At 43.8% G+C, this 128,069-nt stretch overlaps 2 protein-coding genes and 1 pseudogene across 3 annotated transcripts; 1 reads left to right on the top strand and 2 right to left on the bottom strand.

Annotated features, from left to right (window-relative positions):
- Window positions 1–7,284: 7,284 nt before the first annotated feature.
- LOC146021230 (keratin, type II cytoskeletal 8-like) lies at window positions 7,285–49,404 on the bottom strand. The gene is made up of 10 exons (XM_083155025.1): window positions 49,117–49,404; window positions 32,366–32,574; window positions 30,116–30,176; window positions 24,771–24,866; window positions 23,899–24,063; window positions 15,408–15,533; window positions 14,666–14,886; window positions 14,425–14,474; window positions 9,209–9,397; window positions 7,285–7,526 (listed from the first exon to the last, which is right to left on the bottom strand). Exons 1-10 carry the CDS (start codon window positions 49,402–49,404, stop codon window positions 7,285–7,287), a joined length of 1,647 nt encoding a protein of 548 aa, XP_083011151.1.
- A 1,211-nt stretch (window positions 49,405–50,615) lies between these two features.
- Window positions 50,616–72,506, top strand: LOC146021229 (keratin, type I cytoskeletal 18-like; annotated as a pseudogene). The gene is made up of 8 exons (XR_014450870.1): window positions 50,616–50,993; window positions 55,551–55,633; window positions 61,813–61,969; window positions 63,708–63,872; window positions 64,941–65,066; window positions 66,352–66,572; window positions 70,427–70,455; window positions 72,415–72,506. The product of XR_014450870.1 is annotated as a keratin, type I cytoskeletal 18-like (transcript).
- A 245-nt stretch (window positions 72,507–72,751) lies between these two features.
- On the bottom strand, window positions 72,752–101,855 carry ARPC2 (actin related protein 2/3 complex subunit 2). Its single transcript, XM_083153697.1, has 10 exons — window positions 101,585–101,855; window positions 96,216–96,250; window positions 86,340–86,452; window positions 78,236–78,281; window positions 77,081–77,267; window positions 76,738–76,831; window positions 76,452–76,578; window positions 74,929–75,029; window positions 73,890–73,990; window positions 72,752–73,096 (listed from the first exon to the last, which is right to left on the bottom strand). The coding sequence occupies exons 1-10, from the start codon at window positions 101,656–101,658 to the stop codon at window positions 73,072–73,074; spliced, it is 903 nt and encodes a 300-aa protein (XP_083009823.1). The 5' UTR covers window positions 101,659–101,855; the 3' UTR covers window positions 72,752–73,071.
- Window positions 101,856–128,069: the final 26,214 nt, after the last annotated feature.

Raw genomic sequence — 128,069 nt, 5'->3', positions numbered from 1 at the left:
ACTTTAGCCGCCCACAAAGAACTTTAATTGCAGCCGCCCAGGCTTGATTCTGATTATGATTGATTGATTATGATAGATTGATTGATTATGATTGATTGATTATGATTGATTGATTATTAATTATGATGTGCCTGATCCTGACCCTGATGTGCATTAAAAATGACTCTCAGCAGTGGGCACCAGACCAGACAGGTAAAAAAAGGTTAGCCGCCCAAAAAAAGAAGTGTAATTGAGCCTTCCTGCCCCAGCCCTGAGTCCCCCAGGTCAGGGAGATCACATTCTCACCCATGAAGGTGCAGCAATCAAGTGGAATGCAAACAGTTGTATGCATTGAAAAGACAAGTCCCACATATGAATGACTCTCAGCAGTAGGAATAATGAATGGTGATGCAAGATGGAATTGTCCTTGGGCCCTCCCACCCACCCTTATGTTGCGAAAATAGGACATGCACACTTTAACAAACCAAACATTTCAGCGACAGGGCCTACAAAACTGTGGCTGAAATGATTGGTTTGTTTGGGCCCCCACAAAAAAATAAAACAATTCATAATATCTCCCTGTATAAACTGGCTCTACAGTAACAAGATGTCATCGTCACTCATCATCATCATCATCATCCTCCTCCTCCTCCTCCTCTGATTCCTCGCCCCCTTCAGTGTGTACTTCCTCATTCTCAGAGATTATCAATTCGTCCCCACTGGACTCCACAATCACAGGTCCCGTTATAATCTCTGGAGGCAATTCCTGCTCTTCATTGAATAAGTGATAATTCATTTTTATAAACATCATTTTCTCAACATTTTTCGGGAGCAACCTCCTTCGCCGCTCACTGACCAGGTTCCCCGCTGCACTGAATACTCTTTCGGAGTACACACTGGAGGGGGGACAACTCAGGTAAAATAGAGCCAGTTTGTACAGGGGTTTCCAAACTGCCTTTTTTTCCTGCCAGTACAGGTAAGGACTGTCTGACATGTCTACTTGGATGCTGTCACCAAAGTAATCATCCACCATTTTTTCAATGTTGACAGCATCCAATGCACCGACAGTAGACATGTCAGCAATCGTTGGCAGGTCCTTGAGTCCAGACCAGATGTCCAAACTCCCTCCTGCCTGCCCTGCATCCCCGCCAGCGGGTTGTGTGGGAAATCGCAGCTGTTTCCTCACAGGCACAGGTGGGGGAGAAAATGAAGGAGGAGCTGGGGCCATGTCACGGTCCCCTTCAGATGACAATCTCCTGACCAGCAGGTCTTTGCACCTTTGTAGACTTGTGTCCGCCGGAAACAGAGACACAACATACGCTTTAAACCGAGGATCGAGCACTGTGGCCAAAATGTATTCCTCTGACTTTAACAGACTGACCACCCTCGTATCCTGGCAAAGCGTATGGAGGGCTTCATCCACAATAGCGACATGCTTTGCGGAATCGCTCCGCTTTAGCTCCTCCTTCACTTTCTCCAGCTGCTTTTGTAACAGCCTGATCAGGGGAATCACCTGACTAATGCAGGCAGTGTCGGAACTGACTTCACGTGTGGCTACTTCAAACGGCTGTAGAACCTTGCACAACACGGAAATCAGCCTCCACTGCGCTTGAGTCAGGTGCAGCCCCGCTCCTCTGCCTATGTCGTAGGTGGCTGTGTAGGCTTGAATGGCCTTTTGCTGCTCCTCCATCCTCTGCAGCATATAGAGGGTGGAGTTCCAGCGCGTCACCACCTCTTGTTTCAGCTGATGGCAGGGCAGGTTGCGGAGTTTTTGCTCCCGCTCCAGCCTTCGGCAGGCTGTGGCAGAATGCCGAAAGTGTCCGCAAATTTTGCGTGCCACCGCAAGCATCTCCTGCACACTCCTGTCATTTTTTATGAAATGCTGCACCACCAAATTTATTGTGTGGGCAAAACATGGCACGTGCTGGAAATTGCCCATGTTTAATGCCCGCACAATGTTACTGGCGTTGTCCGACACCACAAATCCCCAGGAGAGTCTAAGGGGGGTAAGCCACAGGGAGATGATTTCCCTCAGTTTCTCTAAGAGGTTGTCGGCGTTGTGCCTCTTCTTGAAACCGGTGATACACAGCGTAGCCTGCCTAAGAAGGAGCTGACATGCAGGAGATGCTGCTGCTGCGGAAGGCGATGCATCTACCCAGTGGGCTGTCACAGTCATATAGTCCTTAGTTTGCCCTGATCCACTTGTCCACATGTCTGTAGTTAAGTGTACAGTGGGTACAGCCGCATTTTTCAGGGCACTGAGGACACTTTTTCTGACCTCCCTGTACATCGCGGGTATCGCCTGCCTAGTGAAGTGGAATCTAGACGGGATTTGGTACCGGGGACACAATACCTGCATCAACCGTTTAAATCCCACTCCATTGATGGCGGACACCGGACGTACGTCTAACACCAACATAGCTGTCAAGGCCGCAGTTATCCGCTTTGCCATAGGATGACTGCTGTCGTATTTCATCCTCATGGAAAATGACTGTTGGACGGTCAATTGCTTAGTGAAAGACGTAGCGGTCTTACGACTTCCCCTCTGGGATGATGACTGACTTCCCCTCTGACTTCCAGGAGCAGCAGCAGCAGCGGCAGTAGTAGTAGTAGTAGGCGTAGTGCTGCAGGATCCTCCGGAGGAATCTATGGAGTCATTCATGCAGGTGAGATGGACTGCAGGACTCCCCCCTATCCGGATCGAGGAGGAATTTGTCGAGGAGGGAGTTGGTGGTGTGCTTTTCAGGCATTTGGCTCCAAAAGGAGGACCAAGTGATTTAGGTGTCGCTGGACTGCTAGCCGCACTTTCTGGACTAAACACTGAACCATGACGCTTCTTTAGGTGACGTTGAAGGGAGGTTGTCCCTAGGTGGGCAAGATCCTTACCCCTGCTTATTGGAGTTTTACATAAGCTACAAATGGCAATACTTTTGTTGTCCGGATGCGGATAAAAAAAATTCCAGACCGCAGAGGTGGATTTATTGGTCCTTTGTCCAGGCATGACGATGGGCTTTTTCATCCCATGGACAACAACTTTTTCCACCACAGGTGCCTCATTCCCCCCTGGTGCGTCATTTAAGCAAACCAAGTCTCCATCCTCCTCGACAACTTCCTCCTCAGTGACAGCTACATCAATATCCTCCTCCTGGTGTACAACATCATCTTCACTAATAAAATCTGGAACTAGACTGTGGGTCATCCTTCCAGCATATGCAGAGGGCATACTGCAAATGGTGGAAGGAGCCACCTCTTCACGTACAGTGATAGGAAGGTCCGGCATCACAACCACCGCCACCCTCGGACTCTCTGTGGGGATTTGGGATATGTCTTTAGAAGGATGAGTTATTTCCAGATTTATTTTCTGAATTTTTTTCTGTTTCTTTTTCAGAAATTTTGTCAGACTTTTTTGAGTCGGTGTCAGCCTAACTCTCTTTGATTTCCTATTGGGCGGGGAGAGAGGAGGAGGAGGACTTTCCTCGTCATCTGAAGCTGCACCACTAGTCATGAAGTTAGGCCATGGCCTTAGACGTTCCTTGCCACTCCGTGTCGTAAATGGCATATTGCCAAGTTTAAGTTTCTCTTCCAACGATTTACATTTCATAGTTTTATTCCTTTTACGGAAGTTTGGTTTCAATTGTACATGCCCTCTGCCTTCACACTGGGCATCGGCCGTGGCAGACGACGTTGTTGGCATTTCATCGCCTATGTCATGACTAGTGGCAGCAGCTTCAGAACTATGAGGAAGTGCATCTTCATCTTTCCTTTGTTTGTTAACCTCCATATTTTGGATCTCCATTATTATTGTGGAGTTATGTCACAGAACAGCGCCACTGGTGTGCAATTATATATGTCAGTGAGTATGCACCAGCAGGCAGTTATACAGATACAGCAGTATTAGGCAGTGAGCCACACACCAGACAGGTACGTCAGTATTAGGCAGAGAGCCCCAGACCAGACAGGTAGATAATGATATACGGCAGTATTTAGGCAGTGAGCCCCAGACCACAAAGGTAGAGATATACGGCAGTATTTAATTATTTATTAGGCAGGCAGTATTTAATTATTTATTAGCCGGTGAGCCCCAGACCAGACGGTACATACGGCAGTATAGCCAGTGAGCCCCAGACCACAAAGGTAGAGATATACGGCAGTATTTAATTATTTATTAGCCAGTGAGCCCCAGACCAGACGGTACATACGGCAGTATAGCCAGTCAGCCCCAGACCACAAAGGTAGAGATATATGGCAGTATTTAATTATTTATTAGGCAGGCAGTATTTAATTATTTTTTAGCCGGTGAGCCCCAGACCAGACGGTACATACGGCAGTATAGCCAGTGAGCCCCAGACCACAAAGGTAGAGATATATGGCAGTATTTAATTATTTATTAGCCAGTGAGCCCCAGACCAGACGGTACATACGGCAGTATAGCCAGTGAGCCCCAGACCACAAAGGTAGAGATATACGGCAGTATTTAATTATTTATTAGGCAGGCAGTATTTAATTATTTATTAGCCGGTGAGCCCCAGACCAGACGGTACATACGGCAGTATAGCCAGTGAGCCCCAGACCACAAAGGTAGAGATATACGGCAGTATTTAATTATTTATTAGCCAGTGAGCCCCAGACCAGACGGTACATACGGCAGTATAGCCAGTCAGCCCCAGACCACAAAGGTAGAGATATATGGCAGTATTTAATTATTTATTAGGCAGGCAGTATTTAATTATTTTTTAGCCGGTGAGCCCCAGACCAGACGGTACATACGGCAGTATAGCCAGTGAGCCCCAGACCACAAAGGTAGAGATATATGGCAGTATTTAATTATTTATTAGCCAGTGAGCCCCAGACCAGACGGTACATACGGCAGTATAGCCAGTGAGCCCCAGACCACAAAGGTAGAGATATACGGCAGTATTTAATTATTTATTAGGCAGGCAGTATTTAATTATTTATTAGCCGGTGAGCCACAGACCAGACGGTACATACGGCAGTATAGCCAGTGAGCCCCAGACCACAAAGGTAGAGATATACGGTAGTATTTAATTATTTATTAGCCAGTGAGCCCCAGACCAGACGGTACATACGGCAGTATAGCCAGTGAGCCCCAGACCACAAAGGTAGAGATATACGGCAGTATTTAATTATTTATTAGCCAGTGAGCCCCAGACCAGACGGTACATACGGCAGTATAGGCAGTGAGCCCCAGACCACAAAGGTAGAGATATACGGCAGTATTTAATTATTTATTAGGCAGGCAGTATTTAATTATTTATTAACCAGTGAGCCCCAGACCAGACGGTACATACGGCAGTATAGCCAGTGACCCCCAGACCACAAAGGTAGAGATATACGGCAGTATTTAATTATTTATTAGGCAGGCAGTATTTAATTATTTATTAGCCAGTGAGCCCCAGACCAGACGGTACATACGGCAGTATAGCCAGTGAGCCCCAGACCACAAAGGTAGAGATATACGGCAGTATTTAATTATTTATTAGCCAGTGAGCCCCAGACCAGACGGTACATACGGCAGTATAGGCAGTGAGCCCCAGACCACAAAGGTAGAGATATACGGCAGTATTTAATTATTTATTAGGCAGGCAGTATTTAATTATTTATTAACCAGTGAGCCCCAGACCAGACGGTACATACGGCAGTATAGCCAGTGACCCCCAGACCACAAAGGTAGAGATATACGGCAGTATTTAATTATTTATTAGGCAGGCAGTATTTAATTATTTATTAGCCAGTGAGCCCCAGACCAGACGGTACATACGGCAGTATAGCCAGTGAGCCCCAGACCACAAAGGTAGAGATATACAGCAGTATTTAATTATTTATTAGCCAGTGAGCCCCAGACCAGACGGTACATACGGCAGTATAGGCAGTGAGCCCCAGACCACAAAGGTAGAGATATACGGCAGTATTTAATTATTTATTAGGCAGGCAGTATTTAATTATTTATTAGCCAGTGAGCCCCAGACCACAGACCGCCAGACTGGCAGATTCAGTGCAGGCAGCAGTGCAGCACCAGTGGACTATATATATATTTATATTTAATATAATTAATTAATAATTATATATATAATAAATGGCACAGCACAGCACCAGAGGTATGCCCCAGCACAGAGGAGACAGTACTACAGGCAGGTACACAGTTAGACTGTTCTCCTAAGCAGAGGAGAACATAGTACACAGCAGCACTGAGGGAGACAGCCCTAGCAAATAAAATAATTAATTACAGCACAGTTCACCAGAGGTAGACCGCACAGAGGAGACAGTAGTACTACAAGTACACAGTTAGACTGTTGTCCTAAGCTGAGAACAGAGTACACAGCAGCACTGAGGGAGACAGCCCCAGCAAATAAAATAATCAATTACAGGCAGCACAGCACACCAGAGGTAGACCGCACAGAGGAGACAGTAGTACTACAAGTACACAGTTAGACTACTACACAGCAGCACTGAGAGACAGCACCAGCGATTGCAAAAGCTCAAGGACAAGCTCAAGTTTAAGCCCCAGCAGCAGCACCAACACACCCTCTCCCAACCCACTACTTAACTGGAGTGAAGATGGCGGGGGCGCGGCAGCTGCTTATAAAGCCTCGCGAAATCCGACGCCGGGAGATGACGTTCTAATCACGCGGACGGACCGAGTCAGGCGGGAATCTCCGAGCGCTGCTCGGAATCGGGCTCGGAATGATGACGTCCGTGGGGGCTCGGATCTCTGATATCCGAGCCCGCACATCTCTAATTGTATGGATGGCCAATTTGGGGTTAACCATTGGCATAAATACCCCTATGTGGCAAAAACTTTCTATGTGTCTTTTAAGGATGTTTAATTTGTTTTTATTTAAAAACAAGAAAACTTTATAAAATAGTTGTCTCAGTTAGGTGGAGCTATAAACAGCACCCAGACATTATTAAACTATTAAATCTAATATACTCAGTGATTTAAAGTTAATATACACAATCCATCTCTCCCAAAGATAAAATATGTGCAGATAGAATTAGATTTGGGTGGGGTTTTTCTTCAAAGTGAGATCCATATTGCAGTGTAGAAATAAAGCAGTCAGTATTTTCCTGCACAGAAACAAAATAACTCACCCAAATCTAATTCTCTCTGCACATGTTACATCTACCCCCCCCCCCCCCCCCTGCATTGCACATGGCTTTGTCCATTTGAGAAGGAATTTGTCTCCAAGAGTGAACCAAAATAAGGCCCAGTGTATAATATGGAGGTAAATGCTAGGGACTGTGGGGGTGGAACAGCCAGGGCCGTCTTACCCATTGGGCACAGATCTAGGGGCCCACCCCAATGGTAAAGACGGTGGGTGTTCGGGCGGCCCAGAAGGCTGTAGGACCACGATGACTGCTCACTACGGTGGCCAGTAGGACCTCCCATGTTCCAGCCACCGGGGTCTGCGGGCGCCAGGGGTTAATTTGTTCTGTCTGCAGCTGCTTGTGCCTGACTGCGGCGCACTGAACCGCCGTGAGGAGAGCTTGGATGGCCCTGGCCACATAGCTGAGTGTGTGAAGAAGTTCTGATGACAGCATAAGGAGCGCAATAGAGAAGCAGGTTGGAATGTGCTGCTTGAGGTGGGGGAAGGGGGGCAGCCACACGTGGGGGGAGAGCTGCATTAGTTGATATAAATGTCTGGGGAGGGGAAGAGTAAGATCAGAGTGAGAGCTGCGTTGGATATGGCATCAGGAGGAGAGCTGCATGAGGGGCAGAGCTTTGTCGGGTATGGCATCAGGGGGGAGAATTGCATCAGGGCAGGGCTGCGTCTGCAATGGCATCAGGGGAGACCTGGGGGTATATAATTAATTTAATTTCCCTGATGCCATGGGGGGTCCAGTAAATTAGTTTGCCCGGGGGGAGCAAAATTTATAGTTACACCACACTGGTCCAGTAAATTAGTTTGCCCGGGGGCCCTCACCAGGGCTGCCAAAAGAAATCCTGGGCCCCGGTACATCAACTTCCAGGGGCCCCCATGGGGGGGGGGGGGGGTTGTGACCACGGCATGTTAAGGGCGTGTATAGCACATGAGAAGAACCCACTCACAGAAGTGTGGCATGCATGCCTCCCAGCAGCTGGGTCATAAGTATTTTATATATATATATATATATATATATATATATATATATATATATATATATATATATATATAGCTTAAGGCTGGGGTAGCCAACTCCAGTCCTCGAGAGCTACCAACAGTTAATGTTTTCCAGCTCTCCTCACAGAATCACAAGTGAAGTACTTACTTACCTCCACCTGTGGATCTTTTCAAATGTTTCAGCTAGTAATGAGTGCACCTTTGCAGCAGCTAGGTTGTCTGGAAAATGGGCACTGTTGGTAGCTCTTGAGGACCGTGGTTGGCTACCACTGGCTTAAGGGGATGCGGCGGCACTCAGAATGAAGACACAGCAGGCCACCAACAGTTTCAAAGCCACAAGGCTCCTTTATCAAGGTGCTTTAGAGAACACACATATATATATATATATATATATATATATATATATATATATATATATATATATATATATATATAACCATCCAATGGAAAAAGCACTCTGGAGACTTGGTAAATGCAAAAAACGTCTGTATTAAGGAAACTTTGAACGTTTTCAGGACCTCAGTCCCTTCATCAGAAAAAATCCTACAGCACAGATAGACACAAACACCCCCCTTCATATACCCCTATATATATAAAATCCTCCAAAGATGGCAGCACTCGGTCAGACTTCTTTAAAAATGTCCCTTATTGCTGCTGTCTTTGGATGAAAATATTTTATATTTGTATATACAGCATATATACATACAGATCCTTTTTACTGTAGATTTTTGTGCAGCCTACAAAACGCCTTTGCCTTTGCTTTATATCATATACTGGATATATATATATATATATATATATATATATATATATCGGTTTCAAACAGGCAGCGGCACTCCACGGTTTGGTGTAGTCAAAAAGACTTTTTGACTACACCAAACCGTGGAGTGCCGCTGCCTGTTTGAAACCGATCTCTATACATGTATCCGGAAGGCACCCACGTAAGTTGCATCTAATAGGGGAGAGTGCCGGACTGAAACAAAAGTCTATATATATATATATATATATATATATATATATATATATATATATATTAGTGTGTGGGTGGCCTGGCACTCCCAACAAAATTAACAGCGATTCCGGTGCCCTCACTAAAACAATTTGCATACGCTGTAGGACGCTGTTTGCACTCAGGACAAAATATGTGCTGACACTTGGAGACGTATTCTCGTAGTCTCCAAGTGTCAGCGCATATTTTGTCCTGAGTGAGTCCACTATTATGTCGGCACTCCACCTTTCCAAGGTAGTGGAACTGGTGTACTCCAGAAGTCTATACAGGTAATCCAATGAAGGAGGCACTGGCACACAAGGAATTATGCAGAAATTACTGTATTAGCGCCTAGCCAGCGCCTTTCAGGGTCTCTCTTGTCCTCAGGGCGATACAGAATAAATATACACACAAAAAGATATTCACTTACCCCTATAAATACCCCCACTGTAGTCCCATCTCTCCATCCCCGCCAGGCTCCCGGGTCCGACCTACCGGAAGTGCTTTGCACCGTACTTCCAATAGGAAGTAAGGACACACTCACCCGAGTTCCACTGATCACCCTCCGCGTTCCACAGACCGGCAGTACCAAGCTACATCATAAAAGTGGATCCAAGGCACTCATTCACTGGGGTTTAAAATCGCCTCTTCTGTTACAGCTGGGTGCCGTGGATCCGCCTGTCATGAGCTGGGTACTGCCAGCCTGTGGAATGCGGAGGGGGAGCAGTGGAATGAATGCGAGTGTGCCCTGACTTCCTACTGTGCGCGATACGGGAAGTATGGTGCCAAGCACTTTTAGTATGATGGACCCAGGTGCCCAGTGGAGACTACAGTGGGGGTATTTATATGGGAAATGTAATGTCTTTTTGAGTGTATACAGTATTTATGCTGTATCGCCCTGAGGACGGGGGAGACCCTGCAAGTGCTAGGTGCTAATACAGTCATTTCTGCATAATTGCTAGTGTGCTTTCTTCATTGGATTATCAATATATAGATATATATCTATAGATATATATCTATAGATATATATATATATATATATAATTTGAGATAGATATATATATATATACTGTATATCTATATATCTATAGATATATATCTATATATTGATGATCCAATGATGAAGGCACATATATACATTTATATGGAGAACAATTTAGTATTAAGAAAGGCAGGGCAGAACAAAAATGCACTTACAGGGCAGGACTCGAGTCAGACAGTAGATTCAGGATCTCCTCCGGCTCCAGCCACCCTGACACATGCCGCGCGTGCACCTGACCTTTGACCTTCCCCTCGCTCTCACTTCAAGTGTTGTGAAAGCAGCTGCAGTCTGCAGACACACAGAGTTTCTCTGCAGACGCTCCGCAGCAGTGGATGGGGCCTCTGTCACTGTCTGCAGACTGCAGCACACAGTGAGTGAAAGTGACACAGGCTGCCGCTGCTGATCCGCTCTCACTGGCCAGCCGCCACCAACCCTTCTCCCGCCCACGCTGCTGCTACACCGCTGCCATTAAAAAAAATTGTAAGTGTGACTATCCCCTGGCCCGGGCCCCCCTGACAGGCCCGGGCCCAGGTAAAATGTACCCGCCCCCCCTGCCTCTTGGCGGCCCTGGCCCTCACTACTGTTAAGACGACCCTGGGAACAGCATGCAGCTGACTGAGTGGACCAGATCAGACACAAGGTCCATGGTCAGACTTGTTAGGCAGGGAAGATCCCTGCTAGGACCCACTACCTGACAGACCAACAGCTCCTTTACTTGTGCAAACGTACTGTCAGGCGTGCGGCAGCAGTAGTAGAGTGCATTGGAGATACAAATAATTAAGGAGTAAGTAAAATACTATAGGGTTCCTAGGGAGGAATTCACATGTATTATTATACTGATACAGAAAAAATAGTAGCGCTAAACAAGATAAAATTTAATAAGAATTGAATATATCATAAAAATAGTAATAAAGCACAATATAATAAACAATAAAGCACTGGCACCTGTTGAGCTACCTATTAACATGGGTCCATTCCTAGTAACACCGCCAATAATTTTGGAGATATCCGGATACAGTTCAAGACCTGTTGAAGCTCAAGGTGAGCTGTATATTTACCGCAGGGAAATGTCCAGTTGAAGATTTTTAATCCTTTTCAAGGAAAGCAATAACTGCAGACAAGCTTTGATAAAGCTGTACCTTGTTACAGCGAACCGCGTCAGTCGTAAGGCACTTTGGCGACCTTCTTGCTACCCCCACTACCATTTGGTTCCAGACCAGCTGTTACCGGAGCTCATTATCTACAAAAAGTACCCGCAAAAACATCTTGGGAACTCCACCATTTTCCATCTGAAGACATCTGCAGTTATTGCTTTCCTTGAAAAGGATTAAAAATCTTCAACTGGACATTTCCCTGCGGTAAATATACAGCTCACCTTCAGCTTCAACAGGTCTTGAACTGTATCCGGATATCTCCAAAATTATTGGCGGTGTTACTAGGAATGGACCCATGTTAATAGGTAGCTCACCAGGTGCCAGTGCTTTATTGTTTATTATATTGTGCTTTATTACTATATTTATGATATATTAAATTCTTATTAAATTTTATCTTGTTTAGCACTACTATTTTTTCTGTACCTTTTTTCTGAAGAGATTCACACCCCCTTCCCTAGTAGCCGCTCCACAATACATCCCATCACAAGCACCTAATAGGTCGTTCTTACGACCATCCTCCTTTTTTTTATTATTATACTGACACAAATGTTTCATCCAGGACCTGACAAACGGTGTTGTAACTCGGAAAACTCATCTTTGGTGGTAAATAAAGTTTAAGGATTTGAAAATGTTGTTTTCTTTATATACTGAAAATTTTGTTTTCTTTATATACTAAAAATCAATAAGTTTTACAGCAACTTTTTTTTACATTATTTATAGATAGGAGAAAAGTCGTTTCCATTTTGTCATACTATGTTAGTAGTCTCTGATTGTAAGGGGTGGTAGGGGGGTCTTGGCCCTTGGTGTGTTTATATTTCAGGCATTGTGTTCCAAATAACAGGAAATCTAATCTGGAAAACACTATGGGCCCGATTCTGTGTTGCTCACAAAGTGACTGATGTGAGTATATATAGGGCTAAAGGAGGAATCGGTAGGGCTTAAAGTGAGACACACTTGTGCGCGACTGCAGCATTGCCACCCAGAAATGTCCTTTTCACCCAAACAGAGCCAGGCAAGATCATTCCAACACAGAATCAACTGGAGATACTTATAAATTCCCTGCTGTGCCATGGCCGTATGCTTAAACTCGCTATTTGCCAAACATATAGAGTGGTATTCACTATCGCCGGTTTGGGGGTTTGTACGGCGTGGATGGCTTTTTCTCCCCCAAAAAAGCCATCTTCTCCGTCACACCTTCTCGCTATGTTCAATGTGAGGGACAAATCCTCGCCATGAGAGGCTGGCGAGGATTCCCTTAAATGGCGAGGTTCACCGCAAATGCAGCAAGTCCACCACATTTTGTGGTGAGCATCGCCATTTTAATAGCCACACTCACCGTTTCCACCTTGCCTCAGGGAACAGGCGAGGAGGCAAACAGTGAGTGAACCAGATTTGTTGAATACCCTGACGGTGAGCTATTGGCACTTCTCTGTGCTGATAGCTCACTGTCCGGGCATTGAATACAGCTCATAAAGTGCAGGGTCTGACTCGGAGTCATGCCATATATGCCAGGCAGGGCTAAAAGTGGTCATGCAGAGGTGGGAGAACTCATTTCTCTATGCCACCTAATTACCCCCCTCCCCCCATTAGGCAGAGACAGGGCAAGTGGTAGGGTTTTTGGCATCCCCCTGCAAACTAGAATGCTTTTCTGTGAGAATTACTGTTCAGGGCCAAAGTGGAGGTTAGAATGTTCCACCTCACCATTAGAGGTGGTGGAACTCAGTTCCACCCCTTCCCCCTCACTTTAACCCTTGATGCCAGGTAATCTGTATAACAGACTGTGGACTAGTATGCAGAGGCGTACCTAGATAATCGTGGGCCCCATAGCAAAAGTTTGTAAGGGCCCCCTATTTAGCAAAAGATGGCCCCCTTCAGCTCTGGGTCCCATAGCTGCTGCACCCCCTGCACCTATGGTAGTTATGCCCCTTGCTAGTATGTCAGTGATATCTCAACACTTCTCTGTGAATATCAGTCTAAACATCTCTATAAATCCAGCTACAGAACCTCACCCTTTTTATTCAAACAGAAAGACACCAATTTACACATATAAAAAGACAAATAAATTGCACTCATGTTAATGGAACCCGGATGCTGAAAACTATAAGGCCCATAAATACATAGAGCACAAAGTCAGCCTGAGGTCACTTAGATGGTTTGGCTGCAGAACAGAGATACGTGTCTAAGTGCTGATCCTAACTAAGCATATGAACACATATCTACCCAGCGGGGTTAATAAGAAGAACAAACATAAAACAAATATATTTGTGAACCCAGCAAAATTAGGGTTAGATAAACTAAGGAGGCAGGAAAAAAGATCTATTTGTAAATAAGGATGGGCTGCTAATTTGCACAGCCCTTAGTACACCTGGGTTTTTCTTGACACTCACAGAAAACGTCAGATTACCACTCTGAAACGCCGGCTTTCTGTCAATCAACTTGCGTACAGCCAACGACGGCCTCTTGCATGCAAACTATGAACCCTATGCGTGCACAGTCATTCGATTATCACCTGGGAATTTGCAGCCGTGTGATCAGGTCTGAATAACCAACCAATTATTTCTCAACTGTCATTTTTCAAACACACTCCGTAAAATGGTAGTTAGAAGCTGATTGAGGGGTACATCTCTCCCTTAAGCCGTGTACACATGGGACTCAGTCCCAGTGACTTCGGCTGAGCCCCGTGTGTGCATCAAGATGTAGTTAAGCCATCAGAGAGATGGCTAACTACATCCTGCCAGCCCCGGGAACCGCAGGGCCAAATACACTGTGTAGCAAAAAAAATTCTTGTCTGCACTATTTGGCCGGGCGATAGCATGTTGAGGGGCCGCACATCACTATCGCCCATTGGGGCGATTCAGACAAACCTTCTACTTCACTTTGACCGATGATTTAGTCAAAGTCACTTAGCAGAATCACCCCATGTGTACACCCCTTTAGTGTGGGCAGAATGCTTGTATCTTGTCCAAAGACAGTTTGTCCACAGCTTTATTGAATGAGCTTTGACTTTATGTGTTGTAGGTAACAAGGTCCTGTATTATGTCCAACTACTTATATAAGTGAGTTCCACTTTTATATAATATATCTTAAAATGAACCACATGGGACGAATTAACTAAATCTGTACAAAAGGTTTTATACTCACACAACTTGTCTATAGCACTGAGCTTGGGGCTTGGAGCGTGATTGTTCAACCTAAAAGAAAAGCAATGTGATTATTATATAGAGAATACTAAGCCTATCACCTACATAGAGCCGGCAGATGGACATTTCCTAGCATTTTAACAATTCTACTATATGATGTCTAACAAAATATCAGTAATGCCAGAGAAGGAGACTTGCCCTATGTAAGTATGCAATCCTCATTTCTCCTGCTGTTTTCTCACCTGTTTTCCTCTCCTTCCAGCAGTTTCCGGTAAGTGGCGATCTCAATGTCCAGCGCCAACTTGGTGTTCATGAGGTCCTGGTATTCTCGCACCTTGCTGGCCATGTCCTGCTTTGCCTTCTTTAGAGCTTCTTCCAGGTCTTGTGCATGAGTCTTACCATTCTGGAGAACCTGCTCGCCATTCTCCTCAGCGTGGGTGATGCCGCTCTCCAGGTTGGCCCTCTGAGGAGTCATTATAACATAATTCTTTATTGTCTTTGTCAAATGAAATATAGCTGGACATTGCTATTTTGGTTGTCTGCAAGTGCAACTGACTGACTGATATTTGTTGCTGACACATTTCTGGTACTGTATCACTTCAGAAATGTTATGATGTACAATTGTGACTTTATAATGCCCATATCTAGTTGGGGGTCTATGATCTTTGGTTTCTAATTATACATACTTTCTACTGATGATCCCAATCCATTATTTTGCGGGTTTAATATACAGGGTGATTTTGGCTTAAAACTAATTGTGACTTGAAAACCAGTGCTGGTGGCTGCCAATCATAATATATGTGCACAAACAGAAGCAAATCCTGTCCCTCACCAGATAACTGTGACATATAAACACAATGTACTTAATTTAATATATTTTTTCTAAATTTCTCAATAAGAAACATTCGCCCTAGGGGTGCCTTGAAAACATTTTGATGCTCTAGGGTGCCGTGATTCAAAAAAGTTTGGGAAACACTGCAGTACCTGATTTTTTAGTGCCTCATTGTCACTGTTGACGCGTTGTATCATCCGGTGTAGATCAGCCAACTCCCCCTTCATGGCCTTTAACTCATCATTGGTGCGTTTTGCCTGATTAACCATATCATCAATCTGCAAGCAAGAAGTTGTAAAGATGAGCTAATACAGTAAAAGCACCAATATTTGTACATTTCTGTGACACAAATGTTACTTAGAAAGGGGGGGATTTTGGAGTAAATTGCGCTGCTGTTTTTAAACAGATAAATAAAACAATAGACACACTATTGGGTGGTACAAGATGAATGAAGGATGGACACACTGTTTAAATTTAAATTATTTTATATGAAAAATAGAAAAAAGATATATATAAAAAATAGCATGACATTTACAAACATAAATTTAATAAAACAATTTCATAATTGGATGTAGTTATATATATAAACAATACACCAATTTGTGATATCCGATTGAATAGAAATTATCAAGGATCGTTGGCAGCAGACACTTAGTAGTTCACTGGGCTATAATAAATTTATGAAATATTCACTTTTTGTAAATAAGAGAGTCCAGGACTGAAAGTCTTAATTATGGACAATTGCAGCAGTGATAATAAGAACAAAGGTATTTCACATATGCTCACCCTTGGATATAGAGGATTAAACTTGGAATTTCTCCAGCGCTCAGTTGTCAAGTTGCGTTATGGCACTGATGTCTTTGCTGATAAAAAAGCTTTAGATGCTCCTCTCGGCTTATGCCGGTGTAGCCAGCCAGTGGTTAGGTATAGATTGTACCTTCGCTTGCCACGGCGGAGAAGGAGATATTGTGTGGTGTGGATATCCAAGTTTCTCTGGTGCAGAGTAAACGTCCTCGGTGGAACAGCTGATGGCCGGCAGCGTGTGGGGGATCCGCTGCACTTCAGCTGGGGGATGAGGCTGAGAAGCGATGGTATGGCAACAGGTAACTACCTGTGTTAATAACGAAGCGGCTTGTCAGCGCCGCGTACCTGCGGCTGGGGATGAAGCCGGCGTATAGCTGCAGATAGCCTGTGGCGTGTGCAGGCTGTGCGGGTGTTGTTGTAGCAGCTGGCACGGTCCAGAGGTGAGCGGGGACGCCGCACTGATGCCGGCCAGGTGATAGAGGTGCACGGCAGTGGCGGGCTCCAGAGGGATGTTCAAATCAACGTGTAGCGGTAATGGAGCGGCAGCGTGTAGAGAGCTGCGCTTCTGTTGTAGAATGACAAGTGTCTGCTTGCGTGGATCAGGTAAGTATGACGTCAACGCGTTTCGTCCCCTTCAGTCAAGTGGGAACTTTTTCAAGACGGATGGTGTGTCAGTCTATGGAAGCTTTATTTAAAGGGAGGTGATTGGCTTTAATTGACTAATTGCAATCACTCACAACAGGTGATATTTCACCTCATCGGATATCTGTTTGTACATAGTAACTGTTGCGACCATGCTTAAATAGCATGGCCATTTGTAACATAAAAGCAATAAACAGTGTGTCCTTTAACTTAAATTCATTAATCCAATATAGTGCGGCATTATACCTATCATAATAAAAATATTTACATATATATGGATAGAAAAGTCTAATTTCTTGTCACAAGGAAAAGATGTAGACCCAAAATATGTAGGATAGACTTATACTCAATAAATTTGTTTAATCAAAAGATCATTGGGTAGGCAACGATGGATGCTCACAATATTATGATTATATATTCTTATACATAGTTTGTATAGGGAGAATTATTATTATATCATCTATGGAGAAGAAATTTATACATAGATAATCTAGATGGAGGAGAGATCATTATATATATATGGGTATGTTTTTCAAAAGAACAATTTTGAATAGATATATAGAAAATTTATATAACAGAAGAAAAAATAATAAAAATAAATATAAAAATTAAAAATTAAAATAAAATGAAAAAATAAAATATGAATAAAAATAGTTGGAGAGTGCGGCATTAATTCTATAATGGGTGTATATTTGCACTGAGAGGTAGTATTAGAGAAAGGAATTTTATATAGTTCTCAAATCTATTCAGGAGAGGAGAAGTCATCTAATTACTTCATATATACATCATTTTATTTAAAGTAATATTTTTAAATATAAACATTCTGATTTGATATGACTATAAATTGGGGAACAACCAAAAGTAATTTTTTATATAGATTCACAGAAATACATATACTTCTTATTTAGGTTTTCTTATTGTACAGTTTAGATTACATTTTTAGATTATATTAGTATATCGATTGAGGTTTTTACAGAAATGACTAATGGTCTCTCAGGGGGTGGAGTAAGTGGGGTCCAGCACACCCGGCATGTCACCCCAAAGGGAGCATGTCAGGTAGATCCCTGTCACTCCGTCCCATGAGAGACAGATGTCGTGGGTAATTATAAAAGGAAACTATTATGATTAATCTAGACAAGTAAAATCAAGAGCCTCATTAAGTCCCTGTGGATTTAAGGTGTCGAGTTTAAAAATCCAAGCTGATTCTGCAAGGCATAATTTTCTATATCTGTCACCTCCTCTTTTTGTCATGATGATTTGTTCTACTCCGGTGACAGACATGCCACTTGGGTCACCTTCATGTTTTGCTAGAAAGTGACGTGGGACACTGTGATTTTGCATTTTCTTGAGGATGTTATTTCTGTGTTCTCTGAAGCGACTTTTTAAACTCCTAGTGGTGCGTCCTACGTACTGGAGTTTACACGAGCACTCCAGCATGTAGACGCAATATGTGGTTTCACAGTTCAAAAATTGTTTAATGGGAAATACTTGTTTATTATGAGTCGATATAATTTCTTTTTTCTTGTTAGACATATATTTGCAAGTAATACAGATATTTCTATTACATTTAAAATTACCAGTAGGTTTGGGGGGAATCCAGGTAGATGACAGATTGGGTTTTGATGAGGGTAACATGCTAGGAGAAATGAAATCCTTTAAATTCTTATTCCTTCTAAAGGTAATTTTGGGGGTAATTTGAGTTTCTTGTAAAATTTTGTCATATGACAATAATTTGAAATTTTCCAATATTATTTTCTTTATTTGCTGGGACTTGTTGTTAAATTTTGAGACAAACGTGATAGTGTTAGTTGTAATGAAATCGTTCTTATTTTGTTTAGGGGCTAGAAGACTTGCTCTTTTTATTGTGTTAACCTGTTTAAGTGCTTCTTGGAGAATAGCTTCAGGGTAACCTCTTCTCCTAAAGTTATTAATCATTACTTCTGCTTGTGCATTATATTCCGAATCTAGTGCACAATTACGGCGGATTCGTAACAATTGATTCTTGGGGATATTGTTTATCCAAGGTTTGTAATGACCGCTTTGAAAATGGAGATAATTATTTGTCCCCACCGGTTTTACATAGTTAGCTGTAAAAACCTCAATCGATATACTAATATAATCTAAAAATGTAATCTAAACTGTACAATAAGAAAACCTAAATAAGAAGTATATGTATTTCTGTGAATCTATATAAAAAATTACTTTTGGTTGTTCCCCAATTTATAGTCATATCAAATCAGAATGTTTATATTTAAAAATATTACTTTAAATAAAATGATGTATATATGAAGTAATTAGATGACTTCTCCTCTCCTGAATAGATTTGAGAACTATATAAAATTCCTTTCTCTAATACTACCTCTCAGTGCAAATATACACCCATTATAGAATTAATGCCGCACTCTCCAACTATTTTTATTCATATTTTATTTTTTCATTTTATTTTAATTTTTAATTTTTATATTTATTTTTATTATTTTTTCTTCTGTTATATAAATTTTCTATATATCTATTCAAAATTGTTCTTTTGAAAAACATACCCATATATATAATGATCTCTCCTCCATCTAGATTATCTATGTATAAATTTCTTCTCCATAGATGATATAATAATAATTCTCCCTATACAAACTATGTATAAGAATATATAATCATAATATTGTGAGCATCCATCGTTGCCTACCCAATGATCTTTTGATTAAACAAATTTATTGAGTATAAGTCTATCCTACATATTTTGGGTCTACATCTTTTCCTTGTGACAAGAAATTAGACTTTTCTATCCATATATATGTAAATATTTTTATTATGATAGGTATAATGCCGCACTATATTGGATTAATGAATTTAAGTTAAAGGACACACTGTTTATTGCTTTTATGTTACAAATGGCCATGCTATTTAAGCATGGTCGCAACAGTTACTATGTACAAACAGATATCCGATGAGGTGAAATATCACCTGTTGTGAGTGATTGCAATTAGTCAATTAAAGCCAATCACCTCACTTTAAATAAAGCTTCCATAGACTGACACACCATCCGTCTTGAAAAAGTTCCCACTTGACTGAAGGGGACGAAACGCGTTGACGTCATACTTACCTGATCCACGCAAGCAGACACTTGTCATTCTACAACAGAAGCGCAGCTCTCTACACGCTGCCGCTCCATTACCGCTACACGTTGATTTGAACATCCCTCTGGAGCCCGCCACTGCCGTGCACCTCTATCACCTGGCCGGCATCAGTGCGGCGTCCCCGCTCACCTCTGGACCGTGCCAGCTGCTACAACAACACCCGCACAGCCTGCACACGCCACAGGCTATCTGCAGCTATACGCCGGCTTCATCCCCAGCCGCAGGTACGCGGCGCTGACAAGCCGCTTCGTTATTGACACAGGTAGTTACCTGTTGCCATACCATCGCTTCTCAGCCTCATCCCCCAGCTGAAGTGCAGCGGATCCCCCACACGCTGCCGGCCATCAGCTGTTCCACCGAGGACGTTTACTCTGCACCAGAGAAACTTAAATATCCACACCACACAATATCTCCTTCTCCGCCGTGGCAAGCGAAGGTACAATCTATACCTAACCACTGGCTGGCTACACCGGCATAAGCCGAGAGGAGCATCTAAAGCTTTTTTATCAGCAAAGACATCAGTGCCATAACGCAACTTGACAACTGAGCGCTGGAGAAATTCCAAGTTTAATCCTCTATATCCAAGGGTGAGCATATGTGAAATACCTTTGTTCTTATTATCACTGCTGCTATTGTCCATAATTAAGACTTTCAGTCCTGGACTCTCTTATTTACAAAAAGTGAATATTTCATAAATTTATTATAGCCCAGTGAACTACTAAGTGTCTGCTGCCAACGATCCTTGATAATTTCTATTCAATCGGATATCACAAATTGGTGTATTGTTTATATATATAACTACATCCAATTATGAAATTGTTTTATTAAATTTATGTTTGTAAATGTCATGCTATTTTTTTATATATATCTTTTTTCTATTTTTCATATAAAAAAATTTAAATTTAAACAGTGTGTCCATCCTTCATTCATCTTGTACCACCCAATAGTGTGTCTATTGTTTTATTTATCTGTTTAAAAACAGCAGCGCAATTTACTCCAAAATCCCCCCCTTTCTATTCTTCTATTTGTGTGAGTCGTGACAGACTCACAGGAGTATATGCTGCAGCTGTATTAACCTAGTTTTATAAAATACATTAGAATTCTCTCTATATTGCCTAGCGCCGGGAAGTGTGTTTTTAGGGTGTTCCCAGCTTTGGGTCTCCCTGCTACATACCCACCCCCCAGTTGTCTCACAAATGTTACTTAGTGCAAAAACAACCCCGGTCCTCGCCCCACTGCCCTTGCAGCCTCTCTCCCCTTGAGCACATGCTGCTTTGTGCTGATCTGGGAGGCTGCTGACATACTTGCCTACTCTACCAGAAATTGACAGGCAGGCCCCGTACCCCCGGAAGAACCTACTGTTCAACCACACCCTGCTCTGTTAGTTCTACAACTATGATACATTTCAAGGCAAATTACATTATATTGGCCCCTAATGACACTAATGACACTAAGGACTAGGGGCGGGATGTATTAATATACATCGCCACCCTTCGCGCCCCCCCTGCCGCGATGCCGCCGCATATGTACTAACATATGCGGCTGGCATCGCGATGCGGTGACGAAGGCCCCCTGCGATACCTGTACTGTGGTGTGCGGGGGGTCTCCGTCACCTCTCTGCCCCCTCCTGCATCCCGCACGCCGGGGACAGCTAAGCAAGCTGTCCCCGGCGCCTCCTCCTCCCCCCTGCAGCCGGAAGGACGTCCGGCTGCTTCGCTAGAGGGAGGAAGGTGTTACCTTCCGGGTCCAGGAGGACCTAGACCAGGTAAGAGAGGGAGGGGGAGAGGGGGGTCGTCGGGTTTTTCGGCGGAGGCGTCGGGCGGCGAAAAGAAGCCCATAGGCTTCTATAGGGTATCGCCACTCAAAGGTGGCAATACCCTACACTGTGGTGACGTGGCGGTCGGGTAATAGTACATAGGAAAATGCGGTAAAACGGGGGTTTTACCGCATTATCCCTTTAGTACATCTCGCCCTAGATGTACTAGATGTACTAAGCTTGAAAAGTGATAAAATGGAGAGTGATAAACCACCAGCCAATCAGATCCTACTTGCATAGGCGAATCTAGGGGGTTTTGTAGCTGAGGGATGGGGCTTTCCAACGAGCCCAGTCCCGTGTCTCTAGCCCCCTGGGAACCGGAGATACTGCCAGGCAAAGCTGGAACAACAGCGCGCACAATATTTCAAATGTCCACTCAGATAGAGGGGACACCAGGAGGGGAGTGGGAGCGTGCTCTGCGCTGCGCTCTGCACCTCACCCCATAGAAGCAGCTGCACCGCTCTCCATCTCTCCCTGCAGCAGCAGCGAAGGCTCATATAAAAATTTACAGTAAGTGGCACTTTTGGGGGCATTGCTTAAGGGATGCTACAAGTGGCGGTATGTGGGGGTATTACGCATAATGTGTGGCTTAATGTGTAAGGGGCATTACAGTGTGCAGCATCATGTGTAAGGGGCATTATGTGTGCAGCATCATGTGTAAGGGGCATTATGTGTGCAGCATCATGTGTAAGGGACATTATGTGTGCAGCATCATGTGTAATGGGTACTATGGTGTGCGGCATCATGTGTAATGGGTACTATGGTGCGCGGCATCATGTGTAATGGGTACTATGGTGCGCGGCATCATGTGTAATGGGTACTATGGTGTGCGGCATCATGTGTAATGGGTACTATGGTGTGCGGCATCATGTGTAATGGGTAGTATGGTGCCATCAAGCAAGAACCCCCTAGCAATGAGCACGTAGGTAAGCAGCACTTATGTGGCAAATATGTAATGGGCATTACGGTTTGTTATATAGTATGTAATGGGCATCATGATGTGTGGCACAATGTGTAATGGGCATTATGGTGTCTGGCCTTATGTGTAATTGGCATTACGGCGTGTGGCTTTATGTGTAATTGGCATTACGGCGTGTGGCTTTATGTGTAATGGGTATTACGGAGTTTGCTAAAATGTGTAATGGGAATTTTTGTGATGCCACGCCTCCTTCCCATGATGCTAAAGGTCCCCTTCCTATTATGTCTAAATCTGGGACCGACCATTACCATAATTCTAGCTTCGCCTATGCCTACTTGTCATTTTTCAAATACAGCCTGTGACATGGCAGGTAGGAGCTGACTGGCTGGTGGTTTATCACTCTCCATTTTGACAATTTTTAAGCTTAGTACATCTGGCACATAGTGCAATGTCCTGCCACCACCTCCAGTCAATGGCACATAATGAATGTTTACATGGACTATGTTGACATTATGGCCATGTCGATGTGATGAATATTACCACTGTTGACATAAAGGGGGAAATTTACCAAAGGAAATTTGTAAAAAAAATAGGTGTATTTGTATCCAGAAATACACTTATTTTTGACATTTACTATGCCGAAAATATGGCTATTCGTATTGATGTGCTATCAATACGAATACAAATTGCCATATTTTCGGGATAGTAAATGTAAAAAAAAAGTGAATTTCTGAATACAAATACACCTATTTTTTACAAATTTCCTTTAGTAAATTTCCCCCAAAATACGCAAACCCTTGATACCTGGGACGGAATGTACCAAGCACTTGCGATATATCCTGCAACCCAACGCAATGGGCAGCTCTCCTAAAAAGTGCTGCTCTGTGTGATTACCACATCAACAAGACTTCTAGGTCTGTGACTTGGGAGTCCCTCTACGCATCCACAGAATGATGCTGGTGGCCGCGATGCATGCCGGGACTGACCTGTGTCGGATCTCTCAAACAGCACTGCGGAGGGAGGCTATTAAGCTACAGCAACTGTTACCCTCCACAATGGAACCCCACTGTTGGGGCTTTAGTTCATTTGGAAATGCAGTAAAAACCCTGAAAAAAGGGTTTTTTACCGCATTTCATCTTTAGCACATCCCACCCATTGTGTTTATGTCTTTCTAAAAGAGCCCTAATCATTTCCTTTTTCAATTGATAAGAAAATATCACATGCTCTCCCATAATTCCAATCTTACACTGGTATCACTGGGCCTCTTACTGTCTACCTCATGTGATAACACAAATCAGATTACAGGCATCAGGAAGAGTCACACGTACCTTGCTCTTGTACCACCTCTCGGCCTCCTGGCGGCTCTTATCTGCCATAGTCTGGTACTGTGCCTTCACCTCATCCATGACATGCTTCATTTCCAAATCACGGTTATTATCTAGTTCTACGGTCACTTTGTCATTGTGCACCTGAGACTGCAGTTCATTAATTTCCTAGAGAGAGGACAACATATAACTATAACTGGGGACACAAATATGCTGGCATTTCAACAAATGTACATATATCTTTCGAATCAGACAAAAATGCCATGGTTAATTTTGAAAATAAGCCCAAGGGTGCCCAACACTGGGCAATGAGACTCATCAGCCTGGTCACGCAGAAGGTGTGTCTCTGTCATGACTGACCATTCACACACAAGTCTGAAAGATCTGGACAGTCAGATCATAGAAGGCACTGCACAGTGTGGCAGTCCAATCAGATTTACTACTCCCCAAAGGTGTAACTACCATAGGTGCAGGGGGTTCAGCTGCTATGGGGCCCAGAGCTGAGAGGGGCCCACTTTGCCTGTCAAATTATCATGTGTTGTATACATTTGTCAGCATAAGGTGATAAATAGGGGCCCTTACAAACTTTTGCTATGGGGCCCACATGTATCTAGTTACGCCACTGCTAGTCCCCTCATCAGCAGCTGAGAGACAACAGTAGATCTTTAGGCCCATACAGACTGGAATTTGTGGCCAAAAAAACTCAGTGTGCGAAGCCCTATGCAAATTGTTTTGGGAGTACAAATATGAATGTATTCTTAAGTTATTCTCATTTGGGATAAATAACTCTTGTAAATTTTTTACCCACTGCACACAGAAAAAAAATTGCAATTACAATGTAGTACTGCGGATATGTATATATTATATTACATTACCTCCTTGTACAGCTGTTTCAGATAGTCTATCTCATCTGTGAGGCTCTCTAGCTTGGATTCATTGTCCACCTTGTGGAGGTAGGTGTCATCAAGGTCCTTAGAGAACATAAATACAGGGACACTTCAGTAAAGAGATCATCCTGAGAATCAGACTGGGTACAGTCAGTGATTGTTATGGCGTTGCAGCCATGGCATCTTTTATGGGCATCCTTCACCCACACAATCAAAGCAGTCAAATGGAGAACAAGCCGAATGCAGGTAAAGATGTGTGTTTCTCAGGGGACCAGGCTTTTCATCGATTTGCCTTGCACATTAAAGGGTTACTTGTTGGTGGGTCTATTCAGCAACCAGTGCTATGTATACACCCTCAGAGCTTTGTTTATTTTTGCATCTAAATAAAGCATTTTTACAATGTTTCTAATTGCTAATATAGATATCTCTAAAAAGTTTAGAGAACAAGGGGGAACCTCGTAGTGCATTAAAAGACAATTTGCAGTCATAAAAACAGATCAAAGGCTTTCGTACCAAAGGTAGCGTTCATAATACGCCAGGACTTTACCCTACGTGCTCCGAAGATGATAGTGGCATCGTGTATTCTTCATGTCATGTGAAAGAAACCGCTGCACTGTCCATGTTATGTGTGGTTTTTAATGCTGCTGAACCTGCAGTGTTATGACCACCACCATTTGTACACAAGCTTTTGATCTATTTTTATGACTGTATATTAAATTGTCTTTTAATGCTCTTTTAGGCTTCCACTTGTTCTTGCAACTTTTAGACACATTGAATTATTTTAGACACGTGAATACAGAATATTGTGGCCAATTGTTGAATTAAGGAGCATAATTGCTGTGAAATTCACTGAGACCTGTGAACCCGAAATGGATTCCCCGCAGCCTAACCCTAAGTCCCCCACTAGTGCCTAAACCTACCACCCACCCCCCCTTCCCAAGCCACCCGCTATCACACCCCGAATACTCACTGGGGGTTATACTGGTTCACGCGCAAAGGCAAATTCACTCTCTAATGGACAAAACCATGTGCACTGCAGGGGGGCAGATGTAACATGTGCAGAGAGAGTTAGATCTGGGTGCACTTTTTGCTTCAAACTAATATGTATATTGCAATGTAAAAATAAAGCAGCCAGTATTTACCCTGCACAGAAACAAAATAACACCCATATCTAACTCTCTCTGCACATGTTCGGTACACTGAATGGCGGCATCCTGACCTCCATGAATTTAACTGCCATGATACTGACCGCATCCTAGCAGCGGGTCAAGTGGGATAGGGAGCAGGGCTTAGCAGGCTGCCAGGGGTGTAACTAAGGGCCTTATTCTGGGTCATTCACCCCCCCCCCCCCCGGACGTTTGCACAGGGGAGGGATGTTTTACTACTGTGCATGCGCATTTCTGCGCATGTGCATACGCTTGGTGTGAGCGGGCATGACAAACTGCTAGTTTGCTGTCCTGTTCACACCCACCAGTGCAGGAAGGGGGCATGGGGTGGCAGCAATGGGCTGTGCCCATGGGAATGCACAGCACTTCATGGGTGTTCCCATGAAACTACTGGGTGTTCCCATGGAAATTCGGCAGAGATACGGCTGCTGGGGACGGGCAGCTGACATTACTGGGAGCACACAATGCTACGACACCAGAGAGTGCAAAACATCCAATCGCAGCCGTGCGGGAAACTTGCCAAACGAGGGGGGGTTGGCTGTACAAGAGGTGTTAAATCCATGCCATCCCTTTTATCCCACCATCAATGAAAAACCCATCAACCATCTCTGGCAAACCATTGATTGGAACACTGGGCGGACTTCTCGTCAGGCGCCATCTTTTTTGCCGTGATGGCTTGCACCTGAACGAGGAGGGGGGTGCGGTGCTGGGGGGAAGGATGGTTAGAGGGTTGGAGGAGATTTTAAACTAGGCGACGGGGGCAGCAAGACATTATGGGACCATCAGGGAGAGAAGCCGGACTGGGATCAGGAATCATATGGGGGAAGGAGATGGGGGGGGGGGGGACGGAGACATAGACAAAGTCCTGGGACATAACAAGGGTATAATCGGGGGTAACTCTCAGGGTGCATCAGGAATGTCATGTAATAAAATGTTATGTTGTAACAGTCACGTTACCCCATTACAGTTCTTAGGTACAGATGATCTTAGTATACGGGAAGGAGGGAATGACAGAGGAAGAATTCCCAGAACTATAAAGAGGGCAGGCAGTGTGCATGGTGGGGAGGCCTGTAAAGAGTCTATTGAAGGGGAGAGGGGAAAGAGGAAGCTAGTAAAGAATTCAAATGGGTCCTGGGGTGAAACTAATCACAATATTAGAGCCATATCTAAAAATAAACATCAATTAAAATGCTTACTGGCTAATGCAAGAAGCTTAGTGAGTAAAATCGGGGAGCTAGAAACGGTGATCAGTAGGCACGACTACGACATCATTGGTATTACAGAAACATGGTGTAATGAGTCGCATGACTAGGCATTAAACATGGAGGGATATACACTCTACAGGAAAGACAGGGAAAATAGAAGGGGCGGGGGTGTGTGCCTATATGTAAATAATAAGTTAACATCATGTGAGAAAAATATGAGCACCGACCTGGAAGAAGACAACTCGGAGACAGTGTGGGCAGAGATAACCGACAATAATAAAAAAACAAAAAACATATTTATAATAGGGGTATGCTATAGACCACTAGAAAGGGAAGAGTCTCTTCTTTTAAACCAAATCAAACAAGCATCAAATCAGGGTCAGGTATTAATTATGGGGGATATTAATTTACCCAACATTGATTGGGAAAACGAAACAGGTAAATCAGCAAGAAGCAATGGGTTCTTAAGCTTACTTAAAGACCAGTTTATTACACAAACTGTAGAAACTCCAACTCGTGATGAGGCGCTCTTGGACTTAGTAGTAACAAATAACACAGACTTAGTTTCAAACACAAAAGTAATTGAACAATTAGGGAACAGTGATCACAATATGGTTTCACTGGAAATCAACTTCAGTAAATTACATCAAAAAGGATCTGCAAAAATACTAAACTTCAGAAAAGCGAACTTTGAATTATTCAGGGAAGCCCTAACAGGAATTGGGTGGGAAATGGTTATGGAGGGAAAAAATGCAGAGGAAATGTGGGATACTCTAAAAAAGGAGCTTGATTCACTAACTATTGAATACATTCCTAAAGTAACTAAAGGTAAATTCAACAAAAAAAAGCAACCATGGTTGGACAAAGAAGTAAGGTCAGCTATCAACAATAAAACCAGAGCCTTTAAATTCTATAAAAATAACTTGAATGAGGAGGCATTCGCAAAATACAAAGAATCAAACAAAACTTGTAAAGGGGTAATCAAAGCAGCTAAAATATTATATGAAGAGTGCATAGCCACTGAAAGCAAAACCAACCCAAAGAAGTTTTTTAAATACATAAATAGTAAACATTTAATTAAGGAAAACATAGGCCCACTAACTGATACTAGTGGAAAAAGTGTTACTGAGGACAAAAGAAAAGCAAAACTGTTAAATGAGTTCTTCTCATCAGTATTTACTAAGGGAGAGCAGACTGTGGAACGAACATTTACCACAAACGGAACAAATAAGCCAGATCTCATTGTGGATTTCACGCTGAAGAAAATAATACTGAGGCTAAGCAAACTCAAAACAAATAAATCACCAGGGCCAGATGGGATTCATCCGAGGGTATTAATGGAATTAAGGGATGAACTAGCTACCCCCCTACATTATATCTTTAGCAAGTCACTATCGTCAGGTATAGTACCAAAAGATTGGAGAATAGCAGAGGTAGTGCCAATATTCAAAAAAAGGAAGATCCCGCTAATTACAGACCCGTTAGTTTAACATCAATTGTGGGTAAACTATTTGAAGGATTTTTAAGGGATGGTATCCAGGAATATTTAGATCATCACCGTCTACTCAGTACTAACCAACATGGGTTCGTGAAAAATCGTTCATGCCAAACTAATCTAATAGTGTTCTATGAAGAGGTTAGCAAAAACCTCGATAATGGAAATGCTGTAGATGTGATTTTCCTAGATTTCGCCAAAGCATTTGAGACTGTCCCACACAAGAGATTGATTAATAAAATGGAGAACCTAGGATTGGGTGAAAATATCTGCAGATGGGTAGGGAATTGGCTATGTAATAGAGAACAAAGAGTGGTTGTGAATGGTGCCGTATCAGATATGATACAGTACTAAGTGGAGTGCCCCAGGGATCGGTTTTGGGGCCCATTTTGTTTAACATTTTTATTAACGATATTGGGATAGGGTTACTCAGCAATGTATCCATCTTTGCGGACGATACAAAACTTAGCAAAGTCATCAAATCATCAGAAGATGTCACCATGCTTCAAAATGATCTTGCAATTCTAGATGAGTGGGCAAAAACATGGAAGATGAGGTTCATTGTAGATAAATGTAAGGTTATGCACCTTGGGAGACACAACCAGTGTGCAAGTTACAACCTTAGCGGAGAGGAACTGGGTAATTCCATACTTGAAAAGGATCTAGGAGTCCAAATAGACAGCAAACTGGGATGTAGTGCCCATTGTAATGTAGCTACAAAAAAGGCCAACAAAATTCTGGCATGTATTAAGAGGGGAATGGAAACTAGGGACTCAAGGGTAATTATGCCACTATATAAAGCATTGGTGAGACCTCACCTCGAGTACGGAGTACAGTTCTGGGCCCCACACTATAAAAAGGACATCATAGAATTAGAAAAAGTCCAAAGGCGAGCAACAAAGCTTATTAGGGGAATGGAGAATTTAAGCTACGGGGAGAGATTAAGCAATTTGGGACTATTTACATTAGAAAAGAGACGTTTAAGGGGGGACATGCTCAACATGTACAAGTATATCAAGGGCCAATATAAGGAACTGTCACACACCCTCTTTTCTACTAGAAAGGAATCTAGGACACGAGGGCATGAGTATAGATTAGAAGAAAAAAGATTTCATTCAGCTAGTAGAAAGAATTTCTTTACGGTCAGAACAGTCAAACTCTGGAACTCTCTTCCCAGAGAGGTGGTAACGGCTGGCTCATTAAATGCGTTCAAGGCAAAGTTGGAGATACATTTACTGGAGAAAAACATCCATGGGTACAAATAAGAAATATAATTTGCCTGTAAAATACCAGAACCTACCAAATCAGCAATGGATATCTATACCAGGTTGAACTAGATGGACGCAAGTCTTTTTTCAGCCTTACCTACTATGTAACTATGTATTGATACTTGCTAAGCATCCCTACATTGTAGTTTGAAAGTTTTCTACCCAACCAAGAACTATGCACCTAAGTTATGTACTCTACCTTCTTTGTCAGCACAAAATCATTTTCTAACTGATTCCGCCTGTTAATTTCATCCTCATATCTGCAGGAACAAATACAGAAGACAGATAATGGACATTTAGTGGTCTATTTTCCAGTAAAACAGGATTAAAAACATTCTGCAAAACTCAGCCCTGTCCTGTTTATAATACTTGTTATTATAATAGTTCTGTCAAACATTAGTAGTCAGCTGGCTGTATCAAGGTATTTATTCACCCATAAAAAGTGCATTTAATGTTTCAGTGATACTAAGAGGAGATCCCTAAATGTACAGTTATTGTCCTTTTTAAAGGGTCATTAAGGGCAAGATGTACTAAGCCTTGGAAAGTGATAAAATGGAGAGTGATAAACCACCAACCAATCAGCACCTACCTGTCCTTTTTCAAACACAGCCTTTGACATGGCAGGCAGGAGCGGATTGGCTGGTGGTTTATCAATCTCCATTTGATCACTTTTCAAGTTTAGTACATCTTGTCCTAAATGCATAACAAAAGTGGATGCATCTCATAACATTCACAAGCATTAATGTGCAAGTTTCCATGCTATGACACAATGTAAACTATATGATATTGTATATAGTATGCATGTTTTGTTTAATTAAAAACTATTTTAGGATACATATAATATTTTTGGCTTGATGGTATTTCATTACCCACAAACTGATTAATTTAAAAAGGACGGGGCAGTTTGCTGTGTTGGCTGTAATACTACAGCTATAGATATTTGAAGGTTCTGTTCTGTGCATTGCATTGCATTGCATTAACTCATGGTTGCCTACCCTCCCAGATTTTGTGGGAGTCTCCCGGTTTTTTCCCCATTCTCCCGGTCTCACGAAAATACCCAGGATCCTCCCGGGTTTTCAGCCTGCAAGCTGAAAAGTTGGACTGCGCATGCGCAAGTCATGAAGCGCTGGGTCCTACAAGTGCGATGTCATGACCTATTATGTAAATGAAAGCCACAGTGGGGCTCGGTGAGTAGCGCTGGACGCAGCATACAGCAGCTACTCATTACACAGTGGCCTGCAGTATGGAGAGCAGGAGCAGCGGCAGCGGGAGAAGTGGCACAAGTAGCTGTAAGCGTATTCTGCTGAAATTACTGGGGTTTTTTTTGGAGCTCCGCCTCCCTAGAGAGGGCAGCCCAAATGTCGGCAACCCTGCATTAATTTCTAAAAATCCCACACTGAATATTATTTTATTTAAGGGGGCAATCCAATTATACTTGGTGTGCTGTTGCGTTATGCAGCTGCACATATTATAGAGAATCAAGGTTCTTTCCACTCTACACATAGGAGAGAGGAAACCACAATATTACACCATCTGTGGTTTCCTCTCTCCTATGTGTCGAGTTGAATCAGAATTCTATCTTTGAGAAAACCACCTCATGTTCGGAGACAGGATCTCCGCTCACTAAAAGCTAGAAAAGTCTACTTTATACTGGTAGACAGGGCTGGCACCACCACCATGGCCGCCACCACAACACCCCCCCCCCCTGTGGTTGAGGACAGGCCCTCCCCCCCCCATAGCATGATAGTAAATACCCCCTTCGCATGCAAAACTATCTGTGCCTGGGGCGCCGAGATGCCTAGCACCAGCCCTGCAGGTAGACCATACAATATGGTACAGTTGTACACATATAGCCACTTATATAGTGCACACTGTCTGAAGGTATCACACTTTTCCCCCCATATTCAGAGCGCCTGTAAATCTGTCAGTATTTCTTCTTTTATGTCTATGTAATTGTTTAATGTGTCATATATCTTTCTAGTTAGGACAGAGGCTGATTCAGAGTTGAACACTATTTGTTTATGTTTATGCTACACATCAATGATTTAAGACCTGTGCATACGCAGAAGCCACACTGCACATGTGCAGATCTTGGGCTGCAATGTAGCTCGTAGAGCCCTACAGTATATGATTGGCATGCTGCTGGTGTTTTGGGGCAGTGAGGCCCTGTTTTCTGGGCATGCCAAAGTCAATGTCTGTGTCTATGAATGTTGCTATAGTGGGCCGGTAGCGTGATTTCACCAGATATCCTGAGTAATGTAAAGGTTACTCAGATGTCTGATGTTCACACAGATGAACCGATGTAGTCTCCAGACACAGCAGGGATTCACAAAAGGTGGCGTCTTTTTTAAATTAAGACGCCTCCTGCATCATTTCACATAGCTGCTGCCTCGAAACTGTCCACCCCTGATTCAGCCTCACAGTGCGGATAATATACAGCTGCAGGTACCGGTTCTTTAGTTCCTCCACTACGGCCTGCATGTTGTGGAGCTCGGACTGCAGCTTGTCCTTCTCATGCAGCAGTCCATCGATTTGTTGCTTGAGGTGATTGCTGGATGCCAGTGTGATCTGGTCAATGTTGGACTTGTAACTGTCTTTCTCCTTCAGCAGATGCAGCTGGGTCTTTAGGATCTTATTCTGCCTCTCCAAGTCTCTGACCTGTCAACAACAAAATAAGTTACTGGTGCTGCTGCCACCTGGGATACCAATAAGGGTTGGATAAAGATTTTATACTGAGAGGCAGTTTATATGCAATGTGGCTTACTCCAGTGCAGTAGTGTTATACCAGAATATAAAACACAAAATATAGAGGCCCTCATTCTGGGTGACTCAGTAAGAAACGAAGATCTCAGCTTAACGTGTCCCCGAGAGGCCGCCCTGGTGAATACCCCCCCACCGCCATACCCCCTTGCAACCATGCGAGGGGATGTGTTATGAAAACACATCCCCTCGCATGTCCTGCAGCAGGAGAAATCATTCGATGATCGCCAAATGATTTCTCCTGGACTCGCAAATATAAGGCAGTGGAGACTTATATTTGCATGTGCCTGGACGAAGACAGGGCGGGTGGCTGACATCATGTGACTTGAGGCGCCCACCACCGGCACACTCCATCATGGCCGCATTTACATGGGAATGGCCAGCGTTTGCATGGGGATGCCCATGAAACATTGGCCATTCCCATGGTTCTTGCAGCCTATGTGGTAACAATGGGAAACCTGTGGAGAAGAAGTAGCACAGGCATACAGTATGTGAGGCATTGTAGCACAGTGGAAAGTGACAGACTATTAATAAAAATAGATAGATATATAAGATATATTCACTTAGGAATAATCAGGCGCTCGGCAGAGAACTGTATCTTCAAAAAAGCAGCTGCTCAAATGTGGGGGCAGTCACTCCCCACTCAAAAGCAAAGACGAAAAGAGACACGCACTAGGCGAGTCGAGCAGCGCTTGTAATGATTGACAATACCAAATATTTGGAAAAGTATAACAAACTTTACTATAAAAAATTCACATGAAATTACAATAATGCATAAAAACAGTAATATAACAGGTAGGGTGGGGAAGTAAAAGTAAATTGGAATGAATGAATATGATAGCCACGCCTCAATGGATACGTCTGGAATATATTATAAGTGATCACTTTTTGGGGGACAGGTAAGTGCACGTTACCAATTGATGGATTAGGATCCTTTCTGAATAACAAAACCGGGGGTCCTCACGATGTCTGCGGCTGTATATGTTTGCCACTGGAGGAAATGTCGCTCACTTGGTGTTTTTCTGTCCTCTTTTTGGGGTGAGAGAATGATGTTTGACTCAAATCACCGGAGGAGTCTCTGGAGCGGTGTACCCGGTAGATGTGTCAGCACAGGTGTGGAATATGGCTTCCGTGCACAGTGGTGGTTCTCACTGGTGTAGATGTTGTTCACCTGGAGTTGCTGTGCACGGTGTCCGCCAATGAAGGTGTCCAAAGGATGGAATGAAAAGTGAAATGATGTCCACAAAAAGGGGGCAATTCACAGTGGTATCCAGAGGCTGGGATAAATCTCCTAACGCGTTTCACTGCGTCCTGCAGCTTTATCAAAGTTTATCACCTTTGATAAAGCTGCAGGACGCAGTGAAACGGGACTTGATAAATCTCACAGCATCGTGTCACCATAGAAATTCATGTGGGAATGGAGTGATCGCAGCAGGTATAGGAGATATCTGCTGTGTTCCAACAGTCCTACATTTGGAGGATACTTACTATTTGACGTTACTCCCCATCCCCGAAAACAGCAGCAGTTATTCATTCTAAATGAGTCTCTTATAAAGAATATTTGGTCATTTATATTTCCTGCCCCAATGCACATTAGTCTATATTCCACATATACACACATATAACAGATTTAATATTCATGGATCATCCAGGACAACAATGGCTTGTCAGGGCTGGAAATAAGGTGGTCCAATATAACTCTTCTTCATATATTAATTCCAAATGTAGAAAGGGCTGAACTGGTAATGGGCATGGCTAGGAGCGATAGTGCTGGTAATGGGTCTGGGCTGGAACCAACTAGGTCTTAGCTGGAACCAGAGAAGCTGGCAATGGGTCCGGGCTGGGACTGAAAATGCTGGTACTGGGCTGTGACCAGTAATAATAATATAGGAGCCGGGCTCGAAAAACCAGCAATTTTACAGGAATGAGGCTAGAACCGGTATTGCTGATTTAGGAACTAGGCTGGGACTGGTAGTGCTGAAACTGGTACCGAGCTGGAACATTAGTTCTAGTACTTGAACTAGGCTGCAACTGGTAGTGCTAGTACAGGAACTGGGCTGCAACCGGTAGTGCTAGTACAGGAACTGGGCTGCAACCGGTAGTGCTGGAACAGGAACCAGTAATGCTGTTAAAGGAGATGTGCTGGAATCCACAATGCTAGATGCTAGAAAACATGAACAAGGCTGGAACCGGTAGTGCTAGTACTGACTGAGGTGCACAGAGTAAAGGGATAAATAGAGCAATATCCATGAGTTTGACCATCTGCATCCTCTTTCCCTTTAATAACCCAGGCTGTGCAGAGATTGGTGGAAAGGATCAGCTGAGTAAAGACCACACTCAATCTAGTTCATTGGTTCCCAACCCTGGTCCTCAAGTACTCCCAACAGTGCACGTTTTCCAGGTCACCCAGCAGGTGCACTCATTATTCAGACACATTTGAAAAGATCCACAGGTGGAGCTAATTATACCACTTGTGATTCTGTGTGGAGACCTTGAAAACATGCACTGTTGGGGGTACTTGAGGACCAGGGTTGGGAACCACTGATCTAGTTGATCAGCAGTCAGCTGACAGATATTAATATGGAGGTGCCCACTATACGGAGCCAGCGGGAATGCAACAGAACCCCAAAAGCACAGATCAGCCCCCACGCAAAAAGCCCTGTAAAGACCTGTTAAAGCTCATGCAGAAAACAGGCCTGACACCAGGATGGAGCAGTGCAGCATAGTGTTGAGTATGCATATGCCACAGCACACACTGATAGGGCCTTGACTAAAATTGAATACATGATCCAATAACTATGAGGCTGTTAAACTAACCATTGCCTAACTCTACTGCCCATACTGTTGCCTCAAGTTTGCTGCCTAGGTGGAATGTCTAGCGGTGTGTGTATGGATCACCCATACACACTTCCAGACTTTCCAATATATCTGCAAGATATGTCAGCATTGGCTGTCGCGATAGGTCTGTGAACGATGCACTACATATATACTGCCCGTTCAATGGAGTGGGTGATATATCTGTTAGTGTGTATGGAGTTTATATCACACACCATCCATGTGGCCCCAATAGTTATCAATCCCCTTACACACTTGGCTCACCTGGCTAGTATGCTTGACCCATGTGGACTGGGGCCAACCACTAAGAACTATACAAGGATTAAAACTGATCCTACATAAAGGATTTAGTGCAGGTGTGCAGCCAGTTTGCATATGGGTGTTTTCTATGCAGCAGGCTAGTTGTAAGCTATGTCAGGGAGGATCCTGAACTGGGATTGCCCAAACTCTGTTTACTGAGGACATTGTTCACAATAGCTCAGTAATGAAATAAGATCATGCCCATTATTTGCCTGGTTCCTACATTCATTTTCCCACCATTATTCTCTATCAACACCCAGCCTGGGGTTATGCCAATCAGACCTCTGTGGTTAACGTCTCACACAGGTTCATACAACAAGAATGTGTTCCTGGGTCTCCCAAATGCAAGTACATGGCTGGGAAAATGATATTTGCCTTCAAATAAAATGTCAACTGCAGACAAAGGGCTAGTAATCTATTATATAGAGCATTACAACAAAACTATTGGGGTTTTTTTGAACAGCAAAATATTGAGGCGCTCATGAATACCTTATCCTGAATCATGGCCCTATTCCGAGGCAAGATAATGGTTCAAGACTCTACATACGCACATGAGCTGAGGAGAATCTTTTTTTTATCCAAACACAAGAATATTTTCCAACATCCAAAAATACAGCATTACCAGGGCTCCTCCTACTGCTGCAAGCAGTAGCCACATCCATGCCTGCATTTACCATGTGGCGCATCCGATAACATGTGCTCGGATCCACCCTCAGGCCAGCACTCTGTACCACTGTGGTGCTGCAATTTACATTCAAGCTTAAGAAATCCAAGCATCCTTGATGTTTAGGCTAAGCCTGCAGGGATGTCCTGATGTACCAAGTAGGTGTTTGCCTTTTCCTCCTAGTAGATAATCCTGTCCTGTCTGTAATGGTGTGTCCACTCGCCCGGGAACATTATAACAATTTGGTCTTTTATGCATATATGTGTAAGTTTGTTAATTGAGACCAATTTATAGAATGAATCAATTATAGCTGATAAAAATATTATTGTTTTAATGAATCTCTATACCTTATTTAATAATTTTTGTTCTTATATTTATTTTTATTTATGTTTTTATTCTAAATAATATGATTATTACCACCAGTTCTGAGGTACACCTCTTCTCACGACAGAGTATCACCTCAGAGTGATTTCTGAGAGGATCTGACAGGGGGTGGGAATGACAGGAAGCAAAATCGCATCGCATCGCATGCTACTACTATAAGTCATGCGATGCGATGCGATTTCAGTACATTTGGGTGCGTAATAAATCTTGACACCCTGCTAGGAAACATGTACCAAAATTACTTCACAGAAAGGGTAGTGGATAAGTGGAATAGCCTCCCATTAGAGGTGGTAGAGGCACCGTAGACAGTAGTACAATTTAAACATGCTTGGGATAGGCATATGAATATCCTTACAAAGAAATAAGGATCAAAAAGGGTTGAGATTACCTGAATTATAAAAAAGGGGCAGACTAGATGGGCCAAATGGTTCTTATCTGCCGTCAAATTCTATGTTTCTATTATATGCCATCAACCCTATATTAAATATTATATATGTATAATTTTACTCTTTTAACATTACCCTTCTATCTTTTTTTTCTGTATTGGAATTATAAATCTGAAATATATATTCTCTTTTATATTATAATAATGTACATAACATGTATAATATCTAACTATAATTTGGGAGATCAACTATATGGACCATGTCAAACCATTCAGCACTATGTGGAAATATAGATGAGTTTATTGATGATCTATGGAAGCAAGAAGAAAATATCAAATTATACAAAGAGGCGCTCTGTGGAGTAGCTGCTATCACAATAAACTGAGGGTAGTCACTCGGGTGTGGAATAGGGTTCTGCCAGTCGGGATCCCGACAGTCATTAGCCCGACATCGGAATCCCGACTGTCCGGACTCAGACAGCATGGCGAGCACAACAAAGCCCCTTGCAGGCTTGCTGCGCTCGCTACGCTGTGGGCACGGTGGTTCGCTACGCTCGCTACCTATTCTATTCTCCCTCTATGGGGGTCATGGACCCCCACGAGGCAGAATAGCCGGAGGCCGTCGGGAACCCGTCTGTCGGTGTTTTAACAGTCGGGTTCCCGACGTCGGGTAAATGACTGTCGGGATCCCGACTGTCGGGACCCCGTCCGGCACTAAGTCACTCTCCCAATAAAAATATACTCAAAAGAAAGGAAAAGAAGGGGGTGACAGCTCTTAAAATATAATTTAACTCCAGATGTTTGGTCAATTTATCAAAAACAATTTAATAAAAAGTAATAGAATATATTAGAATATATTAAGTAATATAATAGAATATATTAAAACATAGCAAATTTAAAGCAACACTCATTGGATCAATGTTAATAGTTGAATCTCACATATGTCGCTTGGAGTCTGTTCCTAGTGTGCCCTGAGTGGATTGTCCCTTAATGAGGAGTGCGGGGAGTGTTTGTATAGCTCCAGTGCCTCAATGATAATTATGGCTGCAATACTGATATGTCCCCGGTACCTCAGTTGCTTTTTGGAGCTCAGTGGGGTACAGTAGCAATCCCCATTCCTTTGGAAGTAGTTCAATAGGTGTTTTAATCTGGTGAATGTTTGATGAGGTGAATATTCCTGGGGAGGGGGAGTAGGCATTCCCTCAGGCCAATAATAAGTGGTCCAGCGTTGAGCTGGTCTCCAATGGTATTTGGGGCGAAAGATGGATCCAATGTAGTGTAGACCACTGGCGCGTTTCGCTGCGTCAACAGCAGCTTAATCTCCTTTGTGTCGCTAGTGTGTCTGATACCCTGTATAACCTATAAGTAAGATTAACATCAAGTCTTCTCATTTCCTGTAAGCATCAGCTCATACCCAGCATCCAGATCCAGAGAATACCAGAACCGTGACAGCAGGTAGGAAGCAGTGAACAGTGGAAGGACGATGCACCCAAGTAGTGCAGGGACTGTGAGATATTTCCCTTAATGGGTAAGAATACAGGCTTACCTAGTAATGTGGACATTGAGTTTATTTGTATACTGTATGCATACCTCCCAACTGTCCCGATTACAGCTAATTGGAGACTATCCCGCTGTCCCTCCCACTGGTCGCAGTGTCCCGTGGGTAGGGGGCAGTTGGGGGAGCCAGCAATCGCTGCTGCACTGCACTTCAGATCAGCTGGTGATTGCTGAATAGATGCTGTACACATATGCACAGCATCTCTACTGAGCAGGGAGGGAGCTGGGGGCTGCCCAGCTGCTTAGGGAGCACTATGCACGCCCCCAAAATGCCGAGAATGGGAGTCACGATCCTAGGCCCGCCACCCTTTACATGCAGTTGTTGTTTACCCCAATCTTTTTTGGGGGTGGCAGCACCTCCAGCGCGGCTGGTTCTACTTATCTTATTGTATGTTCTAAAGACTAAAGTCTTTAGTATGGTGAACATACTGTACTTTTGTCAGCAATACACAAAATTGAGGTGGTTATTCTGGTCCACTCCTTCTGGCAAATTCCTTCTTAGATGGACAAAACCATGTGCACTGCAGGTGGGGTAGATGTTACTTGTGCAGAAAGAATTAGATTTGGGTGGGGTTTTACTTCAAAGTGAGATCTATATTGCAGTGTAAAAATAAAGCAGTCAGTATTTACCCTGCACAGAAACAAAATAACTCACCCAAATCTAATTTTCTGCCCCCCCTGCAATGCACATGGTTTTGTCCATCTAAGAAGGAATTTGCCAGAAGGAGTGAACCAGAATATTCCACTGACTCTTGCAGTGCACTTTACAGCATATGAATACAATGCTTGTTTTGTTTAAGTTCTGTGTGCTGAAAAGTTGGAAAGTAATTCCTGTTAAGTACTGCTCTACATTGGGTCAACTAGGTTGGAGGAATCTTTGGTCGAGAGCTTGGGGGGGGGGGGGGGGGGGGAGTATTGATGGCTTAGAAACTTTAGAAACCAAGAGTAGGAAGGTCGGTGACAACATAATTCACGAGGTGGTGTAGGTGGAACGGGCAGAGTAGGGGAGACAGATAATACAATCACTAATAATAAGTCAGAAGAATAAGTAGAAGTTCACAGAAAGTAACAGACTAAAATGTTTACCTGCTAAAGCAGGAAGTCTATCAGGAAAAATGGGTGAACTCAAACTATTAGCTAGAAAAGAGCAATATGATATGATAGGAATTACAGAGACGTGGTGCAATGATTCTTAAGATGTACTAAGCTTCAGAAAGTGATAAAATGGAGAGTAATTAACAACCAACCAATCAGCACCTAACTGCTATGTCACAGACTGTGTTTAAAAAATGTCAGGCAGGAGCTGATTGGTTGGTTGTTTATCACTCTCCACTACATCACTTTATGAAGCTTATGTAGGGTACACACCAGAACGATCATGATTGTGAGCAGATTGTGAGATGACCATACGATTCCGATCTGTACACAGTTGCCTGGGTCGTTTTCAAATCCTGACTGCAGCAGGTAGGATCTGCAAAACGACCAGCAGGGATGCGCATCGGATCGGAATCGGATATAAAACATGCCAAAACATGCCCAATTTACATCCAATTGGTCAAGATTGTATCGAAATGAGGGTTATTGAGACCAAATCGTTCTGGTGTGTACCCAGCATATGTGCATCTGGCCCTCAATCCTTAAAAGAGGTGGTTTGATCTGTCTGTATGTTAAACTCACATTGATTTATTAATAAAAGAGATGACTGATGCGTACAGCACTGAGGCTTTATGGGTGGAGATATCAAGGGGTAGCAATAATTAAAATATTTTTTTAATATAAATTTTATTAGTGAAATGCCAAGAGATACCAAGATATGAGCAAAATAGGGAACCTATGCAGAGGTTCATAAAGTACAAAGTAGGAAGAAATTGTGTATACATTGTACAATATAGAGGCATCACTACAATTTTATAATTTTATAAGACAATCAAAGATATAGAAAAGATAGAACAAGAAAAATGAGTAGGGAGGGAGAAGAAAAAGGAGGAAAAAAGATGGGAAGGGAGAAAGAATGGGAAAGGGGGGTCCACCTTACTGGCTTCAATCATCCGGGTGAAGCAACAGATAGGGAGACAGTCAATCTAGAACTGTTTATTTATTGAAAAGCCGGAGGCATATTAAAATGGTTGGTCCAGGGATCCCAAACCCTTATGAATTTTTTGGAAGAGCCTTTCAGAATGCTAGTGATGTGCTCCATTGAATGGATATGCAATAATTAAAATATTTTATTGGTTATATTATATACTAGCAACCACCTGACATTAAAGAGTTAGATGAGTTATTCTTACAACAAATAAAAAGGGCAGCAGAAAATTGCCAAGTTCTCATTATGGGAGACTTCAATTATCCAGACATAGATTGGAGAAATGAGACAGGTAGTTCAGCTAAGCAGTGGCATAACTAGCACTTTGTGGGCTCCATAGCAAAATCTTGTGGCCACATGCAAACAGATGCATCCCAGTACAGGTATTTGTGTGGCCGCAGTGGTTTACTGGTCCGGCGTTAACCTGCTACACACGCAGCCTAGTGACAAGGTCTGATTCAAGCGCTGGGAGAGAGAGAGAGAATGAGAGAGAGAGAGAGAGAGAGAGAGAGAGAGAGAGAATGAGAGCACAGTCTCCAGCTGTAGCTGCCCAGCACTTGGTCCCTTGCACATGCTGTCTCCCACAGCAACTGTGCGCTGCCCGGCTGGTGCCAGGTTCCCCTCACTATCTATGGGGTTTTGGATGTGAATCCACAAACTGGTCTGCGCTGTGTTTGAGCGGCCCAATACGGTAGATAACTGTGGGGGTTGCTAGAAAGCAGGATATATCGGGCGCTTGTAAAAAATAATAAATAAAAATACAAAAAGAATTTTGTAAAACGGAGATTTTTTGTGGTGGAGAGTGATAGAAATGGGAGAGATAAAGTCAACCAGATGGTTGCTGAGATTATTATTGGGGGTGCTGTTTGAAATTAAATGGAAGAAGGGGGATAAAAGTGAAGGATGGGAATAAAAATAATAATAAAAATAAAATAAAATAGTAAAAAATAAATAAAAATAAATCCAAATAAAATAAAAATAAATAAATAAAACGAATTAAAGAAAAATAACTGGGCTGAAATTAACGGTACTGATAAATCAAATAGAATAGAATAGAGTGAGAATGAATGGATAGAGTTCAGTAGGAGAAAAATAAAATAATAAAATTAAAAGTAATGGACGGACAAACAAAAAACACTTATTGCGGCATGTTTACAATCCTTTGTTTGAGAAGGTAAGGAGGGAACAGTCCAGTATCTCTAACTCACCCTAACTAGTCTTGCCTGGGGTCCGTTTTGGTGGACGCTCCGGGCGGCAGCGGGCGGTAGCAGACGGCACGGGTCCTGCGCTGTCAATTGCCGGCTTCTGTCATATAGCTTGTAGCGTGCGGCAGAGCGGCGGCTTGTAGCGGCTGTCAGACTTGGCTTGCTGCTAGTTCTGCTGGATCTTCTGGTCCCTCCTAGAAACACATCCAAAGCGTTTCACATCGGGTAGATGCTTTGTCAAGGATGACTGTGTTTAGGGCTTGATGCTTTTTATAGCATAAAAACTTTATTAGTAAAACGGAAGTGCCCAGAATCGCTTTTGCTTAATTCGGAGGCAACCTCATGGCTCTTTTTTTTTCTTTTTTTCAAAGGTAATTTAAAATCTTTTCATGCGCAATGACAAACAGTAAATAAAATATGACACACAAAAAAAACAGAAAAATTACACAAAGAAAGTACACAGAACATTGATAGTAATGAAGAAAAATGGATATAAAATAAATACATATAAGGAAGGTGAATAAAAATAAAATTAAGATTAAAAATAAATAAAAATAAATAAATAAAAATAGAAATAAAAATAAAATAAAATAAAAATGGAAATAATAAAAGTAACAAAACAAAAACAACAATAAAAATAAATCAAAATAAAATAAAAATAAAGATAATAATAATAAAAATAATAAAGAGCAAAAAACAAAAAAATTTATATAAATAAATAAAACAAAAAGCAAAAGAAATAAAAAATAGGATGAGAAGAAGAAGGGAGTTTATCTGCAGGGGAATTCTTTTCATAGAAATGCTTTGAGCTCAATGTCAATGTTTAGACCCTTTGGCTCAAGGGTGTCCAGGAGATAGATCCATTTTGTTTCTGTCCTTTTTAGGGTGGATACTATATCCTCTCCTCTCCAATGTGGGGTTATGTTCTGGATTCCCATAAAGGTGAGGCCTCTCGGATCTTTATTATGTCTTTCAAAAAAATGGGCAGAGACACTATGGGTTTTTAGTCCTCTTTTGATATTATAAATATGCTCTGTGATTCTTGTTTTTAATTTCCTCTTGGTCTGCCCAACATATTGATGGCCGCATGGACATTCTAAAAGATAGATTGCACCTTCTGTGTTGCAGGAGAGCTGATCATTTATTTGAAAGACTTTTTTATTCTGGTTTGATGAGAATTCTTTAATTGGTTTTGTACTTGTTTGTTGGTTTTTACATCCTGTGCATTTGGTGCATTGGAAAAAACCTTTTGTTGTTTTTTTCTTCTTTTTTTCTGTTGGAAGGTAGCTGCTCGTTAGTGCTTGTTTTAGATTATTTGCCTTCCGATATACCACTTTGGGTTTAGTTGTCAGATTTCCTTTTAGTTGTTCGTCTAGCATTAATATATGCCAGTGTTTATGTAGCATTTCTTCGATGGTTCTGTGATTGCTGTTGTATTTTGTGATGAATGTCAATGGCATCTCCTTTGTCTTTTTTGGGTTGTAACTGATTAGTTCGTCTCGCTTCAAGTCTCTTGTATTCTTTATTTGTGTTTGTAGAAAGTTTTGCTTGTATCCTTTTTGAAGGAACTTTTTTTCCATGTCTTTGCTTTGATGTTCGAATACTTCATCTTCTGTACAGTTACGCCTTAGTCGACGAAATTGTCCTCCTGGGATGTTACTTATTCATTGTTGATGGTGATTGCTGTTATGTGCCAGCATATTGTTCCCATTCACAGTTTTTATGTGTGTTCTGGTTTGAATCTTCTTGTTTTTTATGTAGATTTCTAAATCTAAAAAGACAACCATGTCTTTACTGTCCACCGTTGTGAATTCAAGGTTGAGTGAGTTGCTGTTCATGTGTAGTTTGAATTCTTCTAGTTCTTCTGGTGATCCTTCCCATATGAAGAAGAGGTCGTCTATATACCGTTTCCAGCAATGGATTTTCTCCAGGTATATGTTGTTCTTCCAGATGGCCGTATCTTCCCATCTTGACACAAACAAATTCGCATAACTCGGTGCGAAAGAAGTTCCCATTGCGGTCCCCTGGTCCTGATTAAAAAATGCCCCATTGTACCAGAAATAATTATGCTATAAAAAGCATCAAGCCCTAAACACAGTCATCCTTGACAAAGCATCTACCCGATGTGAAACGCGTTGGATGTGTTTCTAGGAGGGACCAGAAGATCCAGCAGAACTAGCAGCAAGCCAAGTCTGACAGCCGCTACAAGCCGCCGCTCTGCCGCACGCTACAAGCTATATGACAGAAGCCGGCAATTGACAGCGCAGGACCCGTGCCGTCTGCTACCGCCCGCTGCCGCCCGGAGCGTCCACCAAAACGGACCCCAGGCAAGACTAGTTAGGGTGAGTGAGAGATACTGGACTGTTCCCTCCTTACCTTCTCAAACAAAGGATTGTAAACATGCCGCAATAAGTGTTTTTTGTTTGTCCGTCCATTACTTTTAATTTTATTATTTTATTTTTCTCCTACTGAACTCTAGTCATTCATTCTCACTCTATTCTATTCTATTTGATTTATCAGTACCGTTAATTTCAGCCCAGTTATTTTTCTTTAATTCATTTTATTTATTTATTTTTATTTTATTTGGATTTATTTTTATTTATTTTTACTATTTTATTTTATTTTTATTATTATTTTTATTCCCATCCTTCACTTTTATCCCCCTTCTTCCATTTAATTTCAAACAGCACCCCCAATAATAATCTCAGCAACCATCTGGTTGACTTTATCTCTCCCATTTCTATCACTCTCCACCACAAAAAATCTCCGTTTTACAAAATTCTTTTTGTATTTTTATTTATTATTTTTTACAAGCGCCCGATATATCCTGCTTTCTAGCAATCCCCTCACTATCTGCCCGGAGCCTGGTCCTATGCGAATTCTGCCTGGCGGTGGGTCCCCAGCAATAGCTGCTCAGCACTGGGTCAAGCACTCTATCTTCCAGGCGCCCTGTTCCCCGCACACGCTGCCATCGTCTCCGCTGATGGTCGGCTCAATTAAAAAAAAAAAATTAGATAAAAGAAAAGGGTGCAGGGGATTGCCTTGCCCCCCCCCCCAAGACCCCCCATAGCACTTGCACCCTCTATAGTTACGCCACTGCAGCTAATGGAAACAGTGGAGGAACCAACTAGAGGGGGGCTATATTGAACTTAGTACTGACTAATAATGTAGATAAAATAGCAAATACGACAGTAAGAGAACACCTGGGTAACAGTGACTACTTGACTAGAATTAGTTTTCCGAAACAGTAATATAAGGTACAAAATAGAACATTCAACTTCAAGAAAGCTAATTTCAACCTGCTCTGACAGCTGCTAAAGTACATAGGGGTAATTCAGACATGCTTGGTAGGCTGCATATATTCGCTGGTAAACGTCACCTCGCCAAACGCATGCCCCCCCCCCGCTGCCCAAATCCCCTTGCCACCATGAGAGCAGATGTGTACGCATACAATAGGAACAGGCTCTGACGTGATGTGATTTGAGCAGGCATGGGCAGGCCTGTCTTCCCAGCGTTTCCATGGGCGCCCCCCACGCCCATAAAACGCTGGGTGGACCCCAGCGACCACCCCCTGCCTGCTTATCATTTAGTGACTGCCCTGGCAAGTGTAAAACTACGCATGCACAGTCCCCCACCATCGGGTACAGGGCCGAATTCAGGTCTGTACGAACAGGCCTGAATTGGCCCCATAGTATGTGACACCTTTAAGTTGTTACTGGAAACACTTAACAAAGCTTTTTCCAATGGTAAATAAGGGGAAAATCATTAGGTTTAAACCAGGCATGTCCAAATTGTGGCCCTCCAGCTGTTGTGAAACTACAAGTCCCAAGTTTGGACTTGCCTGGTTTAAACCAATGTGGATAAAAAATTATTTATTTTAAAAGAGTACCCTGGACCAATAATACACAACAAATATGAAAGGATTCTCTAAACTTCAAAAGTGATGAAATGGAGAGTGATAAACAGCCAGCCAATCAGCTCCTTTCTGACATTTTTCAAACACAATCTGTGACATGGCAGGTAGTAGCTGATTGGCTGGCTGTTTATCACTCTCCATTTTATCACTTTTGAAGCTTAGAGAATATGGCCCTAGGTATGATAAGACAATAGCAGAGGAACTGAACACTTTTTTCACATGAGTATTTACAAGAAAGGAAGATACGCGGGAACTTATAAACACCATTAGCAATGATAATGCAAAGTTATTAGATGTAGAAGTTTTGAAGGAAAAAGTCCATAGACGACTTACCGACATTAAATGAAATAATTCACCGAGACCAGAAGGTATTATTCACCCAAGAGTTTTAAGGGAAGTGAGCATGGAAATAGCTAGGCCATTGCAATCTATTTTTGCAAATTCAATTTCATCTGGCTTAGGGTCTGATCCTGGTCTATTTGGTCCCCTGCATGTTCGCGTGGGGACCGATGTTGAAGCTCTGTGCAAGCGCATATTCGCTTATGCGCATGTGTAGGCTTCTGTGCGGGGACCTTCAGAGACTTGCATAGTCTCTGTGGCACTTTCAGGGGGGAGCATAGAGGAGGCGGGCAGAGGGCATTCGCAAAATGCTGGGCATCTCCATCAATGTTGGGTAGAAAGAGCTCTGCCCAGGGCTGGATTAAGGGCCTAATGAACCTGGAACTAACAATGTTCAAGAGCCTATTATGAAAAGTGGAGGAGGTGAGGCCAATGCCATGTGGGCATGTAGAACCCTTACAAATACCCTACAAATACTACTTATAAACTATGAAGAGGGTGGTGCATCGAGACTGAGGACAGTGGTAGGAAGAGGTAAAGAGGAGCGAAACATAAATCTACAAGATGCAGTGTTAACCACACACAAATATAAAAAAAGTCAGCTACTGTACAATCACAAATATAGAAACAATATTAGGGGCAAACACAGGATTTTCAGAGGGTTTCCAGAGGGGCGGAGCAAAGCACAGAGATGGACACTTAGGTGACCCAGTATATGCCGGGTTAGTTAAAGTATTATAGATAGACCAAATGTATATAAATAATAATAATTAAAAAAAAATATATATATATATATAGAGACAAACTTACCCAACCTTGCAGAAGGGAAGAAGACAGACCAGCACTCGTTTTTGAAGAAATGATTTGTATTAGAAAATGCTCACAGCATGGTAAACATCTTTAGGAACATCAGACAGACCCGACAGTCTGTTTCAACTGGACTCTAACCAGTTTTCCTCAGGGGTACAGAGCAGCAGCTCACACAAGCAGTATTTAACATAAAAAAGGCGCCAGAAAACCAATGAACATTCAAATTAGCGCTGTCACTCAGCACCACGAACGGAGCTGAGAGCGTCATGTTGCAACATGACGCTCTCAGCTCCGTTCGTGGTGCTGAGTGACAGCGCTAATTTGAATGTTCATTGGTTTTCTGGCGCCTTTTTTATGTTAAATACTGCTTGTGTGAGCTGCTGCTCTGTACCCCTGAGGAAAACTGGTTAGAGTCCAGTTGAAACAGACTGTCGGGTCTGTCTGATGTTCCTAAAGATGTTTACCATGCTGTGAGCATTTTCTAATACAAATCATTTCTTCAAAAACGAGTGCTGGTCTGTCTTCTTCCCTTCTGCAAGGTTGGGTAAGTTTGTCTCTATTTTCTGCTGTGGCTGGACCCTGCACCACCGTTGCCTTGGACTGTATGAGTGCCGTTTTGAAAAACCCTTTTATATATATATATATATATATATACTGTACATGTACATATACAGACCCGGCACTCATAGCAATCAAACGACTAAGTCAAATACTGGAATAAGGGCTGCGGTGCCTTCCAGGTGAAGGTCCGTGGAGAACCAGCAAACAGAGGGAAGCAAGGAGGCGGCACTCAGCAGACTTGGATTAAAGGACGTTTTAATTTTAGTCTGCTGAGTGCCGCCTCCTTGCTTCCCTCAATATACATATACATATATATGTGTATATACACATATATATATATATATATATATACATACATACATACAGGGGCGTCAACAGCAGTGTAGACCCCTGGGTATAGCAATGTATTGGGGCCCCTACCGATTCTCCAGCGGTAGGGGTGGGGGAAGCTTTGATGTCCCGCAGGTGGTAGGGGGAATTATATCAACCGCTCAGCATGTAGTGCCTGGATCAGTAATTTCCACTAATTACCCCTTTACTGCACAGATGGTGGGAGAAGGGGGCATTGGGCTGAATGAAGGGGCCCTGATACATAACTTCCAGGGTGGTAGAGGATGTTTAATATGCAGAGGAGGGGTGTATAGTGGAGTGGGCTTATTATTCATAATTGTCTGGTGGGAGGACAGCTTGCTTGACTGCAGATATCTCCAGTTCCCGGAACTAGATTTCTTAGATTTTAATGGATTATAAACTAGAGAATCCCACCTACCAAATGGTATTGGGAACTAGGGGATCAGATTTCAGGAGGCAGAGCAATCTGCCAACGAGTATATAAAACTACATACCAGGTGTGTGGAGCTGGAGCAGTAACCAGCTGTTGGAAGGCTAATATCTCTGGTACTGGGCACAGTAGAGACAAGCTACTAGTGTCCATCAAAGGGAGAGAGTCCCAACTTTTGGAATATACCCTCAGAAAAACTCTAAGTCAGACAGAACCTGAAATATCTGACTGGGAAGGGCAATTAACAGGCTTGGATGGGGACCACTGCTTTGTAGTCAGATCTCTGCGGTTCCCAAGGGCCGATTTTAAAATTCTTGTACCCATGGAAAGAGGGGACCCTCAGCTTTCAGCAGGACTCCTAGGGGCATTTCTGTGTACTCAAAAACCCCCCATTGCGTGCGCCACTGAATATAAATGATCCACAATCAAAAACTGGGGAAAAAACCCCACAGAAATGCATTGGATTTGTTGTAACAGGAATACCAATGTCTTACATGAAGCAGCTCCAAGTACAAGAAGGTAATAATAATCACCAGGGGCAGGATTAGTATTACTCTACTTATAGTGACTAATACTGCAGTATAAGAACAGGACGATGTCTATCTGGTGTTAAATGTTACCTTGTCTATGAAGTTGACAAACTGATTGTTGAGACCCTTGATCTGCTCCTTTTCCTGGTTCCTCAGCTGGTGCAGTTTGGGATTCATCTCCAGGTTGGGAAGAGAGGAGAGCAAGAATGTACTGGATCCAGGGGTAATGCGGGAGATGTTCAGACCACTGCTTGCTCGCTGCAATCCAGGCTGGTAGCCCATGCTTGTCCGGACTACACTGGGTCTTCCTAAGAGGGAGCCCTGGGACCTGCTGCTGAAGCCTCTGGTGGTGGCATAGCGGTTGTTGTACAGACTCATGGTTCTCTGCAGCTAGAAGAGATGCCACCAGTTTCTGTCTGAGACGTAGATGAGGCAAGGCAGCAAGGGCTGAAAATGTGCTTCTGAGCAGCCGGGTTCATATAACACCTGTCAACTTTTCCTTCTTGTTTATTGACACAATATTTGAATAAATATTCCTCCTATGGAGGAGGGCCTGGTCCTTGGCTCCTGCCCAAACCTCAGGTGACACCACCTCATGAGCAAATAGTTTACTTTATTCTTTATTCCCATCTAATGGAACAATAATCCTACCACTCCCCCCACCTCTGTGACTTGGAACGCACTGTGTGCTGAACACACATAAGGCTTTTCTATGCAGCAGTGGACAGTAATAATGGGGCCTAATAAGTGATCCTTCTGGTCCCACAGAGAATCCACAGAACATATTATGGGACTGTAGCATTCTTACGGCACTAGCTGGTTTGCCAATTACTGCTTGAAACCTGTATAAATGCTCTATACATAGAAGAAAACCAAAGTGGGCCACACATAAACTCTGTGAGGGCCACATTACACACAGAACACCTGTTGCACAAAACCGCACTATAGCAGTTATGTTTATTGTTTTCTTATGTCATTATTTTACTATTATTATTATTCACAGAGTTGGATGCAAATGTCTAGCAAGTATCTCTGATGCAGAATAAGAATGGGAGGACATACAGGGACTTGTAGTTCCACAAAAACTAAAGAGCCACAAAGTGCTTAACCCTGATCCAATGAAAGGAAATAATGTACACATCATAAATTGGTGTTGAAAGACAGGTACATTTTTGCTGTGCCCTCAGTTTAAACATTTGAGTTTGCTAGCACATAGAGGTGTGGCCATAGACAATACCCACCTCCTATTAATATTACTGTGTAGCTGCCAGCACTGCCAGACAGAGGAGTGCACACCTGAGCTGCAGCAGTGTACCTGCAAATCCTGTCTGAGTACCTGTTCCCACACTGTAGAGCCTGGTTAGCTCCCATATCCTCACCTATATGATCTACTTTCTCTTCTGCAATTTATTATCTGTGTAGTATTCATATACCAGCTCCCATTCTTTTTACAGTGACTTGGTGCATCTGAGACTCTTTACCATCAAACACTACACCTGTGCCCAGGTTTTGGCTCTTTACCACACCTGGACAGAGAACATCTTTCCACATAAGGTCCTCTAAGGTCACTTTTTCATCATCTTCTGTGACCCTTCATATCTTTCTAAATGTCTTCTGGTGCCCCTAGCTGGAGGAGTAGTTCATCAAGCCAGACAGGCGCCCCCAGTTACAAGATGTCTGCGTCTAGGTTGCAGTCATTTCGTTCTGGCATTGATCTGCCTGCGATGCGTTCTGCTATGGAGAATTCCTCATTGCGTTCTGGGATTGACTCACTGCTACAGAACAACCACCAGGAGGTAATGCAGGGGCTGAATGAACGTCTATCTGGGTATATGCAGCGTGTTCGGGGACTGGAGGAAGAGAATCATAAACTTCAGGAGGAGATTGATGAATTATCTGCTAAAAAGAGCCCAGGTTCCAGAGACTGGGACGCATACCAGTCCCCTCTGCAGCAACTGCGCAAGCAGGTAAGTGACCTCCAGCTAATAGAGACATACTGTACATGCGGACCATGCTGAGACCTGTAGTTCAACAAGAGCTGGAGAGCTACAAGTTGTGCATGCCTTTTTTTAGCCTACACCAGTGGTTCCCAAACTGTGTGCCGTGGCACCCTGGGGTGCCTTGGAGGACTTACAGGGGTGCCCTGAATTGGTGGTCCATGACCCATTAAAATTATTTTTTGACCAATGTATTAGGCAAATTGTGGACAAACAGAAGTGAATCCTGTCCCCCATCACATAACTGACACTAAGGATTAGATATAAACACAATTTACTTACTTTAATATTTATTCTTATTTTCTCAATTAGAAACATTTGGGCTAGGGGTGCCGTGAAAAAATGTTCTGATACTTAGGGGTGCTGTGATTGAAAAGTTTGGTAACCACTGGCCTACACAATTAAAGTAGAACTCATGTTGACACTGATTATTTATTACACATTTATTGTAACTCTTACGCAAGCTTGTTCTTAATACCAGGTGTTTGGTAAAACTTAAGGGGGGATAATATTAAGCCTTGGATGGAGAGAGAGATACTATGGACAAGCCGCCCAAAGCAACCAATCAATCACAAACTGTAATTTACCTAGCACATGACAGACGGCCGCTGATACTTTGGGCAACTATTCCACTTTACATCTCTCTGAGGCTTAATACAACTCCCAAACCTAATCTAAATCCTAACCTTACTGCGGAGACCATCCATGTCAGAAGTGTGAGCTCTATGAACAATTAAAAAGATGTAAGTGAAATATACAAATTGCAGTGGCTCAGATGAATAGTGTACAGTGATAATTACAGTGGTTCTGGATCTACTGGTTCTGGATCTACTGTACAGAAAGATTCCAGTCAATCAAGTTCCACATTGCTGTCCTAAAACATTCATATCTTCATAGAAGCCATTTAACAAACGGATTGTGTACATCCAAATGTTTGTAGAGGAAAATCAGATTTTGCCGTTTGTACCAGAGATATTGTATACTGTAAGTTTGTACTGTAAGTAGCATTTTAAAAACAGCATCCTGTCCCGAGGTGGCCATTAACTCTGCGCTGTCTGTCTTATGCTAACATTGGTGTTGTGTCCTGCTGTTATCAAGCACCTTCTGCACTTCCCTCTTCTATACACTTAGGGGGCGATTCAGACTTGCTCATAGCGAGCCGAATTCGCTCCCCTGTCTGATGTTAGAGGTTTGCGCATGCACGAATATGCACATGTACAAATCAATGCCTTTGGCGAGTTTTATACTCCAGCATGGGTGGGCAGGCGCGTCGATGTCTGCATGGGGCGGGTGGCTGACGTCACATGACACCAGCGTCCACCCTGAATTTGTCCAGGAGCGCATGCATGAAAAGTCAGTCCGGGCTGATGGTTGTTTTACACACAATGTGGAAATCATTCGATGTTGAGTGACCATTGAATGATTTCTCTCCCATTTGGCGGGGCAGCGGGCGGCGTTTACCTGCTCACTAGGCTGTGCATATACGCAGCCTAGCGAACAGGTCTGAATCAGGCCCTTAGGGTAGTTTATGAGTTGGTAGCAATGCATCAAAAGCAAGTAACTCTGCTCCTGGAAATGATGGAATGCAAAGGGGTATAAATCTATTTAGGAACAAGGAATGACAACCTTGGTGCCTAGATATCGCATACTACCCAAGGTTTAGTGAGTTCTGATATATATGTGTAATATTTCCAAATAATTTACGGTACTTGTGTATTTTGGCGGCGCCCCCGATGTCCGTCGTACGACGAACAGATCGCATTGCATCGCATGCCATGCACCCGATGCGACGCGATTTTGACCCCCTATACGACCAAAAATCGTATAAGCACCCTAAAGGGTGCTTTTGAGCACCCAAATGGGTGCTTACAATGTTAAATGCACCCCCACGCCACCCCCCACTATAAACGTGAACTCGAAGCGTGGCGAGCGCAGCGAGCCCGCGAGGGGCGGCGGTACGCGTCCTACGACCTTTTCATACCCCCACTATCCACGTCGGCGTGGAGTTGAGAATAGAATAGTGTGGCGAGCGGACGCGGATACCTTCACAGTTATACGCGTCCCCTCGCGGGCTTCACAGGTGTCCGTGGCGACGCGGACACCTGTGAAGCCCGCGAGGGGACGCGTTTACCTGTGAAGGTATCCGCGTCCCCTCGCGGGGCTCGCTGCGCTCGCCACGCTTCGGGCTCGGTGGCTCGCTGCGCTCGCCACACTATTCTATTCTCAACTCCACGCCGACGTGGATAGTGGGGGTATGAAAAGGTCGTAGGACGCGTACCGCCGCCCCTCGCGGGCTCGCTGCGCTCGCCACGCTTCGGGTTCACGTTTATAGTGGGGGGTGGTGTGGGGGTGCATTTAACATTGTAAGCACCCACGTACGATATCGCGTCGCATCGCATACCATCGTATGTGTTATGGTATGTGATGCGATGGGCGCCGCCAAAATACACAAGTACCTAATTTACCAGCACTCAATGGGTCCCTGCCCATACGCAGTGATATGCGGCAATGAGCCCTTAGCAGTAAGTTATGGTATGCGGTCACTGGGCAGACTGACTTGTTCTTACTTAACCATTCCAGTGGGCATAGAGGAAAAGTATCCTGTATCTGAATATCCACAACCCGAAATATTCCAAAAAACATGGTTTTTCAGAATATTTAGGGTTTTTTTTGTTCTCCCCCTGCCCCTTTTTTGATACTTACCACGTCCCCCAGCATCCACAGTGGGCTTCAGGATCCTCCTTGTGGCATCTCCGGTCCCAGGGGTGCATTGCGCAAATGTGCGTGCACGCTGGTGACATCACCGACGCGCCTACAAACTCATGCAATGCACCCCTGGGACCATTAAAGAAAATCCTGAAGGCCGCCGTGGATGCCGGGGGACCAGGTAAGTATGTTAAAAAAATATATTTTCCAAAAACCGGAAAAATCCATTATCCGAAATGCTCGTGGTCCCGAGCATTTCGGATAAGGGATACTCAACCTGTAATAGTGTGCCACGCACAGTGAGGCACCATGCTCAAAGCATGCCCTGAGCCATGCGAGGAGACACAGTATACTCATTTCTGTCGTCCTTTTGCTAGTGATGACCTATATTGTCCATGTCAACTTCATATATGTTGACCTTTTTTTGCTGTGTCGACCGATTGACTGTTGACCTAGACACTGTCGACCTAATTATCACCGCTTTATCACCTCTTTATTACTTTACTAGGCTTAATACATCTGCCCCAAAAAGTCCAATGCACACTTTTAGGTTTTTGCTTAAAAAAGTATTAACATTAAATATGAAGACAGGAGACAATCGTAGATAACAGACATACAAAACTTAATATATACACACTGTATATCTGACCAATAAGGAATCCAGGTATAGAAAGTTTGTACCAACGTGTTTTGTTTATACTGTAGACCGCCATTTTAAAGTGTGATGTATATACCACATCCATTCATTCAAGATTTTTTCTATTTTTATAGACTTCTAGTTGGAAAGACAAGAGCATATATACAGTTATCTCTGGTTTACTATTTGTATAATATGCTGCTGTTATCACCGTAGCCAGGTTCTTCTTATGGGGCCTATAAATAGATACTTGGCTATGGTGCCTTACTTAGGGGAAACTCGCCCACAATGTAGCATAGAACAGGAAAGTGTCACTCAGAGACTTGCTATAATGGTGGACAGGGGTTAAAGTGAGGGGGAACGGGGGGGAACGGGGTGGAACTGAGCTCTGCCACCTCTAATGGTAGAGGGAACTGAGTTTGACGTCTACCACAGCCCTGAACAGTAATTCCAACAGAAAAACCTGTCCCAGTGGCTTCTTCTTCTTGCACGTCACATGTGACGTCATGCTGTCACTGCCGCTGAAGTGAAGAAGAGCTACTAAGAGGAGCAGGCTCTGTGCATGCTCAAGACAGGGTGAGAGGGGGCTGGAGGGACTCAGGGGTAGAGTATGAAGCAGTGATAAGGGAGGAGTAGTGATAAAGTGCCTGGTACTTTAACACCGGCCAATCAGCTCCTAACTGTCCCTTTTTAAACCCAGTCTGTAACTTAACAGTCAGAAGCTGATTGGCCACTGATAAAGCACCAGGCACTGTATCATACATCTACACCTGAGTCCCTCCAGCCCCCTCTCACCCTGTCTTGAGCGTACACACAATGAGATGTGTGCTAAGCTATTTAGGGTAGGCGATTTCCTGGTGTCCAGATCTGAGGGGAAGATGCTGGACTAATAGAGGGCATGGAGCTGCTCCTCACTCCTGGACCCCCTCAGCATCTGCCATGGATGCCTGGCACACTTCCATTATAAAAGCCTCTGAGTGCCGCCTTCCTGTACTATGCTGCATTGTGGGTGAGTTTTCCCTAAGTAGGGCACCAGAGCCAGGTAGCCATTTATAGACCCCATAATAAGAACAGTTAAAGTGATGACAGCAGCGTATTGTTCAAATTGTCAAATAGAAAATGGAGACCCTGATTATCAGACTATCTTCAATAATACTGTATACTTTGCTGTGATCTCCTTTCAGATGGAGGATTTGAATATGGATAATGCTAAGCTCCTCCTGCAGATTGACAATGCCAGGCTGGCTGCGGACGACTTTAAAGTGAAGTAGGTATTCAGTAACCTTCCAATACCACAGCTTTAAGTCTGAATTTTCTTGTTATACACATGCAGGCAGAGCACGCTAGAACTAGTTTCAAAGCTGCTATCCTTAACCCCTTACCGCCGCAGCCTGTTTTTGCCTTCCTGACAGAGCCCTTTTTTTCAAATCTGACATGTATCACTTTATGTGGGGATAACTTTTTTTTTGCTTTTACTTATCCCAGTGATTTTGAGATTGTTTTCTCGTGACACATTGTACTTCAAGTTAGTGGTAAATTTTGGTCGATACAGTCTGTGTTTTTTTGTGAAAAATACCAAAATGTCGTAAAAAAATTGAAAATTTTGCAATTTGCAAAATGTTAAATTTTCTGCTTGTGAGACAAATAATCATACCACTCAAAATAGTTAATAACTAACAAAGACCATATGTCTACTTTATGTTGCCATCATTATTTCAACCTCCTTTTAATTTTTTTGGACACTAGGAGGCTTAAAATATGAATAGCAAATTCTCAAATTTTCAAGAAAATTTCAAACACTGATTTTTTTAGGGACCAGTTCAGGTCTGATGTGACTTTGAGGGACTTGTATGTGAGACACCCCCATAAATGATGCCATTTCAAAAACTGCACCCCTCACAGTATTTAAAACAGCATTTTGGAAGTTTGTTAACCCTTTAGGTGTTTCACAGGAATTAAAACAAAGTGTAGGTGAAATTTCAAAATTTCATTTTTTTTGCTGATTTTCAATTTTAATACATTTTTCTAAGGAACACAGTAGATTTTACTAGAGAAATGTGACTAAAAATTGATTCCCCCAATTCTTTTGTTTTCATAAATATCCTATATGTGGCCCTAGTGTGCACGTTGACCAAACCACAGGCTTCATAATAGAAGGAGCACCTACTTGATTTTGGAGCCTCCTTTTTATGAGATTATTTTTTAGGCACCATGTAGGTTTCTAGGCACCATAAGATGCTAAAAGTTAGGAACCCCCCCACAAGTGACCCCATTTTGCAAACTACACCCCTCAGGGAATTCATCTAGGGATATAGTGTACATTTCAAACCCCCAGGGGTTTCACCAATTTTGGTACAACTGGGCTGTGAAAATGAAAAATTACATTTTTTTACACAAAAATGCAGTTCTGGCTCAAAATTTTTCATTTTCACAAGGAATGAAGGAGACAAAGCACCCCAAAATCTGTGCCGCAATTTCTCCCGAGTACGGCAATGCCTCATATGTGACCAAAAAATACCATTTGGGTGCATGGCAGGACTCAGAAGGGAAGGAGTGATATTTGGATTTTGCAGCACAGATTCTGGTGGAATGAATGGTGGGTGCTATGTCACATTAGCAAGACCCCCGAAGCACCAATACAGTGGAACCCCCCCACAAGTGACCCCATTTTGCAAACTACACCCCTCAGGGAATTCATCTAGTGGTATAGTGTACATTTCAAACCCCCAGGGGTTTCACCAATTTTGGTACAACTGGGCTGTGAAAATGAAAAATTACATTTTTTTACACAAAAATGCAGTTCTGGCTCAAAATTTTTCATTTTCACAAGGAATGAAGGAGACAAAGCACCCCAAAATCTGTGCCGCAATTTCTCCCGAGTACGGCAATGCCTCATATGTGACCAAAAAATACCATTTGGGTGCATGGCAGGACTCAGAAGGGAAGGAGTGATATTTGGATTTTGCAGCACAGATTCTGGTGGAATGAATGGTGGGTGCTATGTCGCATTAGCAAGACCCCTGAAGCATCAATACAGTGGAACCCCCCCACAAGTGACCCCATTTTGCAAACTACACCCCCCAGGGAATTCATCTAGGGGTATAGTGTACATTTCAAACCCCCAGGGGTTTCACCAATTTTGGTACAACTGGGCTGTGAAAATGAAAAATTACTTTTTTTTACACAAAAATGCAGTTCTGGCTCAAAGTTTTTCATTTTCACAAGGAATGAAGGAGACAAAGCACCCCAAAATCTGTGCCGCAATTTCTCCCGAGTACGGCAATGCCTCATATGTGACCAAAAAATGGCAGGACTCAGAAGGGAAGGAGTGATATTTGGATTTTGCAGCACAGATTCTGGTGGAATGAATGGTGGGTGCTATGTCGCATTAGCAAGACCCCCGAAGCACCAATACAGTGGAACCCCCCCACAAGTGACCCCATTTTGCAAACTACACCCCTCAGGGAATTCATCTAGGGGTATAGTGTACATTTCAAACCCCCAGGGGTTTCACCAATTTTGGTACAACTGGGCTGTGAAAATGAAAAATTACATTTTTTTACACAAAAATGCAGTTCTGGTTCAAAATTTTTCATTTTCACAAGGAATGAAGGAGACAAAGCACCCCAAAATCTGTGCCGCAATTTCTCCCGAGTACGGCAATGCCTCATATGTGACCAAAAAATACCATTTGGGTGCATGGCAGGACTCAGAAGGGAAGGAGTGATATTTGGATTTTGCAGCACAGATTCTGGTGGAATGAATGGTGGGTGCTATGTCGCATTAGCAAGACCCCCGAAGCACCAATACAGTGGAACCCCCCCACAAGTGACCCCATTTTGCAAACTACACCCCTCAGGGAATTCATCTAGGGGTATAGTGTACATTTCAAACCCCCAGGGGTTTCACCAATTTTGGTACAACTGGGCTGTGAAAATGAAAAATTACATTTTTTTACACAAAAATGCAGTTCTGGCTCAAAATTTTTCATTTTCACAAGGAATGAAGGAGACAAAGCACCCCAAAATCTGTGCCGCAATTTCTCCAGAGTACGGCAATGCCTCATATGTGACCAAAAAATACCATTTGGGTGCATGGCAGGACTCAGAAGGGAAGGAGTTATATTTGGATTTTGCAGCACAGATTCTGGTGGAATGAATGGTGGGTGCTATGTCGCATTAGCAAGACCCCCGAAGCACGGTGAAATGATGAACCTAATAATCCATAGATGTGTGGTATATTTTAAAACACTCCTTCATACATAGGCCGGGTTTGTCGGGGCAAGTTTCACAGTGGAAAATAGTTTGCTTTCTTATTCCCTTTTTATAGCAAACTTTGCACCTTTTTTGTGTCCTGCCCTTTTTTCCAGTGGAGGGGATTTCGTTAGGAAAATGCTGCCCTGATACAATACGGGGGCCAGTACTAGAAGTACTGGGGCCAGTACTAGAAGTAATGGGGCCCTCTGCCTGCTGGTTTCCCAAATATTAGGCCCTTTATGACTTCCTCTTGAAAGTGCATAAATGTCCCCGTCTGGCTGGTAGAACGGAATAGTACGTAAGCGTTATACAGTGCCATCTGGATGATATACATGGCCAGCTTCTTTTTGTTTTCCGCAGGGCACTGTACGGCTTCAGTACCATATCTGAAAGATCCACTCCGCCCATGTACTTATTGTAATCTAGGATACAAATAGGTTTTGAGGTGTGGGTACTGGTACCTCGTACAGAGACGGAGGTGGTACTGTCTCCGTGAATTGTTGTCAGTATAAGGACATCCCTCTTGTCCTTATATTTGACCAACAAAATATTTTCGGTGGATTGTGCCCTGCTTTCACCCTTTCTCAGTAATTGGGCAACGTGCGTTTTTGGGAGGCCTCTTTGGTTCTTGCGCACAGTACCGCAAGCTGCTGTACCTCTTGAACCAAGGGCCTTAAACAGGGGGATGCTGGTGTAAAAGTTATCCACATAGAGGTGATAACCCTTATCCAGGAAGGGGTGCACTAAATCCCAGACAATCTTTCCACTAACACCTACGAGGGAGGGGGGGGCATTTTGGCGGTTCAATTCTTGTGTCCTTCCCTTCATATACCCTAAACCTGTGGGTGTACCCTGAGGTACTTTCGCACAGCTTATACATTTTTATGCCATACCTTGCCCTCTTATTGGGAAGGTACTGGCGGAATTTAACCCTTCCTTTACAATGTATCAGTGACTCGTCTACACAAATGAATTTTTCGGGGATGTACATCTCAGCAAATTTGGCGCTGAAATGATCAATGACCGGCCTGACTTTGAATAGCCGGTCAAAGGTGGGATCATCTCTGGGTGGGCACTGTGCATTATCGTTGTAATGCAAAAATTTAAGGATCGTCTCAAAACGAGTCCGGGTCATGGCCATACGATGAAGTGGGGTGCTGTACAGAACATCTGTACTCCAATATTGTCTAATTTCTGGCTTTTTAACTATGCCCATATGTAACACCAGACCCCAAAACGTCATCATCTCTACTGCATCTACAGGGGTCCACCTAGCAAATGATGACGTGGGGTTTTGGGCAATAAACTGCTGGGCATATAAATTACTTTGGTCCACCATTAAATTTATAAAATCATCAGAGAAAAAGACTTTGAAAAAGTCAATTTCTTTGAGGCCTGTAGTATCAAATTGGATTCCTGGGTTGGCCAAAAACTCAGGAACCTGGGGCTCAAAATTGTCTGGTGGTGGGGTCCATACGAGATCAATCATTGGGGGGGGGGTCTCAGCTGCTCTACGGGGGCGTCTTTGAGGGGGTCCCTCATCACTAGAGGAGGAAGAGGAGCTTAAGACGAATGCAAATTCATCGCTTTCTTCACTGGCTGTGTCAGTGTCAGAGGCAATAAGGGCATATGCCTCCTCCACTGAAAACAGTCTTTGCGATGATTGGGACATTTTTATTATTTTTGTGTTTGTGTAAGTGTAGTGTTTCAACACGTGTATAGTGTAGGGGGGGGTACAAACTTTATTTCAACACGGGGGGTATGTAGTGCTTTAACACAAGTTAAAAGAAAAAAAAAAAGCTTCTGTGCCAAAAATTGAGCACAGATGTTGGTCAGTAACGTCCGTCACTGATCAGCGCTCAGCGGCCACAGGACACCCACAAAATCACCGTGGGTGTAAAAAAAATTAAAAAAATAGACCCCACAGCACCCTCCAAAAAAAAAAAAAAAAAAAAAACTGCTGATGAGTCAAAGGCAACAGGAATTTGATCCAAAAAAAAAAAATTAGATCAACCCTGTGCCAAAAATGCTGATCAGTGATGTACGTCACTGATCAGCGCTCAGCGGCCACAGGACACCCACAAAATCACAGTGGGTGTAAAAAAAATAATAAAAAAAAACCCCACAGCACCCTAAAAAAAAAAAAAACAACTGCTGATCAGTGATGCAACACTGATTAGCAGTGAGGGGCAGCAGGCACACAACTTTTGGTGATACCTGACAGGGTATATATATAAAAAAAAAAACCCTGCACCCCAGAAAAGTTGCTGATCAGTTAATTTATACTGATCAGCACAAAAGGGGGGCAGCAGGGGGCAGCAGAGACAAAATTATATCACACAATATTATATTCTCTGACACAATGACGCTGCAGCAGCAGCAGGAAGCAACAGCAACCAGGAAGCACCAGCAGCTGGCAGCACGGATGCCACCAACGCTGATCAGGTCAGTATAAGGGGACAGATGGGCACGGAGACCGCTCTGCACGCTGTTCCTGACCGGAATGGCGGCTGCAGGGCTGTCTCCATTATTTTCTGTGAGGTGTAATGGCTGTGATTGGTCCGTCGGTCCGACGGACCAATCACAGCCTTGGGGGCAGGTGGGGTGAGGTGGGGTGACCACCAGTGAGCCCTTTACACCTGGTGGTGATTGGTGCTGTACTTAACAGCACCAATCACCACCGATCCCTGTGTTGCCGAGCGACGTTATTCGCCGGTACACAGAAAACGCTGTAATTGGCTGTTCACATTTGAACAGCCAATCACAGCGATCGCCGATGGGGGGGGGGGGGGGGCATCGCTGCCCCCCCTGGGCAATGAGGGAAGATGTCTGCTGTCAGGGACAGCAGCCATCGTCCCTCTGTCACCGCGTCTATAGACGCGGTGACAGTTTACATTCATGACGTACATTTATGCCATGTGTCGGGAAGTACATCCCGACCATGACGTAAATGTACGTCAAATGTCGGGAAGGGGTTAAGCAACATTGCATTTCATGTTGGCAACATAAATGAACATAATACGGATATAATCACTATTTCTTTCTTACTTGTATCACTACTCCAAACTGCAAAACCATGGGTCTCCAACTATTCTCATCATGTAGTTGCTAACTTAGGATTACTGTCATTTTGTCCCTTTGCCTCTGATGTTCCTAAACCTTTTTCGGGACTTATGTGCTTTGAATATAGGCTGGAGACAGAACAGGCCATATGCGATGGGGTACACAAGGACACACAAGGCCTACGCAAGATGATAGATGACACCAATTTCCTACGAATGAAGTTGGAATCTGAGGTAGAAACTCTGAGGGAAGAGTTGATCCATCTCCAGAAGGACCACAATGATGTGAGTATGATAGTGGGTAAAGCACATAAATGAAGGTGTTATTATGACATTTATTAATGTTCAGCTTATGGGTCTACCTTCAAGTGTGGATTTTAAACTAATTAGGTAAAAATGATCCGTTATACATTCTCTGCCCCTAATGAGCATCCCTGCATCACCTCCGCTTCAGTGAACCTTCTATAAAAAGATCAAGCAGAACTTGTACATAGAAGGGTCTCTCTAACCACTCTATTGGCGAGAGGTAGTAAACCTTGAAAAGTGATAAAATGTAGAGTGATAAACCACCAACCAATCAGCCTTCCTGTACTACCTGTCATTTTTCAAACACAGCCTTTGACATGGCAGGTAGGTGCTGATTGGCTGGTGGTTTATCACTCTCCATTTTGAGGTGTATTGAATGTCGCAGTGAGGGGGGTTTGTACGGCGAGGATGGCTTATTTTTTGTGAGGAAAAGCCATCCTCGCTGTATTTAATGTTTGGCTGGAATACTCGCCATCAGAGGATGGGGAGTACTCCCTTCAACGGCAAGGTTTGCCACAAATGCAGTGAGTCCGCTGCATTTTGTGGTGAGCCCCACCGTTTTGATGGCCACACTTGCCGTTTCCACTTTGCTGAAAAGAACCACCGAGGTGGATATGTCAAGTGAAGGGGACGGCGTTGAATACTCTGAAGGCAAGCTATCGGCACTGCTCACCGTCATAGCTTGCTGTCAGGGGCATTGAGTACCGCCCAATATCACTTTTCAAGTTTAATACATCTGGCACTAAAGGTGGGTATGTAAATGTGGAATGGGGCAACAACTCATATGAAATATCATTCTTTCAACTAGTCTTCTGTTAGTGAGACAATCCCACAGTGTAGCCATATATTTATGGATTACCTTTCTCTATATCTAATAGATAATGGAACCCACCATATAAATGTATTATAGATTCAAGTGTCCTGCAGTGTTCCATTTCATGGCCGCTCTATAAAATTCTCTCTAACTTGTTGGCGAGTGTCACACTCAGGAGGATTCTCAGGTCCTGGTGTTTGCACGAGGGTGGTGCTTTGTGTGGAAACAGTATTCATTTTTATCATCACCATATAAAATTTCTTATTTGCTTCTGCTTGGTCTTCCCCATAGGAGAGACATTAATCCCAGCTCTGAACAATGCACCAGTGGCCCCAGTATAATAGAGGATTATCATACAACCCCAGCACAATATACTAAAATAATACAAATATGTAAATAAAACACAGGCTTAAATTAATATCAGTACCTAAGTAACTCAGTATAGGTAAATGCAATACCAACTCTATGTGGCTGCATAGAGGGGTGCAACTTAGCATATGGGCAATTTGGCACTTAGTTTGGCTTAGTCAGTGCAGTTGTCTTGCTCAAACATCTGAATCAGCCTGATTTGTAATAGTTCGACAATAAAATGTCTTACTTAATTTGTCTAGATGGTGTGATACACTCCAGTATTACTAAGTCGCTATATCTGTAAACTGAATCTATACACTATTCTGCTATTCTGGAGATAGGTAAGCCTACAGTCTGGGGTGGGCTTTGCATAAGTCTGATGGATATAGCATAGAATTAAGGGTTTGATGGAGACTGAGGAGGGTACAGTGTACAGTTTTCCACAATTCCATTCCCCATCCCCACATTATCTGCATAGCATGTATAGAAGTAAGGGCATATATCTTATACATAATAACTAATTATGGTATCAACCTCTCTTCTGTATTGCAGGAAGTGGCAGGGCTACAGGATCTGATAAGCAATAACAATGTGAAGATAGAGGTGGACGCTCCCAAGAAACCGGACCTTAATGAGAGCATTGCTCAGATCCGGAGCCAGTATGAGAAAATGGCTGAGCAGAACCGGGCAGAGGCTGAGAATGCTTACAAAGATAAGGCAAGATACATATTCATGGATGCAGGGACAGTGCTAGTGTTGGCTCTAGGCAGATTATAGTTACAGGTACAGCGATGGTTCTTAGCTCTGGCCAATTAATAATTGCAGGCATTAAAGGTTCTCTACCATTAAGTACAATTTGGGTGCACTTAAAACAGTGAATGATCAACATCATGGTTATCATGTAGTGTTTTCCCTTTCTCAAATGATTAGAGCGCTAGACCGTAAATGGCTGTCTGCATGCTGATTGCTGGATGGCTAAAGCTATACACCAATCAGAGTCCAGCATTCTCTACCACCTGCCTCCCAACTGCAGCCAAACAGTGAATGGCTGTTAGCATTGACAGCCTGAGCTTATAATACTGCAGTTGGAGGGCCAAAGGTTTCCCATCCCTGCTGTAGATGGACCGGTTTATAACTATCAAGGTGCATACACACTGTACAATTTTTTTACCAATTTCATTAATTTCGGCCATTCTGAACGAAATTGGTCAAAATATCTTTTAGCGTGAATGCGACGAATGATGATGTGCATACCCGCCAGTTGTTCATCAAAGTTGTTTATCAACTGTGCAGGCAGCTCAATTTGAATATCTTTCAAAAGGAGCCTATAAACTGTAGCTAGATATTTCGTCTTTCGTCGTCATCTTTCATCCAGGACACTAGGTTCAAGGGAAATTGGTCATCAATGTCTTTCAACGAAATTGGTCACAAGAATTGTACAGTGTGTATGCACCTTTATTATTCATATGATATAAGAAGTTATTTATGGATTTGAAATCTTCAAAGCCCATCTGTAATTATGCTTAGGTGTTCAGAACACTGGCAAAGTATTGCAATGTCATGAATTGTACATATAACAGATTACAGTGTTAAGTTCTATTTCGATTAAGAAACCACTTGTAAAATATTATCATTAGTAATTTTTTTAAATGTGACTAACAACAGGTAAATGTGTTTATAAAGGCAACTTGTTTTAACACTAATTTATTTTCAACTTGTATACGGTATGTCTTTTAAAATAATATAAAATGCCAAAGCAGAAAAAAAAACATACTGTCATTGCAGTTTGATGCCATGTCCCAGGAGGCCAATGTGAACACAAAGGCACTGGAACAAGCCAAGAATGAGGTGGCTGACCTCCGAAAACAGCTGCAGGCTTTAGAGATGGAACGTCAGAACCTCCAGAAGACGGTGAGTAGACCCCTTCATATCAGAGCAAAACTTCCATTGGTGCAGTGGGTTATGCAATCCCTGACGATATTTCCGACAGGGGAAATAGCTGCAGGCGCCTATTCTATGCTGTCTTGGCTGGCAGCATTGAAGAGGCAGATTGATAGAACGGGCCCGACTTTACGCGGACATGGCCCCTTTTTGCTGACCACAAAGCGGGACTTTTAATCTTGTCAAACGAAAATGGGCCAGGGTCGCGGCTGTCGGGACCGATCGACAGTCATGACCTGGGATTGTATATCCCCCTAAGGGGCCCACTATTGCCCCTGTCAACCACTTATTTTCCCTGTCACCCCCTGCCTCCCCACTGCTTCATATTAAGCATTTGCTCATCAAACACCACTTTGAAGGTGTACAGAATGCAAATGGTTCACCTTACTTCTCTGTCTGACCAGCATTCAGCACAACCAACACTTAAAAGTGCAGTATTCACCTATTTGATAAACAGAAAGAGCTCACGGATACCTGATTTACACAGTTATTGGTGGCCACACCAGGAGAATTAATGCTGAAGAGAATTTTATTTACTGGGCAGCAAAACAATCCTCATCGGCTTCATGAAATGCCATCTGAAAACTGAGGTCTACAAACGTGCACAAAGAACCATTGATGAACTGAAGGCAGCTATATGCCTACAAATGACAGGATCATATACAAAACACACTGAAAATAAACTGTATTCCATGCACTTTTAGATTATGAACTAAAACTATAAATAGCATTTATCATGCTTTTTTTTTTAACCCTTAAAATTTATTTAAGCTTCATTTTTGCCTTACCCTGTACATGTAATGTAATTTGTTATATACAGATCCAGCAACTGAAGCTACAAAGCTCATTTGCATTCAGATCTTAAAATGTTTTGTACTGTGCTTGCATCTGAGGCAATTTCTAAGCTTCTCAGCCATATCTCCACTTGCCTGAAAGGGTGTTACTGGCCAATTGTACATATGCTGTTTCAAAGACTTATTCCAACATGGAGGAATTGCGGGCCATTCAGAGTTGCACTTATGCCGAGATCTGTCTGATTGCGAAAAGGTATGGTACTAGTGTAAATGCACGATAGGGAAGGCTACTGTACTTTAACAAGAAGACGGATATACACCCAACTCTGACTACAGGCAGAAGATTCAAATTTATTACCAAACATGCAATGATGTGGCCACATCTGTGGTAGACTTTTGTGCAACCGTGGATCAAGCCCTATATGTATAAATAACCCATATATATTTTGCTTCATTGACAGGTGGACTCGCTAGAACATGTCCTGAAGGATACAGAGGACCATTATGGATCCAATCTAATGGAAATAAACCGTTTGCTTGCCCGCCTGCAGGACGAGCTGGCAGCTTGTCGGTCTGAAATAGAGCGACAAGTACGAGACTATGAAGCCCTCCTGAACCTAAAGTCCAAGCTGGAGAATGAAATTCATGACTACCGTGCTCTGTTGGAAGGAGTTGTAGACAAGTGAGACCTCTTATTGTACATCCAGCTTTTCCCACATAGCACTTCCTCCTGAGCATGTCCCCAGCACACGGAAGTCATTGTTCTATTGTGTCTGTGCAATAACAGTATTTCATACACAAAGATACATAAATTAAAATAAACCTACAATAGCCAAATAGTGAACTTATCACATCTGTACTGCACAGTTTTATGCCTGGGCCGTGTTACGCTGGCAACGCATGGGCATATTTATTTATTTTTTTACAGTTTCTTATATAGTGCAGCAGATTCCGTTGCGCTTTACAATAGTAGACAGTGATAAGACAAACTGGGTAACAATAGACAGACTTGGAGGTAGGAGGGCCCTGCTGCAAGCTTACAATCTATAGGGCAAGCTTACAATCTATGGCATATCTACTTGTTGGGAGACCAGGGGAAATAATACATTAAGGGCCTTAATCTGGCTGCTTCGCATGGGGACCGATGGTGGCGTTGTGCGCATTTCTGCACATGTGCATACGCAGAGTGCATGCACCCATGGTGAACAGAGTTCGCCGGATGCACGCACCCAGGATAGTGGGCGGCCCCATTAGCATATGGGAATGCCCAGCGTTTCACGGGCGTTCTCATGCTAATGAAGCCATGATGCGGGAGCTGGGGGTGGTACGGTGTAACATCCATTGCAAACCCCTGCGAATGAGTCGCCCTTGCGAATGGGTGGCCCGAGCCAAGGCTGCGAATTAACCAGAATAATCCCCTAAGTCGCAAGGCTGCGATTCAACCAGAATAACCCCCTAAATGCAAGGTGCATGGTTCACCACAGCTAGTAATTAGTGGTGGCATGCCAGAATAAAATAAGTAAAAACATAGAAATATAGAATTGGACAACAGATAAGAACCACTTGGCCCATCTAGTCGGCCTCTTTTTTTTGTCCTATAGGTTACATCAACTGTATTTGATCTTCAGTCCTTTGTAATGTTATGCATATGCCTATCCCAAGCATATTTGAATTGCTCTGCTGTCTAATAGGTACATTTACTAAAGCTTCAATGGGATGTTGCCCATATCAACCAGATTAATTCTATCACTTCTTTATTGCATCAACTCTTCAGTTTTAGAAGCTTAAGTAAATTTACCCCTCAGTCTTTACCACCTCTGACAGAAGGCTATTCCACCTATGCACTATAGAAACAGAGAATTTCTAGAAGTAGTTTATAGGTTGTGATCCCTATAGCCACTGGACATCTTCAGCTGTCTGGATAATGCAATGGTAATAAGCCTCATGGCATGCAGCAGACACTTACTTCCAGTAACAAGAAGAGACAGAAAACAAAGCACACACAGGTTTGTAGATGTAAAACATAACAGATTGTGTGTATATATATATATATATATATATATATATATATATATATATATATATAAACAATGGCAGAACACAGGGCCTTATTCTAGTTTACTCTTTCTGACAAATTCCTTCTTAGATGGACAAAACCATGTGCACTGCAGGTGGGGCAGATGTAACTTGTGCAGAGAGAATTAGATGTGGGTGGGGTTTTTCTTCAAAGTGAGATCTATATTGCAGTGTAAAAAAAAAGCAGTCAGTGTTTACCTTGCACAGAAACAAAATAACTCACCCAAATCTAATTCTCTCTGCACATTTTATATCTGGCCCCCTGCAGTGCACATGGTTTTGTCCATCTAAGAAGGATTTTGTCAAAAAGAGTGAACTAGAATAAGTCCCACAGTGCTTTAATTCTACCAAAAAAAAACCAATCACAACAACAGCATCAGCGAGCATCATGACGCGTTTTATAATACCACTGTGTGACATCTTCTGATGAAGTTGTATTAGAAAAAGTTACGGCATGGCCTTGTGGCGCTCGCGGCTACTCTGAACAGCTTTCTCCTCTGGCGTCTGTTCCTGGATGGGTCTACGTTGGGCTGACTGTGCCTTGGTATTGATGGTGGAGGATTGCCAAGACCCAGCATTTCCCTGGACATTAAATGTAGAGTGCCTGGTAAAACCAAATCTCTTGGTACGAGCACGTTTATGCTTTACTGTATGCACCCTGATGCTTTTTAATAAAAATGGTTTATGTGTAATGTAGTGCCCTTCTTGTCTCATTTTTACACATATTTATATATACACACACACACACACAGGCTATCTAGCGCAATAGTTTCAATGTGCAATCACAGAGGATATGTTTTAAATCAGCCTTATTCTCTGCAGTAGAAACGCTGAAACCTCCTTCTCCCTAGTACCAGCCAGCAGACTCTCTCACTAACCATTCACTGTTTTACAAAGAGGGGATGGCAGAAGTCGCAGGATCTTCCATGCTGGTTTCTGCTTGACAGCTCTACTTTACATTTGTAGAACATGCTTAATGTAATCCACACAAAATTCCGGTGTGTATAAACAACATTGTTTCCAATTGCTTACAGAATGGTATGTTGCCTTTTGTGTATCATCAAGCACAAATGCCTATTACATGGATATTGTGCAAGTTGCAGTCTGATTTTAAAATAACATACTAAGCTACACAGCAAGCAGTTTTTTCAAATATCAGCATTGTTTGTAATGTTTATTAGGGTGATTTAGCATTAAACCGCTGCACAAACACCATGGGTGGTATTAAACTGGGTACTTCCTCATCTTTGCGGCCACCACTACGCCAGTTACGTTAGCCGCTACGTAAGCAGCACCACTGTCCCCTCCCGGGCTCGCTTCACTCACCACAACTTTCCTAAAGGTAATAAAAGATGATGGTGTGGACCCAGGGTGGTGGCACGCAAAGATTCCTGACCTGATACTGCTCACCGTACAGTGTGTAAGTTCCATAGCGTAAGCGGTGGCCGCAAAGATGAGGAAGTTCCTTCAAATGTTATATTGCGCCCGATGCGAGATTGCGCTGCGATACTCAATAGGTCTAGTTTTTAAGCATATCGCGCACATTATGGTCAGGTTTAGCCACGCATTCACGCATTTCAGCTCACCACATTCTGGAATAGCGAGCTGAAATGCTGGTGAAAACAATTTAATACCAACCCTTGTGTCAAAATCTATGCGAACACATGCAAAGGACTCCTATGGCATAACTGGTGAAATGCTCTCTTATTACAATAGGTTACCATATAGAATTCCTTTTTTCAAACAAATTCTAGGCCAACCGCATCTCCACTGGATATAAATGAAATATTCAAGTGAGAGGCTTTGATTACCAAGGTTTCTTTCATATATGAGATAAATTACCTACCTGGAATAGTCAAAATTCTTTAGCCCTCGTTAGAATCCTCAAGTTCCTTCCTGTCGTTAGGAAGGATGGTCAGTCTAGTATAGGGAGTTTTAGAAACACATTTATCCAGAATAATTGTGCTAGAAAAGAACTGGACATATTTTCTAGTAGTATTGGACACTGGCATTACAGGACCAAGGGTATTACTAATAAAGCCAAGAGTACTACAATTCAGCGGCCACAATGCTAGGGAGAACTAGTGACTGCAGATATACCACATTTTACTACATCCATAATACTTCATTATAAACCAAATCATTTTAACTGAATCATATGTTCCACCTGCCAGAATTACACCAGAGGAGTAGATGTATGAAGCAGTGATAAAGGAGAAGTGATAAAGTGTCTGGTACTTTATCACCGGCCAATCATCTCCCAACTGTCCCTATTTAAACCCAGTCTGTAACTTAACAGTCAGGAGCGGATTTTACTCCTCCGTTATCACTGCTTCATACATCTACCCCAGGGACTATGACTGATTTATTGGAATTTGGTTAGATGAAAACACACATGAAACAGCTTACCATGCTCAGCTCATTTGTCAGATTGTGATCTTGTGTTATTGTGTGTTTCAGAGACAACACCGAGTCCACAGGACAAGGGGGTAAGTGAACATTAGTTAAATAGTCACCAGTTGTTCGGCTTACCTAATCTGTTCATTGAGGGTTTGAGGTTAGAAAGAAAAAAAGAAAGAAAGAAAGAATTGAAATATATTAGTACCCATGAAGACACTCCAGCTGTTTTGGTACTATAAAACTTTGTGGCAGATTTTTCAAAGCACGGCCAGAGAAAAAGCGGGGAGAAAGTATCAAATAAAGGGGCAGATGTATCAAAGCAGCGCTTATCGCGCCGCTATGATACTTCCTGCGAAGCAGGAAGGGACATCGACAAGATGTATTAACATCTTGTGTGCCGAAGCGGGGGAGCGTTAACTCCCCCCTTCGGCGATGTCCCTTTCTGATATACTGATATACTGATGCGCCATCTCCTGTCCCCCGGCCGGCCGCACTGGGCATGCGCGAGATCTCGCAAAAACCGCGAGATCTCCAGCGCAGCCCAAGCCAGACGCAGGGCTAGCGTTGTCCCCATAGTGGGGGATAGGACAACGCTAGCCCTGAGCTGGCGAAGCGGCCGGGGCGAATTAACGCCTTGAAGGCTGTTAATACATCGCCCCGGCCGTTAATCCCTGGGGGGGATTGCAGGGACAGCCCCGCCGAGCGTAACTCGGCGGGCTGTCACTAGCGCACGTTAGGTGCGCTAGTAATACATTAGGGACAGACGTAATCCCCCCCAGTTAACCAGCGTTAAGTGCATTTTTGCACTTAACGCTGGTTAATACATCTGCCCCAAAGAGTCTAACTGCCATCTTACAGGCCGTGTTTGAAAAAGCACAGACTGATACACCTGCTTATATGTGTTACAACATTGTGTCTGCCTATTCTTTTTCTAAGTAACAGATAAATTCTGAAACCGATTGCGATGTGGTTTTGATTATTGTGTAGGCAATTTTTCCTGGCAGGTTATGGGTATCATTGCGACCTATCATCAGGGGGCTGTGACTGTATAAATGTACAATAATGACAAATCCCACTTACATTTTTGGCACATCCCTGCCTTGCTGACCTCTGCACATAGCAAGGTCAGTGACCTACATACACATTCAGACAGAATTATTATTATTTTTTTTTCAAAATTGCTACATAACTCATTCATCAATCCTAACATCAATCTTCACCAAAGAGGACTGGTGCAATGATGATTTGTACTTGTACTATTTTTCCTCCTATTGTGTAACGGTTTCACCCTACATCATCTTGCGTAGAATGGTTTTTAACAATAGGGACAATTTTATAACATAAGATACACCACTCTGGTTACACTACAAAATATGCACATCTTGGGTGCTAGAACGCACTTGGCTGATTCCAAAAGTTGCTATTTGCACAATAAACACATTGGGTTTATTACAACAAATTTTGACTAAATCCTTATACAGTATATAAGAACAATAGACGCCAGCACCTGGACACATTGTATGTATAAGAGCGAGGCTTGGTCCTGCAGCTAGTCTTATCTAAGTGCAACTTGCATACAGTAAACACGTGGATGGGATATTCATATCGCCTATCACATGCTTACATTACAAAACCATACTAGATTCCTCATATGACCATGTATCGGGTGGTTTTAACAAGCGCCTAGAGAAGATGCCCATAGCAACCAATCAGCTTCTGTCATTTCAAAGACTGCGCCCAATGATAGCTAAAAGCTGATTGGTTGCTATGGGCAAAGCAATACATCTATAAAGGAGCCCACTGCATGGACCCGCTTCTTCTCTATCACCTGTAACTATTTCTGGTGACTTGGTCTGTCTTGGTAGAGGATCTTACTTCAGAGGCCTACTAGCAATACACCCCCAACTTTAAATCATCATACAACAAGTAATTTGCAAATCTGTAAATGGAGATAACTATTCTGTCATGGCAGCATTAAAAATCCATTTACCATGTAAGCGTGCACATTGAAAAGGAGTCAATCATGTATTTGTTTCTCTGTCCTACAGCACAGAAGACGATTCAGAAGGTGTCTGTGACCCAGCATGAAATGGTCAATGGAAACGTTGTATCTGCTTCATCCACAGAAGCCATTCATTAAATCAGGATGGAGGGAGATTGTGGGTTCTTCTGTATATGATACTTAGAAATAAAAACGAGTAGAAACAGATCTCTGCAGACTATTGCTTTGCTTGCATATTTCTAGAGATGGATGGGGATTTTACCTTTGATAATGTGCATCATTCCCAGAACCCCCAGCATTTAGCAATGTTCCCATTCCAGCACTGGAATGTGAAAGTACATGAACCCCTTTTCCATGACCAAATATATTGCAAGTCATCAAAATAGGATAGAAAGATTTATTTAACAATTTCAAAAACATACACATTTGCAATTATTACACATGTATGTTAACCATCATTTTGTCTCCCCAATAAGAAAACAAGAACAGAAAGCAGAACGTGGCAGGTAGAGGATTGTGGATGACAACGATAAGATCACCCCATCTTCTCATTTTTCAGTCTTGGCAAAGCACAGCTTTAAACACATTGAATTTCATGGAATTGTACCCCCAGATAGTCATATTGGAACAGATCCATCTGGAATTCTGACCCCTGGGGAGACGAGTGCCATTTCTCTATACTGACTTGACGCTATCCACATGATCAGCGAGTGGCAAATGTCTTGCCCCTAAAAATAAAACAAAAAAATGATGTTGTACATAAGAGTGCAGTGTTCAAGTTCAAACAACACAAAGTCTCTGCCTTAGATTGAGCTAAAAGCTGCATCAATTCAATGGGGCAGATGTATTAAGCCTGGCGAAGAGACAAACTGGAGATAAAGTGGAAGGAGATAACGCACCAGCCAATCAGCTGGGTTTGAAATATGACAGTTGGGAGTGATTGGCTGGTGCGTTATCTCCTTCCACTTTATCTCTTCACCAGGCGCCTTATAGAACAGTAGAAAATGAATTACCCCAAAACCTGAATAGTGTTAGCAAATATTTAACATACGTTGTATAGGACAATCTATAGTTCAAAATGTGGTATTATCTGATCAGATAAAGTGCAATAAATGGAAGTTTAAAAATATCACTGACCACAGGTATGCGAGATAAGATCCTCCATACAAATACTGGCAGAAACCAGATTACCCGAATGCAAACTTGACCAATGTCCAAATGAAACAATTTATTTCAGGGTGCAGAATGAGGAGGAACACTGGATATACAACATTTTACACTAATGAGTTGGTTTGTTATTTCCATACAGTCTAGTTCCTTAGAACTTGCAATTTACTCTTCCATGACAGACTCTTGGTCTATCAATCATGCAGCTATTACCACCATCTACCCCAGAAGTTCCACTATAAAAAGGACTGGCTTAAAATAAATGACTTGAGCCATGGAATGTTATTACAAAGAGAATAGCCCTTTGCACTTCTGTGAATACGGTGGTCATTAGATTTCACAAGCCAGACTTACGACATAGTCTTCATCTCTTTCTTCTCAGCATCTGGACGAGCTCTGTTCAGGACCTTCAAGAAGTCTGATGTTTTTGCTCTCATGCGGGTGTGGATATAAGCCTGTTGGGAAATTTTCAGGTTGAGCGGAGGATTATAGGACATTGTATGGTAAATAAAATCTTTAGGTGCCAATGGTTACCTTGTGACACATTATCCATTGTTGTCATCTAAATTAAATACTTGTGTTCATGCAAAACATAGGTTGAATAATGTAATGTATCGGGTAGTATTGTTCCTCTATGAACCTTAGCATGGTAAAAAGCATATGTCCTACTAGCATCACTCACAATATTAACCGTAATGTGCTTCTGAGTAACAGAACTCGCTATAAACCACTTGACCATTATGCTTTCCTTATCAAGGGACTGAAAATGCATTGGGACCACAGAACAATGTGCCACAGAACTGCATACCTCCCAATTCTATGAACCTGAAAAGCAGGACTTGCCGCACTTAAGGTGCGGCCGGTCCGGAAATGAGGCGTGACTGAGGGGAGAGTGGGCATGACATTAGGTATAGGGGCATGGCCTAGTGACTCAACCACCGTTTTAATAATTTTCAGGGGCGTGCTCAACGCTCTCCCAGTGACTGGGCAGCCCCTGTCCCCTCCCTCTTTCTTGCACTGAAGAGATGCCGTGCACAGCCCTTTTCCCCATGAACGTATGCTAAAACTCTTTATACAAAAATTCTGAAATATTGATAGGAACTTACAAGTGTCGATTTGTCCCACAAGGTAGCTGCACAATTTAGCTAATAAGCATTCACACTAGGATATATGGGGAGCAGTTGGAAGCCAGCAAAGTAATCAAAAGATGCTACTGAAATGGAGACAGATATATGCAGTAACAAATTGACCTGTTAGTCAATAGGATCCTAAAGACCAAGAGCAAACTTAGCATGTGCAGGATTGCCACACCTGGCCCCCACACTAGCACCAGGGATTGACCACAAACAGTATCTGTATTGTATAAATGGAAACGGACATGTGCAGTAGTTACCTTGGAACACTTGATGTGATAGTGCAGGTAATCCCGGAATGTATGAATGAGATTGATGGTGTTGTCCCGTGCGTTGGTGTTGGTATGGCGAGGAAAGAGCACTGGGAATATGAAGTACACATAATTACTAAAAACAGCCTATGAATGAAAATATTACTACTAGAGTCTATTATAGTGTGTATTTAATATTAAGAACATTACACTAACAGAAACACAAAGCTACAGAAAAAAAGCAATGCAGAGAAAATGCTATTTAACTGTGCATCTGCTACTCCCAAAGAAGTTAACTCTTTGTTGCTCAGACTTCTGCAGCTCCCACAGTCCCAGTGTCCCCTTGTATGAAATATAAATGCTATTCTACTGTGCGGTCATGCTATTATTCTGCAAGACTGCAACAGTTCTACGCAAAGACCTTTGGTTCAACATGTGAGATGCAGTGATGCAAACATTTTCTCCTAGTGATGGTAAGGAGCTGTGTGGATCAGGATATCACTATTACTACGCATAAGACACCATGCATTTTATACACGTATAGAAGTGGACATGACCATTTACACCTGATGCCCCAGAAGTTGGTAAAGTTACCACTTCAGATGCTGTCTAGAAGAGGCTACTCACTCTGAACACAAGCCAGAAACAACCAAGACAGGACTAGAAACAGTATTATACAAGCCAATTGCAGAAAATATCATTTAAAATATATAATACTTTTTAAATCAATAATAAATAAATAAAAAAACACACATATATACACCACCTGGTACTATTCAGATAATAATGGATAAAAACTAGGGACTACATTGACCTTTCTATATGTATTCTTTGTAACAGTAATAATAATTGATTTGGCCGACAGATTATTGGATTAATAAACCGTTATTCAGTAAACTGTCTCAATTAAATTCTTCTGAGTTAGCAGTCACCCATTAGCCAGTTTCTCCAGGAGCAATGTTAGAAATAAGTTTAGCAGCTTCTGCAGTGCCAATTAAACATTATATATGTGTATGTTTTTTATTATGTATTATTGATTAAAAAGTATTATATATTTTAAGCAAATGGCTTGTTTAATACTACTTCTAGCACGGTCTTGGTTCTTTTTTTCCCAGGAGAAGCACATTTACACGGGTGCTGGACAATCGCTCAACAGTCGGGATTCCGGTGGTCAGTACACCGACATCAGAATCCCAACTGTTCAAAATGCCCCGACAGTTGGGATCCTGACTGACAGGAGCTATTCTCCCTCGTGCGGGGCCAGAACCCTCATACAGGGGAAAATAGCACTTGTGCTGAGCGCGGCGAGCCTGTAAAGACCTGAAACAAATCAAGCGCGCTCCAAATCCTACAGCATAGACACCACCAAAACAAATGTTTACTTCTTCCATCATGTGCATTCCCATCACAACCCCCTCTTGGTAGGTGGCACTGTAAAAATGGTATGCAATCACAGAAGTCATTTTACTCCATTGTTAATGCCAATGTAATGTTACATTTGTAGTTATACAGAGTAATTTGTGTAATCTCACCAAATGTGATGTAGCCAATGTTGTCTCCCACTGCTGCGTCTGTGTCTTTCAACTCCAGGGGGGGTTCCCGATGACTAAACAGAACCTGAGGTGATGTGTGACTGGCACGACGCCCTTCCTTAAATTCCTGCAATAAAACAGACCAATTGGTGAGCTAATTCACCAATATTACTTCTGAAGTTCATTTAAGATCAAGATCCCATTTTCTGATTAATCCAAAGCAGCAGATTACTATCTGTAGTATGATCCAATGCTGCCACTACACAGCTTTGCAGAGCACACTTACCTGCATAAACACCTTTCCTAACACCACATCATCATCATCCTTAAATACTGTGCTGAACACCACTGTCACTCGATCCTTTTTGGCTTCCACGTACCTAACAAATGTACCACATTATTAGTATACAACATACACACCAATAGCTCACATCATTTAAAACATAAGGATCTACATTTTTATATATGAGAAGTTTTACAGTATTTTCCTAGATGTTATTTTAGTAAACGTTTATGGTTAATTATTTGCTATATTAAATATTTACTGAAATGTCATGCTGAAATGTCTTGCCCTCCACACGTCTGCTACTCTATCATACAGGAGGACATAATAAACAGTTTCAACTCACATGGTCTCATCTTCACGGTAGTGAACAACTGCCCTCTTCTCGCCATCCTTTCCCTCTTCCTGAAACCTGAAGTACTTCTCGAATACGGAAGCAAAGCAGTTCCTCTTGAGCATGCCGGCCTGGTGAATGACGGACTCTCGGTTTGCAGGCAGAGAATCCAGGTCGTACAGCAATGACACATTGTAACCTGGAGGGTTTAGAGAATTCATCTTATTTATTATGATTATGTCATTTTGTAATCTACTCTGTCTCCTGCATAGACAGAACAGTCCACTTTAACAGGTCATCAGCAAAAGCAAAAGTTATATAATTCACACAAAGAGGGTATTCAATGTTTGATTCCGACTTTCGGAAAGTTCCCAACAGTCGGTATCATGGACAATATGACCATTGTTATTCAATGTGAATACAGTCGGAATACAAGTGGATTGTCACAATCCATGTGTATTTGGTTGAAAAATACATGGATTTCGACAATCCAGCGGCCGTTTTCGATCATGCAGATTTGACTTTTCAGAAAGTCAAATCTGACAGGCTTCAATGCGGTCAGAAATGGTCACATTAATTAGATGCCGGTATTTCAGACTGCCGTAAATATCGGCACACATTGAATACCTCTCAAAATGCTTTATTGGGGCTTTAAAATAGTATTAATTTGGGGGAATAACAATAAAAATTTCTAGCAGCCAGCAACAGACAGTCCATGCAAGGGATCATTTAAGGCAAACGGTCTTCAGATTCTGGAATTGTTTAGACCAGGGATGGGGAACCTTTGGCCCTCCAGCTGTTGTGGAACTACACATCCCAGCATGCTTTGTTACCGTTTTGCTATGTGGCCATGCTACAACTGTTAGAGGGAATGCTGGCATGTGTAGTTCAACAATAGCAGGAGGGCCAAAGGTTCCTCATCCCTGGTTTAGACACTGGCAACATTAACCTAGATTCCAGATGGACTACATAAAGCAGTGTCATGGTGCTGCACCATTTGTTAGCATTAGACCAAGAGTTCAGCTACATTACAAGATCTCCGATAGGCAGGGTGCCAGAAGAACACCCATATACCGCATGCTATACAAATTATAAATACAATGGAAATTAAGCACTTGTGGATGGGTTCTCTAAACAAATGACAAGAAACCACTAATAAGATCATACCGGGTTCAGCAGGCACCAGAAAGTTTCCATACACCTTGTTCAGGACCTGTCAGAGACACAGATGGAGACTCAGATAAAGGTATTTCCTGGTTCCTTAATAAAACAATGTTACATTGTGGATTTACTTAAACCACAGAACAAGGAAAAAAAAAATAATAATGCAATATTATCAAATATCCTCAGGCCTATGTAAAGAAGAGTGGATGATATGATGACATGTAATACATTTAAAAGTTCTTCATCTTAAAAGCTCCTTTTAAGATCTAGCAAAGAAGAATATTGTTAATGTATCTGATGGATTACAGTCTTGTGACAAGCCGTCCTGGAATTAGAATGAATGTCCTTTATCCCAAGAACAGGGAATTCATGGCTCGATGTATAAGTTATACCACTTTTACACTGCCATAAAATGGTTTATTGCACATGAATGCGCAACATCCCGTGACATGGTGCATTATACTGCACCCAGTTGAATTTACCCAGGTCGAGAGACCTGGCATTTCAACTTGGCTAGCGAGCAGGGTTTAAAGCAGCTTCAACCTGGCTTGCTGTGCAGTGTAAAGGGGTATCCTGGGTCAATGCAACCCAGGACCTTTTCACAGCTATGAAACAGCCGTTGCTGGAAGATGATCTTGTCTCCAAGCCACGGACCAGGACCCGCCTCCGATACCACCTCCAGGCAATAATTTGGGTAGGGACATCAGCGTTAAAGGGGTCACAAGCCTTGTCGCACCTGTGTTGGACCCAGATACAAAAAACCAGGGGCTATATGTCAAAGCTGTGTAAAAATTGTATACTTAATACATACAGCTATGTACTGTAAGAAGTGAGTCTATCTCTGCCTCATTCTGGGGAATGGAGGATGTGTGCGTATAACTCAAGACAGTAAGGTCTATCACACTAAGTTATAGAAATACATGAATGAAAAGCACAGCTGGCAGAGAGAACGTTCAATGCCTGTATTACAGACTTTAGGAAATGACCACGAAATAAAGTCTTTTGTGACAACAAATTAAAGCATTCCTTCAGCACTTTTATTGACTTGAAATAAACTGTCAAGTTACAATTGGTGGCATCGAAATACAGTATGTTATGCTAGCATCAATGTAACCAGGCAATAGATACTGCTTATAATTTATAATAAGGTACAGCCGACAGATCCACTAGTGTAACATCCACTGGAAAAACAGATTAGGCAGAAAAAGTTCATTGAAGATACATGCAAGTTCATACTTATAATTATGTCCCTTAAAGAATAAACTGGAAACTATTACTGTATATGTACCATGTGTGTGGGATACGGTTATCCGGTCACCAGCATGATGGTCAACAAGCATTAGGTCGACATGATTTAAGATTGACAAGCAGGAAAGTAGACAGGGTCATTAGGTCAACATATTTTTTGTTTTTTTTTACTGTTTTTTGAGCCAAAATTTGCAGACAAGTGGTATTTTATGCCCTAGCATCCACTAGGGTGTGGTGGGAGAATAAAATAGTCTGCCCGAAGCATGGTGAGCGTAGCGAGCCATGCGAGGGGATGCTGTGGTACGTTTCGGTGTCCATGTTGACGCGACATGCTGAGAGGCGGCATTTCATGCCCTACTATCCACTAGGGCAGGCATTGCCAACCACTGTCCTCAAGGCACACCAACAGTGCCGGTTTTGTAGATATCCAGGCTTGAGCACAGGTGACTTAATTAGTATCTGAGGGATTCTGATTAAACCATCTGTGCTGAAGCCGGATATCACCAAAACCTGCACTGTTGGTGTGCCTTGAGGACCGTGATTGGGAAAGCCTGATCTAGGGAGTGGTGCGAAAATAAAATAGTGTGCTGAGCACAGCGAGGCACCGTGCCCGAAGCATGGCGGGTGTAACGAGGGCTACGTTTTAGTGTTTATGTTGACTATGCTGACATTCCAGTAAAAAAAACTTTTTCAACGTCGACCAAATGACCCTGTTAACCTTACCCATGTCGACCTAATGATCTATACCCATATGTGCAGGCATGGGCATATCTATAGTATGTGCAGTGGGACCCAGAAGATTAGGGGGTACAATTCACGTACATCCAGGTCATACAGTTTTATACCAATATAAATTGGGGCACTACAGTGTGACATAAAGTAAAGCATAAATGAACTAGGACATATTATACCCCACTACTATGAGGTATAATATGAACAGCAGCTGCAGGAGCCTCTACAAATGTTTCTGTGGAGCCCACAAAGCGGAGTGTCTGCCTATGTACCTGCTTAATGTATAGTTCTTTGTAGGGACACACCTGCAGTATAAGTTAAAAGCTAGGAAAACACTTTGATACGTCCATTCGGCACCTTCAAAATATATCATAACAAAAACTTATTTGCAGCAAAAAGCAAGGAAACTACTACATTTTATTGTTGAAACATTCTGGTAAGACAGGGTTTATTTTTTTCTCATTGTCTCGATTTGTAAAATGTGTGTGGGCTGAGGCCTAAGCCTCCATTGTTCAGCAATACACATACAAAAAAAAAAAAAAGGGGAAGACTAGATGGGCCAAGTGGTTCTTATCTGCCGTCAAATTCTATGTTTCTATGTTACTCTGCAGGTAGGAATGCATTGTTTGCATAATAATAGGGACAAAAAATTCAATGCAGAGTTGAATGCGCACCCACATTGCACAGATAAATGTGCCTTTATGTCAAGTTGTATGCATGTACTGTATGCGGCCAGACCACCCTCTTCCATATGCTAATCATTAGTGCTCACCAGCTGTACACGTGAGTCTTATTTACAATTACACATCTCTGTTGCCTGCAATTTTATAGACACTCTCTCAGAGCCAAGCCTGTATGAGAACGCTCAGATACAACTCTTCTACATAATCAGTCGCAAGCGGAGATACAACTGAAAACACATACAACACTATGACCTGTGGTGGTGCTATGTGCAAGGGAATGCAGTCAAAATCCCGAATGGGTCATAATACCGACAAGGACAAAATCCCGACATTTAAAATACCGACATATAGAATGCTGACAGGTGAAACAGTCAACATGACTTTCGGTCGACAGGTCGACATGGGTTTTTTCAGAGTTTTCTGACCCGACATGTGCCAACAGGCGGTATTGCATGCCCTACCATCCACTAGGGCATGGGTCTTCAACCTGTGGCCCTCCAGATGTTGTGAAACTACATGTTCCAACATGCATTGTCACATTTTTTCCTATAAGAGCATGCCAAAAAAACCTCAGGGCATGCTGGGACATGTAGTTCCACAACATCTGGAGGGCCACAGGTTGAAGACCTGTGCACTAGGGCGTGGCGGGAGAATAAAATAGTGTTCCGAGCGCAGCGAGTCACCGTGCCCGAAGCATAGCGAGCGATGCAAGGGGCTGCGCTTCACTTCCAACTGTGGCCATGTCGACATTCGGGTAAAAAAAACTGTGAAAAAACCCATGTCGACCTCGCGACCTGTCGACCGAAAGTCATGTTGACCGTTTCACCTGTCAGGATTTTAAATGTCGGGATTTTGACCTTGTCGGCATTATAACCGTCGGGATTTCATACCGAATCCTGTGCAAGATATGGTAAATTCACTTGTTCTCATGACCCCCTATGTGGAGTAGAAGCTCCTTATTGTGTAATCCCGTTTCGCAGAAGGCTGAGCATTCCTGCAGTGTTCAGTGTGTAAGCTCAGTGTTACAGGACAGCACAGGAAGTCTGACACGCTTCCTCCTCTCTGACCACACTGCTGCTGCCGCCTGCAGACTCACTAGACTTCCATAAAAGGCTCTTTCCTGCCATCAGCCACAGCACAGAGAATACAACATTGCATATCACTACACAAATACATCACTGACACAGAACTGACGGGAGCCAATGAACCTCTACATACATACACATGCAGAAACAGTCATTTGTGAATAGGGACATACTATTCTAACATGCACCATCATCAACACTGATGGAAATAGCAAGTAACGCTAATCTAAAAGAAAAGGAAATGTGAAGCTATAGAGAGCCCTGACTGAAGCAATCTGATATGAGGAAATGGTCACCAAATGTTTCTATAAACACACTTAACAAAATATCACAGATGACTAAAAGCACCAGAATCAGCACATTATTAGCATTTAAACAGGAAGGAAATTCCAAAGTGTTCAGAAGAACATTTAATATAAGCCATCTGGTGCTTGGTGTCTTGTAGTTATCATTCCCTCCTAACAGAGCCTCTCACTAGTCTCAAAGACGCTGAATCTGCTGAGCTGACAAATGTACTAATGCGCATACTCTGCCTATTAGGACTGATTAGTAAGGTGTCCCTATCACCACTGGCAGTATAGCACCTAATGCCATGTACAGACCGGTACACAATACCTTGCAAGCGAACACTAAACCTTGTGTGTAATCTTCAGTTTACTACTTGCAAAACGTGTTCTTAATCCTCAGTGCGAGTACTAATGGGGCCTCCACACACACACACACACACACACACACACACACACACACACACAGCGAGTTGCTGAGCATTCACAGCGATGTATCAGGGCCAGTGTTCTCCGATGAGAACATTGGCCCTGCCCAGGGATTATAGATTTATTCACCATGCTGATACATATCATCCCTGGGCGATAGCGATGCGCGGGGCCACGCATCACTATGCCTCTACTCATGTAGTGGAATTTTCCTAGTTATCTAGTGAGATCGCTTAGAAAACGCCAGTAAATTGCTACGTGTGTAGGCCCCATAACACTTGCGAGTACTGCAAGCAACATTTCAATTTATACAAACACTTGTAAGAGAGTATTCCTTGTACTATCAGTGTTAGAAGACGCAGAAAACACATGGTATTTCCACCCTTGTGTAAACGCACTAAGCACTTCCTGCATGCTCACAAATCACATTAATGACACTACCTTGAAAAAGAAATGTTTGCGATGTGTCAGGAATCACATTAATGCAGTGGTTCCCAAACTTTTTTCAATCACGGCACCCCTAAGTATCAGAACATTTTTCACGGCACCCCTAGCCCAAACGTTTCTAATTGAGAAAATAAGAATAAATAGTAAAGTAAGTAAATTGTGTTTATATCTAATCCTTAGTGTCAGTTATGTGATGGGGGACAGGATTTACTTCTGTTTGTCCACAATTTGCCTAATACATTGGTCAAAAAATAATTTTAATGGGTCATGGACCACCAATCCAGGGCACCCCTGTAAGTCCTCCAAGACACCCCAGGGTGCCACGGCACACAGTTCGGGAACCACTGCATTAATGCCTTACAAGCAGAGTGCAGCATCGCCCAATTACATCTAAATACACAATGTTATATGCCCATACCATTTATCTGCAGCATACTGTAGAACGTATGCGAAGAGCAAATAACTGGCAGGTGTAATTGAAATATAATAGTTTCCATCCGACATGTAAACTTTATGTGCACACAATGTATAATACATACACATGAATACAGAGAGAAAGAATGTTCTGTGCAAACAATTGTACCCAGATGTTTCACGGTTACCTCAAGCATTATACACTGCATATATTTTATCTTGCTCAACACATCTAACAAGACACTAGAAAATTGTACACACAACATAATGCAGTTTACTGCATTGAATTCTCTTTATTGCATAAAACGTTTTAGCTAAATAAAAATAGGAAGATTTCTTCAACTCCAAACTGACCAATAGGAGTAATTGCTCTGACAGCCAATCAGATGTTGAGATGCTCACATACAATTTGGCACTTGATGAGCCAATTCACATGTGATAAATCGCTTGCTATTTATCACATGTAAAGGGGAGCTGCAGCGGGCGGTGAGGAGCAGGGGGCGGGCGGTAACAGTGAGGAGCAGGGGGCGGGCAGTGACTGAGGAGCAGGGGGCGGGCAGTGACTGTGAGGAGCAGGGGGGCGGGCGGCGATACTCATCATTTGGACGCCGGAGCGGACAGTGGATCCTGACACTAACTAGCTGGCGGCGAGTGGTGACCTGGCAGGGCGGTGTGTGATGATTGATCACAGACATCAGCAGCGGGGACGGGCAGTGCAGTGGCGGACTGGCGGGTATTAGATTTTTAAAATACCTGTCAAATGACTGGCCGTTCTCTGATTGGCTGAGAGCTCTCAGCCAATCAGAGAACGGGCAGTCATTTGACAGGTATTTTAAAAATCTAATACCCACCACTGCACTGCCCGTCCCCGCTGCTGATGTCTGATCAATCATCACACACCGCCCTGCCAGGTTACCACTCGCCGCCGCCAGCTAGTTAAAGTGTCAGGACCCGCTGTCTGCTCCGGCGTCCCCCTTATGAGAGCTGCTGATCCCACTGCTCCCCCGGTCAGTCATGAGGTCGGACGTGATCTTATGTGCTGACCGTCCGACCTCCCTGATCCGATCCGATGCACACTGGACCGCGCATCGCCATTTTGGGACGATTTCACTTGGTTATCGGCCCAAAGTGCCGAAATCGGATGAAATCACATAGTGTATGGGGGCCTCTAGAATGGCCAGGCAACAGCCCTGACCTAAATCCGATCAAAAAAACTTTAAAGCGAAACAAAAAAGCACCCACACACTAAAGTACAACTAATAGAAGCAATTATACAAATATGGTATCATATTATAATGCCTGATGAACTAAAATCATTGTTTCACTCCATGGGATGTCAGGCTAAAACAACAATGATTGAAAAGGAAAAAAGTGTGCTCTGCGCTTGGTTTTAGCAGCTTCTTTAAAAGGGTTGAATACGGTTTACTGGAGAAAAAAAGCGCTTGTGAATTTTGGTTATGATACAATAATGAACGTAATGAAAATAGGGGATTATATAACAGTAATAGAATGATAATGTGCTTAACCGCTGAAAAGGAAAGGTGGTTAGTAAAATGTTTACAGCCCTGATAGGGCTTTTTTGTGGGGAACGAAGGTTGCGGGTCCCGGCTGAGGCTGAAGGTTGAGCACTTGAAGTGAAGATCCCCGGCAGGCTACTAACTGTCCCTAGCTTACCAAGCCAGAAGACCTAGGTAAGCTAGGGACAGTTAGTAGCCTGCCGGGTATCTTCACTTATAGTGCTCAACCTTCAGCCTCAGCCGGGACCCGCAAACCTTCGTTCCCCACAAAAAAGCCCTATCAGGGCTGTAAACAGTTTACTAACCACCTTTCCTTTTCAGCGGTTAAGCACATTATCATTCTATTACTGTTATATAATCCCCAATTTTCATTACGTCCATTATTGTATCATAACCAAAATACACGAGCGCTTTTTTTCTCCAGGCTAAAACAACAGCAAATAGCTTTCCAACAATGTACCAAACTACTATCCCCTGTTCAGTACCCATAATGGTTTTCAAAATATTTTTTTTTTTAAATAAATTTCATTGTATTATGTTTTAAATAAATTACCTTTGTAATGATGCATGTTTTTTGGTATAAATACTGAAGTATTTTTGTTTTCCAAAAAGTTTCCACGCTTTAGCACTAATTTATAAGTTATTACAGGACCTCAGCAAGTTACTGCAGAATGGCCACCAGGGAGGCTCCAGAGGAGGCGCAGTTCAAAATTCAAATAGGGGAACTACACAACTGCCATTCAAAACTGACTCATTGGCAGTTGGTGTTTCTCAGCTATTTGAATTTTGAATTGTGCTGCAGCCCCTACTCTGGATCTGCAACTGGCTGCCACACACACTTCCGAGGTTTTGACTTTCATGCATTAATATACATGGTCCAATGTTTGGATACATGTAAATTGTGTATTGTCTCCTTGTCTAAGGAGGCATGAAAAAACTGGTGGCAGGATACCAATACAATGCTACTTACAGCATTTTCACTACAAATGCATTATAATGTTTAACATCCTCCTAAAGTGCCATGTTTAAGTTATAATGGCAGCAGTTAAGTAACATTCCAAATCCAATGTTAAAACACAGTAACGCCAATGTTTATTTTTAAATGTCTCATACCTACTTAAAATCCTGCAAATTGTTATTAAGTTTTAATCCTACTATAAGTGGTATCAATAAGTATCAATTTGTCAGATATAAACACAATGAATGCTCTTTATATGGTTTTTCTGAAATGTAAAAGCATGCAGGGCTTTAAAATCCACAACACTTACCTCATCAGTGCCGTGTTCCTGCAGCTCTTTGTAGAACTTTAGGGAAATGCTGATCATCACTTTTGCCTTGTCTCCATTTGGGTTAGAGATGTGGTAAAGAACGCCATCAAAATCTGAGAAATAAGCAGCAAATACAAAGAAGTTTAATAGAACATAATGATCCAAGTCTTATGCACAAAGGAGGTCATGATCATTGCATCAAAACCTGTATATTGTAAGTGTGTGTGCAGGGCCCTTCCTCTGATACGCAGTATGACGCGTATCACCCCAGGGACAGTGTACTCTTCACAGAAGTTGTATTATGCACAAGAGTTGGGACACTAATCTAATATCATATTTATAATTCATTACTAAGGGTCCCTAACCCTGGTCTTTACCGGATGGCTCACAGACAATGGTTAGCTCAACCGTCAATAGGTTAACACCAAAAGGTTGCCATCTATGTGGAATTCCGACTGGGAATGGTAAAGTGTGCTGAGCGCACAGAGGCACCTGGTTCAAAGCTTGGTGAGCCATGCAGGGATAGGTCTCTGTGTGTGTGTATACACACAATTTGGCATCCAGGTGCTCATTCAACATTGACACCAAAATAGCGTGAAAAAAGCATTGAGCTTTTGTCAATATTAACCTAAACCCCCCCCCCCCCAAAGAAAAAATCCTCAAGGAACATTAAAAGTACAGGTTTTAAGGATAGCCTGGAACACAAGTCACTTAATTAGCACTTCAATTATTTTGTTTAACCATTTGAGCTCAAGCATGGCTATCACTAAAACCTGGACTATGTGTCTTTAAGTACCAAGGTTGGAAAACACCGCTATAGAATATAATACTATAGGTAAATGAAAGCCTCAAATGTCGGTGTGGTTAGCGCACAGACAGCCATAGCTAGACGCCATAAGGCCGACCTGGAAAAGGTCAACAGTGATCAAAGGCCGACATGGTAAAGTACCAACATGAGTTCTTCAGGATTTTTTGTGTGTCAATGTCGACACTTCATGTGAATCCCGAATTAGTGTAGCACGTACATGTGCCTCACTCCACTACTGCTGCTCTTTACTGTTCCATAGGAGTCCACTTTGATAGTAAAGCATGAAAAAGTAAAAAAATAAATACAATTGAAAAAAATTGTGAAAAACTCATATTGACCATTGCCATGTAGATCTTTTGTCAAACTCGATTGTCTATCTAGATATTGTCAGTGAGCAATAAGCGACCCTCCAGCTGTTAATGAACTACACATCCCAGCATGCCTTGCCTTGGTTTTGCTATTTGGCTATGCTACAACTGCTGCAGGGCACTCAAGGATGCGTAGATCATCAACAGCTGGAGGGTGGCTTATTGCCCACCCCTGGCTTAAAGGCATACAGCGCACACAGGAATGAACATAAGCTTATAACTTACATATCATAGTAATATTCACTGGTGAATATTGTAGTTAAAACAAACATCCTAAATATCATTGAAAATAATAAAACAGGCCAATATTGTTTAGGCCCCATACACTATACGGTACTTGTTTCCTAACACGGCGTTCATCGCATACCATGCCATAAGGTATGCGATGCGATATTCGGGTAAATGACCCAGAATGTACAATTAAATATTGCATAGAATCGCATGCCAGCAAATGATGGGTGCTTACAATGTTAAATGCACCCCCATTGTCAACACCACCCCCACTATCAACGCCAACCCGAAGCGTGGCGAGTGCAGCGAGCCTGCGAGGGGCGGCGGTACGCGTCCTCCGACCTTTTCATACCCCCACTATCCACGGCTGCGAGGAGTTGATTTAAGATAGTGTGGTGAGCACAGCGAGCCACCGAGCCCCGCAAGGGGACGCGGAATACATGTTAAGTAATCCGCGTGCGCTCGCCACGCTTCGGGGTCGGTGGCTCGATGCGCTCGCCACACTATCTAAAGTAAACTCCACGCCGACGTGGATAGTGGGGGTATGAAAAGGTCAGAGGATGCGTACCGCTGCGCTCGCCGCGCTTCGGGTTGGCGTTGATAGTGGGGGCGGAGTTGACAATGAGGTTGCATTTAACATTGTAAGCACCCATCAAGGTGCTTGTACAATTAAAAATCGCATCGCATGGACTTCCGGTTCCTGCCTCCATGGGACCAGCAGCAGAGTGCTGAGCTCCCTGACCGCCCCGGCCAGCCAGCCACACTACGCCGCACAGGACCCCTCAAAACGCACCAGAAACCTGCAGGAAGCCCCTGCCGGCACCCCAACCCTGCCGATGCAGAAATTATTTGCCCAGGGGAGACTACAGCAGCACTGCCAGACTGCTGCTACGCTGGACGCCACATCCAAGATGGCCGCCGCCACACAACACTCGAGGCAGCAGCCACAAACAGCGCAGACTGAGAAGGGTGAGATGTCTGCCCAGCCCCTACAAGGTCCCACCAGCACCCCAAGCCTACCAATATCAAAATCCCTGCCCCAGGGGAAGCCACAGCAGCAGCGCCAGCCAGCTACAGCACAGGGTGCCACATCCAAGACGGCCGCCGACACACAGCTCACAAGGCAGCAGGCACAGAGAGCACAGGCTGAGGCAGAGGAAATGTTTGCCCAGCCCCAAGTAAGTGCTGGAGAGGCCCCCTTTATACCCTCCACCCAGATAGATACGTTTGCTCCCTCCCCAACACCACCCCTGGGTTCAGCATTATCTTATGCAGATGTGGTCAGAGCCATACAGGACACTATAAACCCCATTCTGGATGCACACGCTGCTAAGCTGCAGCAATCTGTACAGGACATTAAGTCACAACTTAAGCAGGTCTCCAAAAGGGTTACTGCAAATGAGACTCACCTGGGAGAAGCTTTCCAGGACATCTCAGCTTTAAAAACCACCACGGAATATCTGCAGAAATCCTCCTATTCCATGCAGAATAAACTGGACGATCTGGAAAATCGTTCCAGAAGGAATAACCTCCGTATTATAGGACTCCCTGAAACCTTAAAGGGCCCTGACCTATATGCCTTTCTCTCATCCACCCTCCCTGATCTACTGAATGTTACAGAGGCCTGCACGGGCATAATCATTGAGAGGGCGCATAGGCTAGGCCCACCTCGCGATGACCGCACCAACAGACCCCGCCCGGTGATCTTTAAATGCCTCAACTTCCAACACAAAGAAGCCCTATGGATGGCATTTAGGCAAAACCGATCCCTTCAGTGGAATGGGAATAAGCTTCTGATTTTCCAGGACTTCTCCGCAGAAGTCACGAGAGCGAGAAAGGAGTTCTCCCCGTTATGTACCAGACTGGTAAAAGACAGAGTGAAATTTGCGCTACTATATCCCGCTAAGCTGCGTCTGTTTTCAGGAAATTCTTTTAAGGAGTTCAGTACAGTACAAGACGCAGAGGCCTACCTATTGGAGCAAGCCCAAGCCTCCTTTTCACCGGCGGGCCCTGACGACACCGAAACTGATTGTGGCCAGTGACTTCATCTGAAACCCACTACCTGACGTCCAATCTACAACTGCCTTATTGTCCACCCCCATCTCATTCATCAGGGGACACACATCTTAGTCACTCCCACGCTGGACGTGGGATCGTTACTTACTGGCCCTAACCTGGATTCGTCCCCCCCCCCCTCCCCGTGAGTCACTGGACTCTTTGGCTCTACGAGACTTATCCATGTGGACGGCAGCTTCCCCGATCACAGAACTTACTTAAGTTCTATTGCAAAAGTTCCAGGTTTTCTTTTTTGTGCGAATTTATTTTTGCATCTGATTTCCACCAGCTTTATACTGTTTGTCTTTCTTAACGTATATTGATAAGTATGTTATATTTAGCGGTTTTGTTTTGGCGCCAGTTGTGGGGCCTGGAGACCACGTTGGTCCCGACCTCAAGCTGGCCCTGAAAAATTATATCTTTTATGGCCGGGGCGAGCCTTGTGGCTCATGTATCTGTTTCGCTTCCCCCCCAGGGGGCATGGTACCCAGTGGCCGTCTCTGCCGCTGGGACTCCAGAAGTCTTTTTGTATGTTTTGCATTGTTTGTTTTCCTTGAGGAGCAAGGGTGCGGAGGGGAAACCACCTTGCCCACGCAAGATCTACCCATTCTTACTATGTTAAACTTGTGGGTTCCGCCTCCTACCCCCTGGTTGCTCCTATTCCCCCTCCTTTCCTCGTGTTCTTCCCTTCTGTCTTCTCCCCATGTCTTTTTGATAATATGTCTAGAGATGATCAGATTCATTTTAATACACAGTGTTGTGTGGCTCGGATATTGGGCGGTTGCACTGTATGGAAATTCGGTCAGCTTTTCCCACTCATTAGATGATAATGGCTAATTTGAAGGTGGTAACATTGAATGTAGGTGGCTTCCACGTCCCTTCTAAGCGTAAGAAGACATTGCTTTACCTTCATAAGCTACAGGCGGATGTGGTGTTTCTCCAGGAGACGCACCTAACCCCCCAGGAAACTTTAAAATTGAACACAATGGGTTGGTCACTTTTGGCAGCATCCCCATACAACTCAAAATCTAGAGGGGTTGTCATTTTAACTAACAAGAGCGCCCCAACTCAGGTGCACTGCACTGTTACTGACCCGGAAGGTAGATGGGTACTCGTGGACGCCACCGTACACTCAACTAGGATCACGATGTGTAATGTATATGCTCCTAATACCTTTTCCAAACTGTTTTTTAGGAACTTGGTTACCCTGTTAACACCATATATGGATACTACTATTGTATTGGCAGGTGATTTCAATGTTGTGGCCTCCAATGTGCTAGATAGGGACTCAGTAGCCAAAACCAGACGTCCCCCCCCCAGCCATGGGATCCAATATCTGATGTCTAGTCTTCACCTGACGGATGTCTGGAGGGCTTACAACCCAGTAGAACGTGAATTCACATGTCTGTCTGCAGCACACAGAACACTGTCTCGAATAGATTACATGTTATTATCCACACAGGCCTTTCCCCGGGTTCAAGATACTAAAATTGAAACGATCACCATATCGGATCACGCTGCATGCTGGCTTACCTTACACTCTTCCCAAGACAGGGGCACATACATAAACTGGAGATTCCCTAGCCACCTAGCTAACTCTACTAAATTTAAATCCCTACTTGAATCCACATGGATGGACTACAAACAAAATAATGAATCCACGTCCATTGCCTCCCCCCTCATGTACTGGCAGGCATCTAAACCTGTACTGCGGGGTGCAGTAATCTCCTACACCTCCCACTTGCGTAAAGAAAAAACTGCGCACTATTTAGAGGCGCAGGCATCTTTAACGGCAGCCTATCAGATTTTTAAAACGTCACCAACCAATGCAAACAAAATAGCGTTTACCCAGGCCAAAGCGATATTTGATGCCCTTCTGACTAAGCTCGAGACTAGGATCTCCTTCCAGACCCAAAGCAAATACCATAGATTTGGAGGTAAATCCAATCGGCTTATGACTAATCTACTACAGGGCCAACACCCCCCTACCACTATCACCGCCCTAAAGGATGATATGGGCACCCTTCATCATAAAGGAAGCGACATCTCAGCGGTCCTACATAAATTCTACTCGCAGCTATACACCGCCTCACCTGTAGACCAGGCTGGTAAAACGGCCTTTTGGGCCTCCACCTCAATCCCGACCCTAGGGACTGACCGTGCCACCAGTTTGTTGGCAGATATTTCGGAGGAAGAGGTATCTAGGGCAATTGGTCTCCTTAAGCCAGGAAAGGCACCGGGCCCTGATGGCCTGACAAGTGAGTACTACAAATTATTAGCTCCCAAACTGGTTACCCCATTAACAACCCTCTTCAACTCTTTCCTCAAAGGCACTCCTCAACCCCCATACTTTAATTCGGCACTCCTCAAGCTTATTTTAAAACCAGGCCGAGACCCCACCCTCCCCTCATCCTACCGACCAATATCACTTCTAAACACTGATTACAAGATCTACACGAAAATTCTAGCTGATAGGCTAAAAATTCTACTCCCTGAGATCGTTCACAAGGACCAAACGGGCTTCATATGGGGCAGACATTCGGTCTTAAACATTAGGAAGCTCCTCACAGTCATGCAATACCACCAGTCATTGAAATCCCCATCACCTCAGGCCATCCTCTCCCTAGACGCCGAAAAGGCCTTTGACATGGTCTCCTGGGACCATCTTATCACCACACTGCAAAACTTTCAGTTCCCAGAACCATTTATAACCGCAATTATGAATCTCTACTCCCAATCTACATCCCAGATTCTGACCAATAATTACTTGTCTCCCCCGTTTAATCTGAAGCGAGGCACTCGACAGGGCTGCCCTCTCTCCCCACTCCTTTTCGCTCTGGCCCTAGAGCCCCTGGCTATTAAACTAAGAGCCTCCTCCGCGGTAACAGGAATTAAGGTTGGAGCCAGAGAGGTGAAGCTAAGTCTGTTCGCAGACGACATGCTTCTTTTCCTATCGAACCCCCCCAAATCCATCCCGGAAGCCATGGCAATCATAGACCATTTTGGATCCTTCTCGGGACTCAAGGTTAACTATGAGAAATCCCGTATTCTACCCCTAGCCTGGCCCCCATCATACCCCGATTCCTTCCCAGCATTGAGTCAGTTTAGCATTTGCACGGCCCCTATGAAATATTTAGGCATTATGATACCATTGCACCTTAATGCACTATACACTTCCAATTTTAAACCTGTATTGCAGGCCATTGCAAAACTATTAGAAAGATGGCACACTCTCCCTTTATCCCTCTATGGCCGAATCACGGTGATCAAAAGTGTAATTTTCCCTAAATTGTCTTACCTGCTGCAAATGCTCCCCCTCGCCCTCACTAAAGCAGATCTTTCCCGTTATAATACTATGGCCAATAAATTTATTTGGATGGGGAAAAAACCAAGAATGCCCCTTACCAGGCTGTTCCTTCCTAAAGCTGAGGGGGGATTTGCCTTACCCCAAGCGCAAAACTTCTCCCAAGCCGCCCACTTCAGATACGCCACAGATTGGCTTCTGAACAAGTCGTCATACACCAATGAAAACCTGGAACGTGCCCTCTTCCACCCTTTTGCTCCAGCAGCCTTGCTCCATACCCCACGCACCAAGCTTCCAAGCGTTATAAAAGACAACCTCCTTTTCAAAGAAACATACACAATGTGGATCACCATCCATAAAAGATTTGCTAGGAACCCAACTAGTAGCCCCCACGCTACGTTCTGGGGCAACCCGTCCTTTGCCCCAGGTCTAAATAATCACTTATTTCTGGAGTGGCGTCAGAAGGGCATCGCAGCTATCTGCAACGTTTTTGACCCAGGTGGAAAGATTCTCTCTTTCACAGAACTGGCCGACAAATTCCATCTCCCGCGATCCCAATTCTTTATGTATCTGCAAGCCCGTCACTATGCCCAGTCTTTACCCCCACCTTTTACATCCCCAGTCACCACAGATCCTATCCTTAGTCTACTAGCCCCACACAACGTCCTGGGCTATAGAATAAGAAATCTATACCAGTCACTCATTATACTCCCAAGAGACAAGCTCCTCCAAGTGTTGGAAATTAAGTGGAAAACTGATATCCCCTCACTCCCACTGACCCAATCATTACTAAAAAATCTCCCCACCACTCTCAAACACTTGCAGTCTGCTTCTCTTCAGGAAACCCACTTGAAATTCCTTAACAGGGCCTATGTATCACAGCGGCAAAGGAGTCACTTTGTTCCGGGAGATCTGGGTCTCTGTCCTAAATGCAAGATAGTAGGTGCCACCCTTTTCCATAATTTTTGGGAATGCGGCAAGATTAGAATTTTCTGGAGGAAAGTCCTGGGTTTCCTGAATACCTTATTTAACCTGCAACTCACATATGATCCCATCCCCATCCTTTTCCTTAACTTTAAAAATTGGACACTTGGTCCGCATAAAAAAAGGATAATACCACTTCTTAGCTTGATACTGGTCCAGTCTAAAAAACTGATCCTGACCCACTGGATCCACAGGGTTACCCCGTCGCTTACGGAGTTGAAACACTCATTACTGAAAATCATGTATTATGAACGTCAGGCATCCCTACATGACATTGAGAAAGGTGTGATTCGTTTCTATGCTAAGTGGGACTTCTTTATTCAATCATTAGACCCAGAAATACAGTCTTCTATTCAGAAGATTTTCGAAAATACCACTTGGATCATGCTACGCCAGATTACATAGTATTGATCGTACTCTGAACCCCCACCCCCCCTTTTTCTTTATCTCATAGTGAATGCTGTATTGTCTCATTTATTTGTCATCTTCCCTTCCTTGTCCTCCCACCCCCCTTTTTCCCCTTCCTCCCCTCTTTGTTCGTATGTGTTTAAATGTTCAGTTGGCGGTTTATGGCCAACGTTATGTTATGTTGGAGGAAAAGTCCAATTTGAAATAATGGCGGGAAATGAACCACCGTTACACGGTAGGGTGCCACATATGTGGTCACCCCTGAGTTACTTCTCCATCTCTCCCTCCTAGCTGGACCTGTATTAGTCTCAAAACTTTATACGGTGGCTTTGTCTACTACCGACAAGTTATGCTTTAGTAATTTATATTCATAGTTTGCGAGATAAGCAGACCGGAGACTGTGTACAATGCATGCCGGAGACCTCTTCTGATGTAACAGTTTACCTGTATTTGTATTTTATTATTATTTGTTTTGTTTTCTCTATTTAAAAAAAAAAAAAAAACTACAATAAAACGTTTATAAAAAAAAAAAAAAAAAATCGCATCGCATGACGCTACATTGCATGCAATGCGATGCTCTGCAATGGAAATCGGGGGCGCCGTTCTAGGAAACAAGTACCCATTATACTAGTGTTCATTCTAGCACCCGCTATCTTTGAAAACCCATGCAGTTCCTGTTCCTTGCCTGGGGTGTCGCTGTCTGCTGTGGTGTTTCTAGCACAGGTCTGGTTTGCATATCAGTGCTGATATACAGGCCACTCTATTCTCGAAGCACTACACCAGACAGCGATACCCCAGGCAGGGAAGAGGAACTGCATGGATTTTCAAAGATAGCGGGTGCTAGAATGAACACTATTTACTGCATGATTTGGAGCAGGAATGGTGTAAAATCGGCCCCAAATCACATGTGTGTGACATCCGATCCACATTCCCATGCGCATCGGAATGGATCAGGAGGTCAGATCTGCTAACATAATATAAATCTATCTGACCCATCATGGGTACATCGCGTCAGAGTTATCTTATGTCTAGCCTTTCGTTTTTTTTATTTTGAGAAAATGTACACAATGCAAAACATGATCTAAGTAAACAATCAAGGTGCCGGAAGTCCTTTGCATGGCTTTCAATCAGCATGATTGACACTGTTGGCTGAAGCCTCCTACACACTAGCCAACTCCCCGACACAGGGTATGCGGTCAGTGGATAGACAATGTCTAGGTCGACAGCGCGGTCTTTCCCTGCGGGCGATGGAGACACGTGGGACCGCGAATCGCTGCAGGTCATACACATGGAGCGATCCGTGCTCCATTTCTAAGCGACCTAGTCAGATCGCTTAGAAATGGGGTTGAAATCCTCCCATGTGTATGCCCCTTAGGGATCATGTGCAATATGAATAACTTTAATTATATTCGTTCAGTCTACCCAAACACATAGTAATAAGAACTCTCTGTGAACTGGGTGATCAAAGCTTTTAAACTTTGAATCATCATATTTCTGATTACTTGGAAAAAGACATTACACAGAGAATAAACTTAAGAAGTGAAGGAAACTGTTCTGCCTGTGGACACCTTAATACTATAGTATAAAAATAAGTGGCCAATATGACCCAACTTTGTCACTTTATTGAGAAATTACTCGATTATGCACTTTTATTGTTTTGTTTTTTTAAATCAATGTAGGTCGCATTTGTGGTGAAGAGACAGGTGTTCAAACATTACCTGCAAATGTCACCTCCACAGCCTCTGGTTTATTCCTAAAAGAGAAAATGTGATGAATACCAGCTTTACAACAAATACACTTCTATTCTCAGAAAATTATCATTTTAATATATGTTTTCAAGTTCCTTTTAGGCCCCCTCACAATAACCTTAATGGTAGCGTGTCTGCCCATCCCCTTTAGAATGTAAGCTCTCACAAGCAGGGCCATCTTCCCTTACTTGCTTTTCCTTCTCTTAAGGTCCATACACACTGGGCGTATATGCCCTGCATATATGGATAATGAGGATGGGGAAAATTGCTGGGCTGAAAAACACTCAGTGCATACACAATGAAGGTTTTTCACCCATTTTAGTGAAGGGTGGACAGTTTTCTGTAGTAGAAAGCTATGGCAAGCCGTCCACTCTGCAGCTCATCTGCTGGTGATACTAGCAGATGAGTGGCCAGGCCATCGATGATGCAGGAGTGCGCATCAGCGCTCATTGCTGCCCTGTACACACTGGGCGGCTTTCGAGTTGAAAAGCAGCTTAGACGAGTAAAATGAGCTGCTTTCCACTCAAAGTCACCAGTGTGTATGGGCCTTTACTTATACCATCTGTGATGGCACCAAAATCCTGCGATTCTCTGCCGCACTCATTTCAGTGATGTCTGCTGATGCAGCTATGTGTATGCACTCTGTACGTGTCCTTTATTGAATTCAACTGTATTGTCTTCATGTTTTGCTTTTTGTTTATGTACTCTGTGCGCTGCAGATCCCTTGTGGGACAATATACATAAAGGATAAGAACAATAATAGTATTAACTATTATAATTTTATTTATAAGACACCACAAGTGTTTCGCAGCGCCATACAAGGGAACAGTACAGGGAGACAAAATTTAACATTACAGTAAATGAATAACAAAAATAGAGTACAAGTAAAAGGAATTCCACAATTCAATACACATTACAGCTTAAATGTAAGTAGTGAGGACTTGATCAATGTGCTACTGGGGGCTGGTGGCCAAAGATGGAGAGGAGTATGTGGACAAGGATGGTCACTGAGTGTTTGAGTATGGGAGAGCTGTCAGTGAAATAAGAAGAGAACTTTGACAACAGGAGAGAAGAGGAGGAATTAGGGCCCAAACCAACCAATAGAAGCCATTAGCTACAATTTGAATGTCCTTGTTCAAAAATTATTATTAAGGGATTAACCCCTTCAGTGGTGGTTTTCTTTTTAGGGAGTGCTCCCCACTGGGCAAGTTTTCTCTGGGTAACGCTCCCTAAAAAAACAAAACACCACTGTATCCCCGGGTCTGGGCAGCGCCGCTGAAGAGTCTATTAGCCGCTGCCTGGCCTTGTCCCCGGCGTGACGTTACAAAGTCACTCCACAAACAGCAGGGGGGGAAGGAGGCAGGGCAGCCGCTGAAGCTGAGTGCGGCACTGATCTCGGCGCTCAGCTCAGTGTGCTACCCGGAGGAAGGGAGCGCAGGCAGTGGCACTCCCGAGAATTTTCTGGGTTTGCCAGTCTGCGCACTGGAGCAAAACCCAGAAAATTATCGGGAGTGCCACTGAAGGGGTTAATCTCGTGAGAGTCTTCTTCCAGGTGAATGAATTATACTCTAAACAATAAATAAATGTTGGAAATGTTCGACAATATTATCCTATTGTCAACCCTTCAAAATTTGAAATGCTGCAAATGCATATAAATTTACTAAATTAAAAATATTCAAATATTAAGAATGTGAAACAGAAATCCATCTGTGACTTTCAAACGGTTACACTGTAGATAAATAGAAGGCACTTAACAGATGCAGAATGTCAGTCTTTTAGAAGCATTGATTAATTAATGCTTCAAAACTTTTGTATATAACACTGGTAGTATAAGTAGTCACAATGCTTGTACGGCAGCTACATCCACGTAAGCAGAACAGGACGACTTGTACCAGCATGCACAGCTGAAGGGGGAACCAAGTAACAGGCTTGATAGGACTTGTAGTACGATGCAACTACTGTGGGATGAGGAAGTAACTCACTAGCTATTCTTCAGATGAATCTATACATACCCATTAGAATGCACAGGAAGCAGGAGCAGAAGAGACCTAGGTGATGGTGGAAGGAATGTCATACATGTTCATAAATGCATATAGGGGGTTATTATGGTCTATTCGTTCAGAACCCCTTCATTCGCAAGGGGTCCAATGGTGGGCGTATGTGCATACGCCAGGTACGTGCTGCCACAGCAAACTGACTGTTTGCAGGGTGTACGCACCAAACATTGCTGGTGGGGCGGCGGCAGACAGTTGTGCCCATGGGAACGCCCAGTGTTTCATGGGCATTCCCATGGAAATCGCCCGGTGACCTGGGCGGGCAGCTGCCATCACCAGATGTCAGTCGCCTGTCCTCTTCCTTCCGAATGCCCAAGGCGTAACCTTAGATGGTCGCACATCGAATGTTCCTCACTGGCCGGCAAATGGATGTTTATGTAAACATCCATTCACAGCCCTTGTGAAAAATCACGGTATGTAACGGGGGTGGGCGACCTGGCATTCTCAGGGCGGCGTCTGGTGGCCTCGCAAGTTGCAGCAATACTATAGAAACCAGAACCCAGCAAATTTGGAAATAAAAATTTAAACAAGCATCAGTAACACCCTCTTCATAGATTCCCATTTGCCAAGCTGATCAATTATAGTGACTTGCAGTCATGTTCATTCATCAACTGTATCCTGCCATCCCGACCCAACACACTAGGGTGACCAACTTTCCAATGGCCCAACCCGGGACAGGTCTGGGCGGGCTCGACACCCCCCCGCGCGCGCGCACCAACCGCCGCGCCCCGCCCGGAATGTCGGGTAAGACACTGTAACGGAAGCTGTTGCGCTATATATAAGACGCTGTAACGGGATATGCTGCACACTATATAAGACACTGTACCAGAATCTGCTGCTCTATATAAGACACTGTAACGGAAGCTGTTGCGCTATATAAGACACTAACGGAATCTGCTACACAATATAGGTCACTGTAAATAAAATAAATAAATTTAATGGGATTTCCATTCTAGGTTTTGTATGGAATTATGTAATAAGTTTACATAGTGCTGTGTAAAACAAAATATAGTAACACAAGAGATTTCAGAAAGAGAAACTTCAATAAAAAGAGTTTATTGAATCAGATAGCCTATACATTTACAGGTCACAAATAGAATTAGGCCCCAACATGTCTTTGAACAAATGAAGGTGCATTAGCCACAAGTACAAACCTAGTAGGCCCCAACATGTCTTTGAACAAATGAAGGTGCAATAGTCACAAGTACAAACCTAGTAGGCCCCAACATGTCTTTGAACAAATGAAGGTGCAATAGTCACAAGTACAAACCTAGTAGGCCCCAACATGTCTTTGAACAAATGAAGGTGCAATAGTCACAAGTACAAACCTAGTAGGCACCAACATGTCTTTGAACAAATGAAGGTGCATTAGCCACAAGTACAAACCTAGTAGGCACCAACATGTCTTTGAACAAATGAAGGTGCAATAGTCACAATTTATTATTATTTATTTGCAGTTTCTTATATAGCGCAGCAGATTCCGTTGCGCTTTACAATAGTAAACAGTGATAAAACAAACTGGGTAACAACAGACAGACATGGAGGTAGGAGGGCCCTGCTGCAAGCTTACAATCTATAGGGATATAGGAGGGAAACACAAGGACAGGCACCAGTAATAGCATAGCAGTCCCAACAAGTTACAAGTCCAGAAGGGAAGCTATATAATACATAAGTGCCTCAGAGGGTTATGCGTGTAGAACTTAAATATGATAGGCTTGCCTGAAGAGGTGAGTTTTCAGGGAACGCTTGAAAGTTTGGAGGCTAGCGGAGAGTCTGATTGTGCATGGAAGGGCATTCCATAGGATGGGAGTCACAAGTACAAACCTAGTAGGCACCAACATGTCTTTGAACAAATGAAGGTGCATTAGCCACAAGTACAAACCTAGTAGGCACCAACATGTCTTTGAACAAATGAAGGTGCATTAGCCACAAGTACAAACCTAGTAGGCCCCAACATGTCTTTGAACAAATGAAGGTGCAATAGTCACAAGTACAAACCTAGTAGGCCCCAACATGTCTTTGAACAAATGAAGGTGCAATAGTCACAAGTACAAACCTAGTAGGCCCCAACATGTCTTTGAACAAATGAAGGTGCAATAGTCACAAGTACAAACCTAGTAGGCCCCAACATGTCTTTGAACAAATGAAGGTGCAATAGTCCTACTGCGGCCTACCCTCGCTCGCTGCTCGCTCGTGAGTCGTGCTTCCTGTCAGTGTGCTGCTGCTGTGCTGAGCGGCTCGCCTCAGCCTGTGTGTGAGACTCTCACACTCACAGTGAGAGTGAGAGTCAGAGAGTAGTCTAGTAGGCCGCCTACTAGACTACTCTCTGACTCTCACTCTCACTGTGAGTGTGAGAGTCTCACACACAGGCTCAGGCTGAGGCGAGCCGCTCAGCACAGCAGCAGCACACTGACAGGAAGCACGACTCACGAGCGAGCAGCGAGCGAGGGTAGGCCGCAGTAGGCCAGAGTCTACTCACTCAGTCTCCTCGCTCTCCCTCCAGGAGTCCACGCACTGCACTGCGCTGTCTCATGCGGTGGACGGTGCGAGTGGTGACCCGCTGCCGCGTCTCTCCTCGGCTCGTGGGCCACGACTCGTGGCGTGGCCCGGGCGGTGGTGGTGACGGACGGGAGTCTACGCGCCGTGGTCCATCTCCGTCTTCTTGCGCGCCTGCCCCACCCCAGCATGCGCAGCACAGCTTTATATGGGGAGTGTGTGGGAGGTGTCCGGCCGGGTCACGGGTGGCTAAATAACCAATAACAAGGAAGCGGGAGGCCGGAGGGTGGGCGTAAGAGTTCCCTCCCCTCCCCCTGACCCCCTCACACTCATTTTTATGCTGCGCGGCTGCGCCGGTAATTGTTTGCACGCGGAGGGATCAAAACCCGGGACTTTCTGCGTCCCGGCATGGGTTCCCCCGGGACGCGGGATTTCACTATTGAAAACCAGGACAGTCCCGGCAAAAACGGGACGGTTGGTCACCCTACAACACACACACACACAGTGTTCGGATCCCAACATACACACCCATATCCACCAGTGCTCGGATCTCCACACACACACACACACACACACACATCCAGATCCTCTAGTGCTCGGATCCCCACACACACACACTCAGATTCTCCAGTGCCCGGATCCCCCCTCCTCCCACACAAATACCTAGTGCCGGGTCCCCCACACGCAGCCAAAATCAACAGTGCAGGGTCCCCCACAAACACACCCAGGGCCTACCGGTCACACACCTGAGCTCACACTCACAGTAACCTACAGCAGCTTCGCACTCACCCAGTCGCCGCATTGTCGAACTTGAGAGTCAGGGTATCCTCTATGATGCGATTGTTCACCTCTAGCAAGATCATGGCGGCTCCTGGAGTGGGAACTCTCGGAAGATTTACAGCTATGAATCGGTGTCAGTCGCTGACAGGCCGCCGCTCCCTTCCCTACCTCACTGAGAGTCACTTCCCTACAGCAAGATGGCGCCCACCAGTGGAGCTTCCGCCGTACGGTAATATGGCGGCTTCCGCATACCAGTTGCGGTCGGATTCATCTTCTTACAGTAGTAGAAATAAGTTGAATCCGAATCCAATTCCAAATTTTAAGCACGTTTATTAATGATTCAGCGCCCTGGCGCTGTACCTATACAAGGAGCGTCTCTCAGATATACTAGAGCGAAATCTTCCGTACAACAAAATGACAGCACCAGGACTCCCGCTGTCACAGAAGAGCTGCCCATAAAGTGCCTGCCTCCTAGCGCACAGGTGATGATGAAACGGTGTGGGGCTGCTGCTGGGCAGTGATTGTATCAGGAGTCAGGACCTTATTGATAGAAGAAATTCCATGAATTTCCTGTGATATCTCCTAGTCCTGAGGACAGGATACATTGCATCTAGTGGTATACATTGAGCAGTCATTTACAGTTCATAGTCAGAGATGTATACAGTATCAGGACTCATGATAGCTTGACTCTAGGTTGACAGTCATACGGTCGACAGTCCATATAGGTCGACATGGTCAAAAGGTTGACATGCTTTTTTAGCAAAATTTTGAGGCGACACGTGCCGACGGGCGGTATTTCATACCCTACCATCCACTACGGTGTGGAGGGAGAATATAATAGTGTGCCGAGCGCAGCGAGGCGCCTAGCCAGTTGCAGGGGATGTGGTACACTTAAATGGTGTTCATGTCGACACACAAAAAACTCGTAGACCTTTTCACTGTTGACCTTTGGACCCTGATGGCCTTTTCACTGTCGATCTTTGGACCCTGTCAACCTTTTCACTGTTGACCTTTGGACCCTGTTGACTTTTTCACCATGTCGACCTTTGACTGTCGACCATTAGTGGTGACTGTAGACCTAGACATTGTAGATCTAATATACCATAACCATGTACACGAGGCTGAAGTTAGCTTCTTATTCAGAGCTCCAGCTTCTTATTCAAAGCATTCAGTTTTACCAGGGTTAACAAGTCTTGGGCAACAAATATGACACCTGAAATCAACAGAGGGGGGTCTCTTCATATGACACACATGCATACCTCCCAACTGTCCCAGTTTTTGCGGGACGTCCCATTTTTGGGGGGGACGGCAGTGTCCCACGGTTTGGGGGGGGGAGTCCCCCCAGCCTGAAGGTAATGGGGAAGAGGGACCTGCACGCGCGCCCGAAAAGGGGTGTGGTATATGCAAACGAGGTTGTGTCATATGAAAATGTAGGCCGCATGTAGAATTGTAAAAGTACAATGTTTTTATTTAGGCTAGTTCGAACAGCCAAATTCTGGGATGGGTTTAGGGGACTATTATGCAAATTTATACAGTTAAAGAGTGTATACATCATTTAATTTCTAGCTCTATTTATAGTTATTAGGAGGGAAAAGTGAACATAAGCTAGCTAGAAAGGAATCTAGGATGCGAGGGCACGAGTTTAGATTAGAAGAAAAAAGATTTTGTACATCTAGAAGAAAAAAAATTCTTTACAGTCAGAGCAGTCAAACTTTGGAACTCTCTTCCTGGAGAAGTGGTGTCGGCAGACACTATAAATACGTTTAAAATAAGGTTGGATAAACATTTATTGGTGAAAAACATCCATGGGTACGAATAAGTAACATAATCTGTCTTTAAAATATTAGGACATACTATACAACAAGGGATAAGATACTATAAACATAGGTTGAACTAGATGGATGCAAGTCTTTATTCAGCCTCACCTACTATGTAACTATGGTGGTTATTTTGGTTCACTCTTTCTGACAATACCTTCTTAGATGGACAAAACCATGGGCCTTATTCTGCTTGGTGCGGTCCGTTCCGAATTCTTTCGGAGGGCGCATTTTAGCTGTCTGCGCATGCGTAGGCAACACAATGCACATGTGCAATGTAGTATCTCCGCACTCGTTCTCGCCAATACCGTCCAGAAATTTGCACCGAATTGGCTCGGGAAATATGGGCGTCATGTGGGCGTATACAAGGGCGCGGTTTCAAAGTGGGCAAAACTGGGCGTAAATCTGGACGTACACGTGGAAGTGCACGAACTGTGGTAGGCGTGCATTCGGACAGGACACCGACTGCAAGCGAACCAACACGCATGAAATATGTGGTGTCCATAAGCAAGTTTCAGTTTGCGGAGAGCACTTGTTCCTGCGCTAGGCATTCAGTTCGCCCAATTAGTACACCAGCACCTGAAGCACTCTCAGCTGACCACAATACAATCCACTCCTCTACACATTAGTGATTAATTATACTCTTTTCACAGGTTCAATTGGAAGCATTGCTGCCTAAATGGTCCATTACAAAATACTAGAATATATGCTGCAAACACTATCTGACCCACATTTACACTGCAAGCAGTGGCGTAACTTGTGTAAGGCAGCCCCCGCCACTGCTTGGAGGAGCGGGGGCTGCGTGGGCGCCGGAAGCCTCTCACTCTAACCTGCAGAGCTGAGGTAAGGTCCGTCCTGTCTCACTCCGTCTCTCTCCCTCCCTTCCTCCCTTCCTCCCTTCCTCCCAGCAGCAGCAGCATTACAGGCAGGAAGTTCGTCTGTGTACACAGTACACACAACCTCCGTCCGCGCAGGCTGGGCAGCTAAGGAATCGTCCCTCTCCCTGCTTTCTGTTCTTGACTGTCCTGCTCCAGCGGCTGCCTTCTATTCCCCTGCACTCTGCACTCCGGTTACAGAGCCCTCCCTTTCTACAGGCTTCAGCACAGGAGCTGAACACAACAATAAGGTTAACTCTTTCAAAACCTGGTTTTTTACAGTGGTATGCAAAGCATTCAGTGTCTGTGTCATCACATGTCAGCATATTTGTGTCAGTGTCTGGGTGTCTGTATTATGTCTCTAGATATTAGCGTCTGTCAGCATCAGTGTCTCTATGTGCAGTCCGTGTGTCAGCGTATCCCTGTGTATAGGCGTCTTTCAGTGTCCATGTGTCAACATATGTGTCTGTGTCGGCGTCCATGTATCAACTTGTCAGCGCCCGTGTTTTAGGATCTGTCCATTTGTCAGTATCTGTCTGTTTGTCGGCGTCTGTGTGACCATGCGTTAGCATCTGTCTGAGGGGCTGGGGGCATGCCAGAAGCTCACAGAGCGCTTAGCATGCCTCCATAGTGATGAAAACGGGAGGCATGGCTTGTGGGAGCATTATTCCCAATAAGCCTTTCCCCCTCTCAGTGAGGTCACACCCTTTTTCTGGCGGCAGTGCGACTTCGTCGACCGCGGACATCTCGCCCGAGTTCAGTGTAGTGCGAGATGTCTGCTGAATTCTGACGTTTTTTTAAAGGGGAATTAGCTTACAAGGCAAAACCACGCCAAACCATGCCTTGTAAGTTAATTCCCCTTTAAAAAACATCAGAATTCAGCGGATATCTCGCACTGCACTGAACTCGGGCGGCATGAAATTCAGGCCATAGTGTAAGGTGCATTTAGATTTGTGGAGTATAAGTTTAATGACGGCATGTGGTATATAGTGCAAGGGGCATTATGATGTGTGACGTAATGTTTAAGGGGCATGGGGGGGGGGGGGGGGGGGGGGGGGGCGCCAGAAACTTTTTTGGCTGGGGGGAGCAAAATTTCTAGTTACGCCACTGACTGCAAGCAATGGACATAAGACAATAGCAGTAAGACGGTGCAGAATCTTTGTGTTCCCACCGCACACGCACGTTTGGATGTAGTCCAAAGACACTCCCTTTTCTTAGTGAGTCCGTCCGAAGGGATGCAGACGACCTGTGGGCGTGTATTCTTAGAATGTCCGCACGGCGTGGCGTTCGGTAATTTCCGAAAGAATTCGGAACGGACCGCAATAACCAGAATAAGGCCCCATGTGCACTGGAGGAGGGCAGATGTAAAATGTGCAGAGAGAATTAGATTTGGGTGGGGCGGCGGTACGCGTCCTCCGACCTTTTCATACCCCCACTATCCACGTCGGCGTGGAGTTGATTTTCTAAGCCCAAAGCGTGGCGAGCGTCCGCGGATGACTTCACATATATTCCGCGTCCCCTCACGGGGCTCACTGTGCTCGCCGTGCTTTGCCACACTATATAAAGTCAACTCCACGCTGATGTGGATAGTGGGGGTATGAAAAGGTCGGAGGACGCGTACCGCCGCCGCTCGCTGCGCTCGCCACTCTTCGGGTTGGCGTTGATAGTGGGGTAGTGTTAACAATGGGGGGACATTTAACATAGTCATTACCCATCAGGGTGGGTATACAATTAAAAATCGGGTCTGGGGGGGCATTTAACATGGGAATAAGCCCAAATAGGGCATGATCGCGTCACATCTCATCGAATGCCATTATAATGGCATGCGTTCTGACGCGATATTAAAATTGTATACTCAAGCCCGGGGAAAGGCTCAAATCGGGTCCCATCGCATACCTTAATTAGTGGCATGCGATGCGATGGGTGCCTTGATAATACACAAGTACCGTTAAAATATATTTTACATATTGTGCATAGACAAGGTAATAACATATTATACATAGACATAGTGATACCAATAAATAATATATCAATTCATATATTCAAACAATATTTCATTAATAGTGTACTGTGGGCCAAATGTAATAGGGTGAGAGTTTCAGAAAGTGAGAGATTTTGGGAGAGTTTTCCCAGGTTTTTTAAAGCAGCAATCAATTACATGGCAAAAATCAACCTGGTTTTGCAGTGTAATTGATTGCTGCTTTAAAAAAAAACATGGGAAAACTCTCCCAAAATCTCTCACTTTCTGAAACTCTCACCCTATTACATTTGGCCCAGTGTGTCTTGTTATGTCTATTTTTATCCCCAAGCTTTTCCTTTTTTTTTTTTTAATACAAAGAATTACAGTTCTTTTATGTAATATATATATTCTAAAATGGTGTAGTTCCACTGATATGAAGTTCATTATTATACCATTTAGTTCTTCCTACAGTTTTACGTATTTGATCTTTAGTTGCTGTCTGCAGCGTTTTTATATATGGTAACCATATTGCAAAAAACTTACTAGCTCTGGTTTCCATATCTAGAATATATTCTACCCAGTCCATCTGTTAGAGGAATTGAAGTCTAGACTGCTTTATTTCTACACTGCAATATAGATCTTGTGCTGTGTACACACAGGGGAGATAGGTGCTATAATTGCTGGGAATATGGTCGCAGGCGACCATATTGCCAGTGATTGGGAGTGTGCCCCGGCGATAAATCGCCGGGTGCGCGCTCCCGTTTTCTGGCCCATTGTAATCGCTGGAGCTTGCTCCTGCGACCAGCTAATTACCTCTGCGGCACCCCCAGCAGAGGTTCGTTTTCAACAGCGACCATCTCTGGTCGCTTGTTGAAAAAGAGACACTGAGCAATATATTGCTCAGCAATATATTGCAAGCAATATATTGCTAGCAATATATCTCCCCCGTGTGTACGCACCTTAACTTTGAAGAAAAACCCCACCCAAATCTAAGGTAGGTATTCAATAAAAATACTCTTTAGGATTCGCTGAACATTCGCTGGGTTCCGGAGAGCTGGAGCATTCACTGCCAGCACTCCCTCTCCCCCTATTCAACTTGTCAGGGGCTCGCTGCCCCTGATGGCGAAATTTATCCCCCCCTGGCGAATGCCGCAGGGAGCCGGGAAGATGGTGGAAGGCAGGGAGATGGAAGCCTCCCTGCCTGTGCCAGACGCTGCACACAGCAGCTGGGGGGGAGAAGGAGGGCTGGTGGGGTCTGGCAGCGCAGGGTCAGGTCTAGTAGCACTGGCGGGCAGGGGATTCCGACGGTGTATGTAGTTCCCATCCACCGCAGTGACCCCGTAGCTGATCTCACATACACTGTAGGGACCCCCTGCCTGCCAGCGCTACCTGACCTGACCCTCAAACTGACCCCAGTCCAGCATCAGGTAGCGGGAGAAGATCACCACGCAAAAGATAGTGCTTCCTAATACCGTGATCTGCCGCCTCAGCTTCATGATCCCCCGCAGCCCCAGCTCCGCCGCCTCCCGGGTCATCCGTCATCCCCCGCCAGCCGCCGTAAGGGGACGCGCGCACACGAGATGCGCGCGTGTCGCCTTACAACGGGGCTCGCTGACGGTCGCCCCGGGTCCCCACTGCCTCGCCGCACCCCCCTCCTAACCCTGTCCATCTCCCTGAAAGCGGAGAAGGACAGGGTCCCCGTCCCCCCGCCGACGGGAAACTGAGACGCACGCATGTCTCAGTCAGATGGGGTGCCTCTCCGACAGATTCTGGCGCTGGCGTATCGTCAGCAAAAATGAGAGACGCCCCATCTGTAGTATTATGGTGATTGTGGTCACTACCTTTCTCACTTCCTGTCCACCTGGATCTCAAAACTTCCTATATGGAGGACTCTAAAGGCAGTCGATGTTGAACTCAAAGTAGCTCAGTTTTACCATTTTGAGCTATCTTGAGCTTAAAATCTTCTAGTATGTATGACCCGGTGATAAGCAGTGAGCGCCGATTCACTCTCCCACATCATCACCAGCTGCCGCCATCCGTGAAACACTTTCCAGTCTCCTACTGTGGAAAGTCGTTCACCAACTGCGAAAAAATCTGGGCCAGGTGAAAAACGCTCAGTGTATATGCACTGACCGATTTTCAGCCCAGCCATTTTCACTTCATCGCTCTGCATATATGGTGGGAAAAAACGCCCAGTGAGTTTGCACCTTAAGTGGGAGTCTAGGTTGCCTAATACAGGTTCCCAACCTTGGTCCTCAAGTAACCCCAACAGTGCACGTATTCCAGGTCCCCCGGCAGGTGCACTCATTATTAAGACACATTTTAAAAGATCCGCAGGTCTGTGTGGAGACCTGGAAAACGTGCACAGTTGGGGGGTACCTGAGAACTAGGGTTGGGAACCACTGGGTATGAAGCCCAGTGTAAATAGTTTTTTTTCTTCGCAAAACTAATCTTTATGAGAAGTCTTTACCAGGAATAAGTAATATCTCAGAAGCACTTTTTATGGCAGCCACTTATGCAACCAACTGGGTACTGAACCAATAGTAATGAGAAAGCATCTTATTCAGTTACATGAAGCAGTGACATCACTGAGATACTTTGTGTATAAATGATGTCACTGTGCCCAGGCAAAAAAAATTCTTTAGTAGCCCCAAATACATTTATTGTCCCTTGTGCTGTTTTTGTCAGGGGTTGCTGTGAACAACTTTTCAGTATAGGTGCGGGCAGGAAATACTCAGTGCTGCTCCTTTAACATACATTGGCCGCACGCCCAAATCATATACAGCCACACAGTATACTGTAAGTACTGATAAGCCTTTTGGTAAGTACCCACCTTATGCTGACACTGGGTGCTCCAGCACACCTCAGATGAGTGACAAATACATTACTCTGCATAGGGCTTTGACTCATCCAGTCAATCCAGTTTGTGTAAAGTTACCTTCCCAGGATAGAGTAAAAGATTGTGTTTGGCCAAGGAATGGATTGTACTCATTCTTTAAGTCTAGCATTTGTTATGCTTCCTTGTGTAACCTATTTCAAGGTAAACAATATATTTACACAGAGTACAAATTACTAAGGCGACCGTATGCGTTTTAGGATCACACTGTGATAAAAGAGTGTTATTATAAGAGGAACATGTTCATGATGATGTTTGAGGCTTTGCATTCACCTGTCACCTACACTATGGAGACTTGCAGCATTGTGTGCCTGATTCCAAGCTAGATGCAAGTCCAAATACAGTTGGATCCTATGGATATCTGCAAACCGTGCATGCTCCACAGAAAGCAATCCCAGGCTGCATATATGCCATGTGATGTATATCCACAAGGATAGAGACTGAGGGGTACATTTACTGAAGGTGTTAAAAATGAAAATAGTTGATGTTGCCCATAGCAACCAATCAGATTCTGTATATCATTTCTCTATTGCATCCTAGAAAATGATAGACAGAATCTGATTAGTTGCTATGGGCAACAACACCTTTCTTTTAACTTGTGGGCGTACATGTTGAGTATCCCGTATCCGTATATCCAAAAACCTAAATATTCCAAAAAACGGGTTTCCCCCACTGCCCCTTTTTTCATACTTACCACGTCCCCCGGCGTCCATGACGGGCTTCAGGATCCCCTTCTGCAGCATCTCCGGTTGCAGCGGTGCATTTCCGCGAGTGCGTGGGCGCACCGGTGATGTCACATGTCTCACAAACTCGTGCGATCCTGAAGGTCGCCGTAGAAGCCGGGGGACACCATGGACCAGGTAAAAATGTAAAAAAAAATGTGTCCAAAAACCAGAAAAATCCCTCGTGGTCCCGAGCATTTCAGATAAGGGATACTCAACCTGTATTGCCAGACTTCTGTGATGTCTGATTAAGACAGTGATGTGTATGCATTAGGATGCTGAGATACATAACCATCATGGTAATGCTACAGAATATTGCTTTATGCAGCAGCACTGTAGCAGGACCCATTTGTACACTGTTGGGTGCCCAACAAAACCATTTAATTCCTCTTTAGGATTGAAAAGTTATTAAATGTTAAATTGAATAAAATATATTAATTTAAAAAAAAAGAAAAGGAAGTAATGTCACAGTTTTCAGTGAAGATATTTTTGTTAATCTTTTTTCCAATATAATTTTTTTTATGCAACTAATCAAAATAATAGTTTTTTAACTCAATTTTCTTTTAAAATGTTTTTGTAGAAACTGGACAAAATGTCTCCTCATTTTAAATTTCCCTTTTTTGTGCTGATGTTACAACACTAGGGATGTCAGTCAGTCTGTGCCCAAATAGCTGCAATGTTCTATTCAATGGTTTTTTGTTTTACTTCAGGCATGTTTACGTAAAAAAAATGCAATAATGGAATGCTTATCAAGCCACCATACGATGATAAATCAATTTAAATTCTAATAACTTTGAACACTCATGTAAAAGCTTCATAAAATATAGATGGTGATTCCTAACTTATATAATCAAAACCACCAAAATTACTTTATATTTGGACTAACTTCTCTATAGATTCTAAAAGCTCTGCAATTGGTCTTCAAAAATATGCAAAGTGATTCCCAAGAAACAAAACAGAGCTATTCCTACTCGATAACACAAAACGATCCACAATCAACAGCACACAGTGATTCACAATAAGTAACAGTTATTTCCAACAAATGACACACATTGATTGCCTATAATTAACACAAACCTAGTCTCAATCAATAATACACAATAATTCCCTATCAATAACACACAGTAATTCTGCATCAATAACACACGTCTTCCAAATAACACAGTTATTTTGAATCAATAATACAGCAAAATATAACATAAAGTGATTCTGAATCAATTACACATAGGTATTCCCAATTTAAAATATACAGCGATTGCCAATTAATAACATACATTGATTCCTAATCAATAATACACAATTCCCATTTAACAACACAGTGATCCTTAATCAATCATGCACATTGATTCCCATTCAATAAAACAGTGATTCCTAATTAATATTACACAATGATTCCTAGTAAATAACACACAGTTATTCCCAATAAATAACACACAGTAGTTCCCAATCATGCACAGTGATTTACAATAAATAACATATTAGCAATTACCAATAAATAGCAATTCCCAGTTTCAGGGAAAAATTATATTTTATTTTGTCACAATGCCTTTGTGAGCATTATTTGTTAAACAGTAAAAGGAAAACTGTAATTGTTACCTGATATGATCCATGAATAACTCATTCAATTCCTTGTAACTGTGAAGCTTTATTGTATTACATGTAATTTGTAATGTTTGTGATGCGGTGCATTAATAAAAAATGGTATTTAAAACAAAAAATAGCAATGTCCAATCAGAAGTTCAAAGCAGTTCCAAAACATTAATACACAACACAATGAATCCAAATTGGTAGCACCTTGAGCCTCAGTGATCCTCAATAAATACCACACAGCTATTCCAAATAAAAAAACACAGTGATTCCCGAACACTAATACATAATGATTCCCATTCAATAAAACATAGCGATTCTTAATAATATACATCTTTTTCCACTAAGTAACGCACAATGATTCTCAATTACACATAGGAGGAATACAATTAGCCGTGGTTATTTACAGCAGGCAAATTTATCCCCAGGGCTACTGATAGCTCTGTAGGCAACCCAACTGCATTTAACAATTATATTCAGGTCTGAGCATATCCGAAAAGAAATCTCCAAAAAAGATCCAGTCTTCGGCTGCTTAACAAATAGGTTTGAGCACTATCTTAAATTCTATAACACCCTCAAATGGTTAAATTAACAGGTGAGAAAAAGAGGCTCTTATTGAATAGCCCTAGGTTTTGAATGAATGGATCTAATTGAATTTTCCCTCATAGTCTTTCCTTACTAAATAACACACATCTATTTCTAATCAAAAACACAGTGATTCCCAATCAATAATACACAGTGATTATCAAATAATAACAAACAAGGCTTCCTAGTAAACAAATCTCAGGAATTCACATTGAATCATACACAGTTATTTCCAATAAGCACCACACAGCCATTAAAGTGTATGTCTAAGTATACTTCAACTGATTAAAACCTTCAAGCACACTAAATATCAAGTGCCAATGTCCATCACATGAACATGGGTAGCTAAAGGAAGGAGAGGACCATGTACAGTCGCAGTGCGGATCCCCTCCTCTCTCTCCACAGGCACAGATGGGTAGACTCTGGTGGCATGCCTGAGTCTACTTTGCATGCGCAGGTCTTGGAACCTGGAGCTGCATCCATTATGCCAGTAATTTGTACAGCACTGCTGCTACACAGGACTCCAGAGAGGTAAGTATATTACATGGGTGTAGGGTGTGCATTGTAGGCGCCCATGTGCACTGCACTCATTATAGATACACCACTGAATATATGTATGAATGGCTTGATGCATGTAATGCTGGTGTTCCTGGAACCCATTACCTATAAGCAGGAGCTGCAGTAGTTCTTCTCAACCCAGCACATGCTACTGTGTACTGGGGTGCAGTGGCGACTTAAGAGAGGAGGAGGCCCGGGTTCTGTCCCGGGCATGATTACTCTGACAGAGAGGGAAGCACCCGGGCAACTCATTCAGCTGCACCATTGTCCCTTCAGTAGCAGTGGGAGCAGTACTGGGTATCCTGTGCGCTCAAGCCTGAACCGCGCACAGGAGACTCGGCTCCCTGGGAATGTGTTGCTGCACAGGAAACCCAGCTCCCCGGGAATGCACTGCCGCACAGAAAGACCGGCCACAGGAGATGCGCTGCCGTGCGGGTGACCCGCCACGAGATCAGAGACGCGGGATACCCAGAGCCGCACAGGGAGACCCAGCGCATGTCACAGCAATGATGCAGAGAGGTGGCACTCCACAAGGAAATAAGGCACAGATGCAGGAATTGGTGCAACGTTTCAAGGTTTAATAAACTCCTCGTCATCAGGACACTGATAACACAAAAACACATACCTTAAGTACCCTCCACCATCAAGTGCATCTAGACCTCGTGCGGGGTCCTGGACGGCGTCTGTTGCTAATGTCATAAGGGTGCATCGGACTCAGTTCCATGCGTACCGACACTGATGCGTCCTAACTGCCCGGCCCCCACATTACCCATTCAGCCTATAATCAAAAAACAACAATAATGCTCAAAAAGAGAATAATGTGAAAAAATACATAAATATAAAACCAATGCAACGCACAAGTACATGTAGAAGATAATTATATGAAAAAGCACATGTCTAAAGAGGAACAATAAGCAAGCATAGTTCTACAGACATTATGGGGGTTATTCTGATTCACTCAGAAAGGCCCACTTTCTAATGGACAAAACCATATGCACTGCAGGTGGGGCTGATGTAACACGTGCAGAGAGAGTTAGCTTTGGGTGGGGGGTGTACTTCAAACTGATATCTATATTGCAGTGTAAAAATAAAGCAGCCAGCATTTACCCTGCACAGAAACAATAAAACACCCAAATGTAACTGTCTCTGCACATGTTACATCAGCCCCACATACACTGCACATGGTTTTGTCCATTAGAGAGTCAATGTGTCTTTCCGAGTGAATCAGAATAACCCCCTATGTCGGGTTATAGAGAAGGTACTTATGTCAAGCCAATATAATTATAAATTAATTGATTATAAAATTCATTATGCCCAATCCTAAATTTTACATAAAGCAGTGAATTCCTAAGTTTTCATTTAGTCCTCTGCGGACCACAGTATCCAAACGATTAATCCAGGTTGATTCACATTTAAGGAGTTTAAGTGACCTATCCCCTCTCCTGATCGATGCTGTAACATGATCTATGAGAATGTAACGCAACATAGATATATTATGTCCAGCCTGCATGAAATCACGTGCCACCGGTTGATCACTACAATTTTTCTATAGCGTTCTTAATTGATGATCGTGGGGCGGCCATGCGTTCTCATAGTGTCCTAACTTAAAAAGAACATCTTGCACCGAGACTGCAGCTCATTGAAAAGATTATTACTCTAGAAACCAAACATTAGACCTCGCTTGATGCGAAAGTTCTTCTGGAATTGACAGAGGCTCGAAAGGCACTCAACAAATTTTTATGAGACATAACCAAATTGGGCATGACTAAATGCCATCAAAAAATTTATTTCTAACCTAGCGCTATGTTAGCTAGAACATTAAGAACCCGGAGACCATGTTGCACGTTCGTTGCCTCAGATTGCACACTCTTTCCAAAATGACTATGCTTCTCTATATAATCTGAATAAGGACAACCCCCCCCCCCCCCCAATCCACTAGTGATTTAAAGGCGCTGATTCAGAGAGATCTAACTGAGGTCGATTTTCGAAGCTTCACTGAAGCAGAGTTGGATTCTCTGGATTGACCCTTTACTTTGGAGGAGGTGGAGACAGCTTTGAATGCCATGCCGAACATGAAAAGCCCAGGGCCAGACGGCTTCTCAGTAAATTATTATAAGGCCTTTAAGCAGTCACTGCTGCCTCTTTCTTTGAAAGCATGTAATTCCATCTCTAGCAACATAGGATTCACCACACATGCCCTAGAAGCACATATAACTGTGATTCCAAAAGAGGCAAAGACCCCACTCAATGCGCAAGCTATAGGCCCATATCTCTCCTGAATTGTGACATTAAACTATTGGTGAACAGGTTGGATTAATATTGGGCCGAGAATCCAAGGACACTATTTCAAAGGTTATTGACCTTATCAATTATGCCAAGACTAATTCCTCTGATATGGTGCTACTATCCACTGATGCGGAGAAGGCTTTCGAGCGAATCGATTGACAATTCATGGAGGGCCTCCTGAGACATATGGGTCTGGGCCCAGTGTGCCTTAACCGTATCCTAACCTTATATAAGTATCCTATGGCCAGAGTATAGGTCAACAGAACTCTTTCTGACCCCTTTGAGATAAATGGAAAGAGGCAGGGTTTGTCTTATGTATGGAAGCACTGGATTATTGCGTATGTGAGATTTATTGACGTTTTGTTCCTTATCTGGAATGGACCTATCTGTGAATTAGAGGATTATTAGCACACAATTCTTTGAATAGCCCTATAAAGTTTTCATATGACATTGATGCTAAGGCGGTTAGTATTCCGGATGTGGCAGTTACACTTGAGAAGGGAATCCTTTCTACTAATTCACTCTCAAAGGCGACGATCATAATATGATTCTGCATGCAAACAGTTTTCATCCCAAACCCCTTGTCACGATCCGAGCTGTCAGACAGACTTTCTTACCGGCTAAGTGCCTCCGCAGGTTCAGCTTGCGGTCCAGACGTCATCTCTGCCAGCGTCCTGTCTCCCAGTGACAGTCCCCAGTGCATGGCAATCCACCTGTCCGCCGTCATTGCTCCCAGTATCCAGCATGGTGTGCACAAACACACTTTCCCGCCTTAGCAGACATGGGGGCTGCCATGTTCTTCCCAGTCACATGTCTGTGCTGTCCAATCCTGTTGGTTCTGATCTCCCTGTCATACTTCCTCGGCCAATCCTGGCCACCCAGTGGGGATAAGTATGCTGGGAGCTCTCAGAACCATTGCTAGTGCTTCAGTTGTCTCCAGTGTATGGTCAGCTGTCCTTGTCTCCGTGCAAGTGTATTTCTATGCTGGTGTTGTCTTCCATGCTGCAGTGTGTTCCAGGTTGTTCCATCTCCTGTGAAGTCCAGGTTATTCCATCGCCTGTGATCCTGCCTCTACAGCCCAGCGACCAAGCCTAGCTCCGGGACTCTGGTCCTTCCGATGCTCCAGCATCATCCACCATCGATGTTTCATCGCTAGTCCGATATTCCGGATCTCCTGCTTCCGTCTGTCATTCCGGACCCACAGTCATCTCCCGTCCGTCATTCCGGACCCACAGCCTTCTTCCATATCCGATACCCGAATCCGATGTTCCCACATCATCATCGATAGTCCGATATTCCGGATCTCCAAACCAAGCTTCCGTCCGTCATTCCGGACCCACAGTCAAGCTCAAGTCTTCCCTCCGTCATTCCGGACCCACAGTCTTCACATCCGATGTTCCACCATCGATCCCACATATCATCACATCTGTAAAGTATTGCAATCTGAATGAACTGTCATTTCTCCTGCATACTTTACTGTCTGTTTATATTACAACCATCTGCAAATAAACTCAGGTTGTATTTTACCTCTGACTGCTTATTGGCTCTGGGTGCACTGTCGCGCAGTCCATGCGCAAGGGTCCTCTCCAACCTTCCCGGTTCAGGTACCGGTCCAGGTCCCCACCAGAGGTCTCAGTCTCGTCGACTAAGCCCCCTGGTGTGACAGTAAGCACTAGCCAAATGGATCCAGCCGCAAACCAAGCATCTCCAACCAGCCCTGTACAGCAACTGGCTGTTCGCTTGGATCAGCAAGAGGCTGCGCAGAGCCAAGTGATTCATTGTCTGCAAGATCTGTCTTCCCGGCTGGATAAGCTACAGACCACTCTCAGTGGCCCTGAGCCTGTCAGAGAACTTCCAAGTCCAGTTCATCCTCCTGTAATGGCTGCCGCACCTCGCCTTCATCTGTCTGTCCCCACCAAGTATGATGGGAACCCCAAGACCTGTCGAGGTTTTCTCAATCAGTGTGAGATTCACTTCGAGCTGCAACCCAGCAACTTCCCTACTGAAAGGGTCAAGATCGCCTACATCATCTCCCTCCTGTGTGGAGCAGCGTTAGAATGGGCGTCTTCCTTATGGGAAAGATCTGATGCCATCCTGTCCAATTACAAGGACTTCGTGTCAACATTCCGGCGTATCTTCGATGAGCCTGGGCGATCAGCATCTGCCGCCACTGAACTCCTCCGTCTCAGACAGGGATCCCGCTCCGTCGGGCAATATCTGGTCCAGTTCCAGATTCTGGCGTCTGAACTCTCCTGGTGTGATGGGTCCTTATACGCAGCTTTCTGGCATGGCCTATCCAATCGTATTAAGGATGAACTCGCTACCAGAGACTTACCCTCAGGTCTAAGTGACCTTATTTCATTGTGTATCAAAGTAGACCTACGCTTCAGAGAAAGGGCTGTAGAACGTCACAAGAGCGCCCCAGTTAAAGTGCCAACTCCTCCGCCTTCTTTACCCACTGCTCCTGCGGTCCATTCCAAAGAAGAACCAATGGAGATAAACCGTTACCGTTTGTCTCCAGGAGAACGTCGACGTCGACGGTTGGCACAGCTCTGCCTGTATTGTGCCGATCCTGCACATCAAATTTCTGCATGCCCAAAGCGTCAGGAAAACTCCTCCTCCTAGCCCGTCAAGGAGAGGGTAGGCTAGGAGTAATTAAGTCCTCTCCATCAGCAACTGATTGTGTCCTTCCAGTTTCCCTACAAGTTGGTCAGCATTTCAAGTGTCTCCGCACTTCTTGATTCCGGTGCCGCTGGCAACTTCGTTACTGCAGAACTGGTCCGCAAGTGGGGGTTACCCACTGAAAGTCTTTCCAAGACTGTCTTCCTTACTGCTGTGGATGGCAGTAGGATTCCTGATGCGACAGTCTCCCGCAGAACTTTGCCACTTACAGTAAAAGTGGGAGTCCTGCACACTGAACTTTTGTCCTTCCTGGTTTTACCCCGAGCCACTCATGCTCTGGTTCTGGGTTTACCCTGGCTCCGTCTTCACAATCCTCGTCTTGATTGGAAGACATCGGAAATCCTTTCCTGGGATCCTTCCTGCTCCGGTACCTGTCTCCAAAAGGTACTCCCAGCTCGTCATTCTTCAGCCGATGCAGCAGACCTTCCGCCTATTCCCTACCAAGAGTACTCAGATGTATTCAGCAAGTCTGGCGCTGATGTCCTACCTCCTCACAGACCGTGGGATTGCCCTATCGACCTTATCCCAGGCAAAGAACCACCCAGAGGTAGAACTTATCCTCTCTCTCTTCCAGAGACTCAAGCCATGACCAATTACATCAAGGAAAATCTGGCAAAGGGATTCATCCGTCCTTCGACTTCTCCTGCTGGCGCAGGGTTCTTCTTCGTAAAGAAGAAGGATGGAGGCCTACGTCCCTGCATTGATTATCGCGGCCTCAATGACATTACAGTAAAGAACCGATATCCGTTGCCCCTCATCACCGAGCTGTTTGACCGTGTCAGCGGTGCAACCATCTTCACGAAACTCGACCTGAGGGGTGCATATAATCTCATCCGCATACGAGAGGGCGACGAGTGGAAGACGGCGTTTAATACCAGAGACGGCCACTATGAGTACCTCGTCATGCCCTTCGGGCTCAGCAATGCCCCAGCCGTGTTCCAGCACTATGTCAATGAGATTTTTCGGGACATTTTGTATCGTCATGTAGTTGTATATCTCGATGACATTTTAATCTACGCCAATAACATCACAGAACATCGTTATTGGGTCAAAGAGGTTCTGTCCCGGCTGCGAGCAAATTATCTCTACTGTAAACTGGAGAAGTGTGTCTTCGAGGTGAAGTCTATACCCTTCCTAGGGTACATTGTCTCCGGTTCTGGTCTTCAAATGGACCCAGGAAAACTGCAGGCCATCCAAGATTGGCCAATTCCCTCTTCGCTGAAAGGTATTCAACATTTCCTGGGTTTTGCCAATTATTACAGAAAATTCATTCGTAATTTCTCGTCTATTGTGGCTCCCATCACTGCCTTAACGAAAAAGGGGTCTAATCCAGCGAAGTGGCCGGCAGAAGCCATCGAAGCCTTCCATCTGTTGAAACAGAGGTTCACTTCCGCTCCTGTTTTAAGACAACCTGATACCACCTTGCCCTTTATTCTCGAGGTTGATGCCTCCTCCGTGGGTGTTGGGGCAGTCCTCTCGCAGAAAGCGCCCGATGGTCGTCTTCATCCCTGTGGGTTCTACTCCTGTAAGTTCCTGCCTGCAGAGCGTAACTATGCCATCGGTGACCAAGAGCTCCTCGCCATCAAGTTGGCATTAGAAGAATGGAGATATCTTCTAGAGGGCGCTGTTCATGAGATCACAATTATCACAGACCATAAGAATCTTCTGTATCTCAAGTCTGCTCAATGTTTAAATCCCCGTCAAGCCAGATGGACACTTTTCTTTTCCAGGTTCCGTTTCAAGCTGTCGTTCTGTCCAGGGACACAAAACCGAAAAGCTGATGCCCTTTCCCGCTCATGGGAGCAAGAAAGTGAGTCTAAATCCACACATCAACATTTCATTATTGATCCAGTGGCCTTCTCCGCAACGAGAGTTTCAAATCTCACGCCCCCTACAGGGAAAAGATATGTAAAGCCAGCTCTAAGAAAGAAGTTGCTCTGTTGGGCGCATTCTTCAAAATTCGCTGGCCATGCAGGCATTCAGAAAACTTACGAGTTTATCACCAGGTCCTACTGGTGGCCGTCCCTCAAACAGGATGTACAGGACTTTGTTTCCTCTTGTGCTAAATGTGCTCAGCACAAGACCAGTCGTCAGTCTCCTCCTGGGCAATTGATGCCATTGTCAGTGCCACATCGTCCTTGGACGCATATCTCTATGGACTTTGTAACTGATCTTCCAGAGTCTGACAAGTTCACCACCATCTGGGTGATTGTTGACCGGTTCACCAAGATGGCTCACTTCGTTCCCCTCACCGGTCTTCCGTCAGCTTCCAAGCTGTCCCAGCTCTTCATCAAAGAGATATTCAAGCTTCATGGGCTGCCTCTTGAAATCATCTCCGATAGAGGAGTCCAATTCGTAGCCAAGTTCTGGCGAAGCCTGTGCTCCCTGCTTCAAATCAAGTTAAAGTTTTCCACAGCCTACCACCCTCAAACCAATGGCCAAACGGAGAGGGTGAATCAGGACCTTGAAGCATTTCTCCGCACATACGTCTCTTCTTCCCAAGATGACTGGGCTCAACTCCTTCCATGGGCAGAGTTCTGCCATAATAACCAATATCATTCTTCATCAAATGTCACTCCATTCCTTGCCAATTATGGGTTTCATCCTCGAGTTCCTGACTTCACTCTGCAACCTGTGTCCATTGTTCCAGCGGTCAACACGACCATCCGGCAATTCGTCAAATCCTGGAAGCTCATTCGTTCTTCACTTCTGAAGGCTTCAAGCAGGTACAAAAAATTTGCCGACAGGAAACGCAGAGCTGTGCCAGCCCTCCGTCCAGGAGATCGTGTCTGGTTGTCAACCAAGAATCTTCGATTGAGAGTGCCATCGATGAAGTTCGCTCCCCGATATATTGGTCCTTTCCCAGTTGAGCGAGTCGTCAATCCAGTAGCTTACAAGCTCAAGTTGCCGCCCTATTTGAAAGTGCCAGCTACATTCCACATTTCGCTGCTCAAGCCGCTGGTTCTGAATCGCTTTCATTCCAAGCTCCCCAAGGCTCCTAAGGTTTGCACCCAGCGTGGAACAGAATATGAGGTCAGTAAAATCTTGGACTCTCGCATCCGATATGGTCGTCTGCAATATCTGATCGATTGGAAGGGCTACGGCCCCGAAGAGCGATCATGGACCAATGCCATCGATGTCCATGCTCCCAGACTCATCCGGGCGTTCCACTCCAAGTTTCCCCGCAAGCCTAAAAGGTGTCCTGGGGCCACCCTTAAAGGGGGGGTGCTGTCACGATCCGAGCTGTCAGACAGACTTTCTTACCGGCTAAGTGCCTCCGCAGGTTCAGCTTGCGGTCCAGACGTCATCTCTGCCAGCGTCCTGTCTCCCAGTGACAGTCCCCAGTGCATGGCAATCCACCTGTCCGCCGCCATTGCTCCCAGTATCCAGCATGGTGTGCACAAACACACTTTCCCGCCTTAGCAGACATGGGGGCTGCCATGTTCTTCCCAGTCACATGTCTGTGCTGTCCAATCCTGTTGGTTCTGATCTCCCTGTCATACTTCCTCGGCCAATCCTGGCCACCCAGTGGGGATAAGTATGCTGGGAGCTCTCAGAACCATTGCTAGTGCTTCAGTTGTCTCCAGTGTATGGTCAGCTGTCCTTGTCTCCGTGCAAGTGTATTTCTATGCTGGTGTTGTCTTCCATGCTGCAGTGTGTTCCAGGTTGTTCCATCTCCTGTGAAGTCCAGGTTATTCCATCGCCTGTGATCCTGCCTCTACAGCCCAGCGACCAAGCCTAGCTCCGGGACTCCGATGCTCTAGCATCATCCACCATCGATGTTTCATCGCTAGTCCGATATTCCGGATCTCCTGCTTCCGTCCGTCATTCCGGACCCACAGTCATCTCCCGTCCGTCATTCCGGACCCACAGCCTTCTTCCATATCCGATACCCGAATCCGATGTTCCCACATCATCATCGATAGTCCGATATTCCGGATCTCCAAACCAAGCTTCCGTCCGTCATTCCGGACCCACAGTCAAGCTCAAGTCTTCCGTCCGTCATTCCGGACCCACAGTCTTCACATCCGATGTTCCACCATCGATCCCACATATCATCACATCTGTAAAGTATTGCAATCTGCATGAACTGTCATTTCTCCTGCATACTTTACTGTCTGTTTATATTACAACCATCTGCAAATAAACTCAGGTTGTATTTTACCTCTGACTGCTTATTGGCTCTGGGTGCACTGTCGCGCAGTCCATGCGCAAGGGTCCTCTCCAACCTTCCCGGTTCAGGTACCGGTCCAGGTCCCCACCAGAGGTCTCAGTCTCGTCGACTAAGCCCCCTGGTGTGACACCCCTAAAGTATGGATTCCCACACTCTCAATTTATTAGGGCTAGATGTATCTGTAGTAATGTACAAGATGCTGAACACCAAATTGAACTTATGTGTAATACATTTTTGGAACAGGGTTATGACAAAAATCCCTAATTAAGGCAAAATCATGTGCTATGGAGAAAACTTTCAGTGAGCTGCTAACAAAAAAGCAAGAAAAAATATGAGACGATTATCTTGGGTCAACATTACAATAATTATAGCAGTGAGATTAGAAATACCTCCAGACATTGGTGGCTGAACATTACTTCTGACCCCTCCATTGGTTTGAGCAATACCAGTATTATGCCATGCTATCAGAGAGGCTGTAACATCCACGACTGGGTTGTAAAAACCAACATTCCAGTTTTGGAGAATAGTGAGACTCAGGGTGATACTTTTCTGGCAAGAAAGAATGGCTGCTATAAATGTCTGGGGTGTCTAACATGCCAGTCTCTAGTGGCTGCTACATATTTTTGCCATCCATTTTTGGCAAAAGTATTACATCCGTCACAGATTGACTTGTACAACTAAATATGTTGTATATTTACTGACGTGTCCTTGTGGATGCAGTAATGTTGGTAAAACCCTCAGGACACTAATAGAACGCATGATTGCCCACCAATCATCAATTAAGAACGCTATAGAAAAAATATATAGTGATCAACCGGTGGCCCTGCTGGGATCAGTAGGGTCTGAGTACTCTAGTGCATGCGCAGATCCTGGTAAAAAGTTTGCCTTGCCATTTTCCAGTGATTTCTTCAGCACTCCTGCTGGACTCCAGAGGGTAAGTATTAGCAAAATGGGTGGAACCGTTCCCAGAGCACATTGCACCCATTTTTGATACGCCACTAGGTGCAGTGTGGCCAGGGAGGCACTTAAAATACTATATTTCTGTATTTTATTTTAAGAAAGCATAGCCACATCTCCTGTGATTAGATCACACCCACAGAGAAATACCTGGGCCCCGCCAGGCACTCTACTGCCTTGTATGGATCCTCTCACAGGGATCCATCAGTACTGTGCTGTTCCACATTACTGGGTATAGCTAATGCAATCTTACACTTTTCATAACCTTCTAATTTGACTAATCCCACGGTCACCAAAGACATAGTACAGTAGGTCAGTGTCATAAAAAATCTTATCTATGGAAAAATATCTGATTTCTCATGTGTTAAATGAGGAAGAGCATTTGTCTTATGGAAAGATATGTTTTCCATTTGAGATTGAAAAATAAACTATGATCAGCTCCATGACTTCTACATATTATTTTAATCTCAGTATAGCAAACTCTGTGCTATATTTCAAAGGTTATTGACCTTATCAATTATGCCAAGACTAATTCCTCTGATATGGTTCTACTATCCACTGATGTGGAGAAGGCTTTCGAACGAATCAATTGACAATTCATGGAGGGCCTTCTGAGACATATGGGTCTGGGCCCAGTGTGCCTTAACCATATCCTAACCTTATATAAGTATCCTATGGACAGAGTATAGGTCAACGGAACTCTTTCTGACCCCTTTGAGATAAACGGAACAAGGCAGGGTTTGTCTTATGTATGGAAGCACTGGCCTGAGCAATCAGGACTAACCCAAATAGCCATTGGGTATGAATTAAAAACCATGATTATAAACTAGCATTATACGCGGATGATCTACTCGCTACGATAATGGACCCTATCACTTCCCTACCTGCTATTATGCAGGAATTTCACAGATTTAATGTGCTATCAAATGTTAAAATTAACTTTACCAAATCAATTGCACTAAACATCTCTGCTGTCCACGATTGATTAAAGAACTTCGAGACTCGTTCCCGTTTACTTGGCATCCTGTTCAGCTTAGGTATCTGGGAGTTCTTTTAACTAAAGAAAATCCAAATTTATATTGATCAAATTTCCTCCCCTTGCTGCAAAAAATGAAGAGAGACCTCGATAAATGGCCTACACTTGGCTGGGTAGGATTAACACCATAAAAATGACAGTTCTCCACAAAGTCTTACTGTATATTTACTTCAAGCCTTACCGATCTTTGGGGAAAGGGAGAACATCACCTTTCTCAATCCACATTGACGCGTACCCGCACAGAGGGAGGCCTTCAATTGCCTCACTTAATTAGTTATTATCACGCTATTCCCCTTACAAGAATAATCAAAATGTCTAGATTCCAAACAATGGCCTCTAATTGCAGAAGCAGCCACAGGCATCCCCTCACATATTACCCTTTGGCTCCAGAACATACCACAAAGGAAAACCTGACCCTCAATCCAACCCTTAGTGTCAGGAGCCAGGTTCAATGGTTCAGTCTGTTTTGTTTTCTGTCAGTTTTAACTCACTGGTGGCCTCCAGTGGCAGGTCTGTTGCCATTACAGCTTTGTGTTCTGGGAGCTTAATTTATTCACTAGGCTGTGAGATAATTAAGCTAATCAAGCACTTGCTGGGAGACTGTCTGGAGATCCACCAGGTGTTATCAATCACCTGAGGCCTTGATAAGGCATGCTCTTCTTTGGATCTCTGCCAGTTATAGCTTGCTGTTTTCTGTGCTGGTAGCTGCAGATCTACTGCTTTCTGGTCCTAGGTCCTGCTCCTGTTCCATTCAGTCTGGATTCTGTCTAAGTCCTTCTCACTTCAGTCTGGGTCCAGTCAAGTGTCCTATCCTGCTGCAGTCTGGATCAAATATCATTGTCCCGTTGCTGTCCTAGTCCAGGGACCGTCCAGATGTGGTGCAGCCATTGTCCAACTGCCATCTCTGCGGTCACCGTGCAGCCGTGGTCCAGCCGTAAACCAGCTGCCCGAATGCTGCGGTCAGTGTCCAGTCTTGGGCCGGTCACGTAAGTGCTCCAGTGGAGCCTGGTTCCTTATTCTTTATTCCTACGGGCAAGCGGCCCTTTCTCCTTAGTTATTATCATTATTATCCTGGTTCTGCTCTCCGTGGTTCGGAGAGGCCCACAACTGTGGGTTTACGCCTATTTTGGGGTACCGTCACTTTAAGAGTACTATTTTTGTGTTGGCGTGTGTTTGGTGGCGCCCCATTGTTGCTGTGTTCTGGTGCCTGTGACTCGGTCACGCTTCCCGTCCTTGGCCAGGTGCCGTGAGTTTAGTCCAGATAGGCCCTGGTAGTTAGATCCTCCTTTTGGTCCAGACCCTGACGGTCATCGTGGTGGTTTGTCCCCACTTAAAACCTGGTTGCATCGGGGTCGGAGCGGGCCTAACTAGCTCCTTTGAATGTGGCGACTAAAGGAGAAGCCTAGCACCTTGCAGCCTGCGGTCACCTGCCCGGGACGGCCAACAGAGTCAGTGTAGTGTTTCGCTGTGGCCGTTCTAACCAGCGGTCCCGGCTACGGGCTCATGCCTGATCTCCAGCTCCCTGCCTCCTGCAGCACCACACCAACATCCTCACGTCACTGTCTCCGGACTCCAATGGTGGGTAACACCCAAGTCCGTAACACTTAGGACATGGAAAAAAAGTTTGCTGCGATATTGAGGTTAAATCATTTGATGGAGTCCACTCTTTTTCTGACATACAACAAACTTACTTTCTGGGCTTACCTACAAATACGACATTATATAACCAAACTACCTCCGTGCATTAGGGGGCGGATTCTGACCAGTTTTGAATCACCATGTCTCTCTGAATCCCTACCATGACATCTAATTTCCAGATTGTGTAAACAGTGCCTTACTAGTCCCCCCTACTTCCCCCCTCAATTAATCTCAGCTTAGCATAAAGAGTTAAATAGAGAACTTACTCTTGAACAATGGTCCCGTATCTTTCAATACACTTACGTCATTTCTTTCTTATAACAAGTATTTGAAACGCAGTACAAGATTGTCTCAAGATGGTGCAGTTGCCCTGACCGTGTCCCTTTAAATGCTGCCCAGGGTGCCGTCACATTGTTGGAGATGTGGCCACTCACTGTTTTTGGAAACAGGTTCACTGCATCACTAAACGAATCACGGGTCTGCCAATTCCGTAGACTTCTGAATTCTGGCTATTAAATGTAATGGATTTCCCCATATCTCAATTTAAGAATTCTCTACTGCGGCATTTTATGAATACTGCTAGAGCTACTATTCCATGTTTCCGGAGAACTAATGTACTACCTCCTATTTCTAAATGGTTACAGAGAATTGACTTCTACATGTTAATGGAGGATTTAACCTCCTTCTTTAAGAAATCTTCCTCATAATTTCTTACCATCTGGTTTGATTGGCTTCAATTTAAGGAAACAACATCGACAACATTTCCCTTTCTTATATCTCTGTTTCTATCACCCAACTCTCATCTCTTCATTTTTTTCTTTTCTCTCCTCCCCCATTTCTTGTTGCAACAATAATAAGGTGATTATGATATGTTTTTCATGTTACACAGACTTGACACATGCACATTTCTTTTTTTAACTTATGTTCCAATAAAACAGAATTTGCAAAAATTAAATAATAATGTGACCCCTAGCATGTGCACAATGAACAGCTTGAGCGTAACTACTGTAATTTAAATAGTGAAAAGCAACGTGCCCTGGTAGACCTGTTTAGGTATAATGATATTGTTATTTGTCTCACCAATAAAGGTGGGGCAATTGTCTTACAGGATATCTAAAAATTAGATATTTGGTCAGTTGTCTGACAATAGGATGTATTGCAAACTATTGCAGGAAAGAGTTAAGCTCGCTAAAAATCATTATTTCAGACCGTGGCCATGTACCTATACCCATTATTACAACCCTACATCATAAACAGCCCTGGCTATATCCAAGACACCACTGCTTCTTTGAAATTATTGACTAATGTGGGAGTGATTCCAAGCAACAGTGCGTTGGTTAGTTTAGACATTACCAGTCTCTATACTGTGATTCTTAACTGTGATGGTCTATCAGCTGTTTGCAAACTACTTAAGGATAATCTGCTATTGTCATCCATGATTTATTTCAAATTAACCTCACTCACACCTACTTTGTTTTTGATGGTGATTTCTACCTGCAGCTTTCAGGCTGTGCGATGAAGTCCAATGTGGCCTCATCGTATGCTAATCTCATAGGCCTCCATCTACATTTAATCCATCACATCTTAAAGGCAACCATATACATACATTCAAAAAAGCAGTAATGAGAGACATCAAAGCACTCAATCCACCCCCCAGGACCAAAAACAACATAACAAAAGCAGAGTCCATAGCCATGAAAAACCTTAGTAACAACACATCACTGGTTATCAAACCAGCTGATAAGGGGGGAGGTATAGTCCTTTTAGACAAGACCAACTACATCGCAGAGGCACTCAATATCCTAGGAGACACCAAAACATACACAAAACTCAAGACTGATCCCCTACCACATTTCAAGACTGAATTGAACAAACTACTCAACCAGGGCAAATCAATAGGCATTCTAACCACAGCAGAGCACAACTTTCTTAGTCCCACCAATCCAGTCACACCTGTATTCTACTACCTGCCCAAGGTTCATAAACACCAAACAAAACCGCCAGGGAGACCCATGGTGTCAGGAATAAACTGCCTGACTGCCCCCCTATCACAATATATCGACCACTTCCTACAACACGTGACAGAACAAAGGGCCTTCCTCAAATACACCACACAAGTACTCAACATTCTTAATCAAATCAAGTGGCAAGAACATTATTTCATAGCAACCAGTGATGTCACTTCGCTTTACACAGCTATTGATCACCAGCAAGGCCTAGAGAACATAGACTACTTTCTCAATCAGGATTCCACACTCGCATTACCACAAAAGACATTCATCCTACAAGGGATAGAATTCATATTAAAACACAATTACATGTGGTTTGAGGGCGACTTCTACCTACAGCGCCACGGGACAGCCATGGGGACCAAGTTCGCCCCCAGCTACGCCAATCTCTTCATGAGCCACTGGGAAAATGTCAACATCTGGGCGCAGCTGGAGGCGAATTTGGTCCTATGGGTCCATTACATAGACGACGTGTTGTTCATTTGGGGTGGTGACGAACCCTCATTGCTAACCTTCCTTGAACACATCAATAACAATAACAAGAACCTTAAATTCACCACCCATTACAGTCACACTCAAGCAGAATTCCTCGACCTAGAAATCAGCATCCGCGACAACCTAATACACACCAAAACATTCCATAAAAATGCTGATGTCAACAGTTATATTAGGGCAGATAGCAATCACCACCCAAGTTGGATAACCGGCATCC

Source organism: Crinia signifera, chromosome 7 (assembly GCF_055691185.1).
Source record: "Crinia signifera chromosome 7, ASM5569118v1, whole genome shotgun sequence".
In the NCBI taxonomy this organism is placed as follows: Eukaryota; Metazoa; Chordata; class Amphibia; order Anura; family Myobatrachidae; genus Crinia; species Crinia signifera.
This window is presented reverse-complemented; position numbering and strand designations above follow the sequence as displayed.

Bases quoted from the DNA above. Each gene is read 5' to 3' on its own strand.
- ARPC2 (XM_083153697.1), bottom strand. From the start codon at position 101,658: ATGATCTTGCTAGAGGTGAACAATCGCATCATAGAGGATACCCTGACT. The intron at 77,268-78,235 runs GTATGATCTTAT...TAAACCCTCCAG, and splicing joins TCTGGTGCCTGCTGAACCCG to GTTACAATGTGTCATTGCTG. The intron at 76,579-76,737 runs GTAAGTGTGCTC...GTTTTATTGCAG, and splicing joins TAGGAAAGGTGTTTATGCAG to GAATTTAAGGAAGGGCGTCG.
- LOC146021230 (XM_083155025.1), bottom strand. From the start codon at position 49,404: ATGAGTCTGTACAACAACCGCTATGCCACCACCAGAGGCTTCAGCAGC. The intron at 24,867-30,115 runs GTAGAGTACATA...ATGTTCTCTAAG, and splicing joins ATTTTGTGCTGACAAAGAAG to GACCTTGATGACACCTACCT. The intron at 14,887-15,407 runs GTACTGCAGTGT...ATGACTCCTCAG, and splicing joins ATGAGGCACTAAAAAATCAG to AGGGCCAACCTGGAGAGCGG.